Below are 144,179 nucleotides of genomic sequence, written 5' to 3' on the forward strand. Positions count from 1 at the left end.
ATCTCCCCCATCTCCTCCCTTCCCTTCCCCTCTTCTTCTCCTCCCCTCTCCTCCCTCCTTCTCCCTCCCTCTTCCTCGTTGTTGCAACCAAGGACCACCACTACGCCGCCATTGATCACCCACCGTTCGCCGAGTTAAGTCGACGCCCCCATGGAGCACCGCTCCGCCACCCACCAATTTGGAATTGCTACTGCAAAAACCACCGCGTCGCCCACCACGAAGCCTCCTGCTGAAAGGTCGTATGGCTGCCACACAAGTCCCCTATCCGCTGCCATCCCTGCCCCCTCCACCCCAAATGCCCACTGCCATCCGTGGCACCCCCCCTCCACCCCAAACACACGCCCCCCTATTGGTACCCCTCCCCCCAACCCCCATCCCAGGTGCCCAAAACCCCCTACCCACCCACCCCCAAAAGTCCCCCCTCCCTCCATTTCCAACCTTAAACCCCCCCCCCCCCCCTCTCCCCCCCCCCTTCTTCCAAGGTTCCACCCGCCCAAAAAAAAAGGTCCCCCACCTTATTAATAGGTAAATCCCCCACCCTTTTTTTGAAAAAAAAGATAAATGTATTAAGAAAAACAAAAAACACAAAAAAGAAGAAAATAAGCAAAAACCAAACCTAAAAAAAAAAAAACAAACACACACACACACACGCACACAAAAAATCACCTTACCTCCATCTCTTTCTTTTTACCCTTCCTTCATGTTTTTTATCCTCATCCTCTAGCACGTGACCACCTTTTCCTACGTTCGCATATTGCCTTCCAAGGTGTTGTTCCTGTGCATGGGTCTTTATTTTTTAGTGTGGTCATTGTGATAGTCCGTGATCAACTACCATATTTCAGACATATGTTTAATTTTGAAAAACCATAAAAGCATTAAAAAAACTCTATAAACCATAATAAATCCAAATAAAAGGAAAAAAATAACATTTTTTTTTTGGACATTTACTAAAAAACTAAAGAACTTCCTATTTATTGAAAGAATATCAATAAAAATAGTAAAATATTAAAATATAGAAAAAAATTTAAAAAAACCTCAACATGTTATGAAAACTCAATAAAATCTCAAAAAAAAATAAAAAAGTGAAAATTTTTCTAAATAAATTTCCATCATGATTATGACCAATCAAAAATACATAAACATAAGAAAACATATTGGAAATTATTTATTTGAAAAAAAAAACCAACTTAAACAATGAGACAATGAGAAAATTTACAAAAATGGTAGTTTAAATGTATAAAAATGTCATACAAAATTCTTTTTCATATTTCTAATTTTTGTGTTATCATTTAGGTACTCCCATTTATTTATTTATTTATTTATTTACTTACACAACAAAGAAAAAACTCAAACTAAAAAATAAATAATAAATTTTAAAAAATAAAACCCAACTTAAAATACATAAATACAAATATATGAAAAAAACCCCAACACATAATCACCCAAGTGTTAAATCCCTCTTTGTCCCTGTTCTTTTTATTTTTGTATTAGTATTTGGTTTTTCATACCTTACAGGAGGCCAACTACCACTTAGTCGCACTATTGTTTTCGTATGAGGATTTTCTATTTTCTATTTTTTAGCTTGTTTAGAAGTAAGATTTTTCGCATCAGGCCTTACGAGTGTGCACATGTTGCCAATTTTTTTTTCCCTCCTTCACATGCACCGTCACAAACATGTAATTGTAATTAAAAATCAACCAATTGTTGCACCCACAAAAGAAACAGAATGCACATCCTAAATTTTTAATTAAAAAGAAGCGACTGTTAAGTCATAAAAGGAACCTTGTTGTTGCACGAGCACATAGCATCATAACCCACTTAATTTGGTAATTTAAAATCCATTTACAAGTGCACGTGCACATGCATTATACACACATTTAATTTGAAAATAATAATGAACCCCCCAAAGTCACGCATGCATGTGCTTTGCACCACAGATCAAATAACTTTTTAAAAATAAATTGCATTTGTAGAGGCCCCTAGTCTAGTCCAATCAAGTCAGTCTAAGTAGGGGTTGGGATACGAATATGACTCACCATGCATTAATATAATAATTTAATAATGAATTGTGCTTAATTGGTCATCTAATAAAAATGAATCATATAGTTTTCACTCATCCACTTCACCGCACTATAGGTATACACGATATGCTTATGGGGATTGGGGTTTTCTTTGGTCAGAGACAAAGGTCTTTTATGTCTATATTTATTGTGATGGTCTGAGTGTATGGTTCAATCCCAATTTCTGTATTGTGTTTGGGATATGGTATGCATTGAATTTTCTTTTCTTTTGAGTGTTTGATTACGGGGTTTTGGGTGCCTATATGTATGCATAGCATGGATCTTTCGGTCGCATATGTACATAGGTCATGTCGAATTTTTTGTAGGATGTGGAATACTTGGGGAGGTCTGGTCTAGTCAAGTAGTCAGTTTTCTTGTTGTTATTTTTATTTCCTTGTTATCTATCTCAGTGGTGGTATGTGTGGGTTTTCCAGGAATCCTTCCTCCTTTTCCTAGTTTTGTGTGTATGTGGATACTCCAGTGTGGTTTAAATGGCATCTTCTTCCACTCCCCCACTTTTGATCTAGCATGTACCATTACCGGTCCATGATTATTCTCTTCTTTTGGATGTTGACTATATTCGAAAGGCTAGCCTTCATCTCTTTGTGGCCTTGAAGTTCTCTCTAGTTGATGCAAAGCTTTGTTACTCTTTTCTGAAGACTTACAAGAAGCTTTGGGGCTTGGTTTATGGCCGTTGATTTTGTTTATCCCATATTACTATCAATGAGGCCTTATTCCTGCCTTTTGCAGCTTCCCTTGTACCTAGTGGAAATCATTTATTATCCACTATAGAGATCCTTGCATTGTTGCAAAAGGAAACCTCTATTCCTTTGGTAGCACATAAGGTTATCACCAGTTCTTAAGTGTATCGGTGGCACATATTTCCTCTCCCTTATGGAAGCAATTATGCCAATTCCTCTAGGATCGCTTTATGTTAGGCAAGCCTACCTCAAAGTGTTTATCCTGAGAACTCTTCATGGTATCTTTATGGATTCTAGAGGGGGTTAAGCTTAATTGGACAACCTTTTTGTTGGCTAAAATGGATCAACATTTTTAGCATGTCACAAAAGGTCAGCTCAGTAGTATTGTGTCCTATGGGGTTTTTCTACAGAAGATCATTTAGTTGGCACCTCCCCCAAGTAGCATTCCTATGTCTGATCTTGTTCCACTTATGCAATAGTCTCCTTTTGTTCCTTCTCCTCCTATGGAAATCAATCCAAATCTAGTAGATGTACCCCCTACCACAATCATTCAAAAGAAACATCGCACACAAGATCCTTCTAATGCTCTACATGTTCCAACTCTAGTGGTATAGATTCCAATACTTGAGGTGTCTAATAGTTCCCTTCCCTTGTTCTTGTCTTGTACCGACCTCTTTGCAACGCAACGGGAAGGACAAATGGATCCGCAGATTCCTCCTTCCTTGAATACAATACTTTCTAGATCTATGCTTTCAGAGCTAGTTTCTGGTGTTTAGTCTGCTTTAGAGACTTACATGACTTCTTATCTTCAAACAATCTATACAAGAGTGTATACCTCACTGCAAGACAAGGTGGATTCTTTGACTAGTCAGCTTAGCAAAGCTCTAGAGGATTTAACTTCTAAAAAGATTGCTTTGAGTGATATCCATATACAAATGTCTATAGCTACAGCTTTGATGGATTCACAGAAGGCCATGATTAAGGAGTTAGAAGTGAAGATTGCCACTTTAGAGGAAGCGAACGTGTCCTTAACCAAGGAGAAAAATACCGTTCTTGAGGAAATGATAGAATCGGCTCATAAGCTTGGTATATGTAAGGGCCAGTTGTAGCATTCCCAAGAAACTATAGAGTTGCAAATGAAGTTTATTGATGAACTTAACCAAAAATTTTCTACTCTTTTTGTTCCTCCTCCAACCCCAATAATGTCTTCTTTGTTGCCTAAGGAAGAGCTAGATCATTTCCAACATAAGACTAAACTATGCGATGGGTTTTCTACCAAGGTTGAGTGCCTTCAACAGCATATGAATTGTGTTCATGAAGATTTTATTCATTATGCTAAATCAGTGTCACCTCCATCATCCTTCTAGATTCAGTATCAATAGTAGCACTTTGTGTTGTACATCTCCTTGAGTAATTAATGTGGACTTAGAACCTCCAAAGGATGGGTGGCAAAACATGTGGTCTGTAGATTTACTCAAAGCAATGTTTGACAAATTTGTTGACGAGTTAATCTCTCATGAAGCTCAGTTATTATCTTCTATCTATGTATCTCCGAGGAGATTTGCACATCCTTTATGAGGAGGACATGAACCTTCATGTAGGAGATGTGATTTTGCAAGTAGTCATGTATGCCCATTCTACTAAAATGACTTCGATTGATGGCCTGACGAATTATCACATCAGACATTGTGGTGTAAAGGCTATGCCTGGTATCCTCCTTTGGAGGATGATGTTTTGGATCCTTGCCGTCTCGAGGATGGAGTGTCTTTCACAAGTCAAATATTTAGCCATTGAGATCCCAAGTGTTGAACCATATTGCTAATAATCTCTTATTCACTGAGGATTTCTTTTCAGTTTTTGATTTTTGATATTCCATCTGTCCATATGATCATCATGATATCCTATCTTATTCCTTAATTTCTTATCGATTACCCTTGTATATTGCTATTCTCCAATCTAATCATATAGTATCCCTCTCTTATCTTTTACCCCTATAGTTTCCCCTTAAATTTCAATTTTTACTATATGTCCATTTATTACTAATCCTATGTACTCACCTACTCCTATTGAGCCTACTTCTGTTGTTCCACCTATTTCTTCTATTTTTCCAGCACAATCCCTTCAAAAATTTATACTTTCTTTCCCTTCTTTTCCACCCTCATTATCCATTCAAATATCATCATTCTATGATTTACCTTACCATCCTCTTCACTGTTCTCCTATTATCCATTTGACTATATTAACCTTCCTCCACAATCGGTGATGGATACTCTAGGGTATAATAGTGATATCCTCCGTTGACGACAGTGGACATTGAATGATTCTTTGACAAGACCAGTGTTTAATTGGCCTATAATTCTTAGTTTCTGGGATACTTTTGTGCAATGTTCTAATTCTTATCTTCAATTTGCTAGAGCACATGTTTCTTCTGAGGATACTTTGGTATGCTTGGCATCTCATTTTTGTTGGTATCTTGCTTTTATGCATCAGCAATCTCACCTAAATACTAGGAAGAGTATTCTAAACTTGATGATTAATCCTAATGAGGATGTGACTTTTGCTCAGATGGATGTTCTGTGTTATTTTGCACAAGCTTTTCCTACCAGATTTATTATCATGTTGGAAAGAATGTGTTGGTTATAGTTTCTCCAAAATGTGCCTCTACATTTGGTGGATGAGAATAAGAGTTTGGAACATCTCAAGTTAAGTGAATTTTAAGAAAAAATATATTCATCCTACATAGTCTATGGATACTCTCTTGGATGTACTGATCCTTTTTAATGAAAATCTTTCTCCTTGCTCTTCATTTTTCAAGAGCATGTGCCATTTAGACTACATTGTCTTGTGTCTATATGAGTTTTGTATATGTTTTATGGCATTTTATCCTTCTTGCGTGGAGTTGATGATGAAGATGAATCTAATTGAGAAGTTGATTGATGTTGGTTCATGATTCTATCTGATGGATGGATGCTTATGGCGAAAAACAAACCTCTTATATCCTTTACAAGTTTGTCATGTTTTTCTGTTTCTACGTTGTATTAATAAATAAAGGTGCTTTCCTTTCGTTGCATTCTTTATTAGATATAGGTTATAAGTTGGGGTCGTGCTTGGATAGTGTTTCTTGAAGATGTTGTGGAAGATCAAGCTGGGCTATATTTTGAACTTCTATTCTCTTTTTCCTAGGTCGCGAGGATACTCCCTGATTAAGTGTGGGGATATGTTGAGGGTTGAAATGACTTGATTTTTTGGTTGATTTTTGTTATTTTTATGGATTGAATGGTTGATTTTTAATCAATTTTGTATGTTGATTAGTTGGTTTGGAAGTGTTTAAGAGTGTTTTGGATAAGGTTTACTAGATTTGAGAAGCTCATGATGTTTTTAGTGGAGATATGATGTTCTAACATGTTCTGATAATGTTTGATTGGTTCTAATTGAGTCTATTGAGCTTCTATTTTGCTTTGTTTTCTTTTTATATGAGAGGATGGTATGATAACTTATGGAGTTTGAGAGTGTTTGGAAACTTATTGGATGACTCTTGATGGTTTTGAATGGTTTTAGTTGAGCTAAATGTTTTTTGATGACTTTCTATTAACCATTTGTTAACCATCTATAGAGCCTTTGTTTTTGTTCTGTTCTGTTCTATATGCCTCTATAAGTGATATGTGGGATGGATGTGTAGCTTGGAGAATTCTTCTAACCTTGGGAAGAGATGAATGATGCAAGTTCAAAATATATCAAAGAAGTGGAAGATGTAGCTGCTAAAGACTCAAGTGAAGACTGAAGTGATAGTGACACTGTTGAGCTATGAAAGGACATTGTAGTGGCTCTGCTGACCTTTCATAGTAGACATACCTCTTGGAAGAGGTATCCACGACCAAAGAGGTCTTATGGATGATTATTCTTGATTATTCCATTGTACTTGTTACCGTGTTTCCATTGCACAGAGGAGCGGAAAATGGGAAAAAGGGAAGTAGCAAAAAAGGCGCATGATAAAAGCAGAAAAAAGCGCCTTGACCGGTAACCAATCCCTGAAAAATTCAAATGTTCGGGCATGACCCTCAGAAAGCTTCGGTGTTGGCCCGTGAAAAGAGAAAAAGGGCGCACCATTAAAATGCAGAAGCGCCCCCGAATCTTTGTAAAAGAGTGCCAGGCTCGCTCCTGTGCAAAGTGTACGCATTAGTTGGGAATAGGATAAATTAGAATGGTGGGAAATGGGAAAAACAGCCGGCCATGTAAAAGAGGGAAAAGGGGATGACCGCCCAAAAAGGATTTAGGGCTTTGTATATAAAGTTGAAAAGGAAATGAGAAGTTCATTCTTTGGTGTGTGGCAAAAAGAGTCTTCTTCTTCCTCTCTTATTCTCTCCTTCTTGCTTGTGTGTGCTCTTGAGTGAGGGAGTGTGAGAGTGTGAGGGAGTGAGTGTGTGTGAGAATGAGGGATCAAGAGGGTGAAGCTCTTCACCATCTCCTCTTCTCTTCTTCTCTCTTCTTCTCTTCTCTTCTCTAGCGCGCACGGCTATGGAGGATGGAGCTTGGAGATGGAGGAGGCTTGAGGATGCTTGAGCTAGCATCAAGAATCGTGGAGTTACCGGAGTGCAAGAGAGAGGAGGGTACTCGATCGGGCATCAAGGTAAGCTCACTACACTCGTAGGATCGACGGCGCGTCGGCTAGGTGAGAGATAGCCATTAGAGCTCGCTTAAAACACTTGAAAGAATAAGCGGTCCGAGGGTCTTGGCAGTTGAGCGAAAGCTCCCACAATACTATTGAGAGAGAGAGAGAGAGAGAGAGAGAGAGAGAGTGTGTGTGTGTGTGTGTGTGTGTGTGTGTGTGTGAAAGATAGTCAAATCTGTGCAAAACAATGTATCTATGAGTGAGAGATTTTGAGAGAAAGCTATGGAACTATTGAGGATGAATGCTATGTGATGATTTCCATTTAAAGTGGTGTATTCTCTTGTATTTTTGTTGTCTCTTGATGAATTCTATGAAGAATATGAAGAGCATAATCGATTTCGTTCAAGTGAAAGCCATGGGAGAATCGTTATATGATGTTGCGTGAAGATTTGAGAAGATTGATGTTGTTTTTCCTTGTTATGATCACTTAAAATATGAAAACATGCTTGTTGATGATATAAGATAGATTTTACTGCAGTACATTCCCCGTTTTCTTGGTGTTCCTCTTGGGGCTCCATGTTTTTGGTGCACAGTTGGGGAATACTTCCAATCTAAGAAAGAAGAAGAAAACTCCTACATACCTGATTGATACTCCTAGGTAAAGGTTGTGCCTAAAGAGAAGAAAACTCAAGTTCTGATACTCCTATGTTTGTTGAGAAGGCAACTCTACTCATTGTAGAGCAATGAAAGATGGAGAGTGCAATGGCCAACATTAAAAGGAAAGGCCAAGCTAACTTTGATGCTTTTGAGGTCTAGAGACACACTAAGGGGTCACTCGATGCTAAGGGGAAATCCAAATTAGATAACATTGAGATTTAGAAAGCCCAACATCCTAAGTCTTTTACTCACCCCTCTAGTATCAGCAAGGATGTGGTGCATGATAAAGAAAATGCCCTTCTTGTAGGGTCTAAGGGGGGCAACCCAAGAAGAAGAGAGAATTGCCTAAGAACTTGGCCTATCGGCCACTTGTTGATAAGAACATTTATGCTATGTTGAGCAGTGTTGGTGAAGACGAGATGGCTATTACTAATCATAATTGATTTGGGGATGTTGAAATTGACATTGATTACCAAGTATCTACATGGACTAGGTGTTCTAATTAAAAAGGAAACATGCAAGTCATTGTTGAGAAAGAGAAAGCCTGATGCTCTTGCACTTGAAGAGGTTAAACCTGAAGTAGAAGAGGACAGAGAATTCAAGTGCAAAGGATATATCTCATTTAGTGATTATTGTAGGCAAGGTAGAAGAGGGACCATGCTAGTGATCAAAGAAACTTTGAACCCTTCTTTATATTTTTTGCAAAGGTGATGGTTGTCTTATTGTGGTTGCTATTGAGATTGGTAGTGAGGAATGCTTCATTGTCTAAGTTTATGGTCCAAATGCTTCAAAAAATAGAGCAAGTCTTTGGGTTGATATACAAAAACTTATGTTGGAGGACAACACCGTATATATGGACGACTAGAACATGACTTAGTGTGAGTTTGATAGATCACATGGTCCCTCCTTGATGTTATCCCTGGAGAGAGATAGTTAGCACAACTTTGAAGTGTCCTAGGAGTTGGTTGATTTGGCAGTGGCCTTTAATGGTGGAAATTCTTTTGACTTTACTTGGCATCATAAGCAGCTGGGTCCTTATTACTAGCGTGCAGCTCATCTAGACATGATATATCTAAACAAGGGAGCTTGGTGGATTTACCTTGATGCTAAAATCACCCAAATTTCTGAGTTCCATTTCTAACCATGTTCATGTGCTTTGCTATTTCAGGCTTAATGTTGTTTCAGATGCTGACAATGGTGCCCCTTTGTTTAGATTTAATCTATCCTTTTTGAAGAAAGAAAGCTTTTATTCAATGCTAAAGGAGGCAAGGTTAAGATCAGTAAAGTATCGGTGTACCTAGTTGGAAATTGGCTTAACTCCATGAATGCTATTGTTTATGTAGTAAAAGAATTTGGCCATTCTCAAGCATAATAAATATGGGGTAATGTTAATGCTTCAAAAGTTTTTAAAGATGCAATCTTACAAGCACTCAAAGTGCCCCATAATGACACCATACTACAACAGTTGCCTAAAGATGTCGAAGTCTTCTTGGAAGACCTCCTCTAGTATCAGCCAGAGGTTCCCAAGCTTGAGCTGAGGGACTCATGATATCTTGTTGGCAATGCACCAACCATTGTATTTCTTAAGCTTCAAAAGTCAAGAAATGTAAAGAGAGGATTTCTATCATTGATGATGGCAAAGGACAAATACTGAGAGATAACATGGACATTGCAAAAGCATTCACCATGTTAGAAGTGTAACATAGGAACCCTGAGTAAGCAAGGGTGTACGAGGGAAGGTAAAGTGTGAATGAGTTGTAGGGCAAGGGAAACCCTAACCCTAACTCATAGCGAGGCTATATAAATAGCCTAAAAGTCTCTCTCAAAGGTAGAGAGGGTGTATCAGTTGTATTTGTGAACAACTCATTAAGCAAGATCTTCTTCTTGTACTTGGGCTCTCTCTCCTTATTGTGCACACCTTCTCACGTTGTCACTCTGATATTTCAACATGGTATCAGAGCCATCTTTGATCCAAAAAGCTTCCTTGAACTCCATCTCCCACTAAGTGCACATGAGCATGTAATTTTCTCATTGTGCTTCTTCACCTCCATAGTTGCTTTCCATACCCACCTCTGTTGAAGGAATTGGGGAGAACAAAAGATAGCATATCTTACTAGATTTCTTCTAAATATTTGTTCTCCAACTTAGGATGCTTTAGCATGTCACATCAAAACCCAACATTGGGCAACGAGGAAGGCGACATTGCATGTTTTCCCAAATTAACGCAGTTCTGGACAATGTGGAGGTCGAAGTGATGGCATGACCTGTAGATTACACATTCATGGTAGCCGCCATAGGGCTTTGTTAGCCCCATAAGTGGGCTACTCAATCCTCAAAGGGTTTCCTAAAATTCCTTTTGTATTGTTCACATAGAGCAAAACCCTAACTGTGTACCTTGTTGGCAACCATAGCCAAAAAGCTTGAAGCTTGCTTTTCTTCAAGTTTCTTCTCACTAAAGTCATGAACAATGATTTTAATCACTAGTTGAGTAAGGTTCAAGTTCATTGCAAACCTGGAAGCTCAAAGTTAGAGCTTCTTGCCTCGAAGCTTACTCTCAAGCCAACATTCAACTCGTGGCTCCAGCACAAGCCATTCACTAAGATTGGATACTAGTGTTTTTGAACACTGCTAATCAAACCGCTAATCATTGCTTGCTAGTTAATCTCTACAAACTAAAGGCTTTTTAAGCATATTCATTAAGTGCTTAACTATCATCATCTCTCCTTTGGAAATTGTAAGGCTATGTGTCAAATATAAGCACATAGACATTTTCTTCTCTTCATTTAATTTATTTATCCTAGTTCACATCAAATGTTTTCAACTTGATTGCTTCTGCTTGTAGTACCAAACTTGTAAAGGAATAGACACTACCATTGATTTGTGCAATCATTAAGGCCTTCCTATCATGGCCTATGTTGATGTGAAACCTCAAATCCGCAAGTTTGATGGGAGAGACTTCCACCCATGACAAGTGTTAGTAAAATATAAAATGATGGAGAGAGGCTACTGGCCATTCATCAAAGGGACAGAATCCATTGATCTATCCAATTCTATGGATGTTGAAGATGATGAAAGAGCCTAAGCCATGACAATGCACGTGGATGAATCTTTAATTCACCATACTTGACTAGCTTGCAACTACAAAAGAGAAATGGGATGAGCTCGAGAAATTGTCTGGTGTAAGAGGGAAGAATTCCAAAATCTTCCTCAAAATAGAGTTCTTCAGCTTGGAATACAAGCAATCTGAAGACTTGGAAAAGTTCATTTCCCACATGAAGGGTCTGATGGCTCAATTAGCTTCAGTCCAAGCTTCAGTTTTGCTGAAGAAGATGCCATTGCAATACTTTTGAAAGTCGTAAGGAAAGTCTACCCAACTCTTGTCACTACCCTAACAAATGTACCAAATCCTACACCTGAAGGTGTCATTTTGTCTTGTTTGGATGAGGAGAAAAGAAACCAAATAAAGGCAGCACCAGATAGCTCAACATCTATCTTGACAAACCGACCCTTGGTCCATACTGGGACTACTAAATGTTCCTTTTGTAACAAAAAGGGACATATTGTAAGCAATGGCTGGAAAAAATATACCAACAAGATAAAGTGTAAACAAATGTAAGCAAACAAGGAATATCACAAGTAAATGTCCCAACTCTCCTCAAGTTCCCAAATAATTGGAGGCAAACTATGTCTCCAAAGCACGTGATGACTGACTTTTCTAGTCTCCATTGTACCATCTTTCCATAAACATCCTTGTAGCTTATTTTATAAAGGCATCCCACTGATTCATTGAAGGAGGGAACCATTTCCGTGCTATGTAATCCAATGCCACCTTTGCATTTGGGGGGGGGGGGGGATATTAAAGGTGTAGCATAGGAACCTTGAGTAAGTAAGGGTGTATGAGGGAAGGTAAAGGTGTGAATGAGCTATAAGGCAAGGGAAACCCTAACCCTAACTTATAGTGAGGCTATATAAATAGCCTAGAGGTCACTCTCAAAGGTAGAGAGAGTGTACCAATTGTACTTGTGAATAAATCATTAAGCAAGATATTATTCTTGTACTTGAGCTCTCTCTACTTGTTGTGCACACCTTCTCACGTTGTCACTTGGATAACACACCAAGCATTTTTCTACTATTGTTGACTAAGTGGCCTGAGAATTATCAAGGCAAACTAAGAGAGTTTTTGAGGGGAAGCAATAATTTAATTGGCACCTCTGAAGCTGCTCTTATGAGTAGGCCATTATTTGTGGAGGAGTTGATGTTCATAGTAAATAAAATGGCTAAAGGCAAGTTGCTTGGGATTGACAGAATACAAGCTAAAGTTTCTAGGCTCTCTAGAATGAATGCGCAGATAATATGTGCAGTCTTTTCAACCATATAAGAAGGGTTGGTGAATTCCCTACAGAGCTCAATCACGGACTAGTAAAACTCATTCCTAAGTCACTTGATAGGGTCAAGTTAGGTAGTTGCAGACCCTTGACTTACTAATAGGATCAAGTTTAGTCTTGGTAGAGTATTACATGCTTAGCAACACAATTTTGTACAGTGTCACAAGAATCATGATGCTATTTTGAACTTGATACTGTATATGGATCTTGCGCTATCATTTAAGTCAGAGTTTGTCCTAATTAATATGGAATTCATCAAAGCATATGATAGAATTAGTTGGCATTTCATTGTGGAGGTTTGGTCAATGATTCATTAAAATAGTGAGAGCTATGTTTGCAAATGCTTTTGCTATTCTGCAGGTGAATGGGGTTTGCTCAAATCCTTTTGTAATAAGGAAATCTGTTAAGTAGGGGTGCCCCTTGGCCCCCTTGTTATTTGAAATGATCATTGAGGTGAAAGCTAAAGAGGAGTCTACCAAAAGGAATTACTAGATGTTTATGAAAGTTTTTGTGAACTATCCAGGTATGTTGTCAACACTGCCAAAACATAATTAGTGCCCTTGAGCTCTAATGAGCTTCCCACATGGATGCTAGATCTTGGCTTCAAGATAATCAAACATGGACAACCATTTAGGTATTTAGCTGCCCTTTGAGGGGCTGGTATCTCTATGAAGCATAAAGTAGACTAGATGATCACAAAGGTCGAGAGTAAGGTTGATGCTTGGAGAGGGAAACCCCTGCCCCTTCTAGGTAGAATAGTGGTCATTAAGGTCACAATGGCTTCTTCTACCATCTTCTTTGCAATGGTACTGAACTTTAGTCAACTAGCATGGAGGTTATTTGGTAGCTTTATTTGGAACAAGGAAGAGGGATAGAAAGGATGGAGGTATCCCTTGGGATTAGGTTACCATCAACGAACATGAGGGTGGATTAGGGATCCCTAAACTAAGTGTTAAAGCTATTTCATTGCTATTTGGCATGCTTAAGAGGTTTGATGCTCCTCAACCTTGGACATTCTTTCTTAGGGCATGGTTGGAGGAGTTTGGCAAAAAGAATCTCGGCCACCCTATTTGCGTATGGTATAATACTCTCCTCATGGGGAGAAGGATCAACATTCCCATCCACAAGTAGCCAACAATTTGTTTCAAGCATGGCAATCAATATTAGAAGAGGCCTCTTGGAGAGGTTCAAGGAAAAAAGAGGAGGCTCGTCTTTAAAGCAAGCTATCTGGTTCTTCAAGCATGCTTTCAACCCTTTAGATAGGCTTGGATTGCAGCAATATAGGCTGGCCAAAAGTGTAATGAAGAAAGGTGTGTGCATGTGGGAAGATATTTGGGACCATTCTAGTCTATCCTTCAAAGTGGTTCTGGTGATTTAGGAGCAATTTGGTTTATCTAATAAAGAAGTTGACTTTGTCAAAAGAGCTCTAGATAAAGTTAGAGATGATCGGCCTTTCTTAGAGTCATTTTCGAATCCAACATTATCATGTTTATGATAGCGCGTACTGGCAAGCCTTTGTGGAAGTGTAAAAGATAGAGGGATTTATTTCTGAATGACAAGGACTTCTTGCTAAAAGCTTATGAGTACTGGAGAAAGTGGTTTCCACACACTAAGAAATGGACCTGGCTCAAAATGCTTTATAGGGTCTAGAAGTCCACACCCTTCAAAGAAGCTCAATTTTATGCTCTAGAGGGTTTGCATGAATAAATTGGCCACGAGGGAGAGATTAACCAAGGTCTTTCCTGCTTCCTTGTACTATGTTTTCTGGAGAAAGGAAATAGAAACAATGAGACATTTGTTTTGGGAGTGCAAGGAGGTGAAGCCTTTGTGGAAGCAACTCCAAAAGTGCATGAGGAAAGTAGGTTTTAATGAGACTATGGATTGCAAGCTTATTTTATTTGGGGACAAGGGTAAGCTTGATGTATAGACCTTGGAAGTAGTCTCCATGTAAGAAATCTCGAAGTTGAGGAATGATAGGCTATTTGGTCTTGACCCTAGTGTCCACTTGTTCTTAAATATAGGTGGTTTAAGTTAAAATTGAAATATTTGGGTGCGGAGGAGCCTCAAGAGGTCTAATTGCTATTTTAAGGTGTCTTATAAAGTTTTAGCAAAGTCCTAAAGCTTTGTGCTTGCCATTAGCCTCCCTTGGAGAGGCTTTGTAAATATATTTCTTCTCTGTTTATAATATATATTATTTTCTGCGCGTTAAAAAAAACAGCAACAAAGGAAACCGAATTTTGTATGAATTGAGTTAAAAGAAAAGGAGTGAGGATAAAAGTCTCTGTCGGACCGGTGGCGGGGTCCCCAACTCTCAAGGCGGGGCGGGGACCGCGGTCCTCAGCGGACGTGGCTTCGAGATTTGTCATTGTCGTCTCGCCTGCCAATTTTCAAAAGGATCTTCTGATCTGTGTCTTGGTGGGTGAATCCCGATTCGTGAGGCTTCCTCCTGCTCCCCGGTGATCAGGTGAGGCTACGCTTGTCCTCTCCAATGTCTGTGCTCGATGTGTCGTGCAAGGATGCTTTTATTTGAACAATACTATCACACCTCGATTGTCTTTCACCACTCCTGCGTTGCCAATGGTTTCATTTCCCCCATTTCAATCTTCCCTTTGGAAACAGTGCAGGCGTTTGGGGAATTGTGAATGGCAAGTAATGTTGATATAAGTAAGCAATCTGAGTTCGCTGATTTTCCCTTGTTCTTTTGCGAGTGGATTTAGGTCAGGCTTAGGCTTAGGGTGCAGGACCTGTCAAGTGGGAAAGAAGTTGGAGTAACTTGTATTAAGAGTCAGGATTTCGGAAGATCTTGGAAGAGAAATTGGTTGTCCCCCTGCACTGGCCGTACTAGTTTATATCCTGTCGACCTCATTCAATTCACCGCTGCAGCGCATAGGACATAAACTATCTGTTTTTATGTAACTGCGTCCTTTGAATTCCAGGCATTTTCAACGAATCGAGGTGCAAGAAGGCCCGGCCCCTTGCAGTTTCAATTTTACTACGCGTAAGGTTGCTACGCCTGACGTTTTGGGAGATGCATTCTTTCAAGAAAAGGCAGCGCATTGGCAGCAGCACTCGGTTGACTTCATTAACTGAGCGGCCTCCTTCATTAACCGAGAACAAGTCAGCTTGCACCAAAGTTGAGTTTTTTGAATTTGAGGGTGATGGGAACCCCAAGCGTGCAGCTAAAGGTTCCATTGTGTTCAACGATCCAACTACAGCAGATGTTTTGCTCTTCCTACATCCACAATTGGTTTCTTCTGCTGCCATGAAGGAGTCTGGTGAGTTGGAGGCAGAGTCAGCCTTGACAAGCACTGAAGTATACCTTCATGCCCGTGTGCTGGAGCAATGCAGGTATTTCGCAACTGCCTTGTCAGAGCGCTGGCAGGAGTCCAGACAATTTTCTGAAGGCCCAAATCATGAGAAACGCATCCACATCAACATGACAATTCCTGCTTCCCGTGGAGCAGAGCCCTACCTTCTGGTCTTGCAGCTATTCTATTCAAAGGACTTTTTTGGGGTTATAAAAGATGTTTCTACAGCTTTGGCTTGCTTGCCAGTAGCAGCAGAAATGCTGTATGATGAATGCATCACAGCTTGTGTTCAATACCTTGAAGCTGTTCCCTGGACAGAGGAAGACGAAAAACGTGTGAGGGAGCTGGTTATGACTCTTCAGCTGAGAGAATCTGCACAATTGCTTGCAAGAGTGGGCCCTGTTAATACTATGGCAGTGCAAGACATGTTGGGTGGACTGGTTTATGCAGCCACTCACAGTCATCCCAATGGTGCCACTGTCAAGGCCTTTGTTGCTAGGCTACTGAATGACCATGCTTCTCGGGCTACTGTCAAACTTGTGCTTGAGCGTGCATTTGCAGACAGTTTAAAGATTGTGAAAGATTCTGTAGAAGAATACTCTAGCCCAAATGTCCGTCGGCGCTATGATGAAATAGAAGCCCTCCAGAGGATGAATCTGCATACTGCTTCAGTAACTGGTAAGCATCTTCTCTGGCTGGTGGAGCGCATGATTGAATTGAGGGTTGCAGACAAAGCATTAACAGAATGGAGTGAGCAGAGTGCATTCACAGCCAATCTCCAAAGGGCTTTTACTGATGATGTTTGGCGAAGTGCTCCAAGTTTACCAGCTTTAGTTCTTCGCTGCACTTGCCGTCTTGCAAATGCAGTGGCTGCTGGCACAATCATAGCTCCATGCCAGGTACATTCGACAGATGCTCTAGAGTGAATCCCTCCATAATGATGTTGTTTGTTTGTAAATCTGCTGTTTACGGGAACTTGCATTGTGAGTATTTCAGGATAATTTAGCGCTAGCTGATTCTTTCAACAGATGAAAAAGACCACAGATTATCTACATACTAACTTTTTAAAAGTTCCATCCCAATCACTCTGATGTATGTGCTTCGACCTGGCTCCTGATGCCTTGCTCTACCATCTTCTAAGTCCAGTCGCCAGGGCACTTGGCTAAAAAAGTAGTAGTTTGCCTCATGAGGATGAGCCAAAAGATGCACCTTACTGTTCCTGGATTTGCGAGTGTCCTTTCCAAAGGAATTGGAAACTCTGCATACCCCCTGAGACTCAGGTATGGCCTAAGCCTGCTGCAAAAGAGCTCATGTGGCAAGAGCTCAACGTCCTTAGGGCAGTCCTTGGAAGTCGAAAATGACTCAGAGGTGCTCGTGTGGTGAATGGAGGCTGGTGGGTCTTAGTTCTGCTAGGGAGGTGGGGAGGAGGAGGGGAAAAAAAGAGGGGGGGGGGGAGTGAGGGTGTGGACATGTGTGTCAAAGGTGAGGGTGGTGGAGGGGTTGGGGATAAGGGCAATGGGGGAAAGCTGGTCATTGCAGCACTGTATGCTGGGCAAATACGATGCCTCTAGTAGACTTAATGTGTGGTTGGGGCTGCTAGTTTTGGCATGTCGCTGTACCATTGCCTTGCCATGGTCGGTTTGATGAATCCGTCATTCTCAATTGTAGGGTTAGGCTCAATATGCTGGGTGGCTAGGTGAGTTTCTGCTCGAACTGAGTGGCCTTGGTAGTATGGATGTGTTTCTACTAGCATTGGATTTTCCATTAGTTGTATGAGAGAGAAATAATACATGAGTAGGAATTTGGGGAAGGCATGTGAAGTATGTATCCACATCTTCCTCTTGTTGTTGACAAAAAGATTTACACATTTTCCTTTGTTGCAACTTATAGTCCATTGGAGTAAAGTGTGAAGAATAGTTAATTGCGTCTCGGTCCAAGTGCTTACTGCATACTGCACGGGGTTTGAAGTATGACCCCTACCAATTTACCAAAGAGGGACTCATCCATAAGACACTTTTGCACATGAGGAATATTGAAACCCCTCATTTGCCACATAGAGGAAAGGGCACCATCACCTCGTTCACCAAGTGTGCACTGTAGACGAGCTTCTCGTCTTGTTTGCCATTGAACTTTGGAGTGCTCAATTTCTTTGCCATCTCTGTGGTTCCTTCTCAATGAGAGAGATTTGGAGCCCCATTGAGTAGATAGGATGTTTGCTAAGGATAGGCATAGAAGAGAGAAGCACTGGGCCCCCTCCCCCAAGTTTAGGGTGGCTGTAGTAAGGCGGATAGGGATGCTCGGGTTGTGACAAGTCACGAGATGCCTTGTAGGCTCATAGACAAAGCTTCAGAGAAGTTGAAACATGAGTAAGGGTAGGTGGCCTTTCTTGCTTAGTTCATTCCGATCCTCCATGAGTAGTCAATGGAGACACTGTTGAGATACCAAAGTCATTAAGCTCATTGTATTCCATTAATTCCTATTTTGGTCTCCATTTACAGTCCCAAAAAGGCTTTATTTGCATTATGTATCAGTATCCAAGTACCACCCGAGAGAGTCAGGGTCCTATCCTGGACATTGTAGTGACTCATGTGCCGACAAATAGGTTATGGGCATTCATCACTCCACACTTACTCTCTCATTCATTCTTCATCATTCCCCCATCACACTTTTAGCCTTAAGACTACTACAATTGCTGTCCACAATCCTACCTTGGTGGATATCTTTGTTTGTGGTGCTCTCGAGCTGATCGTGATGCCCTACTATCAAGTGATTTCATTCTAAAGGTCTTCTTCACATTGCCATAAGCTCCAGACACTCCAAATTGTTGTGTTTCTTGCATTATCGTCTGCATCAGATTCAACCTTCCTTGGCTGTGTTTGCCCACAAAGGTCCTTCTCATCAGAGAAGACACAGACTGGTGGCGGGTTCGACATCAACATTTGATTTCTCTATCATTTCCGCTGCGCATTGGGAGATATTCTTTTTCTCCCTCCCACCCTCCCTTCTCTAGTTTGCCACACCGGTACCATGGCGTCTCCACTGACAGATTGCTCTTCTATTGGGTGCTAATACTGTGGCACGAATGGTCATCCCACTGAAGACTGTCGACATCGACCTTTGTGTAGTGACGTGTTAGGCATGAAGATCGAGATAGTAGGTGTTCCTTAGGGGCGGAGAGACAGAGAGAGAGAGAGCAGAGCAGAGAGTGTGCACGATTTTAGGCACAATGATGAGAGTGTATCTTTAGGTTTTTAGATAGATATTTATGTGTAAGTACAAGTGCTAAGGGTGTGTTCACACCTGAGCACATTTAAAGGTACAAGGGACACTCGAGCACATTTAAAGGCACGAGGGCCTTTATTCCCCACAGCCTCCCACCTAAAGGCAATGTGCCTTAAGAGGAGAAAAGAATCAGCTAAGTCTAGGTATGTACAAAGCTGAAATACATATATCTATCCAATTCCCATCATTTGTCGACAATGAGCAAACTGCTTTGCTGGAAGACCCTTCGTGAGAAGGTCTGCAAGATTATCATCTATATGCACTTTGACAAGCTCAATGCTCTTGCTATCAAGTACATCTCTAATGAAGTGGTACTTCACCTGTATGTGCTTTGTCTTTGTATGAAAGACAGGATTCCGTGCTAGCATAATAGCACTCTGACTATCACAATGGAGAATAGGTAACTCTGTGATGCCAAGCTCTCCCACCAGACGTGAAAGCCATAAAGCCTCCTTGCATGCCTCAATGGCAGCCACATACTCTGCCTTTGTAGTAGACAATGCAACACACTTTTGTAGCCTGGAGATCCAAGAGATTGCTCCTCATGTGAAAGTAAACACATACCCAGAAGTGGACTTTCTGCAATCCGCATAACCAGCATAATTTTCATCCGTAAAGCCAACAACAGATGCCTTCTGCTTTCCAAAGCAGATGCACAACTTCTTTGTACCTTTGAGGTATCTCATAATACCTTTCACTGCATTTCAATGCTTTTTGCTAGGGTTTGCCATGTATCTACTAACAACTCCCACTGCAAAGGCAATGTCAGGACGTGTAGCAACCATAGCATACATCAAATTGCTAATAGCTGAAGCATATGGTATCTTGGCCATTTCAACCTTCCCATCATTAGATATAGGGCTGTCCTCTGCACTGAGTTTCACATATGGAGGCAATGGAACCCCAATTGTTTTCCCCCTCTCCATATTGAAACGTTGCAAAACCTTGGAGATATACTCTTATTGAGATAGATAGAGTAAGCCTTTTGATCTATCTCTGAGTATTCGTATGCCAAGAATGTGATTTGCATCACCAAGATCCTTCATGTCAAAGCTGCCATGAAGACTTTGCTTCAGTGAATCCAATGCATGAGTATCCTTGTCAGCAATCAACATGTCATCAACATACAGAACCAAGATAATCAGGCTGTCATCTGCTGCCTTCTTAGTGTACAAGCAGTGATCCACTTGACTTTTATGAAAACCTTGAGATTGCATAAATGTATCAAACTTATGATACCATTCTCTTGGTGCTTGTTTCAGCCCATATAAACTTCTTTTGAGTTTACATACCATCTTTTCTTTCCCTTTTTCAACAAACCCTTCAGGTTCCTGCATATATATGTCTTCATGCAGATTACCATGTAAGAATGTAGTCTTTACATCCATCTGTATTAGCTCCATACCTTCAGTTGCAACCAAGCCCAAAATGGTTCTCAATGTAGTCATCTTGACTACAGGAGAGAAAATCTCATCAAAGTCAATTCCATGTTTTTGCTTGTATCCCTTTGCAACCAATCTTGCTTTGTACTTTGGTGAGGAATCAGAAGTGACCTTCATCTTGTAAATCCATTTGCATGGAAGTGTTTTCTACCCTTTAGGCAATTGCACCAAGTCCCAAGTGCCATTTTTTTCAAGAGATTCCATTTTTGACAACATGGCTTTATACCATTTCTTGCTGTCCTATCTGTCCATTGCTTCCTTGAAGCAAGACGGTTCACCATAGTCTGTTAACATGACATAATTAGCCACATAATTTGCACCAGGAATGAATCTATTAGGTTGTCTAGTAGCCCTAGACGATCTCCTAACGCAATGATCATTGTTTGCTGACTGTTGAGCATTTTCAGCTCGTTGTCCCGGCATTTCAGCCTGCAAATCAACATTAACAGCTTGCTGTCCTGGCTGTTCTTGCACATGTAGTGGCTCATTATCACGGGCAATAGCTGGTTGATCATTTTCAGCATTTACAGGCTCATTTACAGCAGGTATTTGCTGCTGTACAGTGGGCACATTTTGCTGTCCAAAAGCTATTTCTTTACCCTGTGGATCTCCTCGGTCTTTTCAGATTGTTTATGCATGCGATCTTCCCGGAAGATAACATCATTGCTGCGAACTACTTTCCTTTTCTCGGGATCCCATAGTCTATATCCCATTTCACTCTCGTCACCATATCCTAGGAAAATGCATTTACAGGACTTTGGCTCAAGTTTGTTGCGTTTTTCTTTACGAATGTGCACAAAAGCCTCGTAGCCAAACACTTTCAGGTGAGCATATGAAGGTGGCTTGCCCGACCACGCTTCTTGGGGAACTCCCCTCCCCTCCCAAAGACTTGGTTGGTGATCGATTAATCAAGTGTACGGCTATCATAACAGTCTCTGCCCAAAAACCATGGGGTAATGCAGCATGCGACAGCATTGTACGGACCTTATCATGTATGGTTTGATTCATACGCTATGCAACTCCATTTTGGGGTGGATTATGAGGGGTAGTGAGCTCTTTTTTTATCCCTTTGCTATCACAAAATGCTTGAAAGGCCTTGGACACATATTCCCCACAATTATCAGAGCGAAGATACTTGAGTGTCTTATCAGCTTGATTTTGAACCAATGCCAAGAATTTTTTGAACTTGTCAAGCACTTCATCTTTGCTACGAATAGGATAAATCCATATCTTTCGTGTAGCATCATCGACAAAGGTGACAAAATATTTCTTTCCTCCTAAAGATAATCCTGGCATTCGACATACATCCGAATGTACTAACTCTAGAGGAGAAGATTTCAAAGAAAGAGACTTTTTATGAGACGTCTGTGTATGTTTACCATAAATACAATGATCACAATGCTCAAAATCAACATAACGAAGATAAGGCAAGTAACCCAAACGAGAAAGTACTTTCATTCTTGTTTGACTCATTTGTCCCAACTAGCCATGCTACAAAGAAAGACTTGGCTGCTCGGTCACAGCAACAACATGATCATGCACACTAGATACATGGAGAGGATACAAAGTATCACTTTTACAACCTTTGGCAATCACTCTAGATCCCTTAGAGATCTTCCATTTTCCATCACCAAGGTGGTATAAAAACCATCATCATCTACCTGCCCTGTGCTAATCAAGCTCTTCTTGAGTTGAGGTACATGCCGTACATGTTGAAGTGTAAAGACAATGAAATTGGTCTATGACTCACATAAAGCGGTAGTTCCTTCAATTAACACCTGGTCTTTACACACACACACACACACACACACACACAAGTAGAGACCTCACTCCCTCGTTCAACACCAGATTGGTCTCGAAGACCGGTGCCCCTCTCAGTATTTCTTTACCAATTAAAAGATGGAAAATTACAAAAATGATAATGTTCCAAAATACATAACTTGTGAACAGTTGGTTTTCATCTCTTTTGAGTAAATCCCAGCTGCATAAGAACAGTACATCATGTCCAGATCAACATCCCTTTTAGGAAAGCATTTTTTGTGACCAAAACTCAATGATTCTTGTGCAGAATTGCAGTTTGCAGATCTCTGAATTCACTATTTTTACTGTCCAGAATGTCCAGAGTTCACTGTTTTTACTGCCTAGCATGTGCAGAATTTACTATTCTTACTGTTTAGCACACTATTCTCACTGTCCAGTATATGCAGAATTCATTGTTTTTACTGTTCAACATGTGACCAAAACTTAATGATTCGTGTGCATAATTACAGTCTGCAGATCTTTGAATTCACTGTTCTTACTGTCCAGCATGTCGTGTATTTTGTGTCCAAAACTCAATGATTCATGTGCAGAATTTCAGAGAAAACATAGAATTGTACCTTCAATGGAATCAGCCCATCATGGGAAGCATTTCCTTTGAGAATAGAGAGAGAGTTGATCAGAGGGAGTAAGCTCTACCTCTGCACTTGAGTCAGAGACATAGAAGTACTCTCCATGGTTGATTTTCTTGCAGCAATCTGGTCTCAGATCCTCAAAACTTCATTCTCCCATATGTCCCTTATGCCTATTACGTTTTTTTAATGCTCTCTCTCTCTCTCTCTCTCTCTCTCTCTCTCTTTCTCTCTCTCTCTCTCTCTTTTGGGAATTTGTGTCACATGGCATACATGTAGCAAATTTTCCGTTTAAACCTTGAAGTCTAAAATTCTCCACGATCGATGCAAAATTTGACCTCGGCACAAACCAAAGAATTAATCCTCGTGCAAAAAAGAAGATAATGACGCGAACAGATTTTGGGGTCCAAAAATAGTAACTTTCTAAATTTTAGGGATGGTGACCCCTGCATTCCTCAAGTTGTTTTGAGTAACTTTTATTATTGTGACCACATCAAAAAGTGTAATGTGGCTCAGTTACGGTGACTTTTATTTCGTGAGCATTCTCACATGTACATCTTCTGTCTTGGCCAGAGGCTCAATTGTCTTGCACCATCTCCAGTGGAGCATATAGTCCCAAACCACTGGCATTCTATTCTTCAGTGCTCATTCAATATGGAACTGGTTCTAAGGCTCAGACAAACCATTAGTCCAATTTGTCCCAATGGCTGCCTCCTCTTTCATGCAAAGATCCCGGCTTAATCTAGGAGAACTTTGGGGGTAAAAAGCAACAACTAAAGAAAAGAAAAATAGAATATGTATATAAGTAAATAAAGAAAGCAACTGCCAAAGGCACTGCCAATATCTGCAATCTCACATGCATAGTTGTCCCCAAGATGGACAACACCATGTCGACCCCCTGTATAGGCAGAGAACCACTCACGATGAGGGGTGACATGAAAGGAAGCACCTAAATGAGAATCTAGGTATGCATGCCATCATCTGTATCTGCAAGTAAAGCATGTGCACCAAAGTGTGAAGAGACAAAGAGTACATCACTCCCACTATCACTGTCATGAGTGACTACATTCACCTCTTTAATTTTGACACTGCTCTTCTTAGGCTGATTATCTTTCTTCTCTTCCTTGCTATCATCTGTCTTCTTGCCCTTTCCTTTCTCTTTCTTCCATTTGTAGCAATCACGTTTAAAGTGACCCTTCTTGGCACAATGATGGCATTCAACATCTTTGCCACTCGATTTACTGTGTCCCTTGCTATCATATTTACCTTTCTGCTGTGATCTGCCCCTAGTACGCAAAGCACTGGAAGACTTATTGGATGCATTGTTCTGCTGATTCATTTATTCCATGAGTAGAGCACTCTCTACATCAACATACAAAGTGATCATATTAGAATTGCTCATAGCAGTCCTGAATGTATTCCAACTCTCTGGTAGAGTGCAAAGCAAGAAAGTAGCCTTAAATCCCTTATCAATCATGAACTTCAAGGCAACCAGCTGGCTGAAAATGGAGTTAAAACTCACTCAAGTGAGTAGACATTGTTGTACCCTCTTTCATACGCAAATCCATAAGCTTTTTCAGCCAATACACTTTGCTTGTAGCACTCTTCTGTGCATACAATTCTTCCAGTCTAGTCCAAATAGCATATGCAAAATCCAAACCTTCAATGTTGAACAACAAGGCATCAGAAATCGATAGCTCGATGGTTGAGCGTGCAAGCTCATTCAACTCATCCCAATCGTCCTGCTCCATATTTGCAGGCTTTGCCCCTTGTGTCTTAATCGGCTTTGCCTGCTTCTTTTGCAACAGGATATTGTAGCACTGTTTTTGCCAAACTGCAAAGTTATGTGCTCCTTCAAGCTTCTTTATGTGCATGAGATTAGTGCTGTCACTGCTGCCAGCCATGATTTTTAACCCAAATGTGACAAAAAAATTCAGCAAATGCAGGCTCAAATTGTCACACAAGTGACCAAGGTACCAACAAGTACCAACCAGCAATAAATGACCACGTAGAAGCGGAGATTTCAGATCTGTAATTAAATTTTCAGAAGTACCAAACCATGTGTTACAGCATTCCACAACTGATTCTAGCTGTTCCAAGGGCATATACATCACATTACATGAGAAATCCCAAATTTTAGCTGCAATTTTTGTTGCACATGTACCCATCGGCACAAAATTTGACATGCATAGTCAAAAGCCCCAAAATTTTTGTGCTCTAAGCGTCAACCACACATCTGCATTTTCTCTATCATGCATAGAACAGGCAAATTCTGCCAAAATAGAGCAATTTCAGCAAAACCCCCAAATTTTACCAAGTATTGATGTCCAAATTGCATGGAATTGAACCTGCATGTACATAGAATGACCAAATGGCGCACAAATTTTGCCCAAACTGCAAAAGCCCCAAGCTGCACGGGGTCCAATGTGCATCAATGCCAAGAAATTGGGTAAGTTTTAGCCCAATTTGTGCATGTACATGAAAAGCCCTAAATGTCGAGGACAAAATGTCATAGATTCCTGCAATTTCTGAGACAGATATCATTGTAGCATCTTGCTCGCACCAAATTTGGACAAATCCCCAAATTTTCCAAGTCTTGTGTGCACTAATTTCAGTGAAATTGAAAGAATTTCACTAAAATGTGAAAAAACCCCAAAATTCTTGGGCAAATGTGCACTAACTTTACAATTTCTGAGTCAGATTGTTCAATTTTGCGTTAAGATTCCCAAATTCAGGAAAAGCCCCAAATTTCTGGGCTTGAATTGCACAGAAATTTGTGTTGTGCCTCCACGCATGAACCCTTGATAGGGGAACTTGAAAAAAAAAGGAAAATTTGAAGATAAAAATATTGAATGACGAGTCAACGGACCCGCCGTGCAGGTCGCCGCCTAGTACCTGCTGTTGCGTTGCGTGTGGAGGCTTGTCAGTGGTACCGTCGTGCAGCTCGCTCGTCACTGCAATTGCCCCATCACGTGTCGATGGTTGTGCTGGCCTGGTCGCGATTGATGGTCGTCGCCAGTCCAATAGTCATCGCCCCACTGGCAGCCGTTGCCCCACTTGCCAGTTCAATAGTCGTCACTTGTAGCTCCCGTCAGTCTTGTCTCTGAACCGTGCAGCATCTAATGTCAGTGGTGCCATGCTGCCACGCTGCCACGCTACAGCTCCTAGCTCTCCATGTTGGGGCTAGGCGCACACTCTACGTGGGAGCCTTCTGCAGCTCACGACTTGCTCGCCTATCCTGCTCGAACTCCGAGAGGTACGAATGCCTCAACCGCAGTTGTGATAGCAGTTTATAGTGATAGGTGAGGCATGAAGATCGAGACAGTAGGTGTTCCTTGGGCACGGAGAGAGTGAGAGAGAGTAGAGCAGAGTGCACGATTTTAGGTACAATGACGAGTGTACCTTTAGGTTTTTAGACGGATATATATGTGTAAGTACAAGTGCTAAGGGTGTGTTCACACTCGAGCACATTTAAAGGCACGAGGGCCTTTATTCCCAACACTTTGCTCCCCACCCCTCCGGAGTATATGTATCTTCCACTAGGCACTCCTTGTGCCACCTCTCCTTTTTGGGCCACAGAGATCGTTTTGCATTGGCTATTAGAGTATTATGCTAAAGGGAATAAGTCGCAACCGACTCGCACTAAGTCCTTTGGAGCACACGGAGGCTCTAAGACCTTATGAGGGGATCAGCCCTCCTGGAGACCACCCCATTGCACGGAGGTTTCCCCCACCTACTTTCGGGTACAGTGGCTTCCACGGCCCACATCTCCTCCACAGTCCACTCTCCTGAGAGCCTGCAACTGTTCCGACTCATCCTAAGCCTCCTCCTTCTCCACCCTCTTTCATTGAGGTTCGAGAGGCCACTTCTGGGTGCTTTCTGACTTCTTCTTTCGAGCCCAGATACCTTCTTCGGCACGATTGGCGGCACTTCCTTCGTCATCAGATGCTTCGTAGTTTGTGAGCCATGAGTGGTTGGATTCTCTCTCTCTTAGACTGGGATTTAGAGGGGGATTTCTTTACTCTGCCCTCAGAGGGGGACTTCCAATTCTTCTTTGCTTCAGAGGGGCTCCTACTTCTACTCCCGATTCAAAAAGGGACCCTATGTGCCATGAAGTTCTTCACACATCACCACCTTTCACTTTCGAGGAGTGGCTCTCCTTTGAGCAGTCATTTCCTCTACTTATACCTAGGATCTAGAGGATCTACCTAGATCGGGGCCCTTGGATCTTTAGCAGCAACTTGGTGACTAGGCCTTTGTATTCCTTCTAGCATCGAGTCACAGAGCTAGTGGTTTCTCTCCCGAGGTTGAGTTTCAGGTTGAGTTTCATTTCCTCTACTCATACCTAGGATCTAGAGGATCTACCTAGATCGGGGCCCTTGGATCTTTAGCAGCAACTTGGTGACTAGGCCTTTGTATTCCTTCTAGCATCGAGTCACAGAGCTAGTGGTTTCTCTCCCGAGGTTGAGTTTCAGGTTCTATAGCTCATCCAGTCTTCTGACTATCTTCAAAGGTCTTCTTTCAAGTGATATTCTCACATTATAGGGTGGATCTTCTTCGTCCCTTGGTCAGCATGGAGCCACCTTCCGAGATCGAGTACGGGCATATCCTTATGGTTCTCGGCACCCCACAAAATTGTTAAGAAACCCTTTACCCTTCACCCTTCACCCACAGTTTGCGTTTTTGCATTTCTACTTTTTGCGTATAGGGTTTGTAGCCCCCAAAGGGGCGCCACCCTAGACTGACTGCGCCTATTTATAGGCCACTCACTCACTCATTCTTTATGGCTGATTCACTCAGTCCATCACCTCCTCTTTAGCCTCTCCACTGCCCTCACACCCCTTTAGGAGGACATTGTGGTTCGTGGTTCGTGGCTGTCTTCATCATCTTCCTTATGCTACGGCACCCTTGTTCCCTTGTATCACATTCGCTCCATGATTTAGATCTTCATCATTCCATTAATTAGAGTTTCTTCTCTCTTCTCTTCTCTTCTCAGTGTTTGCCGAGTTCACTCCGTGTTCTTCCCCAAACCCTACTGTCTCGCTGGCACGTCGTCTTTTAACATGGTATCAGAGTTGGATCTGCTCAAACAGTAGCAAAGATTCTCCACTCTAGTGAAGGCAAAGACCGGCGGTGGGTTCCGACATCCCCTTCTCTTCTTCTTTTGTTGCATCAACATCCTAACTGGCGGTTGCTCCCTCTTGCGTTTGTTGTTTTCGAGCCTGTGTTCAGGGCTGCTGCTGCCACCTCCACCTCCTTGCTGTTGGTGGCTCAGTTAGACTGCTGGCGGCTCCTTCCTGCTGTTGGCGGCTTAATCAGACTGTTGACGGCTCCTTCCTGTTGTTGGTGGCTGTTCTTTGCAACCTGGCTGCTGTTTTTCTCTCTCCTCAGCCTGTTGCAACAGATTTTCTCTCTCCTCCTTGCTGTTGCTGCTGTTTTTCTCTTTCCTCAGCCTGTCGCAGCAGATTTTCTCTCTCCTCAGCTTGTGTTTGCTGTTTTCTCTCTCTTGCAGCCTGCGCTTTTAGTCTTTCTCTCTCCTCACTTGCGTTTTTCTATTGGTTGCAACCTCTTACTGCTGGTCATATCCTCCTTCCACTAGCAGTGCACTTCAAGCCCTTCCACTGCCCTCCTAGCCCCTTGAGGTGGACATTGCAGTTCATGGTTCATGGTTGACCTCTTCCTTCTTCAGCAAGGCACACTGGTACCCATGGCTTCTTTACCAACAGATGACCAGACTACTAGGTGCTCTTACTATGGCATCACTAGACACACCACCGATGCTTGCTGACTTTGACCTTTGCTCCCCCACCCCCTGGAGTATATGCGTCTTCCACTGGGCACTCCTTGTGGCACCTCTCCTTTTTGGGCCACAAAGATTGTTTTGCATTAGCTATCAGAGTACTATGCTTAAGGCAATAAGACAGATCCGATGTGCACTAAGTCCTTTTGAGCACATGGAGGATCGATTGGCGCTACGACCTCCTGGAGATCATTGCAATGCCGGCAGTAGTCTTCTCCCACCTATTTTTGGGTACAATGGCTATCACGGCCCGCAGTTCTGCAGTCTGCTCCATCGAGAGACAGTGATTGTTTGATATCGTCTCCTCATGAGTTCGCTCCTTTGAGAGACAGTGGTTGCTCGACTTCTTCCTCTTCTTCAGCTTTCCGGTCCACTCCATTGAGAAGCAATGACTGTTGCCCACTCATTGCTCAGTTTGAGCCCCACCCTTTACTCTCGCCTACTCAGGTTTGAGAGGCTACCTCTGGGAGTTCTTCACCACCCCAGATACCTTCTTCATTACGACCGATGACACTTCCTTCATCCTTAGACATTTCTGAGTTCGTGATCCATGAGTTAAGGGAACTCCTATTCCTCCAATTTCAAAGGAGGTCCCCACCCCCCGCTCTCCTTCGCACACCCTGGCGGAGGCCTTTTGCCTTCTTCTTCTACCCTTGGATGGGGTGGCTTCCTTCTAGCAGCCATCTCACCTATTGATACCCAGGATCTCGAGGATCTACCTAGATCGGGGCCTTGGAGGTTTAGCCGTGACTTGGTGACAAGGCCTTCGTATTCCTTCTTGCATGGATGCACAGAGTTAGTGGCTTCTCTCCTGAAGTTGAGTTTTGGGTTCTTCTATGTTTTCCGAGTTCACTCCGTGTTCCTCCCCGCAAGCCCTACTGTCTTGCAGCCATGCCATCTTTTGACACATAGGCCACCAGTAACTTGGAATCCTTGATCTACTCTCGAACATAGTGATACTGAATCTCAATGTGTGTTGTGCGAGCATGAAACATAGGGTTCTTCTCTAGAGCTAGAGCACTTTGATTGTACATGCGCAGCTTTGTAGGTACAAGCTGGGGAAAGCCAATTTCCGCCAACATGCGAGGAAGCCAAACCGTCTCCATAGCTATAGAACACAATGCACAATACTTGTCTTTGTAGAAGAAGGAGCCATAGTAAGCTGCTTCTTATCGCTCTACGAGATAGCTCCCGGTCCAAGGAAGAAGGCATAACATGTAGTGGATCATCTCGAATCCACATCACCTGCCGAGTCAAAGTCACTTCAACCAGAGAGAGTAACCTCCTCTCCATACACGATTCCGTAGGATTGAATTCCTTGTAAATAATGAAGAATGCGTAAGGCTGCTCTCTAATGTTCCCAAGTGGGAGTCTTCATGAAAGAAGACAACAATGCTACAACAAAAGAAATATCTGGTGGTATGTGAATAAGCCAGGTGAGGGAGCCAATAAGACACTGGTAATGGGTGGCATCTATAAGGGAAGCTTCGGTTGCCAAAAGCTTGGACTCTGGGTCCATTGTATAGTAACAGGGGATGGCCATTTTTTAGCTTCTCATCCTAGTCCCATCCTGTCCCCATACCATCCTAGTTTCATCCCCATGTTAGAGCCCTCCTCTCATGGTAACAGGGGATGGCAATTCTTGCCCTCCTCTCTATTTTCGTTCTTGCCCTCAAAACCCATCCCATGTTACTATGGTCCATGGGACATGAAATAGGCCGACAATTGGCCATACCAAACTCCGAAAGAAGCTTGGAGATGTACATGTGTTGGGAAATAAAGATGCCCTGTGGCATCTGATAGATCTCCAATCCAAGGAAGAAGTATAGGATCCCAAGATCCATCATGTGAAACTCTTGTCGCAAAATCTTTGAAGTTCAATTAACCTTTGGAGTATAGCTCCTGGTGATGATAAGTCATCCACATACAATATGGCAAAACACAATTGTCGCCCTCAACCTTGTAGTATAGGTTGGGGGACATGAGCTGATTGATGGAAACCACTTTGTAGAAAGAATCGATCAATCCTCTGGTACCAAGCTCTAGGAGCTTACTTTAGGCCATAGAGGGGCTTCTGCAATCTGTAGACATGGTGCTCCTTCCTGTGCACAAGAAAACCTAGAGGTTGTGAAACATAAATCGCCTTCTTAAGGATGCCATTCAATAAATAACTGTAAACTGGTGAAACTAGCTGAGCAGCTGCCATAAATAGCATAAAACCTGGCTAACCTGCACAAACTGCCACCGCCCTGCAATAAATGCTGCCTACCAGCCTGCCACGTGTCAATAATGTAATGCACTCAGCCTGTATAATGTGAACATAACTGGAAACTGATTGACTGAGCTGGAAATGAAAATATAAATGCACAATTGACTATCAGGGTTCCTTTTCTTTGCTGTCAGATCTTTTTCACCTAGCTTTAGTTGAATGAGGTTGAGAGAGTTATCTTACAGGGTATCAGTACCAGCTAATTGTGTATCACACAGGTTTTTTACTCTCTATACAATCTTCCTTGAGAGCTCGTAGTCCACTCATACGGTGTTTCTGCAGTGCCACTTGTTAGTATGCTCTCTTGTGCACCACAAACTCGTGTTCTTACTGCTTTGTACATGTCTGTTTCTGTTGGTTGTTCTGTCATGTACCCTTACAAGGATGCACCTGAGTTATTGAAGCTCTAAGTAGGATGCTATTTAGTTGAGTGGCAGCTTTAGTGAGGGGACAGGAGATACACAAAAACTGCAAGATTCCTAGGAGGCAGTTGAAACAGGCAGAGGCAGACATGATATGCTAACATTGATCCTCAATATTCTTGAAACATTTTTTTTCTCTCTATATTTGAGCGGTGTTGGGTGCTGATAAAACTGGCAGGACATGGACTGGTGACATCATGGGTTTTATTCTCTGCTCTATCGTCTGTCTATGAGCCTTCAGCAGAGCTAGAACTGCCTGGAAGAGCCTTTAGACCTAGAAGATGAATAGCCCTAAATGAGTGATGAGCTAAAAAGTATACAGCGCATGTAACACAATCCTATCATACAGACCACTCAGCAGGTCCTGTTGTACATTAAAATCAAAGATCACTGGGATGAAAATTTGTGGAGAATGTTTGAGTTTTTTTCAAAGATATGGATTTACTTTAATGTGCAAGACACTGCATAAAATCTTCCATTTTGTTTTCTGATGTCAAAATTTGCCATTGTCAATGTTATTTGAAGGGCTAAGAGGGCCATGTACAGTAAGCTGTTTGTTGTGGTAGGCTCACATGCCATGAACTTTCCAACAGCAATAGCTTTTCCTGCTTGTTCCAACACATTGCACTCGTGTGGTGGTCTGGAGTAGCCTGGTTAGTTGGATCCTCACATTCATCCAGATTTCACTCATAGTTAAGCAATTGGTTTGCCATGAGTGGGTGCTTGTCTTGAGCCCATGTGTATAGAGTTGATCTTTTCCATTATTGATTTGAAAGTTTAATATGTTCTATGATGCACATTGTTTCTCAAGGACCTGACTTCTACAGGTGAGAAAGAGGTTGGTGGAATATTGGCTGCCAGTTCTACTTGTCTCTCGTGATAATCCGCTACAGGCTACTTCTGCTCCAAAGTTACTACATCAAGAACTCGAGGATGTATTTTTACGGATCATCTCAACACTACCACTGAAGGACGCTCAAACTCTACTGCCACAATGCCTGAGCTTTGCCACTCGCAGTGTTGAGGATTGCCCCCATCTCATGTCAGCTTTTAATACCTGGTTTCGAAGGGCTGGTTCCCAAGGTTAGAACAATTGTGTTATCATCAGTTGAGTTCATGGAAGTGGAGTTCACAGTTGAGCTTCTTGGAAGTGGAGTTCACACTACAGCATCTTTTGTACATGTAGGATATGCCATTGTACAATTGTAAATGAACTGAAAGAATGCATAGACGGTGACTTTGAGATGACATTGTGTGTGTAACCTGTGCTAGCTTTGCCCTTTTATGCAGGCAGAGTCTGCCCAATATCTTCTCTCTGCAAGTTGTGTTTGATTTTTCAGTGAGATTCCAAAAGTAAGTTGTGTACAATATATAGTGAATGAAAATATCTCATCTAAGACCCGATGTTATCAAGCTAGGGTCAACTTGGTGCGAGTGCAAATTTAACTCTTATCAGTAATCTTTAGAGCTAGAATGGAACTTCACCAGCTTTGCACTAAGCTTATCAGTTGGAAGCTAGAGATTTTTTGTTCATGTCAATGATTGTTAGTACCAATCTCTATTTAGAATATTTCAATTGAAAACTTGCATCTCCTGAATCTGATTTCTAAAATGTTCTGCACTAAACTGTATATGAGTTCTTCTCACTATGCAGCGGGATAGAGTTGGCTTCAGAAGGTCAATCAGAACATATGCATAGACAGTGGGAGCTCTATCGGAGGATCACAAGTAAGAGACGTACGGAGGAGATTTCCAGTAAATCTAACCTCCCAGACAGGCAGGTAATCAGAGTCTAATGCAGGAAGCTAACTCTCTTGATTCTCTGCAATAGGGGACTGCTTGAATCACTATCGGAAGGAAACCACGTTTATGCTTCAGCAGTCAAAGAAAAGGGAAATGCTCGAAATGTCATCCTTCTGGCAAAAGAAAAAGGGAAGACAGACGATGAAGGAAATCAGAGGTGACACAACTCCAGTGGGGCAGAAACTCGTCATATGCTTGGGGAATGTTTTACACGTGCGTAACAATAGTTGCAGGTTTAATTTTTCGTTTTAAAAGAACTACAAATGGGCCTGGCTGGTGTGAGAATGCCTGAAAGAACCGTTATAACCAAGGCAAACCACAATCCGTTTAGGTGATTGCATTCGCCTGCTAACTCCTGGGAATCTGAAAGTATTGATGAAATGCCAGAGAAGTACGTATCCAAAGTTCTGGAACATACTTGAGGATGCGTCACCCTACTGAGTCGTTGTGATGGCAACGCTCCTTTTGTAACCTTGCTAGCATATGCCTATTAAAGAGGAAAGGAACAATGGTTAGAAGGCATTTAGCAAAAGTATCACGATGTATGACATACACTTGGTGTGTGGTTCAGTATATGACATGCATTGTGTGTATGGTGCATTGAACTACATGGTTGTCATGAAATGTGTCACCTGGATGAGAAATGATCTCAATAATTTGATTGAACATCACCAAGATCTTTAATAAAAAGTAACTTTACTTTTGGTATCCCTTGCTCTTGGCATGTTGACCATTGCACTAACAATGAAAGTTTTAACATTGGGTATTGTAGTTGAGTATATAGGTTATATGATACAAGGGCACAACAAAAGAAATAAGGTTAAATATGAAACTTTAATTAAATTGAAATGAAAGTCTACACCTTAGAAATGAGTTGAATTGAAAGTTTTGTCTAGTAAGCAATGTGTTTAGGTTATAAAGCATGTATTGTACTTTAGTTAGGTTTAATAGCTTAGTTAGGTTTAATAACTCACGTATGATTCAATAATTGAGTCGTTGATCAACTCTTAACAAAAAATGAGATTATATTAAGGAAAGAATAATTACTCATTTAGAAACTTGAGCTTTGATATTTGGAGTTTTTTTTTTTTTTCATTTGAGCAGCTTAAGTTGGGAGACAGTTATTCTTTGTTTTAGGCATGAAACACGAGTTGACAACATGAATGCAAGATGGATAGCAATTAATCTTTTTCTCTTGTTGTGTGGAATCCATTGGGTAGCTTTGTAAGTTCATTTACAATATATGTTGCTAGTTTTGATCTAAATATTAAAAAATATGTTATTATAGTACCACAAATTAAGATTTTTATTTCTTTTTGGAGATCTCATGTTTATGTGCTTTTTATAAAACTCTATTGCAAAGAGAATAAATTCCTCATAATTTCATTGACGAGAAATTCCTTTATGATGAGAACAATGAGGAATTGTAGGAAAATTATGTATGATAATTGTCCAGGAAAACGATTCATAAATTTTGATTTGAATTTTGATTGTTGTTTCCAGGGCTTAATAGATTGAAATGCTCATACTTAAAAACATAGTATAATTGATGGGAGGTTAATATTGAAGGTGAGGTCATTATGAGCCCATAGATTAGTTATACAATGAGAAATCATTAAAATATAGTCATTTATAATCAATGTTGAGCTTACATAAGTAATCTAAAGAAATATTGAAAGGGGTGTAAAGCATCAAGGCCAATAAGTATCATGTGTGGTATGAGAGTACTCTAGCTCCAATTGTGTGTGGATTTTTCTTGTTGAATTTACTTTTAAGTTGAATTATGTATTTGTTAAAATGTTGTTTACTACTCATTCGGCTTTCAAAGGTAGGTGTTGTGGTTTTGTTTTGTTGGGACAAATTCCCCGAGATAGCTACAAGTTCATCTCCTTCAAAAAGATGCGAGTAATGAATGTGATATAGTAGTATGTAAATCACATGCAACTTCACGAGTATAATGTGCATTGGAAGCAAATGCAGTGTTCAAGGTACAATTGATAAATACTTGTAGTAATTAATTTAGCAATCTCAATTTGTTGAATTTATATAGTAAATTTTGGATGTTAAAGTAAAAAAGGTTGCTTGGCATCCTAAGTAACCAAATGAGGCTCATTGAAAATCTTTTTGGTCAAAAGTAATCATTAGGGAATAACCAAATGCTCTGTGCCTAGTGTCCTCTCGGTGGATTGGTGCTCAACTTCTGTTTGGTGCTTTAAAGTTTGACATGTTTAGTGCACTAAACTTTAAAGCACCATTGTTACTATTGGTTAACACATTTCACGTCTTGATGTACATTTTATGTAGCAATACGATTCATGGCCAGTTGAGTATCTAAAAAACAAAGCATAAGAGATATTAAAACCATTGTGAAGTACTTGTATTATTAATTGTTAATATATTGTATTTTTATATCAATTATTAAAAAATAAAACTTATTTTTAAAAAACATATACTCATGCAATTTATTAACTTCACCATACAAAAGAAAGAAACGTTTATGCTGTTTATTGACATTTAACTACTCTTATAATATATTGACTTCACCATACAAAAGAATGAAAACAATAATATTGTTTATCTAAACCATACAAATGTAAAAAGATGAATGAATAAAAAGTGAACTTGAAATGTCATTGTAATATCCCAATCATAAGAGAAGCAAAGATATGCAAGAAAGTATGTAATGTTTTAAATCATTTATTGAAAAGAAAGTTTTCTTTTCTTAACAGAGCTATTCAAAGTGGATGTAGCATGAGGAACATGCAATGGTGAAGCTGTGACATGCCCTCTTCCAAAATGTGTCGTAACACCTGAAAATAAAAAAGTAGTTTAGACAACACAATATTAAAGTTATCAATTTTGTATAGTAAAACAATTATGATGAAAGTGAGCAAGTACCACCTAGGATGATAGCATGATCACCTTCAATATTCATAGAGCAATTAACGGAATTTGGATGGAATTGGTGCAAAGTAATGAAACACGATAAATTTTGAAACTCTCACTTGGTCCATTCATTTGCTATACGTTTAGTGTGGGAGTGGGATATGAAGAAATTTTTTTTCTGTTTGTCTAATATAATAGCACTGGTAATATCCAAAGTATAGAATTTCTATATACAAAGGAGTATTTGCATTAGTAAATCCATCATCTGGCAATCTTTTAATTACTCTGGCCAAACTTCTATGGACTATGTCATATGTAGCAACAATGGGTAATGCCTCTTGAATTCCCCTTTGGTAAAGGCGATGCACGATAATACTCAAAAACTATTTGAGCTATCTAACAAAATAAAGTACAAAAATATAAACATTAAAAATATTTGTTAAAATAATAGTGTTATTAAAAATTCCAATATGCCTTACAATCCAAAGCAAATCCTAAGAATATAATAGGTTAATACACACCTTATAATCCAAAAATAAAACCTAAGAATAAATAAGAAGTTACTACATCTCATAATCAAATACTACATTTAAAATAATAATTGATTTAAAAGTAATTCATGTCTAATAATTTTTATAAATATATTAGTTATATTTACAAATTTAAATACAATATAATTAAATATACTTTCATTCAAACATCAATATACACATATATTAATACCTACATATTTATAAATAAAGAATTTTTACTTACAAAGACGATAATGTCCCTTAAATTCTCATTTGATAAACTTATGCATAATAATATTATTTGATCCATAAAATAATAAAGATTAGGCAAAAGAGAAAATTAAAAATATTTATCAAGATTGAATTGTTATTTAAAGAAGTTAAAACACCTTATAATCCACAAAAAAACCATAAGGATAATCAAGGAAATTAATAAACAGGATTTAAAAAATGAACCAAATCAAATAAGAGCTTCTTTTTGAGAGGTTACAATAGTTTTTGCAAAACTTCTTTATACACAATGTTGATGGTCACATTTATCATATCCTCTCTCTTATTAAGTAGAAATTTCAGATTGTTTGGTGACGTAATACTTGATAATGCAACATACAAGTGTCCACGAGTAAGGACATGGGTTTTCAAATACATCCCCAAATATGACAGTATTTGTCCTTGAGATTTGCTAATTGTCATAGTAAAGGCCAAACATAGGGAATTGCAAATGTTTCATTGAGAAGGGAAGGTTGAATGTAGTTGGGATGAAAGTTATTCTTGGAGTAAACACTTTGTCTCCAACATTGGTACTTGTTATTATCTTTGCCTCAATGATCTTATTGTTAAATGCCTTGCATATAAGCCTTGTACCATTGCATAAAACTTTTGAAGGATTTAAATATATTCACAATATTATTGGAGCATTTAACTTAAGTAGCAATACATGATAAGCAATACCACCACCAAGATCAAGGGAATTAAGATATTTGACGCTATATAGGAAGGTGTTTTCTTCTGTATTATCAATCGATCAGCACTATAATACTGTTTAACCTCTCCACGCATCGATTGCAATGCATGGTTATTCAAAAATTTCACTTCATTGTTTCGAGGTGCAAGAATGGCACGCTCATTAAAGAATGATTGATAATCATGTATGCATTGCACATTCTGGAAGACAAATCGTATCAAGTCTTGTATCAATCCTCCCTTCAATATCATTGCAGATGGAATCTGCAATATGTTATTACTGCCTAATAGATATTTTCCATCCTCGATACCTTACAACCATGCAATAAAATGGTCCTCATTCATAGTGACTTGCATATTTTGCGTGAGTTTCAACACCTTGATATGTTGTCATAAATTGGAACAGCACAGAGTTGCACCAACAATATTCTTATGGTTACCCTTTTTCACAATAGGCAATATCTACGTGAAATCTTCACCCAACAAAACCACCTTACCACCAAATGGCTTATCTCACTGCATAATAATATCCTTGAGAGTTTTGTCAAGTGCTTCAAAATTGTAACGATGCATCATTGGAGCTTTATCCCACAAAATAAGACTTGTATCTCTTAGCAATGTTACAAGGTTACTTTGAACATGTATATTGCATGTGGAGTTGATGTCTGCTTGTAATGGTATTTTGAATTTTGAATGGGCTATGCAACAATGTGGCAAAAGTAATGATGCAATTCATAAGGACGTTGTAGCTATGGAAATGCAACCTTGACTACAGAACCTTGCAAGCACACATTTGTATAGAAACATTTTACATGAATCTCACGGTCCAACCATCCAAGAAAAAGGTTATGCTCGAACCAATATCAATAGAATTCATTATTGCCAGGAAGGATTTTTTTGTCCATCATTGAGCATACATTCCATACATAAAAATATTATATTTTCTTCAACTTTGTCATAAATTTGTTCATTAAGGATGTAAGGATTTGCATGGACATGCATTCTCAGAGCACGGAGACCATGATAGTGTGTTAAGTATGACCATGTTCACGCAAAAGCCCTTCAATATGCATCAAAGCTTCATTATTGGCAACATCTTGCAAGAAAACGGATTGGCAAATTTGCAAAGACTATTGGTGTAGTATATCCTTTGTGAATGGTCCCAAGAACTCTTCCCAAAGCACATTGAGCTAGGAAGGTAAATAAAACACTAGAATACTCACAAACAAAATCATGAATTGTGCACCTATTTGCATTAATGCAGCCTCAAGTAAATACATTTTCCATTCATCATTAGTCTCCAACAAACTCTTGGCCATGCAAGATAGACTACATTGTCAACCATACGCACTGCCTCAAAAGAACTGCACCCCTTGCATTCAGTGAGGAGTAACCGCAATCAGTACTTCTCTCCACACATAGGAGCCATGAAATATATTCTACCACACATATTTCCTTGCTTTCTCTTTGTCCACATTTGTTTTAAAAACATTCCAAACTCAATACATTGGAAAGTCTTGATATAAAATTGTGTTTGCCTCAGGATGTAGATGATTACAAGTAAACCACTCTGTCAGAGTAGTTCTTTGTACATTTTCATTCTGTATCACATTTTGAATGTTATCAGTGTCACAAAAAGCAATATTATTCTCTCCAGGAAAATATATTTGCAGTCATTGAATATCAGGCTTCTCATCATGAAGTTTATATTCAAACATCTGCCAACATGCTTCAGAAGTAGAAATATATGGTGCATCTAAGTATCTCTCAACGTCATCAATATCCACCCTATCATTTCTATTGGTATAAAATGTGTACTTCTGGTCTTAAGTACGTTTGTATATTAATGCATACTTTAATATTTTGATGACTTTCATTAAGTGTATGTAAAATTGGATGTGTGTATATGAACTTTAGTGTGTTTTAAGTGGCTCTCTTCCTTTCTCATGATGTATTGATTTTAAAGTTATGTTTTCAAACATTCAAGTGAAAGCATCATGGTCACAAGCATATGTTTTAATGCTACTTATCATGCGACTTGAACTTGATCCATCCATAGCCAATATTTTACCTTAACCATGGTATGTGTACATAATGATCATTTAGATACTTTTTAGTGATAAATTATCTACCATTTTTCAAACTAAGTTTACATGTGCCTTACTATTTTATAGCATACAATTTGCACATCATGAAGCATTTTGAGTTATCTAGTGTGAGAGACAATGGCTCTATCCCCAATATTGTACATGGCACTCCTAATGATCGGATAAATGTGCGCAAAACGAGGGATATGGCTAGAAATAAAGCAAGTGGTCATGCTCTCAAATATTAGAGGACATCATAGTTGTGTTGGATCCTTTCAGATATTGCATCACTCAAATGCCATGTAGCGATAAGAGATTGAAGACTTTGACCAAAAAACAAAGTTCTTTAATCTATTTTTCCAAAAACTTTGATGATTGTTTGAAGTGGGTTGAACAAACATTACAAGAGAAGGATGATGGCAAGTTGGGTGATGTAACATGTTTACAGAGTGAGATGGAAGAAATAAGGGTATACATAGGAGAGTTATGTGAGCACATTTTGAAAATTTTGGAAATCATCTGGAGAAGCTCTATGATCTTTCCAAAAGAAATAATCATATATCGAGGATGGAGTATCTAAGCTACAACTTTTGCATGGAACAAATAGTGAATCTCTTGATGCACATGTTGCATCATTTAAAATCTCTCTCAATAGATTTTTAGCTATGTTAACCCAAATGAATCGTAACATGGCTTCATCCTCAATGCAATAGTTTAGCACACATTTGTAAAGTTCCTCTTTGTTTTGATGAATAGTTTAGAAGGATTTAAAAATTTTATAGAACTTCAAAATTGCTACTACAATCTACAAATTTTGTTCACAAATCTATTTTTTGTTTTACCAAAGTTCAAAAGAATACATGTCCTTTAGAGGATAATGTTTTTTCATAAAGGATGAAGTATACACTCTTTTGAAGTTTAGGGTTTTAAATTCAATGGAATTTAAATTTGAAGTTAGCTAGCTTTGCTTTTTTTGGAAGGTAGCAAGTAGATATATAACTCTTTTGAAGTTCTGGCCCATAATAATTGAAATTGAAATTTAAAAAAGATGATTGTAATATAGCTTTAAATACTACGATTAAATAATTATCTACTGTGTTGGGTTGTTGCTTTACATACTTTTTTTTTCAAAATTTCTCCTACATTGCAATAAGTTATCATATTGATATTGATATATTATATTTATTAGTTTTTTTTGCCCCAATTATATGCACTCTCAATATTCCAATCATATCATTACTTTCTACTTTCTTTGGTTTTTTTTCATGTATGGTGATGAATCCTTATTGCAATCTTTTAAACACTGTATTTTCTCTTTTGTTTTTGTCGACCATAGTTGCTTCTGAGATTTGTCAGCATTGCATGGCGAAGCTTTGGCACTCTAAAACAAAAATTATTCATTCTATTCCAAGTGGAAAACATTGCTGTACAGGCTGAAAAGTTCTCTTGGTACCTGTGCAACAACCACCACAACCTTTGCGCAGTTTGTTGGATGGCTCACATCCACAGAGTGTAGGGTTAAAAAAAAACATACATGCATGTAATAGCACTTTGGATTTTGTTTCAATGGGTGCCAAAATTGATGAGCTTTTGCCTCAATATGGAAGTCACTACACTTTTTAGGTCCATGGTTCTATATACCATTGCATAGGTTTCCTATTGCTAAGTGAGAGTGGAGGTCAAATGCCAAAGTTTGCACAAATTCCTTTTGTAGAAATAAGATTGACAATCTTTGAGAATCGTTCATCTTCTAGACAGTATTCTGTTCCAACAATGAGCGAAGTTGCAACAATTATGCTTGGACAAGGTGATGATGATACTCTTGAATATCACAACATTCATGTTTGCACTAGGCAAGGGCATTTGATTATTATGTCTGACTTGCATAAGGCCTATGTGTCTTTGTTGTATGTACTTCTCTTTCCAAATGGAGAGGATGGATGGCATTTTCAAGTTCCTTATAGCTATATGGATACTCATTTGGATGTTCAAGTCTCACAAATAAAGATTGTGTTACTCAATTGCAGTTATGCTTATCGACTTCAAATTCATGATGACACAAATGCATGTCTCTTACATGGTGGCTGCTTGCTATAGCAATACATTGTTGTTCCTTATTGTAATATTGAGAATTGTAGATTGGCTTGGTGTCATCGTAATTAGGCAACTTTGCAAACTGAAATGTATCGGGGATTGGTTGATATGATAAATGTAATGGAGGGAAATGACAATAACATTACTGGAGTTGATATGGGTAAGAGAACAGTGTTGCCATCATCATTCACAGGTAAACCTAGATTCACGTACCACTTGTATCAGGATTCTATGGAAATTGTGCATAGTAAAGGGAAGCCTGATTTATTTATCACCATGACATGCAATCCGAAGTGGCCAGAAATTACATATGCTTTGTTGCCTGGACAAACTACATATGATTGATCAGATTTGAATGTACGAGTTTTTCATGAGAAACATAAGGATATGATGAAATTATTAATAAAAAAGGAACTATTTGGAAAATTTGCTAGGTATGTGTCTGTTGTAGAATCTCAAAAGAGGGATTTATCTCATTCACACACACTATTGATATTAGAAGCATGGTTTAAGCCCTTGGAACCACAACATTATGATAGACTTGTATGTGCGGAGTTTCCTGATAAACACATATTTCCATGTTTATGTGAGACTGTTTCTATATTCAATATACATGAGTTCTAAGTACAATGCTCATATAAATGTAGAGATGTGCTTGACAATTGCTAGAATAAAGTATTTGTATAAGTACATTTACAAGGGCCATGATCATGCAACTGTTAGATTTACCGGCATGCATGATTCAATCTCCAATAGGTTCTAAGTATGTTGGTATATGTGTATACTTTTAATGATGCATATTAATGATATATATAAAAATTGGGATACATAAAATATGTATATTCAAAATCTAAAACATGAAAATATAGACACACATATATCTATATTATATATTTTCTTATGCACACATAGATTAAAGCTTTGATATACACCCATAGACTACACCTGAGAGAGAGAACCATTAATAAACACGCCCCTTCAATAAACATCCATGAAAGTATACACACACCCCTTTAATAAACATCGTTAAAAGCATTAAAATATATTGATATATCACACGCACGCGCACGCGCACGCGCACGCACACACACACACACACAAGCATATTATGCACATGTTAATATGCACATAGATTAAAGCATTGATATACACAAATACACTACTCATGAGAGAGAGAATACATTTAACAAACACTATCCTTCCACTCATAAAAATAAACATTCATTTAAGTTTCCATTCAAACACACATCTAATTTAGATCTTGAACACACAAACACATTACCGAATATAAGATTTTAATACATACGTAAATCAATAAGCATTAAAGCACCAATAAACACTATGTTCTCATGCTTTAAAAGAAATACACCTTTAACTCTCTATATTAAAACATTTTGAATCCTTAAATTTTTTAAAACTATTGTCACTCTCACACACACACACACACACACACACACACACACACACACACACACACACACACACACACACACACACACACACACACACACACACACACACACACACACACACACACACACACACACACACACACACACACACACACACACACACACACACACACACACACACACACACACAAGCAGTGTTGATGATGAAGTCAAAAGTGTGATAACAAAATGGTAGAATTAAAATAATATTAGAGAAAGGTTTGAAAGCATGGAAATAAAAAAGAGAGATTATGTAAAATGTAAAACAAGAAGAGAGATGTACCTTGAAATGTTGTATAGATGAAGATATCAAAAGTGCACAAACTACATAAAAAGCACACTGTGACAAACTTAATGCTAGAGAGACTACATACAAACCATCCTTTAACACATTGATTAATCTTATACATTCTCTTCTTTGTATTCATAGGATGTAAAAATATCAAATTTTTTGTACTATTTTAAGTCAAAGAATAAATTGTTCATAATAATAGTAAAAGATTCATTCACACACAATATTTGTTTCTAAGAATAAATATATGTATTCTTAATATAAACACACATATTATTAATACTTATAATAACACTAACATAATATATATTCAAACACTTGACTCATACAACACATTCACACACATTAATATACACCATTAACATACACACAATAACAACACACACAATATTAACTATACAATACATTCATGAACTTAATTGCATTCACTTTTTTTTTGGGGCAGGTTAGATTGGGGGGGGGGGGGGGGGTAGATGGTGTGGGGTGGTGGACTTGCACATGGTTTTTTTTTTTGGGGGGGGGGGGGGGGGGAGCGGTTTGGGTGGTGTGGGGTGGCAAACTTTCACATGGTTTTTTTGGGGGTGTTCATAAGAATAAATATATGCATTCTCAATATAAAACACATAATAATATACTACATTAACACACACATAATATTAATAATACAATACATTCACGTACTTAACTACATTTACCTTTTTTTTGGGATTTGGGTGGTGGAGTTTCACATGGCTATGGCATGTGTGTTGCAGAATGAGGAGGGTTGATATGGTTAGTGGGAGGGAGGCGTGGATGTTGTTTTTTGGGGGGTAGCAATTAGCGGAGCGAGGTTGATATGGCTTGGTGGGGTGGTTGTAGGAGACCTTCTATGAGAGAGAACATATTGGAAGGAGCCTTGATTGTCCCACTATCTGTTAGATATGTTTAATGTCCCACCCTTGTAAGATGCCACTAATGATCCATAGTGCTCTAAGTTGTAAGGCCCTCGTTACGAGGAGAAGCCATGTGTGAGCATAGACATTGGGTGGGTCCTAACTTGTATTTCAAATAAGGTCTATGTGATTGGACGGCAAAAAGGTGACCTTTGTAGATATAGCCTTTGGGTTAGATAGAGTAGTTATGCTGGTAGTAACTCGAGACACAATGCATGGAGTTGCGGGGTGTGGGAGTTATCAGGGACCCCTATTTTGGGGTCTAGGGGCCACAAAAGTGGCCCCTGGCATTGGTCCCCCTAACAGGGGTTTGAGGGTAGCACTGACAGTAAAGGGAATATTCCTTGGTTGGTTAAGGAAGGTTCATAATATCGTTGGATATGCTGACTAGACTACCTTTCTAAGATATAATAGGAAGACCCCTCTAAAGCCATTGTCAATCTATCTTTCACCCAATCGGAGTTCTTCCAACTACCTTTAAGCTCTTTCCCTATCATTTATCTGGATCACCACATCTAAGCTTCATAGTGGAAGTGCATGGGTGGATAGAGCCATCTTTGTATCAGTTCATTTGAAATTAAAGCAGTCTCTGCTGTTCTCATATTTACTATGTGTGCTCTACTCCTTACTTAGATTCTGCCCATTGTGTTGTGTAATTTCTACATGGTATCAGAGCCCAGTGGGCTATGAGGAGTAAAGAGTGTAAAATAGGCAAGGGCTTCAATAGCAAAGAGAAGAAATATCATCTGTTGGAACATGTAGTGGTGGTGATGCATCAGGGTGGTGGTGGTGTTATATTGGCAATTCAAACACTGAGGATTCATCCACCAACCTTCAGCAAAGGCAAGATAGATAATACAAACTACACTTTGTGTGGAAATTTAAAATCACAACTCTCCTTGATTCTTTTGAGCTTCTAGAGACAATGTTGGGAACCAACCTAGAACCATAACCCACCCTTGACCCACCATCAAATTCGAGTGTTATGATTTCTCCAAATACAGATCTCCTATGAGCTTGGAAACAAAGGAATGCAGATGTGAGGGGCAGAGGGGGGTTGATATGGTTCGGTGGGATGGTTGAAGGGGGCCTTCTATAAGAGAGAGAGAGAGAGAGAGAGAGAGAGAGAGAGAGAGAGAACTAAAAGGAGCCTCGATCATCCAACTATCTGTTAGATATGCTCAATGCCCCACCCTCATAAGGTGCCACCAATGATCCATGGTGCTCTAAGTTGTAAGGCCCCCATTATAAGGAGAAGCCACGTGTAAGCATGGACATTGGGTGGGTCTTGACTTGCATGTTAGATGAGGTCTATGTGACCAGATGGCAAAAAGGTAACCTTTGTGGATCTAGCCTTTGGGTTAGACAGAGTAACTATGCTGGTAGCAACTCGAAGCACAATGCAGAGAGTTGTGGGGTATGGGAGTTATTAGGGACTCCTATTTTGGGGTTTGGGGACCATGAAAAGTGGCCCTTGGTATTGGCCCCCCTGAGGGGGTTCGAAGGGGGCAGTGGCTTCAACCTCAAGGTAAAGGGAATATTCCTTGGTTGACTACGAAAGGTTCATAATATGGTCAGATATGCCGACCAGACTACCTTCTCGAGCTATAATAGGAAGAGCCCTCTAAATCCCATTTTAATCTATCTTTCATCCAATTAGAGTTCTTCCAACTACCCTTAAGCTCTTTGCCTATCATTTGTGTCTAGATCGCCATCTAAGCTTCATAGTGGAAGTGCACGAGTGGACAAAGCCATCTTTATATCAGTTCATTTGAAATTAAAGCAGTCTCTATCCTTCTCATATTTACTGTGTATTCTCTACTCCTTGCTTAGATTCTATCCACTATGCCGTGTAATTTTTACATGGTATCAAAGCCTAGGGGGCTACGAGGAGTGAAGAGTATGCAAGAGGCAAGGGATTTAATAGTGAAGAGGAGAAATGCCATTTGTTGCATCAAGTAGTGGTGCCAGTGCATGAGGTAGTGGTGGTATTGTATAGGTAATTTAAACATTGAGGATTCATCCACCAATCTGCAATGAAGGCAAGTTAGATGACACAAACTACACTTTGTGGAAGTTTAAAATCACAACTATCCTTGATTCTTCTAAGCTTCTGGAGATGGTGTCGGGGACCCGACCCAAAACCACAACCCATCCCCGACCCATCAAATTTGAGAGTTATGATACCTCCAAATGTAAATATTCTATGAGCTTGGAAATGAAGAAATGCAGATGTATTGTGTGCCTTAGTTACAAGTTGTTTTGACCTTGATTCAGTATACAACCAAGGTATTAGAGGCTTGGAACATACTGAGAAGTCGATACAAAACACAAAATCAAACAAGAATTCAAAACTTGGAGAATCAACTTGTAGCGACATAGAAGTTTGCTGAAGGAGAGATAATTGAAGCATTCATCATTCTGATAAAAAATTTGTGTGACTAGATGGTTGCGCACTGGGATACAGAAGAGTAGTGGTGAGGAGCTAGCTCAGAGGTGTCTTTGGATTTGTCCACCAAAGTTTGATGGATTGGTGACTGCCCTAAACACTCAGGTGAGACCCCAAGCTTTGAGATTTGAGGAAATTTGTACACTACTAATGGAGGAGGAGTTGAGGCTTAAAGCCCAAGAAGGTAGTAGCATTGGAGATGCAACATTCTCCACTCTAATATGAAAGGCAAAGGTGGTTTCTCTATCAATAGTGATGACAAAAAGAAGAAGGGTGGTAAGAAAATTTTTCAAGGAGAGTGCTTGTACTACAAGAAGAAAGGTCATGCAATTGCAAATTGTTGTGTCAAGAAGGTAGATGAAAATAATGGCACCATGAAGACTAAAGGGAAGGAGATAGCCAATACGATTGAAGCAGAGTTGGAGTTATTCATGGTGACCATTGAGGAAGTGTATGCCTCAGTGCAAGAAATGTCTAACGCTGACTCATGGGTATTGGATAGTGGCACCTCCCATCACATGACCAACAAGAAAGGTCTATATGGTTCTATGAAGCCTCTACAAAAATCCAAAATGATGCAAATTGCTTGCTAAGGGCACATGTACTATTTCCTTTGTTACTGCAAATGGTGAACTCAAAAATCTTTCAAATGTGTTGTACGTTTCAGATATTGAGAGAAATCTACTATAAATTGCTTCTATAATTGATAATGGCCATGAGGTGAGGTCCAGTAAGGCATGTGTAGAAATTATTGACAGCGATGGTAAAGTTGTCGGCAAAGGAGAAAGAAGGAATAACTTGTATGAGTTAAAGTGCTCTTACAGCCACCGTTGGTGTGGGCATAAGTAAAATTTGGCATGAATGATTTGGTCACATTGGTTTTGCAGCATTAAAAGAGATGCATAAGCAAGGTATGGTTGCTCACGTACTTGCAGTAAATAACTGAAATGAAGAAACAATGTGAATCTTGTATGGTGGGTAAGCAATAGAGAAAGACATTTCCACAAGAAAGCAATAATAGAATTAAGGCTCCTCTAGAGTTGGTACATGCTGATTTGTGTGATAAAATGCCTACAAAAGCATTGGGAGGATCTTCTTATTTTATGTTAATCGTCGACAACTACGATGGGAAGATGTGCATGTACTTCTTTTGTGATAAGGCTCAAGCTTTTGGTAAGTTTAAAGAATGGCTAAAACTTGTTGAGAATGAAATGGGGCAAAGTGTAAAGAAGTTTAGAACAAATGGTGGTGGTGGGTTTCAACTCAAAGGAGTTTGAAGACTTTTGCAAGAGCAAAGGGATTAAGCATGGCATTGTTGAACACCGAAATTGCACTATTGTGGAAATGGCAAGGTTCATGCTTAAGGGTAAGGGATTGCCTAACGAGTTTTGGGTAGAGGTTGTTAATACTGTAGTCTACATTCTCAATTAAAGTTACACAAAGGATCGTAAGGGAAAAAATCCTCATGAATAATATTTTGGTGAGAAACCATATGCCTAACGAGTTTTGGGTAGAGGTTGTTAATACTATAGTCCACATTCTCAATTAAAGTTACACAAAGGATCGTAAGGGATTGCCTAATGAGTTTTGGGTAGAGGTTGTTAATACTATAGTCTACATTCTCAATTAAAGTTACACAAATGATCGTAAGGGAAAAAATCCTCATGAATAATATTCTTGTGAGAAACCATATGTCTCACATTTTAAAACTTTTGGATGTGAATGTTATGCACATGTTCCAAAGGGTAATAGAAACAACTTAAATCCAAAAAGCACAAAATGTATCTTCTTGGGTTATAGTGATGAGAAAAAGGCTTACAAATTGTATGACCAAGAGGCAAAGAAGATCATAGCAAGCTGTGATGTGGTGTTCAAGGAGTAGCCACATACAATGGAGGAGGAGAATATAAGTTCTTCCACTTTATCATCCAGCGAAGAAGTAGTCCACTATGAACCTATCCCAAGAACTATCCCTAACCTTAAGGAGGAGAAATAATCATCTTCAGATGATGAGAAAAAAGTTCACCAACTTGCAATCATGCCATTGGAAAAGCCATTACCGTGATGGGTGGGTGAAGCAGCTCTATGATTGTAGTAATCCTATGCCTACCACAACTGAGAAAAAGGCAAATTGGACCAAGAAGGTATTTGAGAATAAAGGAGCAAAGAAAGGCTTCTGCTCACATAGTCAATATATCTGAGATTATTAGAGAAATAAAGGAGCTAGTAGTCTTGGAAGAAGCACTTGCAGATCCAGTATAGAGAGCAATTATGCAAGCTAAGTGTGACACATAATGGAGAATGATGCTAGGGAGCTAGTGGATTGGCCACAAAAGAGAAAGATTATTGGCACCAAGTGGGTTGGAATGTAAAGTACAAGGTTAATGGCAACTTAGAAAGGTATAAGCTAGATTAGTTGCATAGGTATTTTCATAGGTTAAAGGATTTTATTTTCAAGAATCCTTGGCTCCAACTGCTAGAATGTCCACTATTCGCACAGTACTTGTAGTGGCCACTCATAAGAAGTGGCCAGTTTACCAAATGGATGTAAAATCTGTATTATTAAATGGAGACCTCAAGGAGGAGATGCGCGTGGCTTAGCCCCACAGGGGTTTGAGGTTCCCCATTCTGAGAACAAAGTTTGTATTCTGAAGATTGCATTGTATGGGCTAAAACAAGCCCCTACAGCATGGTACCAATGGATAGATAAAATCTTTTTCAAAAGATGTGCCTTAGATGCTATCTTGCATATTTACATGACTCTATGAAGATATGATCCATCAAGGCTTTGAGCTCTAAGTTTGAAATGATAGACTTGGGTTGTTGCACTATTTTTTGGGGATTGAAGTTTAGCGAAATCTTTATCTCTCAAAAGAAGTATGTATGGGAGATCTTAAGAGCATTTGGCATGACCGAGTATGAGGAGATAACTAGACCTATGGAGGTGAATGTGAATTTATCCATTGAGGATACATTAGTACTAGTAGACATTGGGAGGTACAAGAGGTTGGTTAGTAGCCTCATCTACTTACGTAACACTAGACCTGATATAAATTTTGTTGTTAGTGTTTTGAGCAGGTTCTCAAACAAACCACGAGAAAGTCATTGAAAAGTTGGAATGCAGGTGCTCAAATACTTGAAGGGAACTCTTGACTATGATATCATACATAGTTTTAGAAGTGGTATTATGGTGGGGAATTGTGACTCGAATCGTGCAGGTGATAGTGATTCCAGGAAATCGGTTTTTGGATATTATTTCTCTTTAGGTTCAGGAATCTTCTCTTAGATCAATAAGAAGCAACCAATTGTGGCATTGTCTTCTATTATCAAAGCATAGTACAAGGCAACTTACTTTGCTGCATGCTACCAAAAATCTAAAAGTTCATGCATGCCAAACACATTGAGATCCAATATCACTATTTCTGTGACATGATCGAGGATGGGATAGTAGAGCTGGGGTTTACTATCCAATGGAGGAGAATGGAGCGGATATCTTCACCAAACCTCTTATGAAGGATCTCCTTCAAATTCATATTTAGAGACTTGGCAGGCATGTTAAGAATGTAGTTCAAGTAGACATTGAGAGGGATGTTAGATATGTTCAATGCCCCATCCTCATAAGATGCCACCAATGATCCATGGTTCTCTAAGTTGTAAGACCCCCATTATGAGGAGAAGCCATGTATGAGTGGTGGAAATTGGGTGGGTTTGGACTTGTATGTCAGATGAGGTCTATATAACTAGATGGAAAAAATGTGACCTTTGTGGATCTATCCTTTGTGTTAGATAGAGTAGTTATGTTGGTAGCAACTAGAGTGACAATGCATCAAGTTTTGGGGTGTGGGAGTTATCAAGGACCCCTATTTTGGGTTTTGGGAGCCATGGAAGTGGCCCCTAGTTGGGGGTCTTAGGGGGCCAATGGCCCCCCTTGACGTGGGGTTTAGGGACAGTGGCCCCGGCCTAACAGTAATTGAAATATTCCCTAGCTAACTAGGGAAGGTTCATAATATGGTCAAATATGCCAACAAGACTACCTTCTTAGGTTGTAAGAGAAAGACCCCTCTAAAGCCATCATCAATCTATCTTTCACCCAATTAGAGTTCTTCCAACTACCCTTAAGCTCTCCACTAATCATTTGTCTAGGTCGCCATCTAAGCTTCACAATGGAAGTACACGGGTGGAAGATCCATCTTTGTATTAGCTTTTTTGAAATTAAATTAGTCTGCTCTAATGTGTGTTCTCTACTCCTTGCTTAGATTCTATCTGCTTTGTTGTGTAATTTCTACACTATCTGCAGGACAATGCCGCCCTACATGCCCAACTCCTATAGCTTGGACATATTTACGACATCCCTTTGCAACATGGATGGCAAGGAGAGAGTGTGTGTGCCGACCTAGCTCCTTTGTAATCTAGATGTAAGTACAACATCCCTTTGCAACAAGGTGGATGGTTAGGGGAGAGAAAGAGAGAGCACAATGTGTAGATGGTTGGGAGAGAGAGAGAGAGAGAGAGAGAGAGAGAGAGAGAGAGAGAGAGAGAGAGAGAGAGAGAGAGAGAGAGAGAGAGAGAGAGAGAGAGAGAGAGAGAGAGAGAGAGAGAGAGAGAGAGAGAGAGAGAGAGAGAGAGAGAGAGAGAGAGAGAGAGAGAGAGAGAGAGAGGGAGGGAGGGAGGGAGGGAGGGAGGGAGGGAGGGAGGGAGGGAGAGAGAGAGAGAGAGAGAGAGAGAGAGAGAGAGAGAGAGAGAGAGAGAGAGAGAGAGAGAGAGAGAGAGAGAGAGAGAGAGAGAGAGAGAGAGAGAGAGAGAGAGAGAGAGAGAGAGAGAGAGAGAGAGAGAGAGAGAGAGAGAGAGAGAGAGAGAGAGAGAGAGAGAGAGAGAGAGAGAAACATACATGAGGCCCTTTGTAACAGAATGAAATAAAACAAAGATTCAAAGCATGCATTTATACCTCTATGTCTAGTTCGCAATCCTCTACCTTTGCATCCAATCCACAATCCTCTCTAGGTATCTTGGGGGGTGATCTGGGAAGGGGTCCTGGGTGGCGATTTGGGAGCACATGTTTAGGACGGTGTATACCATTTGAGGAGAACAGGGCTCTTGGACCGTAGAAGGCAGCTCAACTGGGTGGCAAGGGCAAGTAGGATCGGAATGACACATGTGAGTTGAAGGGGGGAGCATAGGTGATGACACGTGTCCCCCCCTCAAAAGCTTCTGTTAATATAAGGTAAAAGATAATTCCTTATGGAAAACAAACAATTTCTCATCATTTACATATTCAAGTTATTTTCGGATGGGCTAATGTTTTAGGCTATGGATGTCATTGCACTTGCTAATGTTGGCATGTAAAATACAACTAGTTTTTAGTGACCTATACTAGGTGTTTAGGGAAATTATCATGTTGCATTGCTACTCAAAATGTGCATTGGCATGTATAGTAACATTAGTATGCACATAGGAATGCAAACTAGAATGTTTGGTCAGTTTTGGGAGGCCCTACTAGTAGACATATGTTAAATGCAAATGCAAAAATGGCTCATAGGGGCCACCATTATTGCAGTCACTAGTGTATGATGAAAACTTTAGGTAAAGTTAAATGCTACAAATTTGAAACCTTTAATGGCGTGTAACATAAATTGAAGGTTTTGACCTTTATTCAACAATTTGATGTGGCTTGCTTTGGGGGAAAATTTTTCAAGCACGGGAAAGTGTGTAAAGCAACATCTTTCCTAAAGGGAGGACAAACCTTTTGATACAAGGCAAGGTATTGACAACTTGGGTACAATTTAAACAGGTGTTCTCTTTCCAATGGCTCACAAACACTTTTAAAGTAGATGTGAAAACATCTTAGCATATATTGGATGCAATTCATTGTGTTGATTTGAAAGAGTATATAATTTTTTTTTGGGTAGCTTTTGCTGTTACTTAGCTCTTTTACTAAGACCCTAATGTTAGAGAGATTGAATTTGCTTGAATCATTATGGAAGATACTGAATATTTCAAATTGAGATCCAATATAGATATACATAATCACAAGGAATATCAATACACATGAAGGAAGTGTGATAATGTTGGAATATTAGAGTTTCAACATAGAGAAGTGTGCATAAGAGGGAGAAGAGAGTTCATGTACAAGAAAAAGATCTTACTTAGTAAGATGCTCAAGTACAACTAGAGTATACTCTCTCATCTGCATTGATCGTGACCTTTGGCTGTTTATATAGCCACTAGAAGCTAGGGTTAGGGTTTCCCTTGCCCTCTAGTCCTTTCACACCTCACCTTCCCTAATGCACCCTTGCTTACATAGGGTTCCCATGCTATACTTCTAGCACCCCCCCTCAATGCCAATGTGGCATTGGATTACATAGCATGTAAATGGTTCCCCCCAATGAATCAGTGGGATGCCTTTATAAAGTAGGATAAAGGTTTATGTAATCCAATGTGGCATTGGATTATACAGTATGTAATGGTTCCCTCCCCTCAATGAATCAATGGGATGCCTTTATAAAGTAGGCTAAAAGGATGTTTACGGAGAGATGATACAGTAGATAGTAAAAAAAGGGTGGTCATCATGTGCTTTAGAGACATAGTTGGCCACCGATTCTTTTGGTACTTTAGGGGAGTTAGGACACCTCGTGATATGTCCTATTTGTTTATATTCATTGCACTTTATCTTGTTGGGATATTTTTTCCAGTAATTTCTTATAATATGTCCCTTTTTATTGCAAAAAGAACATTTGGTAGAAACAACATAGACTAAGAATTGATCATGGCTTACTGAGGTGGATGCTAAGCTAGTGCTGCCTTCCTTTTGATTTCTTATCTCCTCATCTAAATAAGACTAAATTACACATTCAAGTGTAGGGTTTGGTACATTTGTCAGGGTAGTGACAAAACTTGAAAAGACTTTCCTTACAGTTTTTAAAAGTTTTGCAATGGCATCTTCTTTTGTAACTAGAGCTTGGACCAAAGCTAATTGGGCCATTAGTCCCTTCATGTGGGAAATGAACTCTCCCAATTCTTCTTCTTTCTTTTATTTCAAGCTAAAGAACTTTATTTTGAGGAATATTTTGGAGTCCTTTCCTCTTGCACCATATAGTTTCTTGAGTCATCCCACTTTTCCTTTGCAATTGCAAGTTGATCAATGTGGTGGATTAAGGATTCATTCAGGTGCAACATTATGATGGCTTGGGCTCTTTCATCATCTTCGACATCTACAGGGTTGGATTGGTCAATGGCTTTGGTCCCTTTGATGAAGGGCCAATAATCCCTCTCCATTTGATATTTCACTAATACCTACCATGGGTGAAAGTTTCCTCCATCAAACTTGAGAATTTGAGGATTTACATCAACATATGCCATGATAGGAAGGTCTTTCGATTGCACAAGATAATGGTGGTGTCTAATCCTTTACCAGGTAGGCAATAAGAGTGGAAGCAAATGAAATGATGTTTTAAACCAAGTAAATAGTAGACTGAAAGTAACTAATGTGTAATTAGACAAATAAGATTAGATGAAGAGATGGAAATAGTCTATGTGTTTATATTTGACACATAGCCTTACAAAGGCCAAGAATAATGATGAAAATTAAGCACTTAATGAATATGTTTAAGGTAAACACTAATCTCCTTAAGACTAATATTTAGCATACAACATCTTCATATAATGATTGGAAACAAGATCATGATTGAGAAATGTAGCACTAATGCTTATAAGCACTCATCTCACAGTACATGCTTACAAGTCGGCCTTTGATGAACTTAATGATGTCCACCAAGTTTTTTCACACCTAAGATGGAGCTTCCAGATCTATGATGAATGCCAAATATAGTTAATCAATGATTAGAATCATTGTTAGTGACTTCTAGGATGATTAAAGTGGAAGTGAAGAAATCTTGAGCTTCTTGGCTATGGCTACTAGATAGGTGACAATTAGGGTTTTGCTCCGCACCAGCAAGTAGACAGACAATTTTGGCAAACCCTTTTAGGGTTAGATAGCCCACTTAGGGGGCTACAAATGCTCTATAACAGCTAGCCACATTGCATCCTCTACCACCCATGGGAATTGTATGAACTCCTCGATGTTCAAATTGCACATGAACTAGAAGAATGGTAATGCTCAGTCTTGTGTGCATGATGTTGACTAGAGAGGTGACGAGCAACTATGCCAGGAGTAGAGGGAGAAGTCTCTAGAAGAAAGAAACCCAAAATATTCCCTCCTTTGGCCACAACAGTTTCTCCAAGGTCTATAGGCCTAGATGGGCTATGGAGGTTAAGAGATATGGTTGAGAAACGAACTTCTCATGTGCAATTAGGTCAAGATGGACTTGGAAGAATTTTGTTGGACCAAAGATTGGAATATCAAAGTTTCGACATAGAGAAGTGTGCACAAGAGGGAGAATGTGCTCAAGTACAAGAAAAAGATCTTGCTTAATTAGTTGCTCAAGTACAACTAGAGTACACTCTCTCATCGGCATTGAGAGTGACCTTTGGCTATTTACATAGCCAAAGGTCACTAGAAGCTAGGGTTAGGGTTTCCATTCTCCTCTAGTGCATTCACACCTCACCTTCCCTCCTATACTCTTGCTTACATAGGGTTCCCATGCTCTACTTCTAAGAGGTGGGGGATCTAGGAAACTCAAACAATGTTGCCCTTGAAGTAGATATACTCCATGTGCCATACAAGTTTAGAACCTTGGGATCCACCACTTTTGTGCTTCTCAAAGATTAAACTATGATGTAATGGTCATTAATGAGAAAATTCAGTCTCTTGAAACATTTGGAATTTGAAAGGACTTAACTTACAAATGAGAGGGAAGAAATGGTGGGATGCAAGGTTGAAGCTATGGAGTGTAATATGGTACAGAGAGAGAGAAGCTCACTAATGTTTTGTGGCTATAATGAGTGGTATCCTTATTCTTTGTTATTTTTACTCATACATGACTAAGCAATATGCACTCATACAAGGGGGTGCTGATGATTGGGAAATCTATGCAAATAAAGGCACAAAAATGTGCTCAACATTGAAACATCTTTTATAAAATGGCATTTTGCATTTGTTGTCTCTTGTAAAAAATCAAATATGAAGCAATGAAACAATGTGTAGTCCAAAAGGCTCACATTAAAAAATGTAGAAAGGAAAAGAATGGTCAACACCTTTTGTTCCATTTTAAAAATTGAGGGGTCTCTAAGAACTTAGCCAAAATGTATGCAACCCAAATTTTATAATATCAAGAAAGCAAAAGGAAGAGGCTTGTCGGGTGATTTGAGAAGGTGGGAGGTTGAGGTGATTACAACCTCTCTATTCCTTTATCTTCTTACCTTACGCCTCTTTTCTCTCTCTCCCTCATTTAATACAACTCTCTCATCTTTCTTGTTCTTACTTCTTTCTCTTGTGCTTCATTGCAGAATCTAATGGAGAGTGAGGAAGAAGAGGGTGAGGATGGTTTGAATCTATCAATCTCTTGTGTGCCTCTCTCTTGTGTGTTTTGAGGCATGGTTTCTTGGTGAGGAGGAAAGGTTTCTTGCATGTTTTTGTGGCTAGCGAGTGTACTTGTAGCCTCTACTTTGCCGGTTCGAGCTTCTATTTGTGCCATGGCAGGGTGCTGTTCATTTGGTGCACTGGCCGGGAAGAAAGAGATGGCAAAAAAATCTGTAGAAAGGAGTATTGTTTTCTCACTCATGGTGATTTCAAATCTAAAAGAGCTCACAGATTGAAAGAGACTCAAGGAGAAAGGGTCATTCAAGGATGCTCGTGCTCAAAATGAGAAAAGGATTAAAACGATGCTTGGAGATTGTGGGAAGATCAAGAAGTGTTGCAATTTTTATAGCCGAGCATCATTCTCCTATGGCGAATCCATCCGCCCATCAACCATTTGGAGCCTCAGTGCCTCGCCATAATACTTACCTCTTTCCGCTTCCTTCCTAAGCACCACCCGTGCTACAACTACGGGAGTGTCTCAGCACCCTCTACGAGCTTGGGGGTTGATTTCATGCTGGGCTGTGGGAAAGTGAAGGCTTCTCCTATCTTCTTCTTCATCCTCCTACATGTGCTCTCTTGCCATGGAGATATGCAGGACATGGCGGCCTTAGTGCTTGTGTTGTGCATCAGTTTGGTGGAGGAGAGGTCAAGATCAAAGAGACAGGGAGGGGAGCTTCACGGAGAAAAGCACCTTGGCCATGGCCACAATGCACAATGGGAGCCAGGTTGTGATGCCATGTTCGGCAAGCTACTGTAGGTCCAATTTCGTGAGTGGGAAGGATAGGGTAACGTACTGGTGCGGCTTTGCGGATGCCAAATGTGCGGGCGAGGAGGTGGACTACACAAGCTTCTACGACTTCGAGAGGAAAGTGACAAGGGGGAAGCATGTCCTTGCCATGTAAAGCTTCCTGCTTGTCCATAGCTTATAGCTCATGTTGATTGCATTCATGGACCTTGGAATCCCCTGACAACGCCATAGAGGTGTAGAGAAAATCATACTATCAAATCAGTAGCACGCAGTCGAAATCATTTCCATTATTTTCCCCCTTCTCTCGTCTCCACACAGAAGGTACATGCCTCTCCTTTATCCACCCCAAGAAAATCATTTTCAAAACAATAGGCCTTGATTATTTGACTTTTAGATAAATACCTTGTTTGTGGTTCATATGCTTATCTTCTTGACCCTTCTTTCACCAAGGCCATCATCCATTACACATAACAAATTTCCAAGAATTTCCTTTTCGTCAACTATTGTTCCTTTGTATTTTCATAAAACCTACCTTCCTTTTCTTTCCAAACATAAATTTTTAGGTGTGAGAACTTCAATGTTTTATCTTTTGTAAGGGTGTGCTTAATGCTTATATCTTTCTCGAGTTTATTATTGTGCTTCAGGATGTGGTTGTCTTTCAAGCTATCCTAGGTGTGCTGTCATCCTTGTAAGAAAAATTGTTGAAGAGCCCTAGCTTTTGGGAATTGTTTGTGGTTTTATGTGGTGTGATTTTCAACCTAAGCTCAACGTCCTAGTTGTGTGTGTACTTTTGTGTGATTATTTTCCTTCCCTATCCAATGACAATTCAAAGACGATGAAGAAAAGAAATGAAGATTGAAGACAAAAAATGAATACAAAGAATTTTGTTAGAGCTGATCGTGGTTCTTCTCTAATTTGTTCGCGGGACACTTCACACTTAAGCGTGGGAGGAATGATGACTGAGAAATATGTGCAAATAAAGGCACCAAAATGTAAGGAAACATCTTTCATAAAATGGCATTTTGCTTTTATACTCTCTTGTAAAAAATCAGATATGAAGCAATGTAACAATGTGTAGTCCAAAAGGCTCGCATTAAAAAATGTAGAAAGGAAAAGAATGGTCAACACCTTTTATCCCATTTTAAAAATTGAGGGGTCTCTAAGACCTTAGCCAAAATGTATGCGACCCAAATTTTATAATATCAAGAAAGGAAAAGGAAGAGGTTGGTTGGGTGAGTAGAGGGGGTGGGAGAATGAGGTGGTTACAACCTCTCTTTTCCTTTATCTTCTCACAGTAAGCTTCATTTCTCTCTCTCCCTCATTTGGCACAACTCTCATCTTTCTTGTTCTTGCTTCTTTCTCTTGTGCTTCATTGCAGAATCTAATGGAGGGCAAGGAAGAGGAAGAGGGTGAGGATGGTTTGAATCTATCAATCTCTTGTGTGCCTCTCTCTTATGTGTTTTGAGGCATGGTTTTTTGGTGAGGAAGAAAGGTTTCTTGCAGGTTTTTGCGGCCAACGAGTGTACTTGCAGCCTCTACTTTGCGGCTTTGAGCTTCTATTTGTGTCATGGCATTCAGTGAGGAGTAACCGCAATAAGTACTTCTCTCCACACATAGGAGCCATGAAATATATTCTACCACACGTATTTCCTTGCTTTCTCTTTGTCCACATTTGTTTTAAAAACATTCCAAACTCAATACATTGGAAAGTCTTGATATAAAATTGTGTTTGCCTCAGGATGTAGATGATTACAAGTAAACCACTCTGTCAGAGTAGTTCTTTGTACATTTTCATTCTGCATCACATTTTGAATGTTATCAGTGTCACAAAAAGCAATATTATTCTCTCCAGGAAAATATATTTGCAGTCATTGAATATCAGGCTTCTCATCATGAAGTTTATATTCAAACATCTGCCAACATGCTTCAGAAGTAGAAATATATGGTGCATCTAAGTATCTCTCAACGTCATCAATATCCACCCTATCATTTCTATTGGTATAAAATGTGTACTTCTGGTCTTAAGTACGTTTGTATATTAATGCATACTTTAATATTTTGATGACTTTCATTAAGTGTATGTAAAATTGGATGTGTGTATATGAACTTTAGTGTGTTTTAAGTGGCTCTCTTCCTTTCTCATGATGTATTGATTTTAAAGTTATGTTTTCAAACATTCAAGTGAAAGCATCATGGCCACAAGCATATGTTTTAATGCTACGTATCATGCGACTTGAACTTGATCCATCCATAGCCAATATTTTACCTTAACCATGGTATGTGTACATAATGATCATTTAGATACTTTTTAGTGATAAATTATCTACCATTTTTCAAACTAAGTTTACATGTGCCTTACTATTTTATAGCAATCTCTTGTGTGCCTCTCTCTTGTGTGTTTTGAGGCATGGTTTCTTGGTGAGGAAGAAATGTTTCTTGCATGTTTTTATGGCTAGCGAGTGTACTTGCAGCCTCTACTTTGTCAGTTTGAGCTTCTATTTGTGCTGTGGCAGGGTGCTGTTCATTTGGTGCACTGACCTGGAAGAAAGAGGTGGCAACAAAATCTATAGAAAGGAGTCTTGTTTTCTCAGTCATGGTGATTTCAAATTTGAAAGAGCTCACAGATTGAAAGAGACTCAAGGAGAAAGGGTCATTCAAGGATGCTCGTGCTCAAAATGAGAAAAGGATTGAAACGATGGTTGGAGATGGTGGAAGATCAAGAAGTGTTGCAATTTTTATAGCCGAGCATCATTCTCCTACCGCCAATCCATCTGCCCATCAACCAATTGGCACCTCACAGCCTCGCCATAATACTTACCTCCTTCCGCTTCCTTCCTAAGTACCAGTGCTGCTACAACTACGGCCGTGTCTCAGCACCTTCTACGAGCTTGGGGGCTGATTTCATGCTGGGCTCTGGGAAATTGAAGGCTTCTCCTATCTTCTTCTTCATCCTCTTGCATGTGCTCTCTTGCCATGGAGTTATTCAGAACAGGCCTCAAAGCTAGTGCTGTGGAGCAGTTTGGTGGAGGAGAGATCAAGATCAAAGAGATGGGGAGGAAAGCTCCATGGGGAAAAGCACCTTGGCCATGTCCGCAATGCACAACGAGAGCTAGGTCGCAAGGCCATGTCCGGCGAGCTACTTCAGGCCCAATTTTGTGTGCGGGAAGGACGGGGTAACGTGCTAGTGTGACTTTGTAGATGCTAAATTTGTGGGTGAGGAGGTGGACTACACAAGCTTTTGCGACTTCAAGAGGAAAGAGACTGGGGGTAAGCCTGTCCTGGCCGTTTAAAGCCTCTTGCTTGTCCATACCTTATGGCTTATGGTGGATGGATTCTTGGTCCTTCTTAGAATCCCTTGAGAACGACACAGAGGTGCAAAGAAAAACAAACTGTCGAGGTTGTAGCACACAGTCAAAATCATCTGCCTGATCTTCCCCCTCCTCTCGTCTCCATGCGGCAGTTACATGCCTCTCATTTATCCACCCCAAGAAAATCATTTTTAAAACAATAGGCCTTGATTATTCGACTTTTAGATAAATACCTTGTTTGTGGTTCATATGCTTATCTTCTTGACCCTTCTTTCACCAAGACCATCATCCATTACACATAACAAATTTCCAAGAATTTCCTTTCGTCAATTTTTGTTCTTTTGGATTTTCATAAAACATACCTTCCTTTCCTTTTCAAACATAAATTTTCGGGCGGGAGAACTTCAATGTTTTATCTTTTGTAAGGGTGTGCTTAATGCTTATATCTTTCTCGGGTTTATTATTGTGCTTCAGGGTGTGGTTGTCTTTCAACCTATCTTGGGTGTGATGTCATCCTTGTCAGAAAAATTGTTGAAGAGCCCTACCTTTTGGGTATTGTTTGTGGTTTTATTTGGTGTGATTTTCAACCTAGGCTCAACATCCTAGTTGTGTGTGTACTTTTGTGTGATTATTTTCCTTCCCTATCCAATGACATTTCAAAGACGATGAATAAAAGAAATGAAGATTGAAGACCAAAGATGAAGACAAAGAATTTTGTTAGAGCTGATCATGGTTCTTCTCTAATTTGTTCGCGGGGACACTTCACACTTGAGCGTGGGAGGAATGATGACTCGGAAATATGTGCAAATAAAGGCACAAAAATGTGCTTAACATGGAAATATCTTTTATAAAATGGCATTTTGCTTTTATACTCTCTTGTAAAAAATCAGATATGAAGCAATTTAACAATGTGTAGTCCAAAAGGCTTGCATTAAAAAGTGTAGAAAGGAAAGGAATGGTCAACACCTTTTGTCCCATTTTAAAAATTGAGGGGTCTCTAAGACCTTAGCCAAAATGTATGCGACCCAAATTTTATAATATCAAGAAAGGAAAAGGAAGAGGCTTGTAGGGTAATTTGAGGGCGTGGGAGGTTGAGGTGGTTACAGCCTCTCTCTTCCTTTATCTTCTCACAGTAAGCTTCATTTCTCTCTCTCCCTCATTTGGCACAACTCTCAACGTTCTTGTTCTTGCTTCTTTCTCTTGTGCTTCATTGTAGAATCTAATGGAGAGGGAGGAAGAGGAAGAGGGCGAGGATGGTTTGAATCTATCAATATCTTGTGTGCCTCTCTCCTGTGTGTTTTGAGGGATAGTTTCTCGGTGAGGAAGAAAGGTTTCTTGTAGGTTTTTGTGGCCAATGAGTGTACTTGCAACCTCTACGAGCTTCTATTTGTGCCGTTGTAGGGTGCTGTTCATTTGGTGCACTGACCAGGAAGAAAGAGGTGGCAACAAAATTTGTAGAAAGGAGTCTTGTGGCTAGCGAGTGTACTGCAACCTCTACTTTGTCGGTTTGAGCTAATATTTGTGCCGTGGAAGGGTGTTGTTCATTTGGTGCACTGATCGGTAAGAAAGAGGTGGCAACAAAATCTATAGAAAGGAGTCTCCTTTTCTCAATAATGGTGATTTCAAATCTGAAAGAGGTCACAGATTGAAAGAGACTCAAGGAGAAAGGGTCATCCAAGGATGCTCGTGCTCAAAATGAGAAAAAGATTGAAACGATTCTTGGAGATGGTGGACAGATCAAGAAGTGTTGCAATTTTTTATAGGCGAGCATCATTCTCCTACCGCGAATCCATACGCCCATAAACCATTTGGAACCTCACAGCCTTGCCATATACTTATCTCCTTCCGTTTCCTTCTTAAGCACCACCCGTGCTGCAACTAGGGGGTGTGTTAGCACCCTCTACGAGCTTGGGGGATGATTTCAAGTTGGACTGTGGGAAAGCAAAGTCCTCTTCTATCTTCTTCTTCATCTTCTTGCATGTGCTCTCTTGCCATGGAGTTATGCAGGACGTGGCGGCGTTAATGCTAGTGCTACCAAGCAGTTTGGTGGAGGAGAGGTCAAGATCAAAGATATGGGGATGAAAGCTCCACGGGAAAAAGCACCTCCTCCATGGCTGCAATGCACAATGAGAGCTAGGTCGTGATGCCATGTCTGGTAAACTTCAGGCCCAAATTCGTGTGCAGGAAAGATAGGGTAATGTACTGGTGCGATATTGCATATGTCGAATGTGCGGGCGAGGAGGTGGACTACACAAGCTTCTGTGACTTCAAGAGGAAAGAGACGGGGGGTGGGGGGGAGCATGTCCTGGCCATTCAAAGCCTTCTGCTTGTCCATAGCTTATGGCTCATGCTGGCTACATTCCTGGTCCTTTTTGGAATCTCCTGAGAACGCCGCAGATGTGTAGAGAAAATCATACTGTCGAATCAACATCATGCATTTGAAATCATTTGCCTTATCTTCCCCCTCCTCTTGTCTCCACAAGGAAGGCCTCTCCTTTATCCACCCCAAGAAAATCATTTTCAAAACAATAGGCCTTGATTATTCGCCTTTTAGGTAAATACCTTGTTTGTGGTTCATATGCTTATCTTCTTGAGCCTTCTTTCACCAAGACCATCATCCATTACACATAACAAATTTCCAAGAATTTCCTTTTCATCAATTATCGTTCTTTTGGATTTTCATAAAACTTACCTTTCTTTCCTTTTCAAACATAAATTTTCGGGTGGGAGAACTTCAATGTTTTATCTTTTGTAAGGGTGTGCTTAATGCTTATATCTTTCTCGGGTTTATTATTGTGCTTTAGGGTGTGGTTGTCTTTCAACCTATCTTGGGTGTGATGTCATCCTTGTAAAAAAAATTGTTGAAGAGCTAGGCTATCTTTCGGGTTTTGTTTGTGGTTTTATTTGGTGTGATTTTCAACCTAGCTTCAACATCCTAGTTGTGTGTGTACTTTTGTGTGATTATTTTCCTTCCCTATCCAATGACATTTCAAAGACGATGAAGAAAATAAATGAATAATGTAGACCAAAGACGAAGACAAAGAATTTTGTCATAGTTGATCGTGGTTCTTCTCCAATTTGTTTGTGGGGACACTTCACACTTAAGTGTGGGAGGAATGATGACCGGGAAATATGTGCAAACAAAGCCACAAAAATGTGCTTAACATGGAAACATCTTTTATAAAATGGCATTTTGCTTTTATACTCTCTTGTAAAAAATTAGATATGAAGCAATGTAACAATGTGTAGTCCAAAAGGATCGCATTAAAAAATGTAGAAAGGAAAAGAATGGTCAACACCTTTTGTCCCATTTTAAAAATTGAGGGGTCTCTAAGACCTTAGTGAAAATGTATGCAACCTAAATTTTATAATATCAAGAAAGGAAAAGGAAGAGGCTTGTTGGGTGTTTTGAGGGGGTGGGAGGTTGAGGTGGTTACAACCTCTCTCTTCCTTTATCTTCTCACCATATGCTTCATTTCTCTCTCTCGCTCATTTGGCACAACTCTCATCTTTCTTGTTCTTGCTTCTTTCTCTTGTGCTTCATTGCAAAATCTAATGGAGAGGGAGGAAGAGGAAGAGGGTGAGGATTGTTTGAATCAATCAAACTCTTGTGTGTCTCTCTCTTGTGTGTTTTGAGGGATGGTTTCTTGGTGAGGAAGAAATGTTTCTTGCAGGTTTTTGTGGCCAACGAGTGTACTTGCAACCTCTACTTTGCGGGTTTGAGCTTCTATTTATGCCGTGGCAGGGTGCTGTTCATTTGGTGCACTGACCGGGAAGAAAGAGGTGGCAACAAAATCTGTAGAAAGGAGTCTTGTGGCTAGCGAGTCTACTTGCAGCCTCTACTTTGCCGGTTTGAGCTAATATTTGTGCGGTGGAAGGGTGTTGCTCATTTGGTGTACTGACCGATAAGAAAGAGGTGGCAACAAAATCTGTAGAAAGGAATCTTGTTTTCTAAGTCATGGTGATTTCAAATCTGAAAGAGATCACAGATTGAAAGAGACTCAAGGAGAAAGGGTCATTCTAGGATTCTCGTGCTCAAAATGAGAAAAAGATTGAAACGATTCTTGGAGATGGTGGACAGATCAAGAAGTGTTGCAATTTTTATAGTCGAGCATCATTCTCCTACCGCGAATCCATAGGGCCATCAACCATTTGGCGCCTCACAGCCTCACCATATACTTACCTCCTTCCTCTTCCTTCCTAAGCACCACCCCTGCTACAACTAGGGGGTGTGTCAGCACCCTCTACGAGCTTGGGGCTGATTTCAAGTTGGGCTATGGGAAAGCAAAGTCCTCTTCTATCTTCTTGTTCATCTTCCTGCATGTGCTCTCTTGCCATGGATTTATGCAGGACGTGGCGGCCTTAATGCTAGTGCTACGGAGCAGTTTGGTGGAGGAGAGGTCAAGATCAAAGAGACGGGAAGAAAAGCTCCACTAGGAAAAGCACCTCGGCCATGGCCGCAATGCACAACGAGAGCTAGGTCGCGATGGCATGTCTGGCGAGCTACTTCAGGCCCAATTTTGTGTGCGAGAAAGACAAGGTAACGTATTGGTGCAATATTGCGGATGCCGAATGTGCGAGCGAGGAGGTGGACTACACAAGCTTCTGCGACTTCGAGAGGAAAGAGATCCGGGGGGGGAGCATGTCCTGGCTGTTCAAAGTCTTTTTCTTGTCCATAGCTTATGGCTCATACTGGTTGCATTCCTGGTTCTTTTTTGGAATCCCCTGAGAACACCGCAGAGGTGCAGAGAAAATCATATTGTCGAATCTGCATCACACATTCGAAATCATGTGCCTTATCTTCCCCCTCCTGTCATCTCCATGCGGAAGGTACAAGCCTCTCCTTTATCCACCCCAAGAAAATCATTAAAAAAAAGGGCCTTGATTATTCGACTTTTAGATAAATACCTTGTTTGTGGTTCATATGCTTATCTTCTTGACCCTCCTTTCACCAACACCATCATCCATTACACATAACAAATTTCCAAGAATTTTCTTTTTTTGAATTATTGTTCTTTTGGATTTTCATAAAACTTACATTCCTTTCCTTTTCGAACATAAATTTTCGGGTGGGAGAACATCAATGTTTTATCTTTTGTAAGGGTGTGCTCAATGCTTATATCTTTCTCGAATTTATTATTGTGCGTCAGGGTGTGGTTGTCTTTCAACCTATCTTGGGTGTGATATCATCCTTGTAAGAGAAATTGTTGAAGAGCCCTATCTTTCGGGTTTTTTTTGTGTTTTTATTTGGTGTGATTTTCAACCTAGGCTCAACGTCCTAGTTGTGTGTGTACTTTTGTGTGATTATTTTCCTTATGCAATGAAAATTCAAAAATGATGAAGAAAAGAAATGAAGATTGAAGACCAAAGATGAAGAAAAAGAATTTTGATAGAGCTGATCGTGGTTCTTCTCCAATTTGTTCACGGGGAAACTTCACACTTAAGCGTGGGGGGAATGATAAACGGGAAATATGTGCAAATAGAATGTGCTAAACATGGAAACATCTTTTATAAAATGGCATTTTGTTTTTATACTCTCTTGTAAAAATCAAATATGAAGCAATGTAACAATGTATAGTCCAAAAGGCTCACATTAAAAAATGTAGAAAGGAAAAGAATGGTCAACACCTTTTTTCCCAATTTAAAAATTGAGGGGTCTCTAAGACCTTAGCGAAAATGTATGCAATGCAAATTTTATAATATCAAGAAAGGAAAAGGAAGAGGGTTGTCGGGTGATTTGAGGGGGTGGGAGAATGAGGTGGTTACAACCTCTCTCTTCCTTTATCTTCTCACCATATGCTTCATTTCTCTCTCTCCCTCATTTGGCACAACTCTCATCTTTCTTGTTCTTGCTTCTTTCTCTTGTGCTTCATTGCAGAATCTAATGGAGGGCGAGGAAGAGGAAGAGGGTGAGGATGGTTTGAATCTATCAATCTCTTGTGTGCCTCTCTCTTGTGTGTTTTGAGGCATGGTTTCTTGGTGAGGAAGAAATGTTTCTTGCATGTTTTTATGGCTAGCGAGTGTACTTGTAGCCTCTAGTTTGCCGGTTTGAGCTTCTATTTGTGCTGTGGCAGGGTGCTGTTCATTTGGCGCACTGACCTGGAAGAAAGAGGTGGCAACAAAATCTGCAAAAAGGAGTCTTGTTTTCTCAGTCATGGTGATTTCAAATCTGAAAGAGCTCACAGATTGAAAGAGACTCAAGGAGAAAGGGTCATTTAAGGATGCTCGTGCTCAAAATGAAAAAAGGATTGAAACGATGGTTGAAGATGGTTGGTAGGTCAAGAAGTGTTGCAATTTCTATAGCCGAGAATCATTCTCCTACAACCAATCCATCCGCCCATCAACCATTTTCCACCTAGAAGCCTCTCCATAATACTTACCTCCTTCTGGTTCCTTCCTAAGCACCACCCCTGTTGCAACTACGGCTGTGTCTCCTGTTGCAACTACGGCTGTGTCTCAGCACTCTCTACAAGCTTGGGGGCTGATTTCATGCTGTTGGGCTGTGGAAGAGCGAATGCTGTTGGGTTGTTGGTTAAGATCAAAGAGGCACAATTTGGTGTGTGGGAAGGACGGGGTAACGTACTGGTGCGCCTTTGCGGAAGCGAATGTGCAGGCGAGAAGGTGGACTACACAATATTCTGCGACTTCGAGAGGAAAGAGACAGGGGGTAGGCCTGTCCTGGCCATTCAAAGCCTCCTGCTTGTCCATAGCTTATGGCTCATACTGGCTCCATTCCTGGTCCTTCTTGGAATCCCTCGAGAACGTTGCAGAGGTGCAGAGAAAGTCATATTGTTGAAGCAGCAATACAGAGTCGAAATCAAGTGCCTTATCTTCCCCCTCCTCTCGTCTCCACGTGGAAGGTACATGCCTCTCCTTTATCCACCCCAAGAAAATCGTTTAAAAAAAATAGGCCTGGATTATTCGACTTTTAGATAAATACCTTGTTTGTGGTTCATATGCTCATCTTGACCCTTCTTTCACCAAGACCGTCATCCATTACACATCACAAATTTCCAAGAATTTCCTTTTTGTCAATTTTCGTTCTTTTAATTTTTCATAAAACATACATTCTTTTCCTTTTTGAACATAAACTTTCGGGTGGGAGAACTTCAATGTTTTATCTTTTGTAAGGGTGTGCTTAATGCTTATATCATTCTTGGGTTTATTATTGTGATTCACAGTGTGGTTGTCTTTCAACTTTTCTTGGGTGTGATGTCATCCTTGTAAGAAAAATTGTTGAAGAGCCCTATCTTTTGGGTTTTGTTTGTGGTTTTATTTGGTGTGATTTTCAACCTAGGCTTAACGTCCTAGTTGTGTGTGTACTTTTATGTGATTATTTTCCTTCCCTATCCAATGACAATTCAAAGACGATGAAGAAAAGAAATGAAGATTGAAGATCAAAGATGAAGACAAAGAATTTTGTTAGAGCTGATCGTGGTTCTTCTCCAATTTCTTCGCGGGGACACTTCACACTTAAGTGTGGGAGGAATGATGACTGGGAAATATGTGCAAATAAAGGCACAAAAATGTAAGGAAACATCTTTTATAAAATGGCATTTTGCTTTTATACTCTCTTGTAAAAAATCATATATGAAGCAATGTAACAATGTGTAGTCCAAAAGGCTCGCATTAAAAAATGTAGAAAGGAAAAGAATGGTCAACAACTTTTGTCCCATTTTAAAAATTGAGGGGTCTCTAAGACCTTAGCCAAAATGTATGCGACCCAAATTTTATAATATCAAGAAAGGAAAAGGAAGAGGCTTGTCGGGTGATTAGAGGGGGTGGGACGTTGAGGTGGTTACAAACTCTCTCTTTCTTTATCTTCTCACAATAAGCTTCATTTCTCTCTCTCCCTCATTTCACACAACTCTCAACTTTATTGTTCCTGCTTCTTTCTCTTGTGCTTCATTGTAGAATCTAATGGAGTGGGAGGAAGAGGAAGAGGGTGAGGATGGTTTGAATCTATCAATCTCTTGTGTGCCTCTCTCTTGTGTGTTTTGAGGCATGGTTTCTTGGTGAGGAGGAAGAAGGAGATGCCACTTGAAGATCCTGAGGGAACCGCAATTCCAAAAAGGGTGATGGAAGCAAAAAGGAAGAGAAGAGAGATGGTGGGGCAAGCACAGAGGAGGATGAGAGCCCCAACCACAGCAAGTTCATGAAGTTCAGATCATCTTGGAAAGAGAAGAATGCTATCCTGTAAACTGGTCCTAAGAACTAGTTGTCTAGGAGTAGTGGGAGAACAAATGCTAACCTTTTGAGCTCTCCTTCCACTACCCTCACTCCTTAGATAAGGTTATGTCTCTAAGAGTGGTGGAACAAGTGATCAAGCTCCACAATGAATGGGGAATTGATGGTTAGATGAAAAAGAAAAATACCCTACAAGGTGGAAAAAAGAACCTGTGCACTACTGGGGCAAGTCAAGGTTTGGGAGATCCCAAAGTCTGTTAGTGGATATGAAGCCCAAATGAAATGGCGGTGACGTGTTTGGGACTCCAACCTTGATGCTTGGATGGACTTCTGTAACATCATACTGGAGGAGCACAAGAATTCCACCTACATGCCATATTCGTAGAGAATAGGGGTAGAATATAACTCGAACATGCATGGCAGGTATGATTTTCCCAAGATCTATAATGTAAATGTAGGGAGTCCAAAGGAGTGCTTAATCTTCACTAAGCGGGACATCTGCCCATCCATCATGCACTTCCTCGATGAGTTTTCATCCTACTCCAACCCCACTTTCATCACTATCTATAATTATCTCAAGGTACTCAAGATTTTTTCTTAAGAAAAAGCCCTCATGGAAGAGGCCTAGTTGCCACCACTCTTTTTTATCTCAATGTGAGAATCGATAGCTGCACGATGGCTCACCTTATGATGAGGGCCAAGCTCTTACCTTCCTTTTGTATGGCAGTCCTTGAAGATATGAATGACGGCCACTTCACCAAGTGCAATCACCCCTTCTTGTCAACGACAACCCTAAATGTATGTACTAACATAAAAGGCTACTTATAGAGCAAACCCTTTCTTACTAAGTCTCTTAGGCCTCCTTGTAATGTAGCTCCTAAAGAGCATGACGTCTAGTGTGCTCCCTCCTAATGTATTAAATATTATTATTTTTTTAAAAATGAGAGAGAAAGAAAGAAAGTGAAGAAAAGACAAAGATGAAGCACATAAAAAGGACAAAATGAAATTCTCATGTACCATCAAAGTGCAATAGACACTACACCTAGGGATAATTATATCCCTAGCCCCTTCCTCTACTTCACAGTTATGGCACATTAAGGGAAGGACATGCCTAGGGAGTTTACACTAGACTTGTCTCCCTAAGTCACACCCACAGCACCTCCTCTTGCACGATCTAGGTCCTCAACTGTGGAATAACACCATAGGCTTGCTTGAGGTTACCTAAGGTCTTTGCTTGAGGTCAACAACCCAACTCGCAGTTCCACTAGCATGACACCATACACTGCGTGGTGTGAGGTGGGCATACCCCCAAGTAGAGCACTTCCTTTTTCTTTTTAGGTACATTCGATAACCCACAACCAACCAACTGACCTTGTGAGAGCTGATTTTTGACTCCAAGAAGTGCTTAAAAATAGCCAAAAAATCTGAATTTCAAGGGAAAAATAGACTTCGTCGAAGGCAGCAGCTATCTGCACTTAGTCGATTTTAAGCGGCAAGTCAGAATCGGGTTCCTAAAATGCTTTAAAGATACACCAACTAGCGGTTCGGGATTTTTTCATAAATTTTCCATCCATCGGATTGGATCCCAAGAAGTGCCAGGCAGTGAGGTACCTCAAGACGGTCAAGCAGAAATTTACAGTCTCAAAATTTGATGCCGAACACGAGAATGGTGGTGCCCGAAGTGGAGGACCAAGAAAAGGCCAAGTTCAAAAATACTTAAGAGGTGTAGAAGGGTGTGACCCTTGGGGGACTCCCCTTGGGACCCCACAAAAAACTAATTTAGTGGGGGGGAGGGGGGCGCCCTTTTTTTCGGGCTGAAAAAAAAAATGGAGGCGCCATTGACAGGCAACACATTTTGAGGTAGAGGGGGGGGGGACTATGGATCTTCAAAGAAACCCCCTCAACAGATTACATCAGTGACCTTGGTTCTTCCTACGCTCTCCATCGCCATTCTCCAGGTGTCCAATGGCTGCCCCGATGAAGAGATCCTATTCTAGTCTTTCTCTCTCCGCCCTCTCTCTCCCCTCTATGGGTTGTTCATGTGCACTATTTTGAAGGAGGAATCAGGAAGGAGATTGAAGCAAATGATGATGGAGATTAATGGAGATACTAAAGATTGATGTGCAACATGGAATTGAGAGCAATGGAGGCTCTGTCTGCCGCTGGCCACGCAGCCATTTAATGCATCTTGGGTTTCATAGAAACACAGTATGACTATTTTTAATGAAGGAAATGAAGCTTTTTTGACATCTTATGATGGAAATGATGTTCTTATGAGATGAAAGTTTGTTTGAGTGTTGGTTGCATTATTTTTACTTTTTATCTATCAAAAAATTCTAATTTCATAATGATTTAGATGCGTTATTTAAATCCTGCAAAGCCCAAAATGGGGTTTTTGAGGGTAAAATGATGGTTTTATCGTTTCGGGTGCGGTGAAAGGTGTTTCTATGGGGCAAAATGAAAAATAAAATTGAAATTTAGTATGCTAAAATGATTGGTATATTGAAATAAAAAAATAGTAGTAATTATTGACAAATAAATGCATAAAATAAGAGAAAATAGGGAAAAAATAGAAATACGCTTCATACAAATAAGGAAAAATATAATGAGTGTTTGTGAATGTATGGTGGTGGCAGAGCATGAGGTTTCCTTCTCTTTGTCAAAGTTCGCGATTTATCACTTTTCATACATCAAAACATAACCTTTTTTGAGTTTGTATACAAGACCTTGTGCGGGGGGTGGATTGGATGGATTGGCCCTTGAAATTGAATATGGTGAGGGGTTGATCCCTTCTTGATGCTAACAATGGGTGGATCAGTCCTTTGAAATTGCACATGGTGTTGGACGGATCCCCCTAAGAGATTGGCGGGTGGGTGGATTGGTCTTTGAGATTCATGATTGTGTTGGACGGATCCCTCAAGGAGATTTGGGGGGGAGGGGCGGCGGAAATGTCTTTGAGACTTAAGATGGTGTTGGATGGATCCCCCTCTCGCCCTCTGAGGTTGCGATGACACAAGCGTAACATGGCTTTTCCCTATTCCCTTTAAGTTGTCTTATTCCTTCACCTATATCCGTTTAGAGTTTACACTTGCATAGGAAGAAACTTGGCACTTCTTAAAAATGAATTACATTGTGACTCGCACTTTCCTTGCAAGAGCCTTCGAAGGTACTCTCTCATCCTTGAGAGAGCCTTGCTAGAATATTCGGTGCTTTCCTTCCTCTTAGGGAGAGAGCATCCTTCATCCTTGAGAGGACCTTGCCAAAATTGTAGTGATCTTATCTTTCTCATGGTGGATTACTAGATTGGGAATTATGATTTACATAAATGTATCTGATCATCATGGACTTGACTCAAGCCTTTACACCCACCTTTCTAGTTATGCAAATTATGTGATGCAAAAGTATGATTTCTTTCTAATGATGACTATGCTTTATCGTCCCGTTCATAGGGCTTAACATTGTAAGAGTACCTGGCTCTAGAATGTCGAATTAGCATTATTACCCGATAACCCATTTTTTCAGATTCTTTACCTCTCAAGCATATCAATGCTAGTGCATAAATCCAATGCTCTACAAACAAAAACAATGAATTCCTTGATTTTAGTGTGCACCAATGCATAATCTTTATGTAATTTCGTTCAATAACATGCCAGAGTGCAATAAAGCACAATTTCCAATATGATTTTATAATACAACCTAGTTGGTGGTTAGCTATTGTAGATTTTGCATGAATACTCCTCCCTACCTAATGTAGTCAGTCTATGTTTTAAAAGATTCCTACCAGAGTCAGATTTATGGAATGCACCTGCTTGCCAAGTGTCACGATTCCTTGACCCATAGCTCCATTGTTTGATGTGGGATTTATGCTCGATTGGGCCTTACTTCCCTTGGGAGGCATCATATAGTTCGGCCTTTCCTTCACGGATATGCACATGGTCTACAAAGGAGTTGACTCCTCACGTGAGAACTGGCCATGGGAACCCTCTCAAAGAGGGGGGGAGATGAAGCTTGAAAGATTCCAAGGAGATTCCCCCTTCTCTCTCTCTCTCTCTCTCTTTTTATGTTCCTTAGTGCCTCTCTCTTTCCCTCTCCCTCTTCCTCTGTCTCTCTGTCTCTCTGTCTCTGTCTTCACACACACACACACACACACACACACACACACACACACACACACACACACACACACACACACACACACACACTCACACACACTCTCTCTCTCTCTCTCTCTCTCTCTCTCTCTCTCTCTCTCTCTCTCTCTCTCCTTCAATCCGACAACATGGGAGAATAATGATAATAATGCCCTTCTTCTCTCTCCTAAGGGGGGGATTTTATAGTAGTATTTGGGGGAGGGGGGAAAGGCATGGCATGGAGCGCCCCCCCCCCCCCCCCCCCCCCCCCCAATCCCCATCAAGGCGACTAGGTGAACGGTCACTATGTAGAATATGGTGGAGGGATGGTCATCTCACTTGTGCCTTCCTCCGTAGCCTCATCACCAGCCACATCCTCTCGTCCCTTCTTGGTGTTGTCGGCCACTATAGATCCCCCTCCCTCCACTAGATGGCGGCATCGATAGGGGGAGTTAAAATAAAACTTAAAAAATCATTTAATTAATAAAAGGGGAGGGTCTTATAGTCACGGGTGGGCGAATATTACACTGATCGAGGAAGAAACTACATAGTGATGGAGTTAGAGTGCCTCACAATGGTGTTTGGCCTTGGAGAAATTTCAACACTACCTGTTGTTGTCAACACACTTAAAATTTTATGTGGACCATGAGGCACTATCCTTTCTCATAAATAAGGAAAATATGAAAGGCTGAATGATGAGATGGCTCCTTCTGTTCCAGCAATTTGATTTTGAAGTGGTTACCAAACCTAGTCACTCCCATGTCCTAGTTGATCATTTGTCACGTATCCCTCAAAGTGACAAAGAGGAGCCACATGATCCAGACCTCCCTAATGCTTCCTTGTTTCTAGTAGAAATTGTAACTTCTTGGTACACAGACATAGCCAATGTCTTGGCAACTTAATAGTATTCTCTTGACATCTCCAGTCATGAGAAGAAGTAGCTTTTGTTGGAATTAGATCCTTACACCCTATTAAGTAGTGCTGTGTACTACTAGAAAGGAAAAGACGAAGTGCTGCAACGATTTGTTGCAGGAGACAAGTTTGGGATAATACTAAAATCATGCCATGACGAGCCTTGTGGAGGACACTTTGCAAGAGAAGCGACAACAAGAAAGGCTCTACTCATAGAATGCTAGTGGCCAACATTACACAAGGATGCCTACGACTACTGCAAAGGTTGTGATGCTTTTCAGCGAATGGGAAAGCCAAAACCAATGCTATGCTACTACAACCCATCCTTCCCCTAATGCCATTCGAGAAGTGGGGCGTCGACTTTCTCGGACCCATCAATCCGCCAAACTAGAAGGAAGCAAAACATATACATTTTGGTCTATATGGATTATGTGACGAAGTGATGTGAAGCCAAGGCTCTTAAATGAGATAATGGCAACAGTATGGCCCTATTTTCTATATAAGAATATCATCACTCTCTTTGGAAGTCCTTTAGAGTTGGTAAGTGACAGAGGTACTCACTTTCTCAACAAGATCATGGAATAACTAATAGAGATTTAGAAGATTTGCCATCGTAAGTTCACATCCTACTACCCCAAAGCCAATGGCCAAGTTGAATTTACCAATCACATCCTCTATTCAATCTTGACACAAAGACGATTGTTGCACATCACTGTGATTGGAAGGATCAACTTACAGAAGCCCTCTATACATGCAAAACCTCTTATAAGCCTGCTACATGACAAACATATTTTCAATATACTGCATGGAATCAATCTTCCTTGTCGAGTTAGAGCTACCCTCTTTGTGAGTGGCTATCACCGAGTGGTTGGGAGATGTTGATTCATTATAGCACTATCTTTTATACTTGGAATGTTTCGATGAAATCCGACGAATGGCCTTACAGTGTATGAAAACCACATAGGCTCGACAAAAGGCTTACCATGATAGCTTCATCAAGCATAAGGAATTCAAAGAGAGTGACATAGTCCTCGCCTATGATTCCCGCTTTGGAAGTTCTGAAGAAAGCTCCAACAATGCTAGATGGGCCACTACAAAAGATACTTGTTGTCAACCCTAATAGCTCTGTTCAGATATAGGCTGTGGACACCTCTGAAAGTCTCTTCCTCATCAATGGCTATCACCTAAAGAAGTACTTCCCTCCCTAGGGATCTTGATAATCACACTCAATAGTTCTTCTTCCTCCAAGGCATTGCTCCTTCCTACTTCTTATGCTACTATTGATGTTCATCATTCTTAGCCTGACTGGGTGACACCATTCTGCTAACCTCTCACCTCCACCTCTAGCTTCTATTTGATTACCTTTCTATTCAATGTAACTGATGTGGCATGGATGGTTTTGATAAGTAATAATCTAACCTTGTGAGCAAAAAGAAAGGAAAAAAAAAAATATGGAAGAAAAGGACTACGATCCCTGCCATGCTGACCTACTCTTTGAGAAAAGATAGAGACACCCTTGAGAGTAGGAAAAAAGAAAGAAAAAAGATAAGGAAAAAAATATAAAAACTAATATGGGAGAAAATGAAGAAATTCCATGTCATAATAGGTCTTGCTCCAAGAAAAGGTTGCAAGCACTCTTGGGCAGGAAGCTGGCTATGGAAAAGGTGGTAACACCCCACAGTCTAGACTAATTGATTCCTTAGTCGACCTTCTAGAATCCAGTTTTGAAGCCACCTCCCTTGGTGCACTATGTCCTATACCTATAGAGAAATTTTCTCCTTATGACGTATTCCTATATTCCAACATAAGTTCTTGATCTATCAGCTACCTCCCTAGGGATACCTCTTCATCAACAGACACAATTTGGCATCATCAATAAGTCCAATGCCAATCTTCATTGACAACCCCTTGAGTGATGTGAGCTTTCATCCTAACAAGATGGGGATGTGAGTATGGGATGCCCTATATACTTATCAACAGAGCATGAGATAGGTGAGTGACTAGTCATTGCCCTTTAAATCTAAATGAGAGATGAGATGTGTGAATGGGGCATTGCATGCACGATTTGGGCCTCTCAATGCACAGACATGATTTGTTCCTGTGCATGGCATTATAAGGCTCCTTGGTCTTCCTTCTTGCATATATGTCGGCACAAGGTAGGATGCACTATTGCACCATCAATTGGACATAAGGCATACAACCTTTGAACAAATGGCAATGAGGATAAAATCAAGGGGTATCAGGAAATCAGGTTTCCCTCATGTATTCATCAACAAAGCGTGAAATAGGGGGGGGGGCTGAGTGTGATTGCTTTTCCCTTCAATCAATTGAGAGGCGAGATTCGAGGGGCATGACAACATTGGCAATCAGGTATGTTTTCGTTTCCCTATACACACACAAGAGGGGTCTCTACCATCATCACACGACACACCATTTTATTTTGTGCACTACACTATAAGGCTCCTTGGCCTTCCTTCTTGCACTTATGCCAGGCGGGCTCGGACATACATAGGCACCATCAATTATGCACGTTGGCATACTTCCTCTATATCATTTATCCTTATCAAATTCTAAAATGGACATGAGATATGGGTCATATTCCACTCCTCTTTGAGTGATATGAGTTATGCGGCAAGTGACTAATCTATCATCCCAACATGATTGACTATCGAGATTGAGTGTTGTATTCTTCACCACCATGACGGCTTACTAGGTTTTCATCAACAACGTTACCTCCTTGGGTATTGCTGTCTAGTCCCTGCCATGCTAGATGCATACTGCGGTGCACTATGGAATCTCTATGGACGACTTCAACTCCTCAACATATCGACAATGATCTACATCTATAAATTAAATGGGATAAGTGTTTCTAACCCTATCTTTTGTGTTCATTTATGTGTATGTCATGTCTTAAGTATGGGGATGGTTCATGGCCAAGTGTTTGGCCCCTAGTGATTAGTCAAACTGATATGTTTCCATTTTAGGTGTGTGGATGCATCCTTGCATGTCTTATTTGCATAGATTCATGAACACCCTACTAATTGACCCTTACACGATATCTTGTTTTCTTTATACCTTGTTGAGGTTCCTTTCTCACCCATCTACCCTAGTCTAACTTGTTCCTATGGTCTTTTGTAATATACTAGTTCTCATAGCAAATCAAATAACTAAAAATTTATGAAATACACCATTCTTGCAAAGATATACAAGAAATACACTATGTTTGCAAGGAAGCCATAGCCAAGGTAGCTAGGTATGAAATAGTATTGCCATGGAAGGCTGAGAATCATAGATGTAAGCTGCAACATGAATACTCACCTCATGTCAAGGTGGGACATGGTATGCACCCCATATCTTGGTGGCTAAGAGCATGCACCCTCTTAGTTGGTGGGAGGAAGGAACCTCAAAGCATATATTGCTTGAAAATGGCAAAAAGATCCTTCACATATTACATCTCCACCTTTTAACCTAGCTAAACCTAATGCTCTAATTATAGGGTATATTTACATATGTCAGCCCATTTCATGGCTGTAATGGATTCCTAGCTACATGGAAATTTTTCCTACATTACAAACCATCCCCTCCTGAAAAAGCTTTGTCCTCAAAGCTGAAATTACAGAGAATACAAGGATGGATACATGTAATAGGAAAAAATATAGGACACAAAACTTATGACAACTCCAAAAGTGGATCTTCAATGAATGGTGTTCATAGGATAGGATCTCTGCCATGAAACAGTGAATCTGGGTTGAATAGGGTAGCTGTAGAAAAATGATCATAACTTTCAGCAGGAGCATGCAAACGGGACATATGAATGCTAAAAATGAAGTTCATAACATAAGCTATTAGCCAATAACAAAATTTTCCCTTTTTGATGAAGTTATACTGATTAATTTTCTCACAGAACATTCATACATCCCCTATCTCTAGCCACATGAAATTCTCCCAAAATCAACCCAGATCATACGGGATTCCAAAGTAATAGTCATCTTCAGCCCAATGAACCCAATCCTCACCCAAATCAAAGGGTATCCCATCATAATAGCCATCTAGGGTAGGAAAATTAGCATCAAAACTGTCAACACAATATTGAGCACCACTTGGGTCAAAAGGATAAGAAGATTCCTGACCATGATTTGCATAGTCAGCCCCAAATAACTCAAAGTCATCAATATCACCATCATTCTCATCAAACATGTGTGTACCGTGATAGTAGAGATCAATATCAATAGGTTGATAAGCATCACGATCAACTTCAAAGGATTTGTAAGACTCTCCATCTTGGTCTCTTTAGCTTCCTCTCCATTATCCAAAAACTCTATAACTAGCAACGCTTTAGTATTCCTTTTCTTGCACATATCTTTATGATTAGAAGATATTGGTTTAGTATATCTAAAACATAATGCTTGTTAATGTAGTCCTCTAATATCATCACTAGTTAAGATCTTTCCTTGAATAACATCATGCTGGCCACTATGACTGTCATATTTCTCATGATAAAATGGTTTTCCATAGTCATGACCACATTCATTTCTACTAACATAATGTTGATGTCCAAGAAATGGTTGATCATCATCATAATATTGACTATGTGATGGCTAATCATCATAGAGGTACTAATCAACAAGATGCCTATGTTCACTAGCATAATGTTGCTCATATCCAATATCATGATCATATACACGTTGTTGCCCATTCATGTATGATTGTTCGTTTGAATGCATATCAAAAGAGTTGAAACCTTTCTCAATTCCTTGTGGCCTTCCCACATGATTCCCATTCATGGAAGTGTGTCCAAAATGATTGCAAGAGTGTTCTCACTTTTGGAGCTGAACATAAACATAATGATTGACATGTTGTTGTTGTCCAAAAATATGATGATCATTATTTATATGCTGCAACTAAATAGAGTTCCCATCACTATCATATGCATGTTGTTGATCATACCAATGCACATTTTACTCACAGTCATAATACAATTGTGGACCATAGTTATATTGCTGTCCATAATATCCCTGACAAGAAGATTGTGGCTCATAATGTTGTTGATAATGAGACCCTTTGACAATTGCACCTTTCATGCCTTTGGTTGCGCCCACAGCTACAGTACCAGGAGTTGCTACTGAGCCAGCCCGTTGATGTCCATACCTTACATATTCTTCATTATCTTCATGATAAGCATGCTGTTTGTTTGCATAATGTACATGTTCTTGCATAGCTGCTCCAAATGCATACAAAAATGGTGACTCAGTGCTATTTATTTTCAGTTTGCAAGTAGCCAAAGTAGGGAGAGTAATCTCTTCCAAATTCAACAGCCAACTCTTCTCTGGACAGTAAGTGTGACTAGTGATTAGTCCTATATCATGACATCAAGTCCCGGTTATCACATGTACAATGTATGTAGGTCTACAGCCCCCTGGTGAACTGATTGGATGATTTACTTGTAAAACAAGGCTGATCAAGTTGCAGACTCTGAACCTTTATGATAATAAAGTTTCCTTGTGATTCAGCCCTCTCCCTAGTTCATGCTTTTAGTACAGTCTAGCAATTTGCTTCACTATACCCACTTGAGTACATCCATCTCTTGCAGGCTGCAGAGCTATAGGTCATGATATTTTGACATTCAAGAGGAACCTTCTATTGAGAGACCAAAATTGACTGCAAAGGGACAAAACTTCAGTCTGATTACTCTCTAAACTCCACTATCATTGCATTGTCACTATCATTGTTGTAACTGTCACTGTCATTATCCTTGTAGTCACTCTCTGAGCTCCATTATCCTGAAAGGTATTGGCACCAAAGAACATGCCATAAAGACCAATGTTGAAGAGTTTTTAATCTTCTAGTGCTCTAGCTCCCACAAAATCAGTTGAGAATCCACTCAAGACTCTTAGCATGTAACGTGTCCACTAGTATCATCTCGGACACGTCTTAGTAGTCCATCGGAAAGGATGTCTAGAAAGCTCCGCCCGGCACTCCCATGGAATGCTACGGGGTTTATGATCTAGGGCTTTCCATGTCTGCCACGTAGCGGAAGTATTTTGGCCGTTCCCACTTAGGATCGATCAGAATTAGGGTTTTTCTGATTGGTCATTTCCTAACAGCAACTAGCGTCGGACCGAAGCGAACTACGTTACGCAGAAATGCCAAGTCTAAAGCAGATTCACGCTGCACTTGGTTCAAGGAGAATGGGAAACAAGAGGGATGCAAAGCTCAACCTCTCTGCCATAAGGCATAGTCTCATTCCGTTCCCCTAAAACAACGTAAATCGGTTAAGACATAACTCTAGGTCATCGCTTTCGTTGTTCGTGTTCTTTGACGATCATCCCGCTGTTCTTCGAGATTTGAGAAAAATTCCCGGCCAACCGGGACCACCCAACCGTAGGACGCGGACCCATGGCCCATCCTCCGCACTTTCCTCGGTTTGTTTTAGTTAGGTAATTATCTAACACGTTAGTTGGACATGTAACAATCAGCTTCTTTAATTAAACCGTTAAGCATTGGTTCCTTCACATAATCTTATCACCTGACATAGAAAAACAATATCAAACAAGTTCTTCATTAACATATCATCATATTTATCTTTGAAATACAAGGAGTTTCACCCGTAGGCTTGTCCATAATCTGCCCGAAGGCTATCCAGTAATCCACAGGGATCACTATTCCAAGCTTCTGCCCATAGACTAGTATGCGGGCCTCGAGATCCAATCCCGAGTCACGTTAGCCTCTTGTGCAGGACCCGTAAGGCGAGGGATTTACGGCGGCCGGAGCCCCCTGGCACCCAAGCGTCCTCCTGCTCCAAGTAGAGCTGAACGGAGAGACCTCTCGCGGCGGGTTCGGTCCACATTCCCGGCGCGGTCAACAAACCCCTTGGTTAGGGTCAGGCAGGCAGTCGGGGGTAACTGAAGCTGCCTCTCCCTTCAGGCCTTCAACCTGAAGTATAAATATTCATTTAATTTGTAATTCATAAATCAAACAGTGCTCTAAAATCCCTAGCAAGCACAAACATTTCCATTAACCAATCTTGTTGTTGGCAAACTGCTAAGGAAATAATCTTTCCTTTTGAATGCATCTAGCACTCGATCCGGGGTACCTTGCAACTTGGCAAGATCCTTTATATTCTGGGTTAGGGCGTACCCTATTAACCCAACTTGGTCAACCCTAAAGTTCATTGGATACTTTAGTTTTCGGTTTTTAACCTTCCTTACTTAGAAGGATATCAAAGAATACATCCTTTTGCAAGATAACTTGCGTCAGGATCCGCCATCCTTGTTGAGGGTATTTAACCTTTATTCTTGTGAATCAATCACAAGACCATATGAATTTGTACTTGCTGCACAAGTCCTGCATCGTAATGTGCGATGAAACAATCCGTTTCAGTTTCTTTAAGCAGACCTAGGGTCTCCTTTTATTATTTTCTTTAAGAACCTCATGGACAAATCCTAGTTCTTTTACGTTATGATTTATTGACCCTACAATCAGGGAAGGTGGCCAAGTATTTAAGGTATAAACGTTTCTTGGACTTAAATCATTCCCAATGCATATTTCTCAGCATAGGTATTTCTAAGTTTATATTAATTCGGTTAACTTTTAGAAGGTAATATCGAGATTACCTCGGCACAATTTGTTATCTATGTGACAATTGATTTTTCAGTCCTAAACTTTATTGCTTTGAGGTTAGGAAAATTCAACTAATCTTCCTTTTTCCTTGCGAACAAAACTCATGCCAAATAAACAATCTTTTCCTTGCTAAGATATGCAGTTAGCAATGATAACTTCCTAGAGTTTAAGGAACGTAAGAAACCTTTCATGAATTTCACCTTCTATGATGATTCATTGTAAAAAGAATAGGGGTTAATGGTGCAAGATGTAGTTTTTATACCTTCAAGATTTAGCCAAAATATACTACTATCGGGGGTAAATAATCTTGCTCGTAATTCATTTCGCTGCATAATGCTATTTGAAGGAAAACTATGTTTTATACATTATCCATTTTGCATGATCAATTAAACTAAATTCCTTCATCGTAAATAACTAGGACAAAATATATATTGTCCCTAACAATTCATCTTGTATGATTGAATTAAAACCGATATAAAATCAAGATGGAAAAACTTGGTTTTGGGGTGAGATATCCACATGGATATCGGGAGATGACCCTCCCGCAGCTACTTCTTGGACTTTCTTAGGCGGCATCGCAGTTGTAATCCTTCGAACATGAAAGCAGCTTTACACTCCTTTCCGGAATTCCACCGCTGCTTCAATACTCTTTTTCTCTCTTTCGAGGCAAGGAGCCATTAAGGAATTGACCACAAGAAGGGGTAATAAGACCTTTAAGGTCTTAGCTTCTTTAGAGAGGGAAAGGTTTATAAAGCCTAAAAGAAAAAAAAGCCCTATAGGGATTCATACGCGGTGAAAATGGTGTGTGTGAGTGTGGTTTTAAAAAACATATGAAGGGCCTTGGGAGATCTTTTGGGCTTGGGGGTAAAAGGTATAGGTAGGGGGATTTTTGGAGAGGTTTTGGGACACCGAGTAGTAAAGGCTTTAGGGATTTTAACCCAGGGTGGAAGGGAAAGGTGAAGGGTGAAGGCTTATAGCACGGGGAAGGAAAAGGGTGTGTAAGGAAAAAGGGGACACGGGGGATTAAAAAGGGGCTTAGGGGGTGTGTTAAGAAAAAGAATATGAAGGGGGGTGAAACACGGGGTTTCAACACAAGAAGGGACTTATGGATTTAAGCACGGGGGACTAATGGTTTTTGAGGCCAAGGGGAGTGGGCTAAGGTGGCTTTTGGGGGATGCTAGGGGGGAAAAGGTTTTAATTCCCGGAGTAAGGTGAACTTTAAGGGACTTGGGTGGAACTCCACGGGAAGGGGGTTTAAATGGACCACGGGAAGGGGGGCTTGGAAGGAGGCCCTTAGAAGTTTCAAGAAGCTTCTAAAGCTTCTAACTACTCTCGTGGCAGGGAGATGGGCTATGATGACAGCGGCCAACATGGCCAGGCAGCAGTGAATTCCAAACGTAGCTGGCGGCGGCTCTACGTACCAGCGGCGGCTCTAGGTACCAGCGGCGGTAGCACGGCACACGGTGCCCTCTCACCCCCTCCTCTCACGACATGGCCTGACGACCGCTTCTTCCTCCTCCATGCGTGATTGCTTTGAATCAGCCTCATGAACCTCAGAGCTTTCCCCCACGACCCTCACGGTGTATCAGCCTCATGACCTCCTCACGGCGAAACCCGATTATCACAGCCTTCCTTCCACTTCACAGTCCCCATAGCCCTGGTTTTATAGGGAGAGGGAGAGGTACGTCCCCTCCCCCACGTGGTGTGAATGCATGGCCGTGAAGCCAAGCAAGCTCCAGCGAGGAGCATGCTGGCTCCTCTATCCCCTTCCCTCCTTCCAATACGACGCGCCGCTGAGAAAAGAAAAAATATAATATCTGAAATATTATTGGAAAGGGGTCATCTGAATGCTTTGCTGGTAAGAAGCATTGTAGGCAAATTCAACCAATGGCAAGTATTGAATCCACCTCTTTGGCTCTCAAGAGCAGTATGCCTTAAGCATATCCTCGATGACTTGATTTACTCACTCTGTTTGGCCATCTGTTTGGGGATGGTAGGCGGTGCTAAAGCAGAGTTGAGTCCCAATAGCTTCAAAGATAGCCCTCCAGAAGTGTGATGTGAAGAGAGAATCACGATCACTAATGATTCTTCTGGGTAAACCATGTAGCTTGAATATCTCTTTGATAAACAATCTTGCAATGTCTGAGGCTTTATAGCTTGTCTTTATTGGAATAAGGTGTGCAACCTTAGTAAGCATGTCAACCACAACCATGATGGAGTTGTATCCTCCCTGGACTTGGGGTAAGCTTACAAAAAAATCCATACTGATGAATTCCCATTTCATTTGGGGGATGTCAAGTGGTTGCAGTTTCCTTGGCATCATGACATGTTCGGCTTTGATACGTTGGCAAGACAAACACTCAGTGACATATTTGAGGACGTCACCTTTGAGCCTCTCCCAATGGTAGCTCTTCCTAACTGCATTAAGAGTCTTAGCATAGGCAGGATGTCCTGCGAAAGGGGAATCATGAGCTTCCCACATTATCTTTTGCCTAAGTGACTGGCTTGTTGGTATACACAGCCTTGTTCTGTAGTAGACAAGTCCATTATCAATGGAAAATTCTTGATATTTAGCTTGCAACTTTTGATTCTGCTCCTTGATAGAGATATCCTTTAGCATTGTTTGGTAGGCCAAATCATGGCATGCTTCCTCTCTAGCTAACTCAAGTATAGGGTTGTTTGGCATTGATACTTTTGTAGCTAGAGATCTGGCCGTTGATGGATTCTGCAAGATTAGGGAATTTAGGAATGCCTTGCGACTAAGTGCATCGGCAACTACATTCTCTTTCCCTGGTCGGTACTTGATTTCAAAGTCATATTCCTCCAACACTTCAATCCATCGACGTTGCCTCATGTTGAGCTCGTTCTGGGTGAAGATCCATTTGAGGCTCTTATGGTCGATTACTAGAGTAAACTTGTTACCCAACATGTAGTGTCTCTAGAGCTTTAGAGCATGGATGACAGCTAGTAATTCCAGATCATGCGTAGCGTAATTCTTTTCATGGTTCTTCAGTTTCCTTGAAGAGTATGCTACTGGATGACCTTCCTGCATAAGTACACACCCCAAGGCAAGAATGCTAGCATCAGTTACTACCTCGAACTCCTTATTGAGGTCTGCAAGTTTTAGAATAGGTGCTGATACCAAACTTTGCTTTAATCTGTCGAAGCTATTTTGTTCGGGAGTTGACCATGTAATGGAAGTCTGCTTCTTTAGTAAATCCGTCAGAGGTGCTGTAATCAAAGTATAGTTTTTGATGAAGATCCTATACCATCCTGTCAATCCAAGAAAGCTGCGTATTTCTTTGACCGATACTGGTGTTGGCCATTCAAGCACATCTCTGACCTTGGCTGGGTCGACTGATATTCCTTCTGATGATACTATGAATCCCAGATATTCAATCTGACGCTTGAAGAATGCACACTTCTTCATTTTAGCATACAGCTTATGTGACCTCATTGTCTCAAGGATAATTCGAAGTTGAGGTTCATGATCTTCTTCCTGTTTAGAATAGACTAAAGTGTCATCGAAGAAGACAAGCACGAAATCATCAAGATATGGCCTAAAGATGTCCTGCATTAATCTATTGAAGGTGGCAGGTGCATTCGTAAGCCCGAATGACATAACCAGGAACTCAAAGTGCCCATATCTTGTATTGAAGGCCGTCTTTGGGATATCTTCTTCCTTGATCCTTATCTGATAGTAACCTGACCTGAGATCAATCTTGGAGAAGATCTTTTCACCCTGAAGACGATCAAGAAGCTCATCTATTCTAGGAATAGGATACTTGTTCTTGATTGTTGATTGATTCAACCCTCCGTAATCAATACATAGTCGAAGTGTCCCATCTTTCTTTTTCTGGAATAGTACTGGAGCTCCCTACGGTGAATTGCTAGGCCGAATGTAGCCCTGATCTAACAGTTGCTTGAGTTGTTCCTTTAGCTCAATTGCTTCTGGTATGGACATTCTATAAGGTCTCTTGGCAATTGGTGTAGCTCCAGGCACCAACCTAATCTCATGATCCACTTCTCTTTGAGGCAGAAGCTTAGTCAACTCTTTAGGGAATACGTCCGTGTATTCCTTTAGCCAAGAAGGTCCTTCATGAGACTCTTGCTTTTGATCTAACTTGTTGAGTTTGATCAAGTAAATGTGTAATCCTTTTCTGACTCCTTTTATGATCCGAGATACTTTGGCCAATTGGATTCTTGGCACTCCTGCCTCACCTTGAGTTGTGACTAATTCCCTTTCAGAGTTTCGAAAGCAAACTTGACCCTTTCCACAGTGAATGTGGGCGTCGTTGGGCTTAAGCCAATCCATTCCAAGTAGACACTCATGGATATCTAAATTCATGACTCTGAATTTAACCGAAGTCTTCTTTCCTCCCAGAAAGAATTCCACCTTAGCAATTTGCCTGGTACAAGTAACCTCACGACCATTTGCCAATTCCACAAGCAGGGTAGGTGCTTCTACTGTGGCTATTCCTAATCTTTTTGCACATGTTGGTGAGATAAAGGAATGTGTACTGCCACAATCAATCAAGGTTTTGAAACCTTTACCTTGATAGTCCGACGGTGTCTGAATCACTGAGAACTGGCGATTCGGCCCTTTTTTGTGTAAAGCGGCATGGACTGTCGCTCTTTCGAATTCTGCTTCCATGGTCGGATCTTCCTCTTCTTCTTCTTCACCTCTTTGCCTATTGGCAATGCAGGCGGTTCTTCCTCTTCCTCGGGTAGCGGCTCCTTGACCATGGCCTGTTCCTTGAAAAGGTGCTTGGCGATGTCCTCCACCAAGCTTGGGACATTGCCTCTTGAAGTGACCGGGTTCGTTGCAGTGGAAACAATGGAGGTTTCGGCCATTACTTTGAGTAGGAACAAAGTTGTCGACATTATTCATTCTTGCTTTCTTTCTTTGTCCCTGATTATGACCTTGAACTCTCTTCATTTGAGGTCTGAATGCTCCTCTGTTCGGGTCATTATAGGACCAAGTTTTGTTACCCCTTGGTCTAGCTTGCACCTCCTGAATTATAGGCGCCGCTCGAATGAGTGCATCCTGAAGATCTGATGGACGCATAGATTCGAGACGAGTATTTACTGGTGGATTTAAGCATGCACAAAATTTGGACACCTGCTGTGTCATGTCTATCTGTGGCGCATACTTTAAAAGTGAGATGAATTTGGAGTAGTATGCGTCAAGAGTGAGTCCTAGCTGTTTTAGCTCATAGAACTCGTTCATTTTCTACATGCGATATGCAGGTGGTAAGTATCTTCCCTGCACGGCTTTCTTCAGCTTCTCCCAGGTAACGGATCCCTCTGCAATCCCTTGATCCCTACACCATTGCTTCCACCACAGTCTAGCTTCGCCGGTGAGCTTTAACTTGGCAAGCATAGCCTGATTGGCGGGTGCAGTACCGGCTGCTTTGAAGTAATCCTCCATGGATTCAATCCAAATTTCAGCATCAGCCTGAACGAATCTGCCTCTCCTGTCAAACTTGGGTGGCTTAATCTGCTTGAGAAAGAACTTCTTCTCCTGGATAACAGCAGTACTTGATGTAGGAGGCGAATTAGGAACATGTACCTGGGGTTGTGCCTGAATAAAGGTTTTCTTAACGTTATTATACGATAATCGACGTTAGCTTATATTACATCTTTAATTCAGCTATCTCGTAAACAATGTAGCTACTTAACTTTTTATCAACTCTTATGCATAGCCAGACATTGATAAAAAGAAGTCTTTATTTGTATTTATGTGGCATAGCCCTTTCGAATACAACGTTTCATATGATGATAAGCCAATTGTTACATTTAGTTTGGGGAGAACAACGTTGTATTGCATTTATCTACAGGAACTGTGTAATAGTAGGGTTTTGGGTCATGGATCTTCAGGAATCGATAAGTCATTGGAAGTTCAGGATATCCTTTCCGTTGGAATCCATACTTCTCATGGCGGCCCAACACTTTAATCCTGTCAGCGGGGATTACACGGGTTACTTCCTCATATACATACGAGTTCATTTTAACCCTCCGACCTCGAATATGTAAAGTCGAATTTACGTGAGCTTCCACAAAAATGAACAGCTTCATGACTTTCAGGTCTTCCAACCACTTGATTCTCTTTAGGTTGGTCTGTAGGTAAGCAAACCGGTGGGCGGCTATATAGTAGATTCCTGAAGCACCCATCCATCTTCATTCCATGTACAAAGGTGATGGATTATAGATTTGCTCGAGGATGTTCATCATCCCAATTCTTTGTTTATAAAGCGGAGAATGCATTGCAGTCATAAACATGACCCGAAATACCAAAAACTTGTTCCACGCTTCGTAATTCTGCAAGACAGTATTGAAGGTAAGAAAATGTTTGGACAGCAACAATTTCTTTACTTCATTTTATTGAGATTTCATAAAAACAATTCCGTTGTTGGTCGGCTCTGATACCAACTGTAATGTGTCCACTAGTATCATCCCGGACACATCTTAGCAGTCCATCAGAAAGGATGTCTAGAAAGCTCCGCCCGGCACTCCCATGGAATGCTACGGGGTTTACGATCTAGGGCTTTCTGCGCCTGCCATGTAGCGGAAGTATTCTGGCCATTCCCACTTAGGATTGACCGGAATTAGGGTTTTCCTAATTGGTCATTTCCTAACAGCAACTAGCGTCGGACCCAAGTGAACTACATTATGCATAAACGCCAAGTCCGAAGCGGATTCACGCTGCACTTGGTTCAAGGAGAATGGGAAACGAGAGGGATGCAAAGCTCAACCTCTCTGCCATAAGGCATAGTCTCATTCCGTTCCCCTAAAACAGCGTAAATCGGTTAAGACATAACTCTAGGTCATCGCTTTCGTTGTTCGTGTCCTTTGACAATCATCTCACTGTTCTTCAAGAATTGAGAAAAGTTCCCAGTCAACCGGGACCACCCAACTATAGGACGGACCCATGGCCCATCCTCTGCACTTTCCTCGGTTTGTTTTAGTTAGGTAATTATCTAACACGTTAGTTGGACATGTAACAATCAGCTTCTTTAATTAAACCGTTAAGCACTGGTTCCTTCACGTAATCTTATCATGTGACATAGAAAAACAATATCAAACAAGTTCTTTATTAACATATCATCATATTTATCGTTGAAATACAAGGAGTTTCGCCCGTAGGCTTGTCTATAATCCGCCCGAAGGCTATCCAGTAATCCACAGGGATCACTATTCCAAGCTTCCGCCCGTAAACTAGTATGCGGCCCTCGAGATCCAATCCCGAGTCACATTAGCCTCTTGTGCAGGACCCGAAAGGCGAGGGATTTACGGCCCGAGCCCCCCTGGCACCCAAGCGTCCTCCTGCTCCAAGTAGAGCTCAACGGAGAGACCTCTCGCGGCGGGTTTGGTCCACGTTCCCGGCGTGGTCAACAATCCCCTTGGTTAGGGTCAGGCAGGCAGTCGGGGGTAACTGAAGATGCCTCTCCCTTCAGGCCTTCAACCTGAAGTATAGATATTCATTTAATTTGTAATTCATAAATCAAACAGTGCTCTAAAATCCCTAGCAAGCACAAACATTTCCATTAACCGATCTTGTTGTTGGCAAACTGCTAAGGAAAGAATATTTCCTTTTGAATGCATCTAGCACTCGATCCGGGGTACCTTGCAACTTGGCAAGATCCTTTATATTCTGGGTTAGGGCGTACCCTATTAACCCAACTTGGTCAACCCTAAAGTTCATTGGATACTTTAGTTTCTGGTTTTTAACCTTCCTTACTTAGAAGGATATCAAAGAATACATCCTTTTGCAAGATAACTTGCATAAGGATCCGCCATCCTTGTTGAGGGTATTTAACCTTTATTCTTGTGAATCAATCACAAGACCATATGACTTCGTACTTGCTGTGCAAGTCCTGCATTGTAATATGCGATGAAACAATCCGTTTCAGTTTCTTTAAGCAGACCTAGGGTCTCCTTTTATTATTTTCTTTAAGAACCTCATGGAAAAATCCTAGTTTTCTTATGCTATGATTTATTGACCCTACAATCAGGGAAGGTGGCCAAGTATTTAAGGTATAAACGTTTCTTGGATTTAAATCATTCCCAATGCATATTTCGCAGCATAGTTATTTCTAAGTTTATATTAATTTGGTTAACTTTTAGAAGGTAATATCGAGATCAACTCGGCACGATTTGTTATCTATGTGACAATTGATTTTTCAGTCCTAAAATTTATTGCTTTGAGGTTAGGAAAATTCAACTTATCTTCCTTTTTCCTTGCGAACAAAACTCATGCCAAATAAACAATCTTTTCCTTGCTAAGATATGCAGTTAGCAATGATAACTTCCTAGAGTTTAAGGAACGTAAGAAACCTTTCATGAATTTCACCTTCTATGATGATTCGTTGTAAAAAGAATAGGGGTTAATGGTGCAAGATGTAGTTTTTATACCTTCAAGATTTAGCCGAAATATACTACTATTGGGGGTAAATAATCTTGCTCATAATTCATTTCACTGCATAATGCTATTTGAAAGAAAACTGTGTTTTATACATTATCCATTTTGCATGATCAATTAAACTAAATTCCTTCATCGTAAATAACTAGGACAAAATATATCTTGTCCCTAACAATTCATTTTGCATGATTGAATTAAAACCGATATAAAATCAAGAAGGAAAAACCTGGTTTTGGGGTGAGATATCCACATGGATACTGGGAGATGACCCTCCCATAGCTACTCCTTGGACTTTCTTAGGCGGCATCGCAGTTGTAATCCTTCAAACGTGAAAGCAGCTTTACACTCCTTTCCGGAATTCCACCGCTCCTTCAATACTCTTTTTCTCTCTTTTGAGGCAAGGAGCCGTTAAGGAATTGACCACGAGAAGGGGTAATAAGACCTTTAAGGTCTTAGCTTCTTCAGAGAGGGAAAGGTTTATAAAGCCTAAAAGAAAAAAAATCCCTATAGGGATTCATATGCGGTGAAAATGGTGTGTGTGAGTGTGGTTTTAAAAAACATACGAAGGGCCTTGGGAGATCTTTTGGGCTTGGGGGTAAAAGGTATAGGTAGGGGGATTTTTGGAGATGTTTTGGGACACGGAGTAGTAAAGGCTTTAGGGATTTTAACCCAGGGTGGAAGGGAAAGGTGAAGGGTGAAGGCTTATAGCACGAGGAAGGAAAAGGGTGTGTAAGGAAAAAGGGGACACGGGGGATTAAATAGGGGCTTAGGGGGTGTGTTAAAAAAAAGAATATGAAGGGGGGTGAAACACGGGGTTTCAACACAAGAAGGGACTTATGGATTTAGGCACGGGGGATTAATGGTTTTTGAGGCCAAGGGGAGTGGGCTAAGGTGGCTTTTGGGGGATGCTAGGGGGGAAAAGGTTTTAATTCCTAGAGTAAGGTGAACTTTAAGGGACTTGGGTGGAACTCCACGGGAAGGGGGTTCAAATGGACCACGAGAAGGGGGTTTAAATGGACCACGAGAAGGGGGGCTTGGAAGGAGGCCCTTAGAAGTTTCGAGAAGCTTCTAAAGCTTCTAACTACTGTCGTGGCAGGGAGATGGGCTATGATGACGGCAGCCAGCATGCCCAGGTGGCCAGCATGGCCAAGCGGCAGTGAATTCCAAACGGAGCTGGCGGCGGCTCTAGGTACCAGTGGTGGCAGCACGGCACACGGTGCCCTCTCACCCCCTCCTCTCACGACACGGCCTAACGACCGCTTCTTCCTCCTCCATGCGTGATTGCTTTGAATCAGCCTCACGAACCTCACAGCTTTCCCCCACGACCCTCACGGTGTATCAGCCTCACGACCTCCTCACGGCGAAACCCGATTATCACAGCCTTCCTTCCACTTCACAGTCCCCATAGCCCTGGTTTTATAGGGAGAGGGAGAGGTACCTCCCCTCCCCCACACGGCGTGAATGCATGGCCATGAAGCCAAGCAAGCTCCAACGAGGAGCTTGCTAGCTCCTCTATCCCCTTCCCTCCTTCCAGCACGACGCGCCACTGAGAAAGGAAAAAATATAATATCTGAAATATTACATAGCAACATTGGAGTAAGCTAGATAATCTCTACAAGATTGTTATGCAGAACGCTATTTTGAAAGGTCTGGGGGCAGCCATTGTAGAGTACATTAAGATGCTTTCAGTAGGTCTATGTTGTTGAGCCTAGTGTAGCTAACACTATCTGCATTCTACAAGGGCTCAAAGAGAAGTATCAGTCAACTTTTCTTGAGCCTCTGCATTGGCCATCTCCACAGTAGCCTGGTCAGCCCTAGCTCTAGCCTCACTTGCAGCTATGGCAACAATCTTCTAATGCTCCAAGCATGAATAAGTGCACCAGCAATTACCCTTAGCGTTGTGAGATTCATGCATGAATCTAGCATTGTTGCCCATGCCAAGACCTTCATTGATCACATGGTATCAAATGAGGTCCCTTTAGTGGCATCCCAGTAGGACCTCCAAATTTTTTCCCAAGATCTTGTGAGTAGGGAGCTCGAGGCTAAAAAATGTGTGGCTTACTATGCTTTGACACAGATTCAAGTTGTGTTGTTTCAATTGTGATAGCTCTGTGTAGCAAGAATGGTGCAGGTCACTGCTCCTCAAGAATGGTGTAGCTCGCACCAAGAAAGGTGCAGGTTAGTATGTACCATCCAACATCCTTATGTCAAAATCCAAATCGATTCCACTCAGCCTATGTGTTTTTTTTTACCACTGTTAGCAGGATGATGGCAACAGCATGGCCCTGTTCCTGTATAAGAATATTATCACCCATTTTGGTAGTCCCCCAAAGCTTGTAAGTGATGGAGATATGCACTTACTTAGTAAGATTATGGAAATTTTAACAGAGCTATACAAGATACGCCATTGTAAGTCCACACCCTATTACCCCAAAGCTAACAACCAAGTCGAAGTTACCAATTGCATCCTCTACTCGATCCTGACAAGAATGATTGCCGCACATTGTCATGATTGGGATGATCGACTTACAAAGGCCCTTTGGGCATACAGAACCTCCCATAAAGCTACTACAGGACAAACCCCTTTCCAATTGGTGTATGGAACAAAAGTCATCTTCCTTGTTGAACTCAAGCTACCCTCTTTATGAGTGGCTATCAAAGAATGCTTAGAAGATGACAATCCATTGCACCACCATCTCTTGCACCTAGAATGTCTAGATGAGACTCGCAAGATGACCCTATATTGCATGGAAGCCACACAAGCTCGTAGAAAGGCCTATCATGACAACTTTATTAAGTAAAAGGACTTCAAGGAAGGTGACTTAGCTTTAGCCTATGATTCGTGATTTGGCAAGTTTTCAAGCAAAATTCAACAATGATGGATGGACCCCTATAAGGTACTTGCCATCAATCCTAATGGCTTTGGACAATCGATGCTTTGAATGATCCCTTCCTGATTAATGGCTATCACCTCAAGATGTGTTACCCTCCCTGGGGATCCTGACAATCACTACCAATAGCTCCCTCGTTCCTTGCATGATGGTTGATATGGCTTTACCTAATGCTCTGGATAACTCTCTTGCTAATCTTGATGATGTCACTTTGTTCTGTTAGCCCCTCGCAGCCACCTTTCACCCCAATGTGGCTTCCTTTCAGTCCGATCTAGTAGAGGTGACAAGGATGGTTCTAATACATGGCATTCCTACCATTCTCCTCTTTCAAAAAAGGAAAAAAATAAAAAAAGAGAAAATAAATATATATCAGCCATGGGAGAAAAGGACTTCGGTCCTTGTTATGCCAACCTATTCTTCGAGAAAAGGTGGAAACACCCTTGTGAGTAGGGCAAAGGAAAAGAAAATCAAAGAAAATAAAATAAAAACAAATTTTTATGGGAGAAAAGGAAGAAATTCCCTATCATAATAGGCCTCTTTCCAAGAAAAGGTGGCACACACCCTTGGACGGGAAGTTAGTTGTGGAAAAGGTGGTAACAACCCATCGTCCAAGACATTTGAATCTCTAGCAGAACTCTTGCATCAAAAGTTCCCAAGCCACCTCTCTTGGTGCATTGAATCTTGTAAACCCATCCATGCTTCTGAATCCTACAGTAGACATTATTTCTCATATGCAATCCAAGAATCGAACTTGTTGGCTACCTCCTTGGGTATGCCTCTTCAACAATCGATCTGCGTTGATATCATTAACATGACAAAGCTGATCTTCATCAACAAACCTAGAGTGATGTGAGCTTTTATTTTAACCGGATGGGGATGTGAGTATGTGCTGCCCTTTGTATTCATCAACAGAGGGTGGGGTGAGTGACCAGTCCTTGCCCTTTATATCCGATAGAGAGGTGAGATGTGTGAATGGAGTGTTGCAAGCATGTGATGGGATTCTCAATGCACAAAGCATGGAATTGTTCTTGTGTATGGCACTATAAGGCTCCCTGGCCTTCCTTCTTGCACCGTATGTCGGCAGAGGACAGGTTGCACTGTTGCACCATCAATTACACACAAGGCATACAACCTTCACACAAGCGTCAGTGAGGATTGAATAAAACAAGATGTGAGAAACTTGGTTTTCCTCCTGCTATCATCAACAGAGCATGAGACAAAGGGGGGACTGAGTGTGATTGATTTCCCTTTCATCAATTGAGATGTGAGGATTGAGGGACATTCCAACACTTGGAGATAGGTACGTCTCATTTTCCTATGCACACATGGGACATGCCTCCTCTGCCATCACTCTACACCTATTCTCTTTGGTGCACTACACGGTAAGGCTCCTTGGCCTTTCTTATTGCACTTATGCTAAATGGGTTGGGACAACACACTGCTACACGATCAACTATGCACATTGGCATACTTCCTTTGAACCATTCCCTTTGTCGATTTTTAAACTAGATGCAAGCTAGGGTTTCTATTATGATCCCTTGAGTGACGTGAGCCATGGGATGAGGGATTGATCTATCATTTCAACATGAATGACTGTCAACATTGAGTGTTGTATACCTCGCCATTGACAATCTAACCAACGTTTCAATAACAAAGCTACCTCCCTGGGTGCTGCTGCTACGTGGCCTTTGCCATGCTGGACGAGTGCGACATGGTGATTTTTGGTACTTTCTGCTGACGGCTATAATCCTTCATGTGACAGCACTGTTTTTCGTTGACCATTTGCAACTTGGGCCAAAACACAATATTAGCAAGTTTGGGAATCTCCCAATTCTCATTTTTTGAATACTAAAAAGGTGGCACACGGATAACATGCACATAAGTTTCTCAAAACCATATGATGTGGCCTATCATTGGAAAGCACTTGAAAAATGGAATCTATTGAGCTATAGAGCACTCGGTTTGGAGTTATAGTGCTCAAGTTATGACAAATCCAAAGATTTGACCATGTGTTCCAAACTTATGGAATATTCTCATATTCCCCAATATGGTGTTCCAAGCTTTTCTAACCCTACTTCTTTTGATTTCGAGAGTCGATCATGTTTTAAGTATAGGGACATACATGTATGAGTTATGATGCTATGTTAGAACCCTATTGCATCATCAATCTGATCTATTAAGGTCTTCAGCATGGGGATGCATCCCTATGCATCCGTTGTGCATACCCTCGTAGACACATCCCTCTCAGATGATTTGAGCATAACAAGTCCTGATCTTGCCCTAGTGGGGTCCCTTCCCCACCCACCCATTCTCTTTTCAACCCGTCTTGGGGTTGTTCTTTGTGTAACATGCCCATCTGATGGATGTCCAAGCACGTTTCTAGCGGTCCATCAAGAAACGAATCTAAGCATCGCTGCCTGGCACTCCCATGAAAATTTTCGGGGTTTGATGCCTAAAGTTTCGTGAGTCCGGCTTGCAACTAAACATTCGCGACCAAACCCACTAGGATTGACTTGATATCTGGGTTCCTAGTGGCCAAGGCCTCCTAATAGCATTCTAGCATTGGATCTTGGACATCCTACTTTACACGGAGATACCCAACCGAAGCAAACCCATGCCGCACTTGGTTCCAAGTGAATGGGAAACGAGATGGATGCACCGCTCAACCTCTCTGCCCGTAGGAAATAGTTCCATTTTGGTCCCCTAAAATGACATGAATCAGGTTCTAACTCACTATTACCTAAAGATCATATGATTGTAGAGCCTTGTGAGAAGTCTCCCAGTCTTCTGGGACCACCCTTCTGTAGGAAGGACCTGTCGGGGGTTCCGTCCACCCACTTCCCTCAATAGGTATTCTTTAGTTATCTAATTAGGTCCTATCACATTTACATGTGACATTTAAAATCAGCTTCCTTAATTAAGCCTTTTAGGGAACATGTTTTATTTACGTAACTTATGGCACTAACATGAAAACAACTCAAAGAGGTTCCTTGGAAGTGAACTTTATATTAGCATTTTAACTTAGATACAAGTCTTGCCCAAAAAGGATGATTCCTGCAATCCACGAGGATGCGTCTTATTTCTTCTAAGTTTTTGCCCTTGCACTAGTAACAGGGCCTCAAGAATCTATCTTGAGTTATGTAGATTGTTTGAGTAGGAATCGAAGGCAGGGAATTTACAGCCAAAGCCCCCCTGGCAACCAAGCGTCCTCCTACATTCAAACTCACCCATGGAGAGACCTCTCGTGGCAGTTTTGGCCCATTTTCCCGTCACAGTTATTGAGTACCCCCTTGGATAGGGTTGACGGCTGGTTGGGAGTGGCTTGGCGCACCCTCTATGAATTCAACGTGATTCATTATTCAAATTTCTTTTGTGAGCTTCGGTCATACATTTTTTTCACAAACAATGATTCTAGATTTACAAGCAGAGACATCAATGAAGGCGAATGTTCAAGGCATTTGCTACTAAGGTAGAGTTCCTATCTTTGAACGCTTAGTGTTACCCTTCTTGGGTCTTTATTGCCTTGGCCTCAATTTCCATTATCTTTTTAGAGATAAAGAATAGCCTCTTCCTAACCTCACTCCTATGTAATAGGAGCAAGCAATTATGCTATTAGATTTATATTCGATAGTTTTCAGATGGTAGCTTCCCTAAATTTCTAATCTTTGGTTCTTATCCTAAGTTCCAGGGTTTAGATGATTCAAACTAGGATCTCAATTTGGTCAATTGGTGACCATTTTCCCACCTTAGGATTTTATCGGGGTTCTAAGTTTACCCTAGGGTTTCCTTCCCTCAAGATAGCAAGAACTTTTGTTCATTCCTCTCACAAGTCAAGCGTAAACTAAGCCCATTTACAATCCTTAAATAGAATGTAATGTGGTGAATGGTTATTCTTCTTGTGGATACGACATTTGATTTTTCGTGTGTTAGCTTCGGGATGTATCATATTTTGAAAATGATATACCCTAGAGTGCTTTGGACTCATTGCGAGGCTAGTTATTGGGCTAGAGACCAAAGAGCATGTTGACTCTAAGTCAACATATGGTTGTATCATATTTTGAAAATGATATTCCCTAGAGTGCTTTGGACTCATCGTGGGGTTGGTTATTGGGCTAGAGACCAATGAGCATGTTGACTCTAAGTCAAAATATGGTCGTAATAACAATCTGACCTATTTACGATTAAATCCTAGTTGAGTCGAATTAAATCCTAGCCTCACTCATGTAGGATTTCATTTACCAAACTGGTCATTGCGATTAAGCTTAGCTTTTCACATGCGCATCTTAAATCTACCTTTTAAGTTGCATCCCTATTATGTGGTTCAACTGAAACTGTCCATGGTGCCATGCAAATCTAGATGCAAGTCTTTCCTGAGTTGATGTTACAATGTAGGATTCCCAATCATGAAAATTAATTCTAGTGCATTTATGCAATTCATAAGGCATGCTAAGTATTTAAGTGCGAGTGTGCATGAGTTCATCGTAATTGCAAGTTAATTCACTCCAATGGTCTACATGATGCAATTGTCCTACACATAATATTTATATACATTGGCGATCTATGATGCATTGCAAAATTTTAAACCTAATACTTGGCTTAGTACTGCCACAACCCCTAGATGCTTATCTATTCGTATCAAATCATGGTTATTAAGCCTTTACAACTACCTTTCGAGTTATGCAAGCTACACGATACAAAGTATGACTTCTTCCTAATGATGTCCATGCCTTATTGTTTGATTCAAAATACTAGATACAATAGCGGTGTCTGGTTTTGAAGTGTCGAATTAGTGTTTACACCTGCATTTTCTTACTATTGTCACATTGCCCCCTCAAAAATCAGGATGTTTATGCAATTCAGTTCCTCTTGCCACCTCCTCAACCATCCTTACCATTGCTCGAGGTATGGGGCTAATTCCTTGTTGTAGTCGACTCAAAAGCTTCTCTACACTGGGTCATACAAGTTGATAGATCCCTGAATCCCTCCCGTGCTAACCAACTTGCATGCATTGGCTCTGTCAAGTTTGTGGTTGGCATATGAGCAATGTCCTCCACCACCTGGAGAAAAATATAGCACAAGAATGTATGGAGCATGAGAAAAAAAATGCACCACACGTCACATCCTACTATTACAAACTAGTCTTACCATGACAAAGTGCTACCTCCAACGTGGATATCTGATATGCCACCAACTAAGCCAACAATCCATTGTTGGTATATTGCAATCTGCAACTTTCCTTGAGGCCCAAGCAAGCCCGAATGAATTGATATTGCATTATTCCATCATCTTTCGTGACTACGCACCTCCACATGCGGCACAAGCGCTTATGCTCATCTTGAAAACTCTTGTGCATATACTCTGATGTGTGTATTTGGAGACTTTGTTCCCAATGAAATAAGCAAGATCTCTCCCTTCCTTGCATTACGTTTTTCGGACCACCATTGAACACTATGCAGATGGCCCTCCAATTGATAGCTGCCTCGTCTGCCATAAATCCTCGAAAATCTTGGGTGTCCACACTTCTCCATCACCTCATTCATCTTTGTCCAAAAAACAGCTTGTGCGTCTGTATCCTCTTCCTTCATCTCACATATTGCCAGAGTCATCAACTCTTGTACACTACAAAAACACAAGGAAAGAATGGGAGAGTAAGGAGAACTATGTTACTTAAGTTTTTGTTGTGACAGTAGAATCAGGTAAGAGAAATTACCTTGGGTCATACACATGTGCTGCCATGGTGGTCCAATCATTAATGCGATGCACATGGTCAAAGCATACCCAACTATTGCGTAGGTCCCTAGTGCCATTCCTTCGCGTACGATTCACTAAGTCAACCCATGAGGTTGGCCCAATTGTTGATATTTTGAATATTAAGCACCTACTATCATTGTCAATGGCTTGCCCAAGAAATAGGCTACCATGGAAAAATTTGTATGCATAATGTTGCTTTAAATTTAGAAGACGAGATTCCATTCCTTGATCACTCTCAGCGCATGTTGCACGGACCTTGTGTTTGAACTTGCATGCACAAAATATTGATCTTCATATGCACGGCCTTTTAAAGATATTTTGAAATGTGTTGTGAATGGAATAATATGTTACTTGTTCCTCTGAATGAGTGGTTGGAGTTCCTCGAGCATTATCGAGAGTTTAGTGTCTAGAACATATACCTAAACAGCCTCATGGTCATTGTTACAAATGGACTGGTGTGCTTTGCATTTGGCCACTTGCATGGGTGATAGCAAGAACACGGTAGCCATTGACATTGCAAATGTCTTTCTTCTTCAATATCAGGAATCAACTACTTGTGTAGTGCATAATAAGTTTGGTAGAGAGGAACGAGACATACATGCGGACCTCGGTATTTGGTGTAGCACTGGATGTTGGATCCATTTCCAAAGCTATCTACACATGTATGGATACTCATGTCAGATATGGGTGTCATTGAAAGAGTTAGTGTGGGGGTGTATGTCATATACAAGAGAGAGAGAGAGAGAGAGAGAGAGAGAGAGAGAGAGAGAGAGAGAGAGAGAGAGAGAGAGAGAGAGAGAGAGAGAGAGAGAGAGAGAGAGAGAGAGAGAGAGAGAGAGAGAGAGAGAGAGAGAGAGAGAGAGAGAGAGGAGGATATATAAAGTGTGTGCATGAAAGAGAGAGAGAGAGAGAGAGAGAGAGAGAGAGAGAGAGAGAGAGAGAGAGAGAGAGAGAGATGTGTGTGTGTGTGTGTGTGTGTGCATGCATGTGTGTACATGCGAATGCTATGTATATAAAGTATTTGGTATGAGAGAGAGAGAGAGAGAGAGAGAGAGAGAGAGAGAGAGAGAGAGAGAGAGAGAGAGAGAGAGAGAGAGAGAGAGAGAGAGAGAGAGAGAGAGGATATAAAGATTTGTGTGGGAGGGAGAGAGCAAAAGAGAGAGAGAGAGAGAGAGAGAGAGAGAGAGAGAGAGAGAGAGAGAGAGAGAGAGAGGTTTGGGGTTTAGGGTTTAGAGAGAGTGTGTATGGTGTCTGTGTATGGATACGGGTGCCAGATATGAGAGAGAGAGAGAGAGAGAGAGAGAGAGAGAGAGAGAGAGAGAGAGAGAGAGAGAGAGAGAGTGAGTGAGTGTGTGTGTATATGTGCACGTGCAAGTGAGAGAGAAGGAGAGAGAGAGGATATAAATATTGGTGTGGGAGGGAGAGAGCAAAAGAGGGAGATAGAGAGAGAGTGTGTGTGTGAGTGGATGTGGGTGCCACGGAGAGAGAGAGAGAGAGAGAGGGAGAGAGAGAGGGAGAGAGAGAGGGAGGGGTTGGAGAGCACCAAGAGGGAGCCAGGGAGAGAGACCGGGGGTGATGGATAGAGAGAGAGAGAGAGAGAGAGAGAGAGAGAGAGAGATAGAGAGAGATGTGTACGTACCTACGAGATTAAGAAAATAATCCACAGCTTGAGGGAAGGGGAGGCGGTGTGTCATAGGGGGTGTGTGGCCTTATATAACCACTTTGACATAGTGGGGCATTAAATGCATGTCAGAGAGAGAGAGATGGAGAAAGGGAGATTGGGAGACATGTGCTATACGAAGAGAGGGATGTGAGAAGGGGGGATGCTAGTCATATTTTTCTATACCAAATATTGGGCTGCCGGCGATGGCAACAAAATGATCCCAATCCACATGCACTCTCTCTCATCAGCCATCCTGGCCCACATGCATACACTCTCTCATACCTTCTTGGACCCTAAACCCAAACAACTAAGATAAATGATGCAGACGCAGGTGCCGGTGACCCCTTTCTCGGCGGGTAGAACGATACTAATCCACATGCACTTGCACTCTCTCTTCATTCCCTTAAAAAAAAATCCCATACAACTAACATATTAATGTACAATCATATTAACTGATTAATTAGTATTATGATTACAATACATTGATTTATATGAAATGATTAATAGCAATATATAAATTAATAAACAAGTTAAGTAATATTAATATACCAATGGTTCACTTCATACTAATTGATTACTATAATAATTAATTAATCAATAAGCTAGTTGATATACTTGAATTATAAAACAAGCCAACTATTATCAATTAAGAAATTAATAAATAATTTAATTGATACACTAAATATCTAATCAATGAACTAACGGATACCATCTTGTTAAATATTATTTGATTTATATTAAATAAAAAATTAATTAATATATTAATATTAATTAATTGAGTAATAAATAGTTTTAATTACTAAATAACTATGTGATAATATTATTTAATATTTTTAAATAAAACAAATACATAATAATACTATTAGCCATTACTACTTGAATAAAAGATATTTATTGGTTGTTAAAAATTGATTTATAACTAATTTAAGATATTTAAGTGATTATTAAATAATAAATAAATAAATAAATAATATTTATTAGTTACTAATTTGAATGAGTTATTTATCAATTTTAAGTAACTCGTTATTAGTTATTACTAATTTTTTTAAAGTTCATAGTTATTAATTTGAAGTAATTAGTTATTAATTTCAACTAATTGATCAATATATTATTTTATTGACTAAGTAATTAATTAATAGTTAATATACAAATTAGTTATTTATTAAGAGGGAGAGAGAGGGAGACAAGCATCAACGAAATTTCCTTCCTTGGGTGGAGCTACTAGTACCCTCCCTCCCCATCACGGTTTCCTTCATCCTCCATCAACTACCCTTTACGAGGAAGAAGGTTGTGGGAGTCAAGGAGAAGCATGGGAAACTTCGGCACAAAGGAGTAATTCGAGAGAAGAAAAAGCACGTATCCCAAGCTCCAAAATGGCCCCAAAACGCAAACTCTCTCAAGTAACTAGAAATGCCAGCGCGTTTATAGTCTGTAATCCAACGGATGTTTCCTTTCCCCGTCTCCTTAGAGGGAGATTATACATATATCGGCATTAAATACCACATGTCATAGACACAAGGGCACCCCATCGACTGATTGTCGTGGCCCTACTGCAACTCTCCTACATCTTGGGGATTGGCCCCTCGATGTGTTGCTTCCACACATAGACACATTCGAAAAAAACTCCCTCCTTAGTGCCAATATATTTAACATTCCAGGAATGCACTTATCCTCACTTATCCATCCCCTTTTATCCACCATCTAGACCTACAGCCAGGTTGCTCACTCTCTCTACGTGGGTCAAGTCCTAGAGAAACCAAGTGCTATGCATCCAGGAGCTTGTAATTGATACCATTTAACGATGCTTGATGCAAATGTGTATATGATTAAGTGCTCAAACAATTGGAAAAATAGCCTCGTGCATTGCACAAAACCATTCTTTTCATGCTTCCATACACTAACGTATAATTGCTGCAATGAGAGAAGACACCGAGCCTTACACTTGTACTGTACTTCCCTTTATTTAACTTAATGTTATCTTGTATGAATAATGCAGCAAATACAATCATATTTCAGCGCTCAAACTTCTCTCCTCCCCTACCCTTTAGAGTTTTGCTTGCGGTGATAGGTAAAAAGGATAATTTCATGTATATTTCGCACGAAATAAGCGGTAAATACTCACAAAAACATATAAATGGGGATAACCTGAGGAAAACCCTCATGATTTATCCTTATTATACACTCACAGACACATCCATAATTTTCCATAAATTTTCTCGTCCATTCCCTATTTTTTCCCCTTTTAAAGAGTAAATTTCCTATTTTTTCTTATTTATTATCAATAAAAATGGAAGAAGATTAGCATTATTTTAGAGCTGTGACTCTTGAGTCTTTAAACAGCAACCATGCAAATTTTGTTGGTGTTTTCTTTTCTCATTTTAAGCCCAAAAAATCCCATTTTGACAAAAATCCAATTTTTACTCTAAAAACCATGCTTTTCAAGTTTTTTTCATTTATTTTCCACACTTTAAGTGTATATTTTCCGATTTTTTTATTATGAAAGACTAAAACCAACACCAAAAAACATGTCCATCAATTTTTAACCCATATGAACATTGTTAACCTCATCAAATGTGAAAAAAGAGTCATTTTCTTTGTAAAAATGTCATTACCATATATTTTTTATTATTTCGGGTTTTGAAACTTGTTGCAGGTCTGCAAACTAGGCCCCGTTTGATACTCAGCCCACCTCCACATTGCCATCTTCAACCCACCTTCAACTTGGAAGCAATCCGGTACCATGCCGAATGAGTCTTCACCAACCGGGCTTCATTCTTCTTCACACATAGGAATTGCCCCTTGCAGGAGAGAGAGGGAGGAGAGAGAAATACTAAAAAAATGAGATTTTTAAATCCTCCATTAAAACGGGCAAGCTTGTAGCCATCTTGTTCCTCTCTCTGCCCTGATTGAGAATCTCCCTCTCTCTCTCCAAACGGGCTTGAATCGGAGAGGCAACGAGCAAAAATGAGGAGGCGCATTGATGCTTCCCTCTGTTTGACAATTTTTGCATTAGTTTCAAGGCTTTTATTAAGCCTAAGGTTTAAAACATTAAAATAACCGGTTCATCTTTTTGTATTCACACTGTCCCGTAAGTGGATTTTTCAATTTTGAAGGCCCAAACGAACTCTGATTTGCAATCCGATTGGACAGACGGCTTCGTGGCATCGTACTCCATCAATCCGGCCTGTCCCACACACTTTACGGCTTCCCAATCCGGTAGCTGTTTTATAACGCCAAGCCTTGTGAGGATTAAATGGAGGGTCAAACGACCTCCGATTGATGAACTGAGACTTGTGTTGGATTCCTGATGTCGAAATGCATGTAGGAAAACTCTAGCTTGGCCATCCACCACTGTTTGATTTTTCATGAAAATTGGCTCTTTAACACCTCTCGGACACTTTCTGGCTCCAAAACGAGCTTCAACGCTTCAAGAACGGGTCCAAATCGAGTCTTAAAATCCAGCTCTCAATCATGGAACATACTATTCAAAATACATGTAGAATACTTGAGGCACAAAATAGTTTTCTCATCATATTGCATTGCATTGCCTACATTACATTGATTACATTGTATTTCATTATAGCATATAGTTACAACTGCTCATAAACACGACTCTAATGCATGACTCTTGCCTCCTTCGGCATTTGGTCCACTAGTAGTAGTCCCACTCTAACCAATGCATAATAGCTAACTCATTAGCCAATAACCATATGAAAATCTTCTATGAAGTCATTGATAAAATTCACCAATCACAATTATTGGAAAAGTTACTCAAAAGATGAATAGGTGATTATGGTAGATGCATTCTTTCTCTTCACATGTTACTAAAATTGTTCTGAAAACGTTTCTCTTCTCTACTAGCATTCAAGTGGCAACTTGCTTGAAAACATGTGCAAGAATAAGCAAGGTGTCTTCAAGCTCCTTAAGGTAATGTTATGATTGGGTTATCCCACTTTTGAGCCATACCTTTTATCATTTCCATAAGTGACCATTTGAACTTTCAAGTTGGAAAGATTGATTGTGCTCTTAGACTTAGTTCATGTACCTAGTTTCATGGAAGCACGTGAGACTAGTTCTTTGGCTAAGTTCATTGAGATGGTCACAATGGAGGGCTACGACTATTCAGGTTCCACTCTCAGATAAGAAGTAGTACATATATTTATTGAGTGGGACTTGGGATATCTATAGTCACATGTGGCTACTATTGCTGTTGTGAATCCTTAACTAGATTAGGTCCCTTTATATGGGCATTTGTTTTAGTCCTTTAAAATTCTAAATAAATGTCAAACACTTTGTAACCAACTTTTTACAATAGAAATTGTTAATTATATTTGAGTCTTTGTGTGCTAGTAAAAAAATCTTAATAGACATTGTTGTCATTATGTACAACGCAACAATATCTCTTGTCATCATGGCAAGCTCTAGTTTCAATGTGTATATTGAGAAGTTTAATGGACAAGGGCTCCAAAACTGGAAGAAAAAAGATAATTGATCCTTATCCTTAATTGGCCTTCACCTTGCACATGGAGTAATTTATCTTTTTTTCAAGGCACTACCAAATAAGTCTAACATTTATATACAAAATTTTCCCTAAGGCAACAAATGAAGAACTTGGCATATTATTGTTCAAGGCACTACTAGTAAATCTAACAACTATATAAAACTTTTATCCTAAGAAAAGTCTTTAAGAACTCATCTCAAAGTATAGCTCTATGGTTTAAAGCATGCATATAACAACTTACATGTGTAGAGCATGTCAACAAAATAAAGAACATTATGGCCAAGTTACATGGGGTTGATGCAAAGGTGCTTTAAAAGGATGTTGTGGCCATGTTATTGGTTAGCTTACCCAAAGAACATCGATCAACTAAGAATACTCTACAAAATATAGATAACATAATTGTGATGCTGCCTATCGGCTATCCAAGCACGTTTTAGGGTCCATCAAGAAACAAATCTAAGTGTCGCCGCCCAGCACTCCCATGGAATATTTCGGGGTTTGTCGCCTAGGGTTTCCTGAGTCTATCTCGCAACAGAATGTTCGTGGCCAAACCCACTAGGATCGACATGAAATCTGGGTTTCTAGGGGTTAAGGTCTCCTGACAGCATTCTAGCGTCGGGTCCTGGACATTCCATGGTTCCAAAGCAAGAAAGATGCGTTCACATGGAAAACCGTCCAATTTACGGGAAGTGCTTCAAAAATTAATAACTTTAGAACCATCTCTCGGAACAGGGATTGGTAAAAAGGAGAAATGGGCAGTTCAAAGGGACGAACACGGCTATAAGGTTGGATATGAGACTCAATGAACATAGGGTCCATTCGTATGAAAGAGCATGAAAACAAAGAATAAAGGCAAACGGTCAAGGAATAACCCCGGGGATAGTGTGAAATAGAATGAAGGAGTGGAGAAGGGACCCCATCAGGGTAAAATGAAGTCACGGCATAGATGCATGATCATAACAGGGTATATGCATGGGGGTATACATCATAGATGCGCAGGGACGTGTCCCCACAATTAGAACCTTAGCAGGAAGGGTAAACAGCACAAGAAGGACCGAGTACCACACATCAGACCAACCACAAACGTCCCCACACTTAAGACATGATCGTCACTGAGAAACAGAAGGTGTAGGTTTAGAAAAACTTGGCCCATATTGCCGAGGAGGAATGTCGACTATCGAGGTTGCGTCTTGTATCGTTGTCGGCTACATGAGGTAACAAGGTGTCGTCACAGCACACGTTCTTCGTGACAGGGACCACGCAGCAGTACCTAGGGAGGTAGCTAGTTGAAGGAATCACAAGAAATTCGTCGATGACGAGGGATATTGCACTCAACTCATGATCACTCAAATGGAATGACAGAACAGTCACTCATCCCATGACTAACATCACTCGAGGAAATAATAATGAAACCCAGAGCTCACACCTGGTTTAGGAATCGATAAGGGGGTGGTGTAGAAAGAGTATGCTAGGGTGCACAAATAATGGTGCATTAGTGCATCCCACACATCTAGCATAGGTGCAAGGAGGAAGGCCAGGGAGCCTTGCAGTGCAGTGTACAGAACAGAGTGACATGTCTTGTGCTGATGGCAGAGACCCATCCCGTGGGTGCATAGGAAAACAGAAACGTACCTGACTCCATTGGTCGTAACATCCCTCAATCCTCACCTCTCGATAATTGCTTGAAGAAACATCAGTCACACTCAACCCACCCTCTGTCTCACGCTCTGTTGAAAGATACAGAGGGAAACCCATTCCTGAAACCCATTGATGTAATCCTCACTATCACTTGTGCAGAGGTTGTATGCCTTGTGCGCGCAATTGATGGTGCAACTGTGCATCCCGCCTTGTGCTGACATACAATGCAAGAAGGAAGGCCATGGAGCCTTATGGTGCAGTGCACAGGAACAGATTGTGCATTGTGCATTGAGAGGCCCATCCCATGCGTGCAACACTCCATTCACACATCTCACCTCTCATTTGATTTGAAGGGAAAAATTGGTCACTCACCCCACCCTCTGTCTCACACTCTGATAGATACAGAGGGTAGCCCATACTCACGTCCCCATCCTGTTAGGATGAAAGCTCACGTCACTCAAGGGGTTAGTGATGAAGATCATGGCGGCTGTTGTAGTCATCAGGATCTTGAAGACGAGGTGTACCCAGGGAGGCAGCCTACAAATCTTATACTTCAATGAATTGTAAGAAGAGTCGTCTGTTAAGAAGGGCAGACGGACTAATATTACAGAGACAGCAGCGCACCAAGGGAGGTGGCTTCAAATTACTTTCTAAAGAGGTTTTGTTGGTGAGTCACCTATCCTGAACTGCGGGGTGTTACCACCTTTTCCACAGTCAGCTTCTCGCCCAAGGGTGTTTCCACCTTTTCTTGGAACGAGGCCTGTTATGATAGGGAATTTCTTCCTTTTCTCCCATAACAGTTTTTTTCAGATTTTTTTCTTTTTTTTCAGTTTTTCTCTTTTTTTTCGTTTAAGAAAGAAAATGGTAGAAATACCATGTGTAAGGACCGACCTCGCCACCATTGTTGGATCAGACGAGAAGAGAACAAGGTCATGTTGAGATGTTTCTGCGAGGGGTTAGCAGAACGAGACCGCCTCATAAGGAGAATCATAAGGGCTATCAGAAGCACGACGAGAAGGACAATACGCCACCCAAAAGGGAAAGGGTAGGTCGACTATGATTGCCAAGATCCCCAGGGAGGAAAGTACATCTTCAGGCGATAGCCATTGATCAGGAAGGGATCATCAAAGGCATCAACGGTCTGCACCACCTGAACAGAGCCGTTAGGATTGACAGCAAGTACCTTGTACGGGCCCATCCACCATTGTTGAAGCTTGCCAGGAAACTTGCCAAATCTCAAATCATAGGCCAGGACAAGATCACCTTCTTTGAACTCCTTGTGCTTACGCTTGAGTAGTTTCCATGCACTGTAGGGCCATCCGCCGTATCTCATCCAAGCATTCCAAGTGCATGAGACGACGTTGCAGTGACTCATTATCTCCCAAGAGTTCTTTAATTGCCACTCGCAAAGAAGGCAATTCCAGCTCAACAGGGAAGACGGCTTCTGTACCATATACTAGCTGGAAAGGGGTCTGTCCTGTAGCTGCCTTATGGGAGGTTTTGTACGCCCAGAGGGCCTCTATAAGTCGATCATCCTAATCGCGACGATGCGCGGCAATCGTTCTTGTCAGAATCGAGCAAAGGATATGATTGGTGACTCCAACTTGGCTATTGGCTCTAGGGTAATGAGTGGACTTGCGATGGCAGATCTTATACAACTCTGTCAGCTCCTCCATGATTTTGTTAAGGAAATGAGTATCTCGGTCACTGACCAACTCGAGGGGATTGCCAAAACGAGTGATAATATTCTTGTACATGAAGAGGGCTACGCTGTTGCCATCGTCTCGCTTAAGGGCTTTAGCTTCACACCACTTTGTGACATAATCCGCACATACTAAGATGTATCTATTTTGCTTTCGTCTGGTGGGTGGATCAATGGGACCCACAAAATCAATCCCCCACTTCTCGAACGGCTTTAGGAGAAGAATGGGTTGCAATGGCATGGCACTTGTTTTGGTGGGTTTCCCCATTCGCTGACAAGCATCACATCTCTTGTAGTAGTCATATGCATCCTTGTGGAGGGTCGGCCACCAGTATCCTGCTAACAAAGCCTTCTTGGCTATCGCTTCTCCTGTGAAGTTTCCACCACATGGTTGGTCATGGCATGCTTTCAATACTATGCCGATTTCATCCCTTGCAACACATCTTCACAGCACTTCATCTTTGCCTCTCTTGTATAGTGCACCGCCTAGCAAAGTGTAGGGGGCTGATTCTAACAGAAGCTTCTTCTTCTTACGGCTTGAGATGCCAGGAGGATACTGTTGAGTTGCTAGGAGATTGGCTATGTCTGCATACCAGGGAGTAACTATTTCAACTAGAAACAAAGAAGCATCAGGAAGGTCTGGATCATCATGTTCCTCTTCTTCTGTTTGAGGGATCCGTGATAGATGATCGGCTAGGACATGGGAACGGCCAAGCTTAGTGACTACTTCGAAGTCGAACTCCTGGAAGAGTAGCAACCATCTCATCAGTTGTCCTTTAACATCTGCTTTGTTCATCAGGAAGGACAAGGCTTCATGATCCACGTAGAACTTGAAATGCGTTGACAATAGATAGTGTCTAAACTTCTCTAGTGCAAACACCATTGCCAAGCACTCAAGCTCTATCACTGTGTAGTTTCGTTCCCTATTAGTGACCTTCCGGCTTGCATAATATATTGGTTGATCTAATTTAGAGGGGCCCTTTTGACATAGGACAGCACCTAACCCTTCGACTGATGCATCTGTGTGCATATGGAACTCCTTCGTCCAGTCAGGAGGCTGCAAAATAGGTGCTTGGATAAGGCATTGTTTTAGGGTATTGAAGGCTTCTTCACAGTCATCAGTCCAAAGGAAATCAACTTTTTTCCTTAGGAGCTTGTGCAGAGGGGTTGCCTTGGTTGCAAAATGTGCAATAAATCTTCTATAGTAGCCCACATGGCCAAGAAATCCTCTCAATTGCTTGAGGTTTGTTGGTGCTATTAAAGCGGCAATCTTCTCAATCTTCACTGGGTCTGTTGCAATCCCTTGTGCAGAGACAATATGACCCAAAAGAACTCCCGAGGAGACACCAAAGACACATTTGTCGGGGTTGAGAGAAATCCCATACTCTCGGCATCTATTAAAACATTTCTCTAGGTGTCCCCAGTGCTCATAGATTAAGCTATAAACACACAAGTCATCAAGATACACCTCAATGAAATCATGCAGATGATTCTGGAAGGTAGCCATCATTACTCGTTGGAAGATGGCAAGAGCATTACAAAGCCCAAATGGCATCACTCTATAGGCATAGGTCCCCCATTCTGTGGTGAAGGTTGTTTTGGATTGGTCCTCTTCTACAATTTGGACTTGATTATATCCACTAAATCCATCCAAGAGGGAATATAGCTCATGGCCTGCCACTGTGTCCAACAATTGGTCGGTAAAAGGGATGGGAAAATTATCCTTCTTTGTCTTTGAATTCAACTTCCGAAAGTCCATACATATTCGAAGTTTTCCGTTCTTCTTAGGTATTATCACAATGGGCGAAACCCATTCACTATTAGCCACAAGATAAATGAACTCTGCTTCAAGAAGTTTCAATAATTCAACCTTCACCAGAGAAGAATAATTAGGATTCATGCGCCTTTGTCTTTGCCTTACAGGTTTGGCATCAGGCTCTAGGTCAATGTGATGTTGGCATACTGTGGGATCAATCCCCTTTAGGTCTTTATATGACCAAGCAAACACATCTAAGTTCTCTTTGAGTAGGTCTTACAGGACCACTAATTCTTCTCTGGAAGATTGAGACCCACTTTTAGGTGACATTCAGTACCGTCAGTATCCAGGAATGTTACTTGTCTTTCACCTTCCACTTCGTAGATAAATGTTCCACAGATTGCTTCTGGATAGAGGTTTGACTCTTTCAAGAGAGTAGTATCCTCGTCTGATGTTCCGCTAGAACCAATGTCCTCCTTCTGAACAGATGACTCATTTGTCTGTTGAGGTTGCTGGAAGGGTATCAGAGCTTTGTTTACTTCGGTGTGAGTGGTGATTTCTTCTGGACTTAGGTATTCATCTTCAGAGGATACGTCCAGGAATGTCACATAGCACGAACCTTCTCAAGGCCGAGGCTTTGATAGCTCTGGCGTCTGTTGGCAGGAGGCATCATCATCATCTTTTCTCTGGACTGAACGGTCAGGGTGACAGGAGCCACTAGTGAACTTAATTTTTATGCTTTTAATCCATTGCTTATATAGATTCTGCATACTTTGTGGTCCATTGGTCAATCCAAATGGAACCATGGTCATTCCATCCAGCACCCTGAGATCTTCGGCCTCTGAGGTCTCTGTAGGGACATCAACAAGATCATCTATTATCAGAGGAAATTCTTCATCTGTACTTTCATAACCCGTTTCATTTTCTTCCTCATCATTTTCATCCTCTTCCTCTGGAGGCTCTATCTCTACTTCTGTAGAGGCTCTGTAGGAGAAGAATATATCTTCTACCTCTGCATCTGCTTCTGCTTCTGTCACTGCTTTTGACTCTGCTTTTGCCTCTGGCTTCTGGCTCTGGCTCTGGCTCTGACTCTGTGTCTGTTACTGTCTCTGTATCCGCTCTGTCTCTATTTTGCCTTTGCTTTGTCTTTGTATCTGTTACTGCTCTGTATCTGTTCTGCCTCTGCTTTGTCTCTGTGACTGTCATGTAACAGGAAGAACAGTACATCCATGCTTCTATTTCACTGTCAGAGGTGATTTCAGAAGTTAATTCTAGTTGAGGCAGGAGGTATTCTCCCATGGACAAGGATTTTGCTTCCCTTGGCAGTTGGCTTACAGTGCCCACTGTTAGGGATTGTGCCTCTATTTTCTTAGGAAAGATCTGCTTAACAGCCTCTTCATCTCCTATTGTACCATCTGTTACCTCGTTGGAGGAGTCAGTTATGACTTCGATGGATGTGGATCCATTACCTTTTTGCGATCCATATAGCTTTAACACCACTTTGTTGGTCCTCTGCCTAGGGTTAGGGTTCCTTTGAACCAGTCCCTCCTGGCTCTTGCTTCAAAAAGCCAAGGTCTTCCCAACAATAGAGGGTATAAGGTCCCATAAGAATTTGGTTTGACCACCAGATATATCAGCCAATAGTCTCTTCTTGCAAGGGTTGTTTTTACATATGGGAGGATGCCAAACGATTTAATTCTGCTTTGGTCTGCCAATATGATAAGCCACTGTGTAGGTTGAATTCCTTTTAACCCTAAGTCCTTCATTATCACATCTGTCATTATGTTTATTGATGAGCCTCCATCAATCAATGCATCTGAAATGAAGCATCCTTCTATCCATACACTAATCTCTGGGGTTCCAGGATCTAGGAAGGCATTAGCCACATCGACTTCCTTTACAGGCTCCGGGGCCATATTGGTCTTGATCACTGTTGAAGGAGCGATCCTTAGTCCACGTCTTCTTGTCAAGATGCTCTTGAATTTCTTTCGCAGCTGGGAGACAGCATCAGCAACTTCTGAAACGTTAAGTTTGGTTTAAAAGTGTCTAGGTCTTTGACCAAGTCATATTCTTTGATAGGATCCACAGGCTTCTCTAGCCTGCTGGGAAATGAAGCTACACCCATTTTCATCTTTCCTTTTTCTTCTAACAATTGCTGCATCGGCACTTCCTCTGTTGCTGGATGTGCTTTTGTATCATCTATCTCTTGGGCCTCTGGTCCTATTTCTGGGACTGTCTCTATGACTCTCTATAGCACTACAGTGCTTTGTATTATACAGAACAATTACAGAGCAGAGACAGAGGCTCTACAGAAGGTTTACAGAGGGTTACAGAAGGTCATCAAAACCTCATAACTCATACTCAAACCATTCCAAACTATCAAAAACTATTCAATAGGCTTCCAAAAGACCTCAATCTTCATCAATCATCAATCATGCTTCATACAGAAGAAGATCAGAACAAAACAGAAGCTATACAGAAGGTATACAGAACCAATCAGAACCTCAACAGAACCTATTAGAACATCACAGAGCTTCATATCTCTACCGAGAATCATCATGAACTTCCAAAACATAATCAATATCATTCAAAACACTCTCAAACACTTCCTTTAACAACCATACATAACTCTAAATCCATCAAAAATCAATCATTCAGTCCTCAAAAATAACAAAAATCAGTCAAAAATTCAGTCTTTTTCCACTTTCAACACGATGTACAAGACTTCATCAAAGTCTTTGTTTGAGTTTCTACACTCTAAACTTGAGTTATTAGCAATGGCCTCATAAAGGCTTTCATTGCAATTTGACAAAATGAGTAGGCTAAATCAATATCTACATATAAGTACTTCATTTTGATCATGTACATCAAGTATGGGTATGAAGAAACCATAAAGGGAAAACCATAGGTTGTGTATGCATCCTAAAATAATGGGATTTCATGTCAAATTAATCCATCTTCTCCCCTTCACAATGTCATGATCGTAAACTAGGACTCTTCAAGTTAAATCAACCACCAAAACCCTATCTCTAATCTCCATGAGCATCAAAGATTAGGTAGTTAACTATTCTAATTCTTTTTTATGATAAAGGTTCACTAGCTAAGAGTCCTCAAGATTCTATTTGGATCCAAGGGTGTTGTTGTGCACTCTTCTTGTTGATCCTACTTTAAATTTACTTGCTTGTTGGTGGCATTGATGTGCCATATTTTCTTAGTGGTGCATCCTAGCTTGTTACACTTGAATAATTTTCGATTTCTCAAAGTAGCACATGGAGGCATCGTCATCCTCATCACGTTCTCCCTCTTCGACATCTCCATCGCTCGTTTGCGTCATCTCCCTGTCGACTCATCCTCCCGCCATCTTCCTCCTCTTTCCCCTGTCATTGCCATCGTCATCCTCTTTCTCCTCGCCGTTGACTTCATCTCCCCCCCCCCCCCCCCCCCTCCCCCCCAATCGTCAAGGGAAGGGAGCTTTTTGGAGGGGCTCGATGCACTATTCTTCCCCCCTTTTTGCTAGAGAGAGAGAGGGAGAGAGAAATGGGGAGAGAGTGTGAGGAAGGGAGGGAGAGAGATAGAGGAGAAGAGGAGGAGGAGAAGAAGAAGAGAAGAAGAAGAAGGAGGAGAAGAAGAAGAAGAAGAAGAAGAAGAAGAAGAAGAAGAAGAAGAAGAAGAGGGAGAGAGAGAGAGAGAGAGGAGGAGAAGAAGAAGAGAAGAAGAAGAAGAAGAGGAAGAGAGAGAGAAGAAGAAGAGGAGGAAAAGAAGAAGAAGAAGAGGGGGAGAGAAGGAGGGAGGGAGAGTGTGAGAGACTCTTTGAAGGAACCTGATCCTCTTCCCCTCCTTAGAGGATGACCACATGTGTTGCTCTTCTCTCCGTCTCCCCATGAGCTCAACACTCCATCTTTTTGCGGGTTTAACCCCCATCTCCCCACTAGTTTAATCCCATTGCAATCGAAAGGAGTCACCCCGCCCCAAAACGGAGGGAGACACGCATCAGCAATAATCCCACATCCAACAATGGAGCCATCAGCCAAAGCGTTTTTGTGAATACGAATATAACGTCGAGTATGGATAATTCATATCTGAATATCCAAGTACAAATTGCTATCTTTGCTATTCATTGAGACATAGGCACGCATAAATTCATTTCAACAAGTAGCTTGAATTTATTTATTTTATTATAATTAACAAACTCATAGGAAATCATAGGTTAATTCTTTCTGCAACCATAGATGACCTTGCATAGATTTATGCATATGGCATATTGAGGCTCGCACAAACCCATGCACTCAAATACCTTGCATCCCAGTGCTACGCAATGAAGTAATACATGGCATAAAGAACATAAAGGTTACTTAAGGGTTATGCACATAGATGGTACATGCATGGGAAAGATTATATGAAGCATACATCAAAGGTACACAAATTGATCTTGCATTAAAGTCTTATTAATATCACGAGCTATTAGTTCATTGGAATTTTGGAGTTATGCGTAGCTAGTGCAAATAACAATCATTAGGATTATGACTATGATGCCTTGAGATCCGTCTGATAGCGACTACATTTATCAATCCTATTCCGGGTTGGGCTAGATGCAACAACAACCTTAGGGCAAGCGAAGAGCTCAAGGACTAGGAAACCCTAAGTCGAAAGAAAGATTGATGCTTTCGTACTTGCTAAGAAGAAGGTTGGGTTTAATGCAAGTGATTAATAGGACTTATGTCTCATACAGTGTTTGAAACCTTTAGCATGTTGTTCGATTAACCAACAAAACAATGGTATTCTTTTCCAAGCATTGCAATAATAGTCGTGATAACCTTTCCATCACTTATTTGCTCTCCCCCTTGGGATCAACAGCGGTTCTATGTAAATTTTACTTAGCACGCCCTTCTTTTGGCTAAGGCAAGTTGCCATGGGAATAAATGAATGTTTTCCTAGAAGATGATATTAGGGCTGATTGCCTTGATTATGCTTGATTCTTAATTGGATTAATTAAGGAAGGATAATTTTCACGGGTGGATCATCTCCAAGATCGCACCGCGGATTATCCCAAGAGGGCATTGCTTGATTCACGGGCCGAATGTCGAGTGGTGAAAGGGCTAACCACAGAAGTTGTGTCTCCCTCCTAGGTCACTTGGGGTTAGTGGAGCTCTGGATACTCCTTGCCTAGTCCGCAACAGAGTTGTAGACTACCATGGGCCCAACATCTAGCGTGTTGGAAGATCCTATTCTAGATACTGGATGGAAATTATGGTGCCATGTGAATTGGACTAGGTACTTCTGTTGGACATAAGGGATACATACTTCTCATGTATGGGTAGGAGACAAAGATTAACTTGAAGATAAGTTAAGGACCTTGTTTGTCAAAAGGGCTGCTTGTTTTTGTTTTCGTGTTGGTACTGTAAATTACGTGAACGAACCATGTTCCCTAAAAGGCCTTATTGAGGAAGCTGATTTTAAATGTCATACATAAATGTGATAGGATCTAAATTGAAAACTAAAGCTATCAAGGGAACCGGGTGGGCAGAACCCCGACGGGTATGTCCTACGGCAGGGTGGTCCTAGAGAACTGGGAGGCTTCTCACAAGGTTTTACTATCGTTTGACCCTTAGATATGGTTAGGTTAGAATTTGATTCATGCCGTTTTAGGGGGATCAAAATGGGACTATGCCCTACAGGTAGAGAGGTTGAGCGGCGCATCCCTCTCGTTTCCCATTCTCTTTGAACCAAGTGCGGCATGGGTCTACTTTGGAGTGGGTATCTCTGCGTAAAGTAGTCTGATGTGCCAGCCTTGTCCTACCCACTCCTGTGACATTTTTCCTTTTTGCTCCGTGTCATTCCGATGCACGGTTCATCCGTTATTAATTTTTGCGGGTTTTTGGGCCCTTTTCGTGCCTATTTTTTACATTTTTCCATGTGAACTTGCCCTATTTTCACCGAAATTCTAGTATAATTCGACAGCTGTGTCCTGCCAGCCTTTCCCCTACTTTTTCCTTTTTCCTTCCCCCTCTTCCGACTACCAGATTTTTAGTTATTAATTTTTTCGAGTGTTTTTTGATGTGTTTTTTTCATGTGAACCCCTCCTAATTCCTTTCCAACTGAGTTTTGATACATCAATCCTGTGAATCCCTTTCTTCTGGACATTTTTTCTTTTTATTGTCCTCTATTCCGGTGCACGGTTCTTCCTGTATTAATTTCCAAGTCCATTTTTGGGCCCTTTTTTGGGGTTTTTCCCATGTGAATGCGTCCTATCTTGCTCCGAACTGTGTTTTTATGTGATAGGATTGTTGAAAACGTTGTTCTGCACAATTTTCCTTCTTTCTGCACTTCGTTCCGATGCGCGCATTTTCTGATATTAATGCACGTAAGTGTTTTCAGGCTTGTTTCTTGCGTTTTTCCCATGAGAACACCCTGATTTTGCCCCGAAAATTGTGTCACATTTTTCTATCATTTTTCCCTTGTCTCCCAGCACATTTTTCCTTTTTACAAATTTTTGATGTGACGTACGATTTGGGTTTTATTAAATTTTCTTCCTTTTTGTCGTGTGATCGTGTTTCTCGTGTCGCACGTGAACGCACCTTTTTTTGGTTTTATGTGCCTCGGGACGCCCCCGTGGCATCTGTGGTTCGCGCATTGCCGTCCCTGCCCTGTTTGCTCCCGTCATTGCAAAAGTTTTTACCCCCGCCCCTCGCAGACGCGCGAGACGGGGGGTGCATTCCTTTTGCACACCCATACCAAATTTATTTTTATTTAAAAAAAACAAAAAAACCCACAAATCAAACCCATATAACAACCAACCAACCCACATTAACGTTTATTTTTATTTTTTTTAAAAAACACACACACACAATAATAATAATAATCAATAAAAACCAAAAAACACCAATATACACACGACCAAAAAAAAAACCCAAACCAAAAATCACTAAATACCCCAATCCAATCCCTAAAAGGAAAAAAGAGAGAAAAAGAAAGAAAGAAAAAAACTAATCATAAAGCACACAAATTTTTTCCACAAACACACAAAATAAAAATCCAACGAATAAAAATCTGTCGTCCTCAACCACCCCCCTCCCTCCTCCCTCCTCTCTCCCTCGCCGCTTGCCGCCATGGACGCTGCCGCCCGCCTCGCCCGTTCCTCCTCTTCCTCTTCCTCTTCTTCCTCCTCCTCCGCCGTCGCAGTGGCCGTCCTCCCTCTCCCACCTCTAGTTAGTTTCAACCTAACTAACCTTAGGTTAAACCTAACTAACCTTAGCTTAAACTAACTAGCCTTACTTAAACAGACTAACATTACTTACACAGACTAGCCTAACTAACATTACTTAAACAGATGAAACAGACTAACATTACTTACACTAACTAACTTAACTCACCTAATTAACCTAACTTAACAAACTAAACTCACCTAACTAACTTAATTGATTTAACACACTAAACTAACGTAATTGACTTTCCCAGACTACGCTAACCTAATTAACTTAACCTACTCAAACACCTAATTCCCTTAGGCTACTCCCTTACAGCCCCCGTTTCTGCCCCTTCTCCCTTCTCCTCTGTTGTTTTCCCGCCGTGTGGCTGCTCTCGGTGTACGGGTGTGGTTAGCGGGCGTTTACGCGCGAGGACGCGCTTCCGATTCGTTCGTGTGGTGGAGTGTTACAGTCAACTGTTCACACGCTATCATCCTCCGTTGTTCACACACAGCGCGGATACCACCTTTTATTTTCAAACCTGTAAAATACATAAAAAATAAATATAAAACACCTAAAAACTCCAAAAATTTATTTAAAATTCAAAATAATTGCAAAAAATTTTCTAACTTTTTTTCAACATTGCTAAAATCATTTGTAATATTTTTCTAAGTGAAAATTTAAGAAAATAAATTTCAAAAAATTCAAAATTTGAAAATTCCTTCAAAAATACATCTGAAATGAGTAAAATTCATTCAAAATTAGTAAAAATGCAGAAATATTTTCAAAAAATTTCTGAAATTTTCCACGAATCCCCTTGCCCCCTTTTGCCACTAATTTATCAATTAGAAATGTTTTCATAAATGGCCAAAACATTATTTGAAGCCAAAAATCCTAATTTAATACTTTTCCTCATGGAAATTCATTTTAAATTTCAAAAATCAGCTGAAAAATCATGGATAAATTCAAAGACATTATTGGCACTTATTGGATTGCTGAAATTCCACCCTTACACTTCACAGTATATTCATGTGTCATATATCATGTTTTACTTATTTTAAAAAAAACAAACAAACACGAAAAAGAATAAAAGAAAAACAAATAAACTAAACCATATACACAATACAAACACACCTAAAATAAAACTTTAAAGAAATAAAAATTAAAATAAAAAAAATAAAAAAATCAAAATAACACAAAAACACTAAGATGTTTTATTTATTTATTTTTTTCTAATCAGTGGTGTTTGTTTTTTTTAATTGGATTCCTTGCATTTGGGGACTACTCAGTGTGCCTTCAGCCTTTTGCATACACACCCCTACCAGGAATTTATTTTTTTAGCTTTATTCATTTTTATTATCCATTAACCACAATTAATTGCTAAAATAAACTATATTCACACACTTTTCCACGCGCATTCGCGCTAAACACACAGTTTCTAATAATTTAAAATCAACCAACTGTTCACTTTGCACATGCTACGTGCACTTAAGAGGCACCTTAATTGTTAATAAAAATGAACCGTCACAAAAAAAGCACGCACTGGCAAAAAAGTGCTCCACATCACCATTAATTTTTAATTAATGAATTTTTATTTAGAGACCCCAGTCTGGGAATCGCAATCCGGGTTTCGTTAAAGCACCACTTCACCCTAATAAATTATAATTAAAATTTTAAGAAGGAACCGCCGTTTTCTTATTAAGGTTTATAACTTAATAAAATGTCACCCATTGTTAATAATTTCTTAAGATGAACCCTTCATTAAAACTATTTCCCCTCATTGCACTTTTTTCCCCTTTTTTAATAAGCACGCTTCGTGGGATGGGTGCGTAAAGTCCTCTAAGTTGAAGTTGTTGATTCAGGTTATGGTCAGGTCCTGATTAGATTTTTATGGTATTCTAGTTTGCTTATGTGTTACGATTACAGGTACGGTTTGCAGTTTTTCTTTCTTTCTTGCCTGATACGGGGTTTTGGGTGCCTGCTTGTTGCATCGCATGAAGTTTTCGGCCGCATATGTGTAGAGGTCATGCCGAATTTTTTCTAGGATGAGGGTTGTTTGGGGTGGTAAATTGGTTAGTTACGTCTGTGTGTGTCCTTCTTTTGATTAATTTCTTTTTTATAGCTATTTTGGTTATTTTGTAGGCATTCTTTGTGATTGTCTGTGTTGTGGTGTGTGTGTTTTCCATCTGAATGGCGCTTCACGCTCCTCCTCCATCCAGTATGTCCCGCTGATCAGTAGGGATTATTCTTCCCTACTGGCTTTTGAGCCTATAGCGAAAGCAGGACTTGCGACTTTCGTGGTTGCTTTATTCCCATTGATTCCAGATGATCCATCCTTGTGTGATGAGTTCCTTGCATCATACAACAAGAAGTCGGGTCTGGTTCATGGTGCTTCCATGGTGTTGACATCCAAAGGGTTAGGGAAGGCTTTGTCTCTTCCCTACAAAGGAGAGCCCTTTGTTACAACTAGACAATTATTCTCCAATGATGAGATTTTCAAGCTGTTGCAGAAGCAGACCAAAGATATTATGGATGTTAAGAAAGTGATAAACACTTCAGGAGTATCTTTTTCCATGATCACTGATCCTCTTTGGAAGTTAGTCTGCCAGTTCCTCCAAGACAGGTTTATGCCTGCCAAAACACCATCTCATTATTTGTCCAAAGAACTCTTCACGCTTCCAAGATGGTGTTAAAAGGGGTGGCTATTGATTGGGTTGAGTACTTACCTGCTTACAAAGATGGACCAACATTTTGTCAAAGTAACCAGAGGAAATGTCACAAATGTCACTTATGGTTCCTACCTATATGCTTTCTTGAGGTACTCAGGCCTTAAGAAGGGTGTGCTACCACCTCCTCTATCTGATCCAGTACCTCCCCCTCCACCTTCAGCTGAGTCAGAACTTATTGACATAGAGGATCTTGATTCCCCTCCTCCACTGGTCATTCAGTGGAAGCGCTTGAAGCGTGTGGCAGATAAAACTCCCTCAGTTATTCCTTCAGTCACAATTCCTGCTACATCTGGCAGTGATCTCCGTGCCTACCTCACATGTAACAATTTATTCAGAGCACATAGAGAGGGTTCTTTGGAAATATCAGTCCCTTCACTGAACAGTTTAGTGTCAGGAGATGCCATTCCATTCCTTTGTAATGACATCCAGAGTTCGATTGAACTTTCAGTGACAGCTTGTGTTCAACAACTGTATGCTTCTTTCTATGAAGAACTGATGCAGTCCAAAGACTAGTTGCATAAGGCAACCTCAGAGTTAGCCTCTGCTAAAGACACAGTTGCAGATCTATTTAAGCAGATGGAGCAGCAGACCCAAATGATTGAGACCCAGAGAGAAGAAATATCTTCTTTGAAGATTCAGTTAACAGAAGCTCAGAATCAGAGGTCACTAGAGTCTGGGAGGAGAAAGAGAGAATGTCCAAAGAAGCTCGAGAGTTTCAAAATCTTTTAGATGCAAAACTGTCAGCTTTACAGACTGCTCATAATACAATGGAATCACAAGCTTCCCAGATTAAGCAGTTGCAAGACCAACTGGCACAATCACGATCCATTCCTCCAAGCCCCAATGTTCCTATTATTTCTTCTATCTCTAAGCCGGACTTGGCAGTTCTCCAGAGACATGCCACATTGTGTCCATTGTTTCAAGATAAAGTGGAAAGATTGCAGTCCATGATGGATTTGTTATGGTCTACATTTGAGCACTTTCAGGAGTATGTTCATCCGAACCATTCTTTCTTTGTCCACTATCAGTTGGCAGAAGTTGGCCTTCTATATGAAGCTTTCAACGATGGATCTTTCTCTTCCAAAGGATGGTTGGAGTGGGGCTTGGTCTCCTGAGTTGCTGACAGAAGTGGTCCGTATGGTGTTTGAAGATTCTGTGATGACGGATACCATGTTGCTATCTTACATGTATCTACAAGGTGATCTGTTGATTTCAGATGATGTAGATATGGCCTGCTATGTGGGGGATGTGGTTTTGCAAGTTGTTTCGTATGTCAACTATTTGGAATTGCGGATAGATGACATGTTCCAGTATTATTCTTCAATAGTGGCTACTTGCCCTGACAATTCATGGCATTCAATGATTGATTCTGTGGTCCTGAATCAGCGTCAGAATATAGCTTCTACTTATGTACAGAGCACTAACCAACTGAGGGTGGATCTCCTAGCTTATCTTTCCAAAGACCATCCATTTGATTCATCCTTTTTTTATGCCTACCAGAGAAGATCTGTTTTAGGTCCCTCTGTTCCTAGCCTATTGTACTACCAACAAATGGCTCATCGCTATGATACCTATCTTTCCCTTTATCAAACCAATTCAACGGCTATCTTACCTCTTCTTTTCCAACCTCAAGGTTTTTCTCAAATTCCTATATTTACCTATTGTTCTTTTATCGAAGATCAAGTTTTTTTTCCTTCTCCACCATGCCCTTCACCATCTATCCATATACCTTCTACTTTCCATGTTTATCAATTGACACCTTTCCTAACTGATTCACTTAAATTCTCAGCCACTCCTTCTTTATCTTATTCCTCCTTTTATGACTTTTCCTACCCATCTCTTCATCCTCTTTTACTTATTTCACTTCCATATCCTACCACTTCTATTTCTCAACCCCCTCAGTTGGTTAGTGAGTACGAAGGATTTGATCAGCAGATTCCAAGAAGAGGAGGATGGAGCTTGACTGATTCTCTCACAAGACCCCAGATAAACTTGCCAATAATTCCAGGGGACTGGACAACTGCCAGTCAAGCATACTAGAATTACCTCCATTTTGCTCACCAATATTCACAATCTCTAGATCCTTTAGTGAGATTGATAGCTCATTTTGCTTGGTATCTAGCATACATGCATAGGCATTCCCATAATGATCAAAGGCCATTCCAAAGCTTTGTATGAATGTCAATGTGAACATTGATTCCCAATAGTTGGATGTCCTATATTTTCATGCCCTATGTCTCCCTAGCAGATACCTTGTTTTGCTAGAAAGGATGTGCTTCCTGTAGTTCTTTCAAAATCCTCCAAAGACATTTGTGGATGAGTCCTTCTCTATGGATCGTTTTCAGAACCACCAAGCCTTCAAAAGGGATCACCTTCATTGATGCCTTTGCAATGTATTTTGGATCATAATGATATATATCTCTCTTATTGGAGGTGTCATTCAGATGGTTGTGTTAGTGTTTGTGTGTGTGTTATAATAATTGTATGTGATGAGTTCGTGTTGATTGAGAATAATTTGTTCGAGAGCTTTGTTCAAACTATTCATGATGGATGGAAAGCCTATGGTGGAAAGCTGAAGGAGAGCCTCTTATATCCTTTACAAATTTGTTATGACTTCCAATTGATTAATTAGATGAGTTAATGAATAATGAAGTTTTCCTTTCGAAGTATTGTTTTCTAGAGATACAGGTGATAAGTTGGGGTCGTGGTTTGGAGAGATTATTGAAGATCCTATGGAAGATAAAATTGAGCTCTTTAGTGAACTTATATTCTTCTTTTCCTTAGGTCACGAGGATGCTTCCTTTCTAAGTGTGGGGATATGTTGAGAGTGGAAAAAGATTGAATTTTTGACTAATTTTTGTTGTTTTTTAGGACTGAATGATTGATTTTTGATGGATTTAGAGTGATGTATGGTTGTTAAAGAAAGTGTTTGAGAGTGTTTTGGATTATATTGATTATGTTTTAGAAGTTCATGATGATTCTCAGTAGAGATATGAAGCTCTGTGATGTTCTGATAGGTTTTGTTGAGGTTCTGATTGGTTATGTATACCTTCTGTATAGCTTCTGTTTTGTTCTGATTTTTTTCTATATGAAGCATGGATTTATGATTGATGAAGATTGAGGTCTTTTGGAAGCCTATTGAATAGTTTTTGATAGTTTGGAATGGTTTGAGTATGAGATTTTGATGACCTTCTGTAACCCTCTGTAAACCTTCTGTAGAGCCTCTGTCTCTGCTCTGTAACTGTTCTGTAGACCCTCTGTCTCTACTCTGTAACTATTCTGTATCTGCTCTGGTACTGTACTGTACTGTTCTATAGACCTTCTGTAAGTGTTCTGTAGAATGTATGTGTGAGATTGGGAAAGTTTTCTACCTTTTGGAAAGGGTGAATCTAAGTTCAAAAGGGCTAAAACAAATGGAAGAAGTAGATGTTGAAGACTGAAGAGAAGACAAAGTGACACTGATAGTAGTGAGCTGTGAAGAGACACTGTAGTGGCTCTGGTGCCTCTTCATATCAGACATACCTCTTGGGAGGTGCATCCACGACCTAAGAAGGATTATTGAGAGTTATTATGAGAGTATTGTAGTGAGGATATGATATACTATTGATGGAGAGAAAGGGAGAGAGCCAGAGATAGCCAATTCTATCAAAACAGTGTAACTATATATGAGAGATTGAGAGAGAGAACTATGAAGACATTGAAGATGAATACTATGTGATTGATTTCCATTCAAAGATGGTGTATTCTTCTAGGTTCTTTGTTCTATTTAAGGATTCTATGAAGATGTTGAAGATTATGGTTGATTCTATCAAATCCGTGGGAGATATCTACTATGATGCTGCGTGAAGAATTGTTGTTTTCTTTGTTTTGATCATCAACAAAATGAAATAAAAGCTTGTTGATGTTATAAGATAAATTTTCTTGCAGTAGAATTCCCTTTTACTTGGTGTTCCTCCTGGGGCTCCACATCGATACCTTGTATAAAGAGAGAAGTAAAGATAAGGAATGAATGACAAGGACTAGCTCAAACTAGAGTGATTGAACACTTGAGAAAGAACCTACCTTCTTACAAGATATAGTTACCCTAAAAGAGCAAAGCTAGGAATGATAATAGTAAGGAAACTCAAGCTTAGAATCCTTTTCAAGCCAAACTTCAAATGTATACGTTATAGTGGTAGTCACTTGCAATTTGAATGCTCTAGGTCAGTAATAATATGTACATGAGTGTGTGCGAGAAGCGAGCTTTTTGAGCAAGCTTTTCTGGGCGACCTCCATTTCTTATTCCACATAGTCCACTTATTCCACCCCTTGATTTTTTTGACCTCCACCACCACTACCACAACAACTTCCTCCACCACCATTGTCACTGCCGTTGCTACCACTACGGCCACTGCTGCCACCACTACCACCATCTCTGCTGCTGCTGCCAATACTGTTGCCACCTCCACCACCACTACCATTATCCCCACCACCTCCACGATTGCCACCACTACCTTCACACACACACACACACACACACTCTCTCTCTCTCTCTCTCTCTCTCTCTCTCTCTCTATGTATATTCTCTTTTTCTCTTTCTAGAACACTCGATCAAATAGCACTCCATCTCATGTAAATGATTTCTCTCTCTCTAGCATATAACATGGATTCATTCATGCGATCACCTTGGAAGAATGGAACACCACGGCCCACACCTCTCTCTCTCTCTCTCTCATGAATTACTCTATGTCTTTACTCTCTCTGAGTTTAGGGTTGTATATGCAATTTCTCCCTCTCACTCTACATTCTCTCTCTCTCTCTCTCCCTCTCACCTACATACATACATACATACATACATGCATATATATATATATATATATATATATATATATATATATATATATATATATATATATATATATATATATATAATGCATATATATACATATATAAATCTTAGTCACTCACTCACTCATCGTGTTTATCTCCCTCTCTCTCCCCTCTCTCTCTCACTTTCTCTCTCTCATGCATGCGATTAGTCCACATTGTATCATAATGCCTCACATCAGATTATGGCATGCGTTGTAACAAACGCTTCTTTGAAATCCTAAATACGTCACACACACACACACACAATGTGAATTCTTGAGTAGCCACTCAGTGGTTTTAGAACTTTAATTTCAATGCATTGATAGCTCCCTCCTCTCCCCCTCTCTCTCCCATCTTGTCCTCTCCTCAACAAATATGATACAAGACAATTCATACAAGCAATCCAAATGTACATTTATATTGTGTTAACTCTGGGAAACATGTTTTTTCTTGTCAAATTAAGAGAGACAAGTTCACCAAAGGCTTGCCATCCAAATGGATTGTATGGCGACTTCTCAACAAAATAAAATGCGATTGTGCTAAGAGGTAGTGTTGGCATTGCATTGCTGGTCACTATATAGGTGGTGTTGGAAAAGTTCTTCTGCTTGCAAATACAATGTGCAAGTTTCTTCAATGAGTGTGGGTTGGTATATAAACATGTTGGCATTTGCATCCATCCCAAACACTTGGAGGTACACATAGTATAGGTGCGTGCATGCCAAATATGCTTTTCCTTCTGCAGCATGGTCCATGAAATCTCGACAATTACATGTTGGATTCTTTGCAGTGTGCACATCATAACACTCATGCATGACACTTGAGTTAGCTGTCTCTAGTTTGAAAACCTCATGCTTCAAGGCCTTCACCATTGTGTGGTTCTTCACAGTTGCATCTAGAGCCAACACTCAGTCTATCCTTTTCTGTGTAGCCTATGAAACACCTCTTCGATATCTACACGAGCCCTCATTAACCTCCGCCTCTTGTGACGCCTTTTGTAAAACAAACCCACCACTCTCCAACATGTGGATTTCTTCTATGGTCAAATTAGTGCCTCTGCCACTCACCATACTTGTGGAACCTTGGGCGGTGTGTGTCGAACGGAAGAACAAATGTTCCATGTATGGTCCACACTATCATTACAAAACCACATGAATTGGTGCCACATTCCATGTTGATTTCTAGCTTTTCCTATTGAGCTAGACCACTCCATGATGCCCCAAAATGAAGGTGCAAGCACTCCATGTGACGTATGTTTAATAGTTTTTTTCATTTTTCCCTCTCTCAAAGTGACCCAAGTGGCATCCTCTTCAAGATAATCCTTCCATTGGATGAGATATTCTCTAAGGGTCCTATTCCTAATAATTCTTTCTTTTACATCCAAGATTCTATCAGGTTGAAGCTCAAGTAAACCTTGGCTTGGCATTACAACTTGTTGATAATCAAGAATATGATCAGGATTAGGTACATAGGGCTTCAAGAGACTTACATGAAATACATCATGAACTTTTAGAGTTTTAGGAAGTTGCAACTTATAAGCATTAGGTCCAAGAGCCTTTATGACTTTGTAAGGTCCATAGTATCTTGGGCTTAGCTTCTTGAATTTTCCTAAGGATAAAGAACTCCTCTTTGGGCATACAAGGATAAAAACCTTGTCCCCTTCTTGGAAGATTTGCTCTTTTCTCCCTAGGTCAGCATAGGCTTTTTGCCGATCCTTGGCAGCTTGTATATCTTACTTGATGGTTTTAACTTGTTCATCCATCTCTTCAAGCATCTTCTTAGAAGCTTCAACCTTCAAGGTAGGGTCAGAGAAGTTTAGCGGGGTTAGGCATTCTTGCCCATATAGAGCTTAAAATGGGGTCATCTGAATGCTCTAATGATAAGACGCATTGTAAGAAAATTCCACCAAAGGTAGATATTGTATCCACCATCTAGGTTCTTTGCAAGAATATGCCCTAAGTATGTCTTCAATGACCTAATTTACACGCTCTGTCTACCCATCAATTTGAGGGTGATAAGTTATATTAAAACAAAGATGTGTACCGAGAGCTTTAAATAATCCCTTCCAAAAATGCGAAGTGAATAGAGAATCACAATCGTTGATAATTATCATGAAGTCTAAAGATTTATTTGACAAATAATCTGGCAATATCTGAGACTTTGTAGCCGATTTTGACTGGAATAAGGTGGGTAAGCTTAGTCAACATGTCCACAATTACCATGATCGAGTTGTATCCTCCTTGAACTAAGGGTAATCCAACTACAAAATCCATACTAATGAATTCCCATTTCAACTGAGGAATATCAAGTGGTTGTATCTTTCCTGGCAGCTTAAATCGTTTGGCTTTTATCGGTTGGCAACTCAAGCATTTGATTATGTATTTAAGTACGTCACTTTTGAGCTTTTCCCAATTATAGTTTTTCGTAATTGCATTGAGAGTTTTGGCATAGCCAGGATGCCCTGAAAATGGGGAATCATGAGCTTCCCATAGAATCTTCTTCTTAAGATCTTGACTTGAAGGAATACATAATCTTGTCCTAAAGTAGACAAGCCCTTCATCAACAGAGGTGTTAAGATACTTTGTCTTAAGCTTAGAATTTTGTTCTTTATTCTAAATTTCCTTCAACATTTGTTGATTTTTGGGATCATTATTTTCCTTCTCCTTGGCTAGCTCAATGATGGGATTGCTAGGCATTGATATCATTGTAGCTAGTGTTTTATCCCTAAGAGATTCTTCTAAGATAAGTGCATTGAAAAATGATTTGCGGCTTAAAGCATTTGCAATTACATTCTCTTTGCCTGGTCTATATTTGATCTCAAAATCATACTCTTGCAAGACTTTGATCCACCGAGTTGCCTCATATTTAGATCTGGTTGATTGAAAATCCATTTAAGACTTTTATGGTCAGTTACTTGTAAGCAATGTTTGCACATGGGACCGGTGTAGTTGCAGATATTGATATCTGGCATAAACGCATTGGTCATGTTAATGTACAGCGACTTAAATCAATGCAAGCCCAAAATATTGTTGCAGGATTGCCTAAATTCAAGGTTGCAGAAATGCATAAGGTATGTGAAGCCTGTCAATTTGGAAAACAGGCAAGGAAACCATTTCTTAGACATGTTCAAGAGAGTAAGAAGCCATTGGAATTAATCCACTCTGATGTGTGGACTACTAAAGCTGCATCTATTGGAGGCTGTCATTATTTTGTCACTTTTATTGATGACTATAGCAGAAAATTTGGGTGTATTTTATGAAAAAGAAAAGTGAAGTGTTTGGGCAATTTCAAAACTCTTAAAGCTATGGTTGAAAAAGAAACAGGCCTGCAAATAAAATACCTAAGGCTTCTCGAGTGGATAATGTCTCCATAACTTAAGAGCGTGGATAATTGCAAGTAATTCCAAGTCATAAGTAGCATAATTTCTCTCGTGAGTCTTCAATTTTTGTGGAGGAATATGCTACTTGATGCCCTTCCTGCATGAGTACGCATCCCAAAGCAAGAGAGCTCGCATCGATCACCACTTCAAATTCTTTGCTAAGATTGGATAGTTTGAGAATCAAGGCTATGACTAAACTAAGCTTGAGTCTGTCAAAGCTAGACTGTTCAACGGATCTACTAAAATTCCCTCTACTGAAACTATAAACCCTAAATACTTGATTTGCTTCTTGAAGCACGCACACTTCTTCTTCTTAGCCTACATCTTGTGAGTCTGCATTGTCTCAAGAACCATCCGTAGTTGTGACTCGTGACTTCCTTCATCCTTGGAATATGTTAAGATGTCGTCAAAGAATACAAGGACAAAATCATCAAGATAAGGTCTGAATATATATTGTATTAATTTGTTGAAGGTAGCATGGGCGTTGGTTAATCCAAATGACATTACGATAAACTCATAATGACCATACCTTGTGCTAAAAGTGGTTTTTGGGATATTTTCTTGCTCAATTCTGATCTAGTAATACCCTGATCTGAGATCAATCTTGGAGAAAATCTTCACTCCTTATAGCCGATCAAGTAGTTTGTCGATCCTTGGAATCGAATACTTATTTTTTATTATTACCTGATTTAGCCCTCGATAATCAATGCAGAGATGGAGAATCCCATCCTTCTTTTTCTGAAATAACTCCAGAGCTCCCAGGGTGAGTTACCAGGTCTAATGTATCCCTGATCTAAGAGTTGTTTGAGTTGTTCCTTTAGTTCTATGGCTTCCGAAATGGACATTTGATATGGTCATTTTGTAACTAGTGCAGCTCTGGTACTAGATTGATTCCATGGTCGACTTCTCTCTATGGTGGAAGTTTAGTTAATTATTTAGGAAATACGTCAGCATATTCCTTAAGCTACGATGGTTTATCTTCGACTTCTTTATTTTGTTTAGTTTTATTTAATTTGACTAGGTATTATTTAATTTGACTAGGTATACATGTGAGCATTTTCTTAAACCTTTAGCGATTTGAGAAGCTTTCGCTAATTGAATCTTTGGTTTTCATGCTTCTCCTTGTGTGGTCACTTGTTATCCTACAAGATTCAAGAATGTGACTTGGCCCTTTTCACAACGAATATAAGCGTCATTGGGAATTAACCAGTCCATTCCTAACTGGCACCCATAGGTTCCCAAGCTCATCACTCTGAATTTCATGTTGGTCTGATTGCCACCTAGATTAAAATCCACCTTACTTGTCTGTTGTGTTAAGGAAACTTCTTTTCCATCAGCTAACTCAACTATCAGCCCAGGTACATGCATTATGTCTATGCCTATTTTTCTACCACACCTTGGTGATATGAATAAATGTGTGCTTCCACAATCAATCAAAATTTTTAAAGGGTTTATTGTTATAGGTTGATGGTGTTTGAATCACTAAGAATTGTTGATTTGGTCCCTTCTTGTTGAGAGAGGCATGAATTCTTTCTTTCTCTGTGTCGATTCCAAGGCGGGACCTTCATCATCTTCTACTTCCTTGAGGGTTATGCTGGCAACTCTTCCTCTAGCTATAGCTATCCGGCTTTGGTTTTTACAGAACTTGCTTTGGTGTTCATTCTATCCGAGTTTTGGGCATCGCCTTTGGATGTTGTCAGGTTCGTTACAATAATAGCACCTGAAAGTATCCTTATTACCACCAGTAAAGTTCTCCACCATCAACATCTTAGCCTTCTTGCTATTAGCAGATTGGAATTGATCTTGGGCTCTCTTTGCATAGCCCCTAGTTATATTTTTGTTTTGGAACTTATTATTCCAAGTCTTATTGTTTCTTGGTTTGGACTAGAGTTCCTGTACAATCGGTCTTGCTCTTATCAATGCATCTTAGAGGTCGGATGGATGCATTGCTTCAAGCCATGTGTTCAGGGGATCATCCAACCCGTGACAAAACTTGGATACTTGCTGCGCAATGTCCATAGATTATGCATACTTGAGAAGTATTACAAACTTCAAGTAATAGGCTTCCAGTGTCATTCCTAGTTGCTTTAGACCAAAGAATTCATTCATCTTTTGTGTGCGATATGCTAGTGGAAGATAGTGTTTATACCATTGTTTCCACCAAATCGGGCTTCTCTTGTTAGCTTTAACTTGCCGATCATTGCTTGATTAGCTAGGGTAATTCCAGCACCAATGAAATAATCTTCCATGGACTTGATCCATATTTCTGCTTTAACCTCAACATTTTTGCCTTGGCCAAGGAAAAAAACTCATATCTCTGGCTACAATACCATGTTTTTTTTCAATTTCTTTTTGCTCTGGTACCACTTCCAATGTACCCTCCTTTGATTACATGACGAGTAACATTTTAGTAGTCGCCTAGAGTTTACCTTCCAGCCGTCGCCATTCGTACTCTAACCACAATGATTGGATTTTTTTCGGCTAGTTAACCCTAGGTCTACCTCGCAAGGGAAGCGTCATGTCGTTACCCATAAAGGACCAATCTAAAGGTTCCTAATTGATCTAACAGTCACCTATCAACAAGTAACTCACATCCGGAGGTGTTCTTCGAGAGGCTTCTTGTCCAAAAAGGAGCGACTTCCATTACCCTTGGTTCATGGAGTACAACACTTTTTTCCAGTAGCAAACTGAGGATCTATGAAATCCATTGTAGTGCTCTAGCACAATCATCGTACCTTTCCCCTAAGATAATTTACAGTTCAGGTTCTAAGACCAAACCCTAGGTAAGTCAACGAATAGGTCCTTCCTAGAGTTTCTTCCTAGTGTTTGTTTTTGGGGAAACCTCTCGGCTAACAGAGACCACCCTGCCATAGCACTGGATTCGTCGGGAATCCATCCACCTGCTTCCTTCTATGGAAGTTCTTAGTTATCTAATTACATACCACATTACGTAAAATATATAAAAATAGCTTTATTAATTAAAATCCCTTTATGCATAGTTGTTCGTTTACGTAATTTACTCATGGACATACAATCAGAATAAAACTAATTCATTTATTATATTCCATAATGTGTGTTCTCCCACCCATACAGGAGAAAATTTATAATTTCACATGTTACCTCATCTGGCGCATCTACACGTCACCAAGATCAAATCCACCTATAGCTAGCATTATAGGCGTCCCAAGTAGAACTTGGGCTGCCATACAGGGGACCAAGTAGTTCCTAGGTGCGAAAAGGGATTTACTAGCTAGAGCGCCCCTGGCACCCTATCCACCTCCTACTTCATACGATCCCTGCTACGAAACCTCTCGCTATCAGAGCGGGTGGATGGATTCCCAACGAATCCAGTCCTATGGGGAAACCTTGCTATCGGAGCGGGAGTCCATGCTTTTGTGGTGGTAAAAACATCCCCTCTTGGTATGGGGATTCAACACCTATCCTTGGAGGAGGTATAGGGCTCCTCAATTCTTATCTATTCCAATATTTAATTCAATCAAGATCTAATCTAGAAAATCACGAATAAGATTGATGTCTTCAAGCAATTATGACTTCAATCAATCATGCAACTTCAAGTGATGCTTAATTCTAGTAGCAATCGACACTTGAGTTTCACATACTAAAATCTTCCCCTTGGAATTTAACTAGGGATATCTAGATTTTGGGGTCTTTAACTTCCTAGTTCTTGTAACCAAGTTTCTTGGCCTTAAGTCAGTATTTCTCAAGAGAGTTATCTTATTTGAATAGAACTTTTTTAGAAAAACCTATGGTATCGCGATTGGTAAAGGGTTGTTATCCGCGTCCATGACTCCGTTAGTGACTCCCGTGCTTGCAACTCCAACTGTTGCTTCCATGTTATTAGGATCATTCGTGATTTTCACTTTTGAATTCTTTTTCTTCAGGGCCATGACAGAATTATGATTCGTGGAAGAAGAAGAAGAAGAAGAGCACAGCAGTAATACCGATTTGGCAAGGGTGTAATATTCTCGATGATGATGATGGATATTGCGGGATTCAATGATGTAGGCCTCATGGATGATTCTTCTTGCCTCGTGGAGAGCAATACTTCACTCTCTCTAGTAGACGAAATAGAGATGAGAATAGAGGTATGATAGAATACGATAGAGTTCTTCAGTGCCTTCTCTTCTCAGATCAGAGTAGAAGATTATGAGAGACCTTCAGCGTATCCCCTTCCTTGGGTTGAACGGAATGATGTCTCTTCGTCTCGTGGAATAGAGTCTCCTCCTTCTTGATCAACCTCTCATCCCGTCATGATTGCTCTTGTCACTCGTCCTTCTAGATCAACGTCTCGTCCTGTCAAGATTGCTTGTTGTCGCTCCTCCTTCTCGATCAATGTCTCATCCTCATCTCTTATCACTCTTTCTAGTCATCCCCAAGACCTCAATTTATAGTTTTGCAAAGGGAGGAGCGGGGGTAGAAGAGAGGAGCTTACTTTTTAAGTGATTTTTGATGGCATCATCGATGACAAAGAGAGAACACTTTCTTTTAGCGCTTAGCTTTGAAGCTTATGTTTTGTTTTCACTATTTTCGTTTTTTTCTACCCTTTTCAATTTGTTTGGATCATAACTTTGTCGTATGAACTCCAAATATAGTTGTTTGGATACTCTAAATGATTGGAACCCATCTGATCGACAAGCTATCATAGGAAGAATTGCGAAAATCCATCAAAAATAGGTGAAAATGATGATTTTTGTAAATTGCATTATTTTTATCTATCTTTTGTCTTAGACGACTTATTCCCTTCAAAAATCACAGTTTATATTTGGATCCATCTAAAGTGGGAATTAAGTCATCTAAACATGATACTAGAGATTTCTAACTATTCTAGTAAACCAGTCCTGCTTCTTGTAAATCATGTAGAGATTCTGCAGTTTTTTCATATGTGGATGCACCTTAAAATAAACTAAGTAATGGGGACATTACACAAGGGCACGTGGTGTCCAAGAATGGAATTTCCACTGACTTCTCAAAAGTTAGGGTTATTGTCAACCTTCCACCACCAACCAATTACAAGGGAGTTCAATACTTCCTAGGGCATACACGATACTATCGACAATTTGTGTTGAACTATGCATTAATCGCTAGACCACTCTACTAACTGTTGATAATATTCGAATGGACCGAGGAATGCCAACATGCATATGAAGAGTTAAAAAATGCTTTGACAACTGCGCCAATACTACGAGCCCCAGGCTGGACCATAACCTTCCACGTCTATATTGACACCTCGAAGTTTAGCGTGAGTGGTGTTGTGCCAGCCTATTTAACACAATCTAGACTATCCAAGCTAGACCATAACCTTCCATGTCTATATTGACGCCTCAAAGTTTACCTTGAGTGGTGTTGTGCCAGCCTATTGAACACAATCTAGACTATCCATTGAGTTTCATTAATAGACAACTCACGACGAATACTGAAATGAACTATTCCACAATGGAGAGAGAAGGTTTAGCCATGGTGTCTGCTGTAAAGAAATTTTGGCATTATTTGTTGGCTATGCCTTTTAATTTCTTTGTTGACCATCAAGTCTTTCTCTATCTTATTAATAAACCTTGCGCTATAAGATGCATTGCTCGATGGTTACTTCTACTTTTAGAATTTTACTTTTCTGTGGTTGTGTGCAAGGGGAAATAGCATTACATGGTTGACCACATGTCCCGCATACCCACAGGAGAAGCCGCTGGACAGGGTATCACCGATAATTTTTCGAGATGCACATCTCTTTAACCTGTCTAGCGAGAAAGATTTGTTTAGAGCCGACTTGACGCCATACTGAGTAGATGACATAGTCCAAGTGCTTGAACACAGACTACCCGAAAGACCCATCAAGAAAGTCCAACAACTTAGGCAAATCATCCTTAAGATACAACCCTATCATTTGAAGCAAATGAGCTCTATAGGCTAGTGTAAGACGGCTTGCTATGTAGGTGTATGTGCGAGCATGAAATGCATGACATACTTGCAAATGCACACAATGGAATTATTGGAGGACACTTCAATAGAGACACAACAGCGTGCAAGGTACTACAATCTCAACTATGGTGGCCTACACTTTTTCGAGACACAGCACAATTTGTCAAGCACTGTGATGAGTGCCATCGGACCAAGGTACCTATTCACAAGGACAAGATGAAGCTAACCCCAATCATTACAAGAAAACCTTTCAAACAAAATAAAAAGAAACTTTATCGGGATGATCAGTCCCCCAGCACAATACTTGCAAGTCAAGTACATCATAGTTTCCATAGACTACCTCACAAAGTGGACAAAAGCACAAGCCACTAGAAAGAATGATGCTAGAACCACAGCTAAGTCTCTTTGGGAGTAGGTGATCTCACGATTTGGCTACCCCATTGAACTAGATAGTGATCGAGGCACGCACTTCATCAATGAAGTGATCACTCATCTCCTATATCTACCTTTCTAATCATCCATAAAAAATCCTCGCCTTACTACCTCAAGAAAATAGTCAGGCAGAATCTACAAATAAGACCTTAGTAAATGTCATGACCAAGGTAGTCTCTGCTTCACGCAATGATTAGGACAACAAGCTGATGGCAACCTTATGGGCCTATCAAACAGCCTATAAAACAGCTATAAGACAGACTCCCTTTAGGTTGACTTACGAAACTAAAGCCATTTTACTAGTGGAATTCTTTGTCCCTAGCCTGAGAGTATCCATTCAAGAGTGATGGGATGGGAAGAAGGAGGCATGGATAAAACGCATAGTTGAGTTAGAACAACGCCTATCAGAGACTCGACTTCTAGCCACCCATGCACTGATTTGCAAAAAGGCACAACGTAAGAGCTCGTTTGATAAGCATGTCAAGCTACAAGACTTCGATCATGGCAACGTCATACTATTATACTCAGTGAAAGGCCACAAGCAAAAGATGAAGTTTAGGGGATTAGGGCCCTTCTGAGTTTGCACCATCAGTTGAATCGACAATGTGGAGCTCAAGACCCTAGATGGAGAGGGCATAGGCTTCTTCAATGGTAAAGAAGTAATATCCTCCCATACATCCACTACACGAGCCTTCGATGCTACAGTCCCCTATGAAAGTCCAAGTTTCCACAATTACAGAAATTGAAGAGGAGGATGAAGAAGCAGTGGAACCTGCTTACCTCCACATAACAACGAACATATGCTTTCCATGCATTGATTGATGAGGGAGCTGATTTTAATATCTTAACTCGCAATCATTAAACTCAAATCAGTCGACCACAATTACAGTCCATGAGTGCTAAACTCAGCCCTTTTAGGGGGCCCATCATACTCACTTTTGGGAAAACACAAAGTCACAGTCTCTATTGAGTTTGAGAGCATACCCATGATCTTTTATGTGTTGCCGAATACAAAGGATGCTGATAAGGAATCACTATTAGAACATGCCTTTAAAAAACATGCCCATTGCAATGTCAAATATGAGTCACAGTGCATTCACCTTGCCATCGGGCAATGTCCACATAGTGACAACTTTCAACAAGGGTAGTGGGGCTCTGTCAAAGCCCGCAAAGCCACCAATAGAGAAATCCACAACCAAGTCTAAGGAGGGGGTCATGACTTGTCACAACCTACCAAGCCCCAATGCAAGCAAACCGTTGAGATGAAAGCCAAAGCCCATGAACCCAAGTCCAAATGGGTACCTAAACATCAAGGACCGCCACCTAAAAGCAACCAAACATGTCTTTGCAGGGCTAGGAATTCATACTTGAAACTTAGGAGGCAGAGAAGACTCCATAGATATTGATGAACAAACAAGCCACGATGGGTCCCCAAAATATTATTGCAAGTGCAATGCTATTATGAGGGCAATACCTAGATATGGGTGCCTAAAGCCAAGACTACCAAGTGCACTACTTAAGTGCAACCCTCAAGCTTGTCCACACAAGCATGCATGATAGATCAAAAACCAAAATCCCGAATGACTCAAGCTATAGAGCCCATAGATCCCAAACCCACTAGGCCTACAGAGCCTCAACAAATCTACCAATCAAAACTGCAGCTTGACGCCTCCAAACCGCCTCAACCTAGCATTACTAATGCCCCTAAGGTCTCACAAGCATCTAGCAGTACAACATCTACATCACAACCCATGCCTAATGAGCAAGTGACTACATTTCTCCCTCAAAAGCAACCAAAATCGCCAACCTCAACTGTAGACCTATCTAATCTAGTCAAACCTCAATCTCTCATAGGCCTAAAACCCTCTTATAAGTGACAATGAATTATTACCTTGGCCTCGAACTTAGTTGAAAATACGGGGGATGACTTGGTTACTTGCCTTCGACATTTGGATGCTACCTTTACTACACTTGCTAAAAGTTATGACCAATTAGACCTAGGCCTTTTAGAATAGCCTTTAGCAATGGAGGTACGTACACTGCCTCGCTCTTGGGAGGAATCAGAATTTGTATTTGTTAAAGCTCCCCATGCAACCAAAGAGCTAATTGCCACTGAGATTTCCCACGAGCAAGCACACAAATTATGACTCATCACATCATATGACATGAGCATGGTCCCTACCACAAACCAGGAAATTGAAGAGTTTAAACAGCTTGCTAACAACGACTCCTCTTTCTTGCAAAAATGGTATGCTCTCCGGCTTCAATGGGAGCTAGAGGGCCACCAAATCATGGCCAACAATGAGCAAAGACATGCAATCAAAGCCTTAGAGTAAATCCCAACTTTGTAGCTCCAACCTTCTATCGGGTATTGACCACCATTCGCAACCGACCCCTAGAAGAGCACATCATGATGCACCCCTATTTAAATGGCATTTTGACTGAGGAGGAGTTGCACATTTCCAATCAAATAGACTCCAGTGACTTCCTAATGGATGTCCTCACTTACATCACCCACGTAGGCATCTGACCTGCCGACATGGACCACTATGCTACCATGGAGTACAACCCTCGATCATAGGATTTGGTGGGGTCTTGACTACCATCATCAAGGAGGCATTGGGGAAAGCACAAGGCAAAGAAGAAGTTGGTGAGACACTAAATAGGTCACCTCCCCACCATGAGTAGGAACAATCCAATGAGAGAACTATGAGTGACAAAGAAGGAGAACAAGAAACACAGTCTAGCCAACCACGGAGGGCCAAAAAGTCCAAGAAGAGAACCCCCCAAGAGAAGGTGAAACAAGAGAGAAAGAAAAAAGAGAAATTCAATCTGCAGAAGGCACAAAGAGAATTAAAGAAGGTAGAGGAAGAAAAGAAAAGAAAAGAAAAGAAAAAGTTGAGTTGGAGAAGATAAAAGAGGATTCCAAGAAGGCCAAGGAAGAGAGGAGAGGAGAGCAGAAGAAGAAATAGAAGAGCTACGAATGAAGGAAGAAGAGGACATAGCTAGAGCCACATGTATGGCAACAGAGCGGCAGTTCAGGCAAGAAGAGCTAGCTGCCATGAGCCCATACAGAGAAGAAGGCCCGAGAACGAGTACCCAAGAGCTAGAAATCACATCATCCCCAATAGCAAAAGGCAAGGGCAAGGACTTGATTGATTCTATTCCAGTTATCCTAGTGCATATCACCACAATCTCTACATCCACCCAAGGCACTTCAACCACAGTAGATGCAAGTAATCTTATGGCCTGGGTGCAGTTTCTAGTCAATAAAATGATAGCTCATGATGCAAGTTGAGGAACCCTAGTGGCGGGAATAAAGAGACTGCCAGCTGTGGATGCTAAGTCAAGATAAGATCCCAAGAGATAGAGGATAGAAGCATCCACAATGACTCTCCCTATAACACTGTCGTCGTCCTCTAATTATGATGATTACGTCAAAGAACTCCTTACGCAACTAGAGAGAGCGAAGGAGGAAAAGAAGATGGTTGTTGCTGAGTTAGAAGCCAAGAAAGAGACACTCGCAGCCTTCCAGCTCGAGCCAAAAAGAAATAAGTGCACTAAAGGCAGAACTCAGGGCTAAGAAAAAACAAGAGGAAAGCTGGTGAAAATGGCTTGAAGACGAGAATCAGGAGCTAGTGGGAATTCAAAGGGATTATAAGCTCCTGATCCTGCAACAAGAAGATCTATAAGGGCAGATGGAAAATTTTCCAAAATGCCATGGAGGAGTTTGTAGTAGGAGAAAAAGAGAGGGCCCAAGGATATCAGAAAAACATGGAAAATTTGGAGAAGAGGGTAGTCCTAGAACTAGAAGAGCAGAAGATGCTAAAAAGAGAAATCGAGGAACAAGAGCACAGAATAAAAACCTTAGCTTAAAGGAAAAGTGAAAGCTTGGAGGAGATGAAAAGGAGAGCAAACAAATGGGTGGGCAAAAGTGAAGGAAGAGTAAAAGAGCTAGAGCCGTTGACCCCTTGCAGAAGGTGACAAGGTGTTAGCAGAAAGCAGGGCAGAGGCCATGAAAACAAGCTTGGAAGCCCAACAACGCGCTTTCCTCAATATTAGCTTGGATGTTACACAATCAGAAGAGGAGGAGGCCATTGAGTCACTAAAGAAAAAGCTAAAGATCGCCCGCAAGGCTCTAAAACATGGGCTGCACATCCAACCATAAGCAAGAGGAGCCACCTTGAGCCTACAGGACCAAAGAAGCTACTTGCTAAGGGCAGGCTTGACAATCCAAGATGTGGACTCTCTAGGAGTCACGGAAGGAGAGTCACAAGAACATAGGGGAGAGGAGGTGTAAATGCCGACCGAAGAAGCAGGACCAAGTTTTGAAATGGGGCAACAAGACGAGGACTTAGTTCCCCAGCCTCCCTCTCCACAGCCGAAAGTACAATAGGAGGTAGACACCACTGCTGAAAGAAAAGCAAAAATTGAAAAGAAAAGATTGAATATGCTGGACCAAGCATAGAGGAGGCTGAGAGCTCAACCAGTAGTGGCCCTAGAAGCGCCCACCATCCCTCTAGGAGAAGAATATTTCCCAGTAGATTGGAATGCAAAGCTCATAATATGGGAGCAGAAAGAGAATGGTCGTGAACCCTTCGACTTTAATTTCTGATTCCCCACCACATTGAGTAGAGTGCTATCAACCAAGGTGGTGGAAAAGGTGATTAATGTAGGAAGAACGCTAGGAGATAGGTGGGTTGCTAAAAGAGAGAAGAATCCTACCTTATGGGGAACAGAGGCTCCTAGCTACTAGGAGAACAACGTCATGGAAGTGCCCAGAATAGTGAAAGGCTACGAGTGCCATCCAAGGTGGAGAAAAAGAATCTGGGATGGCAACATAGATGCCTAGATGTCATTTTCCAACACCCTACCCTTTGAAAGAGATAACCCCACTTACATGCCATATCCTAGAAGGGTAGGAGTGGACTTCAATCCAGACATCCATGGTCAATATGACTTTCCAAGAATCCATAATGTCAACACCACTAAGCCCAAGGAAGCGCTCACCTTTTCTAAGCACGACTTATATGCCTCAATTGACCATTTCCTTAATGAGTTTAGCTCCAGACCTCACTTTTCTCACAACTTGTAATTACCTTAGGCTCCTTAGAGTATTATTAAGGCAAGATCCTACTCCATAAGAATACCACCTCCCACCACTATTTTTTTATCTCAATGCCGGCATAGATAGCTGTGCAATGGCTAGGCTAATGATCCGCACTGCCCTCTTACCATCTTCTTGCGTAGCCCTCTTGGAGGACATGAGTGACACTAGCTGCAACCACCCGTTTTTTTTCACAACTCCTCTCAACGTTCGAATGAGCCTAAAAGTATACATATAGGGGAAAAGCTTTCTTAGTAAGTCCCTTAAACCCCCCACTTCTCCCTCTCATGACCACAATGAGGAAGATTAGCTCCTCGTTATAATTTTTTAAAAGAGAATAAGAAAGACGGCAAAAGAAAGAGAAAAGAGAAAAAGGAAAAAAAAGAACAAGAGAACAAAGAAGAAAACCACAAGAAAAAGCAAGAAACTCATGAGTGCCACAGTCAGTGCACCTAGGGGTCCTCGAGTTAGGTGCATCCGGTAGCTTCAATCGGCCGGGCTCCATCCCTAACCCCCTAGCCCATTTTGATTCTCCACTTCACGCTTAGGGCACATCAAGGGTAGGACATACCTAGGGAGGTCACTGTCTCCTATGGCTAGACCTGTCTCCCTAAGCTACACTCACCGCACCTCCCTTCCACACGAACTAGGTCCTCAAATGTGGGACAATACCATCGACCCAACTCCCAATTCCACTAGCACGAGCACAATGCACCACATGGTAAGGTAGACACACTCCCTAGGAAAAGCACTTTTCTTCTCTTTGCAGATAAATAAGAATGCTACCAACCAACGACATTGGAGGCCCTGCCACCCACTCAGCATACCCTCGGCCTCCACCATTGTAATCATTTGACAAGCTTCTCTCCCATGACCAATCCCCACAATGCCCCATCATCAACTCACATGACCACCCTTCAAATCGCCAAGCCCTCATCAACAAAGACTCGTAAGTGCCATGGGACTGGCACTCGACTAGGAGGGGGGTAATGTTAACCCCGATGCGAAACGGGAAAAAGAAAATTCAAAAATATGGAATAATGCAGAAAAAGACAGTCCGACGAACAAATAAGAGAGGAAAGGCCAAAATCACAAAAGGTCAACAAGTCGAAGGCAAAGGCGCATCTTAAAATGCAAAGGTGCCACTAAAATTTTGTAAAAGAGCGCCATGCTCCCTCTGTGCAAATTCTAAAACCTATACAGGGATAGGTGAAGGGATAAAATAACTAGAAGGGAATAGGAAAAGAGGACCTTGGCAAGATGCCTAGTCATGTAAAAAGGGGATGGGTTCCCAAGGGATTTAGGGTTTGTATATAAACTCAAAAAGTAAATGAGAAGCTCATTCTTTAGTGTGTGGCTAAAGTGGCTGCTTCTTCTTCTCTTCTCTCTCCTTCTTGCGTGTGTGTACTTGTGTTGAGAGAGGGAGTGTGAGAGTGTGAGGGAGTGAGTGTGCAAGGTGAGGGACCGGGAAGGAGAAGTTCTCCTCTTCTCTTCTCTTCTCTTCTCTCGTACGCAGCTATAGAGGATGGAGCTTGAGGTTGCTTGAGCTCACATCTAGGATCATGGAGCTACCGGAGTGCTTGAGAGAGAAAGCTACTCATTCAAGCATCAAGGTGAGCTCACTACACACGTAGGATCAAAAGCATGTCGGCTAGGTGAGAGATAGCCATTAGACTTCGCTTGAAACACTTGGCGGTCGAGCACGAGCTCCCACTACATAGAGCTTTGGATTTATGCAAATAACCTTGAGCTTACTTTCACCGAGACCATGGGACACTTACTTCATGTACATACCCTCAATATGTATTGGATGTAGTTACCCTACAATGGGCTGATTTGATCACTTACTTTGGACTTGTCACATATATTTATCAGTATGTTATTAGTTATATTTATATGCTTCTCCGTCATGTATTCAGCTTTGCTCAGTGGGTTATGCATTTGGCTCATGTGTATTAGTTACACTAATAGTACTTGCACACCTAAACACTGTAGATGGAAAGCATCCATCACTGTCACTTTATTCTTTATTCTTTCAATGACATTTGAATAAGGAAGGCCGATCACACATTGTGATTGTTGGAGTTCCTACATACAATGTCTCTCTCTCTTGCTCTCATGCTCCATCCGCCATGGCTCTTGCTTTGCTCTTACTTCTGCTTGTGTGCTTTCACTCGGGCTCTACCTTTCATTTCTAAAGAGTAACCACATACATTTTGCTATACCAATTTTATAGACTCTTTTCTATTGTTTTACTTTCCCATTTTCTCAAAAGTAACCATTCACATTTAGCAATAACAAATTTATAAAATCTTTCATATTGTTTTGCTTCCCTATTTTCTCAATTGGAATTAGTTGCAAATGTATAGAATGTGTACTTTTTAAAATCATCCAGTCCCAATTTAGTAGCTAGAATCATCCAATGTTAGACATGTAGTGCAAGATGTTAGCTTCAGTTGCTTCTTTGGCAAGATTTTAGGGTAATAATAAGACATCTATGCTATATATAATTTACTTGTGGTACCATATTCATCGAACCTCCCAAAGCTTTCTTGAATCTAAAAAATACCTCCAATGAACTTAGAAAGAGAAACACACATATATATACCCCATCCCCAAAAAGGAGCACAAGACAAGATAGGAGCGGTTAGCAAGGTTAGGGCGATGGTGGATTGTGGTAGGTGGAGAGCTACAAGGTAGGGCGTGGCTACCATTGCTCTCTCTCTCTCTCTCTCTCTCTCTCTCTCTCTCCACATCAGCAAGTCTCAGGTGATCAAGTATGAGTGGTGGAAAGAGTGGTGGTGGGTAGACACAAGCAAATGGCTAGAATAATGGATAGGTGGCATTGGACAAATGGGGGACCAATGGTAAGAGTGGATGGCAAGGCAAGCAACAACAACAAATGGATGAGGGCAGAGAAGAAACGAGAGCGGGGGTGATGGTGTAAGAGTGGACAATGGTGGCCTTAGCACATGCAAGATGGTGAAAGAAGAGGATGGTTAGCAATGGCAACAAGGGGAGAGAGAGAGAGAGAGAGAGAGAGAGAGGAGGAAATCTTGTGAGAGAGAGAGAGAGAGGAGAAAAAGTAGAGAGAGAAAAATTAGGGAGAGAGGGATAGAGAGAGATTTGGAGACAAAGAAGGGAAAATAGAGTAAAGTTGAGAGAAAGATGAAAAAAGTGATCTACAATATGTGGGAAAAAACTGTGGCAACTTTGCATTTCTTAGAAAGCAACTTTGCGGCTTTCGTGAAGGCGGCCTAGCATTCCTTATGGCCGAACGGTAGTCAGAAATATCCATCTTCGACTATGAGACGGATGATCGTTGAGACGTGTCGAACCTCTAGCTGTGCCACCTCTTTTAAAAGAATAGTGCACTGATGAAGATGAAGAAGCCACTTGTAGCATTCGAGAGAAGTCCGGATGGAAGGGGCCAGACAGGACTGTGTATCTGTCAAGACCACATGTTTTCACTTCGGAGAGAGAAAGACAGAGAGTGAGATACACGAGATTGGATGATCCAGTTAGCAGCAGCAGTAACAATGGTTCTCAGTACCACCATCTACCGAGAAGAGGATACAGATGTGATTGATTCTGTGTTTGGATCGAGATATGTCAAAAGACCTCCCCCAAAGTAATTATGGGCATCGTTCTCATCAGTAACGATTACAGCATTTACTACAGTTATGTGCTGCAGGATGCATAATTCTTGTTGCCCTGCAGGCATCGCATGGCAAAGGATGAGATATCGAAAGAGGCAGCTTACCAAATAATCAAAGATGAGCTTCTGCTGGATGGAAATCCGCGGCTTAACCTCGCCTCATTCGTAACGACGTGGATGGAACCCGAGTGTGACAAGCTTATTGCTGAATCCTTCAACAAGAACTTCATAGATATGGACCAGTATCCTGCGACAGCAGAGCTGCAGGTTTGATTTGGAGATCTTATGTGCAATCACATGATCCGCGTCTCATTTCTTTGCGTTGGTGCATGCCTTATAGACAGCTTGCCAATTTGAATTAATGATGCTTCGTTGAACAGATACATTGTTGGTTACCCAGGCCGTACGTATTCACTGAATCGGAATCCAATTGTTTGTGGAATATGGCTCCATTCTCTTTAACAATGTTCCCTAATAAGCTGCTTTAGACACGAGCAATGGCTAAGAATGCAAATTATAGTTGCATTTTCAGGAGTTTCCTTGCAGCATTGTCAATGGGAAGTTCTATTTCACAAGATGTTCAGTCGGACTATTCAGGCTGGGTTTTATGTTTGGGGAATGCGGGTGATTTAGACTGCTCGAATGCTCAGGATTGTATACCCAGCTAATCTTTATGGTTTTAAGACCATAGTAGTCTCTATGATTTTCTGAAGCAAAAGAGATCATTGATTGTTTGTCGTGCATTTGTGACCGATTTCCCTTCCAGCTCCACCTACATATCAGATTAATAAGTTCGATATCTTGAAAAGAGATGTGCGTGCTGTGCAAGCGTGCATGTGGTGGAGAGAGGAAGGGGTTCAAAATTTGTTGTTCTCTTTTCCTGCTCTGTTTCTTCTCGTATATGAAGGTTGTAAGCTGCTAAACTAGCCGTGCCTGATTTTCTTAAAAATGTAGAAGTCTTCGAGTGCAAGTTCTCTTGGCCCGGAGACTGCTCTAAGCTCCATTAAAGTTAATGATTCTGCTTGCTGCCTTCAACCAGGACCGTTGCGTCAATATGATTGCCCGCCTTCTCAATGCGCCTTTGTCTGAAGCCGACCAGGCAATCGGCGTCTCCACCATCGGGTCTTCTGAAGCTATCATGTTGGCCGGGCTTGCATTCAAGAAGATATGGCAAAACAAGCGTAAAACAAAAGGGAAGCCAATAGACAAGCCCAATTTGGTAGCTGGTTCTAATGTCCAAGTAACAAGCTCCTTTTAAATGCTTGCTTCATTCCATCTTAAGGATAAATTTGATGAATATACTGGTCAATGAGAGAGAGGACTCTGCTTAGAACCCGAGATTCCTGATGATGATCAATTAGTCTTCCCATTTGCAGGTGTGCTGGGAAAAATTCTCTCGATATTTCGAAGTCG

General features: G+C 40.7%; 2 protein-coding genes and 1 long non-coding RNA gene across 7 annotated transcripts in view; all 3 read left to right on the forward strand.

The window, feature by feature from the left end:
• The first annotated feature begins 14,709 nt into the window (after window positions 1-14,709).
• LOC148031742 (BTB/POZ domain-containing protein At3g05675-like) lies at window positions 14,710-33,805 on the forward strand. Of its 3 annotated transcripts, XM_087685379.1 has the most exons (4): window positions 14,710-14,876; window positions 15,130-15,230; window positions 15,349-16,619; window positions 32,153-33,805. In XM_087685379.1, the coding sequence occupies exons 3-4, from the start codon at window positions 15,441-15,443 to the stop codon at window positions 32,411-32,413; spliced, it is 1,440 nt and encodes a 479-aa protein (XP_087541505.1). In that variant the 5' UTR covers window positions 14,710-14,876; window positions 15,130-15,230; window positions 15,349-15,440; the 3' UTR covers window positions 32,414-33,805. The 3 variants fall into 3 exon arrangements, with proteins under 3 accessions (XP_087541505.1, XP_087541504.1, XP_087541503.1); XM_087685378.1 differs by lacking the exon at window positions 15,130-15,230; XM_087685377.1 differs by lacking the exons at window positions 14,710-14,876; window positions 15,130-15,230 and adding an exon at window positions 14,883-15,076.
• Window positions 33,806-63,823: 30,018 nt separating this feature from the next.
• LOC148031743 (uncharacterized) lies at window positions 63,824-66,813 on the forward strand. The gene is made up of 3 exons (XR_015691943.1): window positions 63,824-65,155; window positions 66,204-66,304; window positions 66,400-66,813. It is a non-coding gene; the product is annotated as an uncharacterized LOC148031743 (long non-coding RNA).
• Window positions 66,814-142,374: 75,561 nt separating this feature from the next.
• LOC148031744 (glutamate decarboxylase 4-like) overlaps window positions 142,375-144,179 on the forward strand; it is a 4,051-nt gene continuing 2,246 nt past the window's right edge. Inside the window, exons 1-4 of one of the 3 annotated variants that reach the window (XM_087685381.1) lie at window positions 142,375-142,739; window positions 142,829-143,033; window positions 143,806-143,985; window positions 144,143-144,179. The exon at window positions 144,143-144,179 is cut by the window's right edge and continues 178 nt beyond it. In XM_087685381.1, the coding sequence (XP_087541507.1) occupies window positions 142,621-142,739; window positions 142,829-143,033; window positions 143,806-143,985; window positions 144,143-144,179 (541 nt within the window). In that variant the 5' untranslated portion in view covers window positions 142,375-142,620. Of the gene's footprint in view, window positions 142,740-142,828; window positions 143,034-143,289; window positions 143,674-143,805; window positions 144,007-144,142 lie in introns of those variants that run through there. The other 2 variants (XM_087685380.1, XM_087685382.1) reach the window with 2 other exon arrangements.

This window comes from Lygodium microphyllum, chromosome 9 (assembly GCF_053477565.2).
Source record: "Lygodium microphyllum isolate KBCC chromosome 9, Lygodium_microphyllum_v1.1.10, whole genome shotgun sequence".
Taxonomy (NCBI): Eukaryota; Viridiplantae; Streptophyta; class Polypodiopsida; order Schizaeales; family Lygodiaceae; genus Lygodium; species Lygodium microphyllum.

Coding starts and splice junctions, on each gene's coding strand:
- LOC148031742 (XM_087685377.1), top strand. CDS start 15,055: ATGGCAAGTAATGTTGATATAA. Junction 15,077..15,348: donor GGCAAGTAATGTTGATATAA/GTAAGCAATCTG, acceptor TTTGAATTCCAG/GCATTTTCAACGAATCGAGG. Junction 16,620..32,152: donor CAATCATAGCTCCATGCCAG/GTACATTCGACA, acceptor TGACTTCTACAG/GTGAGAAAGAGGTTGGTGGA.